Source organism: Cyanistes caeruleus, chromosome 1 (assembly GCF_971803275.1).
Source record: "Cyanistes caeruleus chromosome 1, bCyaCae1.hap1.1, whole genome shotgun sequence".
Lineage (NCBI taxonomy): Eukaryota > Metazoa > Chordata > Aves > Passeriformes > Paridae > Cyanistes > Cyanistes caeruleus.
In genome coordinates, this window is record NC_141701.1 from 58,157,109 (window position 1) to 58,300,436 (window position 143,328).

Consider the following 143,328-nt stretch of genomic DNA (forward strand, 5'->3'; position numbering starts at 1 on the left):
GAGGAAATGTTTATGTACTTTAAATTGACATGTGCTCAAGCCCTCTGTCAAATCTCAGTTTAAAAGTTTACAGATTATTTTACAGGTGCTTGTAACTGTAGGGAAGCTTGCTGTTTAGTTCCTTTGGTGCCAACTTTATACCAGCTTGTGGTATAAAACCGGATGGTTTAAAAGTAATCAGATTAACATCTCTGGACGTGTTATGTCACTGTTAACACAAAGTAACTTAATCTTTAAGCACTTTAAGAACTTTAGGCTTAATGTAGTCTGCATGTTTTGTTGCACCAACATGCTCATCTTTCCTTCATGGAGAACCAGGTACTGAAGAATTGTGGCATCAAAAAAACCTCCTGAACTAGTTCAGGGAAATGTTTTATTCCGGCCCTGAAAAGCATACAGTGTTCTTCTGTCTCTTTGCAAATCTGAGGGGTTCTGTTGACCCATGCACAGCACAGAGCAGCAGCTCAACCTCTCACTTAAAAATTTGCAGCCAGGATGAGCAAATCTGTTTTCCCTGGGATCTCTGCAGAAATTGATGCAAACTGAACATCTTAATCCCCCCAGGGTAGTATTAGGATCTGGAACTTTGCTGGAAAAGATGTGAAAATTCTTTTCAAAGAGCTTACAGATCCACCAGGAACACACATAGCTTCTTGCAACCACTTTTTATTGTTCAAAACAGTGACAACAAATTTCTTATTCTACCCAATATGTAAAAGGGATTTAAGCCTGTTCCAGTGGGAGAAGTTCTAAAGTATTGAAGGCTAATACGTCTGATCTTCTTGCAGGAAGCTCTTTGTCTGGGAATAAATAATCACTTTCAGAGAGACACTTCTGTTCCATTGTGTTAACAGCTAAATATGTGTGTATATAAACATGCACACACGTGTCTGTGTGTGTTAGAGCATCTGTGTGAATATGCACCTACGTACATATGCTGTGCTGCATTAGAGATGTTTAAAAGATATGCCGAGTGTGTGTAATGTGAAAAACGTTTTTCTAATACAGACAGTTCAGATTGGGCAGCAGTTTTGGGAAGTCCCCTGTTGCCCAGTACCAGAGGGTGGAGCAAGAGGGATAATTTTTTCCCTGATTCCCCCGTTCACAATAAAAAATTTGATTTGCAATGACTGGAGAGGCTGCCAAAGCTCAGCTGGGCTTTAACTGGGCTGAGCTTAATTAAATACTATTAAACCATCAACTACGATCTGTTGAATACATCAACAGTAAGAGAAGTGTGCTGATAGCTGCAGATTGCAGTATGGTTAAGGCAGGAAGTCTTGGGTGATGCCAACTCAGTAGTGAAGGTAAAACTTTGACACTTGTCTGTGTGCCAGGACCTACCTGTTCCAACACTGGTCTGTGCACTGCAGATGCTTGGGATGTGAAAGTGGTCATCTGGGTGGTTCCAAAGCTGAACTTTAACATAAATAAGCACAAAGCATGTTGTTACGTGCTTCTCAGCTTCCACAGTCCAATAAAATGCATTTCCCTGAATTATGCATAGTATCACAGCACAGATTTTGGCGAGAGGGAACATTTGTCTTGCAAAGCAGTTGGCCACCTGTCTTAGTACAGCCAGTAAGTACCAGAGAATGGTGACCAGCAGGTTGAGAGAGAGGATTTTCCCCCTCTACTCTGCTCTCATGAGACCCCATCTGGAGTGCTGCATCCAGCTCTGGGCCTACCAAGACAAGAAGCAAGTGGACCTTTTGAAGCGGGCCCAGAGATGATGATCAGAGTGCTGGAGCATCTCTGTTATGGTAACAGGCTGAGGGAGCTGTGTTTGTTCAGCCTGGAGGAGAGAAGCCTCTGGTGCCTTCCAGCCAAAGGGTACAAGAGAACGGGAGAGGGGCTGTTTACAGAGGGCACGGAGTGACAGGACACAGTCATGGCATTAAACTGAAAGAGGCAGGTTTAGGTCAGATGTTCAGAGGAAATTCTTCACTGTGAGACGGTGAGGCACTGGAGAGGGCTGCCCAGAGAACTGTGGGTACCCCATCTCTGGAAGTGTTCAAGGCCAGGTTAGATGGGGCCCTGAGCAACCTGGTCTAGTGGAAGGTGTCCCTGCCCGATGGGAGAGGAGGTTGGAACAAGAGGGTCTTTTTGGTCCCTTCCAACCCAAAACATTCTATGATTCTATGAAATCAGCTTAAACTGCTCAGTGCCAGAGTGTTCTCCAGAATAAAAGTAAGAAGGGTTATTCTCCTGGAAGGTGCAAGCAAGAAAGCCCTGTATCTACACATCCAAGAGAGAAAGGTACCTATTTAATTTTTCATGTCGCCTTTTTTATTACATTATGCAGCAGAAATATTTTTATTGCAACTGAAGCTTCACATCTCTGGGATGTTTCAAAGCACATGAGGTAAATGAAACAAAATTAAACCTCTGCTGCAGAGGGAAAAAAAGGGCAGTAAATCATAATTCAAAACTATAGCATGTAGGTCTTAGTCTTCAAAATAAAATCAATACATTAACTTCATTTATTTTCCATTTATACAATGGAAAATAATATGGGAAAGATTAAAATGGAACCGTGGTAAAGCAGATAAAATTCTGCAGCTTACTGTGCAGCTTTTAATGCATGTGGCCAGCACAGTAAAGTACTGAAGTATGGGTAAATTCAAACATTTGTTAACCAGGAAAATTCTGTAGCTCTCCTCGTATTGCAAGAGAGACTTAAATAAGGCTCAGTTCCGTAAGTTTGTGTTTACTAGGAGTTCGGATGCTGTGAAGGCTGCCAAAAAGCTTTTCATTGTATATTAGATTTTGCAGCTCCTGTAGGAATGCCTGCAGTAAAATGCCACCCAAAGTGAGCATGTTGTCCTAGGTTATTATTTTTCAGTCTCATACTACTAGTTGAATACTCTGCCTCTGCAGGTTTTTTTAATTTAGAAAGAATAACAATAAAAGCCAAAATCTGCCCATCAGTGAAAGTAAATGCATTCCAGTAATGGAAAACACATAGCTCCCAATACCTGGGCACCCAGCCAGCCCAGCTTGGTATTAATCATACATATTCATTAATTCTCATTTAGAGATGAGTCAATTGATGTTAGCATATAAGTGCACACAGTGTGAGCCACCATTCAGCTGTAAAGGGAAAAACAACACCAGTTTGGGGATTTTGTGTGCACTGGGAATACTGGATAAGCACACATCCCTTGGCCACTGGCACGCCTGCATCTACAGAAGTCCGAGGCTGCAGCTGGGTGAGGGGTGCTGAACCACACTCCCTTGTGCCCTGCACTCCCCTAGCACAGCCAGATCTGCTGTCCTTTGTACCAGAATGCCAATTCTACATATTTTCCCAGGCCTTTTCTGGGCTGGAGGGAGCCAGTTGTGTGGGAGTGGGCAAGAAATGGAGTTAAATCACAAGCTCCTTTAGAAAGGTGATTTACATGTTTGATATACGACTACAGAGATTAATTTATTTAAAATTACTTAAATTAAAAGGCTAAAAGCTACTTATTTGCTGCATTGTTAGTTAGTGATAATTAGCCTGAGGGAATTTGTCATGAGAATTATGCTGGGAATTTCAGTACTCTGAACACCTTAACTATTGCAGCTTTATGGAGAAAAGTTCTCATCCACTGGGATCTTTTCAAATATTAATGGAAATTTTAACGTGTGCTATAGAAAAAGATTTCTTTTGAAATATTTGGGTTTTTTCCAAACTTCAGTTTAAAAAAAATACTATTTTTATGCTATTATATGGAATTTTAAACTCAGGATGGAGATCTAAAGCAGTCATTTTGACAACTGGAAAGGAGAAGAGAGATCTCACTGAAGGTCTCTGTAGATTAAATAGAAAAAGATACAGAGAAGGAAAGTTTTTTTGGTGAACTAAGCCCATTCCTTGCCAAGGGGGAATACGCCCCCCTGACTGAGTACTCGCCTAGCTGGAATCTCATCTGAACCTACTGTGTTGTGCATCAGTAATGAGATAGCATGGAAAGTATGCATCATTAATTTTTAAGAGAACTACTGTTAGAAGAAAACGATCAGACTTTTGTGAGTGTAATAGACCTGTCAGGGCCAGGTTTTAGCGCCAGAACATTTTTATTTTCATGTCTCCAAAGAGCCAGTATCTGTTTAAGTTACAGCAACACTCATTTATTGTGCAGTTTCACACAGTACCCAGGGGAAATCTGATGCAAAGTTTAGCTCCTTCGAATCAACTGCAAATGCCTGCTACTGCATAATCATGGCAAGTATTTTAGAATCATTCAGAATAATAACAGTAGCCTTTTAGTTCATTGCAAAAAAAAAAAGAAAAAAAAAAGAAAAAAAAAGAAAAAAAAAGTTGAGCATAGAGCGCACCAGGGATTTTTGTTTTTTGTATTTTTTTAAACTTAGGCTAAAACACTTATTCAGTAACTCACTATTTTATTAAGATATAATATGTTGCATTTTCAGATATAACAGTCACATAAGCTCAGAAGGTCTGTAAAAATGTAACTCATGTAGCATCAGTGGATGTGGCACTTGCAGCTCTGATGGGCTTATACTCAAGCAGGACAGACACATTTTTGGAGGCATAGACTATGGACAGGAACAGAGAGCTGGTGAGTATCAAAATTTACAACTGATTCTGTGTCACAGCTCCCACTGAGCTCTTTGCACATTTAATCAATCTCCCTTTATGATTGCGGTGGTACTTCCATTAAAGGCAATTAATCAATCATACTGAATTTGCTGTTGTTTTTGTCACTTTGCTCTCCCACGAGTTTATGCTTGTTCAGTCCAAAGGTGCAGTTCTCTGCCTCCATCCATAGGAGGGTCTTCCCACTTCTGCCTCATGAGCTACAATGTGCTTAGAACTACAGTGTGAATAATGCACTTTTGGGAATACTCTACAGAAAGTAATTAATGGGACTCATTCCTAGTGAGTCATGTTTGGGCCAGTAATAATTTTCATATGGTTTAGGTTGCTCAGTCTTGCTTAATAAGATAGTTGTGATTAAATGCATTCTGAATGTCTGAGCCAGGTGCCTTTAGAAAAGGAAATCTAACAAGAATTGAAATAAGCTTTATTTTTCCCACTTCGGTCTTTTGAGACTAATGTATTTTGTTCATCACCAAACACATTAGATTTCTTTTATCTTTTTCTTCTAACATTCCTTCTTGGAGGGAAAAAAATTATTTTGACTTAAAACTGTGAGCATATGTATTCAGCTCATGTATTTGCTCATGTCTTTATTCCTGTCTTTTTTACCCTTGGTCTTTTTGCACCAGCTTCTATTGCTTCTTGCTTGTGCTTACAGTGTGCTGTCTCACAAAGCTTCCAGCTCTCACTTTGTGATGGTGTTTTGCTGCTCGTTGCTTTTCCCCCTGCTCTGTTCCCAAGTGAGTCACCCACAACTGCAGTTCCTTGGGGTGTCCCTGCTCAAGGTATCCCTGTGCTTGCCCCAGGTGCCTGCCAGCATCTCTCTGGCCAGGAGTGTCAGCCCAGCTATGCAGTACCAGGACCATCATCACCTGTGGGCAGACATCCATGGCAGGGCTCTCAGGCTGTGTGACACAGCTGCAGCCCAGGTCAGACAGCAGGACCCTGCCTCCTGTGCCTCAGACTCCGCTTGTATACAGTATCAGAATAGATCTTAACACTAATGGTCTTTGTTGGAATACAAACTCTTTGCTTTAATGTGCTGATCCCACTTGGTACCCAGGCTCTGGCCAGCTGGATGCCTCCCATAATGCTCTGATACCAATCCCTCCATTTCCCCATCCCAGGCTTGAAGTGATTATGCAGTTTGGTTGATGGTGCTATATGAGTTGCATTGAGATGATCCCTCCTGGGCCAGGGAGGGCCCAGGACCAGCTAACTGTGTCTGTGAATACATGCCAGAAATCTATTTCTGAGCAGCCCAGTGCATGCCAGAAAACCAGATAGCACCAGCTTCTCCTACAAGTCTTGCTCTCTCCCACAGTCTTACTCCAGTCTGATGTTTTCCTAGTTTCCCATACAGAAATCTCTGTCACTAATCAGTGTTTTTTTTACCCCTGTCTTGGCTTCCACAGTTGCATTTGTCAAAACAAAGGTCCAGGGAGGACTGAGAAGTTTTCCAGTTTTTTGCTCTTTCAGTATTTACTTTGAAGAGATCTTTGAAAGGGGGAGTTTGAGATACGTCTTTCAGAGCAGTGGCTTTTCCAGCAAGCAAGATTAAGGGAATATGCTGCTGATTTCAGACAGATAATGTTATTCCCCTGACTGCACCACTACCTTTCTTCCAGCTCCTACAGCCTTTTATTCCAAATGATCTGTGATTGCTGCCAAAAAGTATGTTCCTCCTGTTGTGTATCTGGATATCTGGAACCTGATCCTTTAGCATCCCAAGAGGAGGTGACATGCCAACACATCCTCCACATCCCTTCCAGAGCTAGAGCTGACACGGAAACCATCTAACAGGAAGGTTCATGGTGTCTGTGCTGGCTGCACTTTAGGCAGTACCAGACCTGCCCAAGGAGCAGAATGTCCACAGAGGACACTAAAGGCTTAGAAATCCCAGAGGAGCTGGATCCATGACTGACACTCATCAGTAGCCCTGCAAGCAGCTAGTTTTCCATACATAAGATTTGGCCTCAAACTATTCCTAGTACTTGGGGAGTACATTTTATTTCTCAGAGTTTGTGATTAAATGGGGAAGTAAGTTCTCATGCCCCTTCATCTCCCATTCGTCAGCATGGCTGCACCAAAACTAAGATAAATGACCTTAGAAAGGAGAAAAATACCCTTACAGAATGTATGGAAAACATGTGAATATTTCTGAAATATGATCAAAACAAAACCCAGATGACTGTAAGAGGTTGCAGTAACCTTATCTTTCCTTTATTCGACCCAACCAGAGTTTAAATCTGCTGCAGGCAGTCTTTAGAAATAGCACTTAATGCAATGCCAGAGCATCCTGCAGAAAAGGTACAGCACATTAATGTGCGTGGATTGTCTTCCTTTATCTCTGTGAAAAGACTAAATTGGAAAACTGCACTAATGGTAAATGTGTAATTGATTCATTCACAACAATTACTTAACTGCAGTGTGGTTCTTCCATGGTGGAGAACAAAAACAAGAGGTTAGACCATTTAATTAATTATTAAAATAAACCTTGGCCAGTTTGGTTGGTAGGGGTCTTTGAAACTTGAGTTAGAAAGATGACAGTACCTTTCATGAGTAGTTCTTGGCTCTTGTTTGGAGGGTTTTTTAATATTTTTACTTTTCCTGCCCTTGACCCTGGCCTCTGCCTGATTTGACATCTCTGTGGGCTCTGCAGTTGGTGGATTGTCTTAAATTGTTGGTATGTCCTTATCTTGCCATCCTTCCCAACCCAGCCTGTAAACACAGAGCCAGTGGACCCATCTCACAACAGTGGTGTTGGTAGGGCATGGCATTGACAGTCCTTGAATCTCAGGGGACTGTGAAACAGAAATATTTCAATCAAAGTAGTAAAGCACATCTTAGCACTGAAAGCAAAACTTCCATCAGTTCCAACAGATGCAGACACAGATTTTTTTAGTTCTTCTGTCTGCTGTATGTTTAGTATTTTTTGAGTAATTTCTATTTTTTCTGGATATCTGAGGATTTATTTTCTCTGTCCATCCTGATTTCAGAGTCAATTTTGGAGAAAAGAAACAGTTTTCTAATGAAAATATAGTTATTGAATGTTATGTCTGGGTCTTTAAGGGGTTATTTTTGAAATAAGTTCTGTTAGAGAAAGGTGAAGCTCTGAGTTTTATTTCATTCTCTTTAGTTCAGACTGTCATCTGGAGTTTCTTTTGAGTTTTCAGTACCATTCTGGCCTACTCCTTATGTAGCTGATTTCTCTAACTTCATAACAGACACTTGAGGTAGAAAAGAATGCAGATGTTCATTATACAAAGCAGAAGAACAAATACATAGGCTTTTTTTTTATTTTGCCAGTTCTCAGTAATACCTGCCTAGAGAAACATTAAAATAAAACCATATGCTTATAGAGCACTCAATGCCTTTTAAAATTCTATACATAAACATTAATCTGCTGTGGCTTTTGTTTTGTTGTGGGGTTTTTTTGTTGGTTTGTTTTTTTTTTCAGTTCATTTAATAAATATACAAAGAGTTTTTCAATTAAAAATGCCAACAAGCATTTTGCTTGAGCATTTTGCTTGAGTGGACACAGCGTGCCAGTTCCTGGCCCTGCCTTACCCAAAGCTGTCTTACTTCATGAGAAAAACACTGGAAGCCAGCATCAGGCAGACTTAATTGAGAAACAAGTGAGGGTGATTAGCCACTGGAACAAACCGGGAAGAGAAATGAAGGGCTTTCCACATCTGGATGTCTTCAAATCAACAATCAAGTCTCACATGGAAGAAATGAGTAATCAAACAAACAATTTTGGGGCTCAACAAAGGGTAACTGTATAAAAGCCTGTGATCTACAGAAGATTACAATGTTTAACAATTCCTTCTGGATTTAAGCCTGAGTTCGGGGCAAATTGAAGTACTGATAACATGAGTGTGACTTTCTGAACCCTGAATTCCCTTGTGCAGATCTTCAAGTCTGCCAAACTCCAAACATCCAACTATTCAGTGAGTATGGAAATAATTTTCAAAAAGGCCAGTTTTGAAAAGTTGCCAAGAAGATCATGGGCCCACATGTTTCAATAGACATCTGTAGGTGAAAACTCCTCACAGCAGAAAGAAACTGCTTTTATCCTGATGGGCCATCAAGGAGCCTGACTGAGATATTTTCTGCTCCCGTCCTTTGCCCAGAAACCCTTTTGGTGACCTCAAATGTCAGACTGAGATAATTCTGTTACTCAGTAAGTTCGTCTGGATGGACATCAAATGCAAATGCTGCCAAAATTTGATTGTCTTCATGCTTGACGAGTCTAAGGACAGAAAAATGGATTGAGCAAACTGACTGGTAAGCTATCACCAGTCCTCCCAATCTTGTTTTCCACCTAAGCATTTACTCGTGTGATAAAAGCATTTTATCCTATGATAAAACTGAGCTGACAGGGTTTAAAGTGCAAGAGCAGATTACCACATGGCAAACAATTAATTCCACGCACTTATTTCATCGGGTGTTTGTGGTGGTGGAGTCTGCGCTCTGAGCCCAGCCCACAGACACCCCTCAGGACTGCCCTGGGAGTGCTGCAGAGAGTGTGATCCAATCACCCCTCTGTGGGAATAGCTTGGATAGTAAGCAAACTGTCAGTATTTCAAATATCCATATGAACAGTGGGACATCTTCTGTCCATATCTAACAAATTAATAGTAATTAGGGGAGAAAGAATTCAGTGGCTCTTCCCTTAGAGATAAATCTGCAAGATATTAAAAGAGCTTCATCTCTTTCAACCCTTTTTTTTATTATTTCTCTTGCAAAATAAGTAGAGACATGATTCAATTTCAGGAAAGCACTCTAGCCAGTGGGGTTTTGTTGTTTTTCAAAATTAGAAAATTTGCTTTCTTTGCTGAGTGGATTCCTGTGATCTAAAGCTGCAGTGCCTGTTATCAGTATGCAGCTGCTTGCTTTAAATCGCTAACTTCTGAAACACTTTCTCAAGCATTCCTGAAATAGAATATTTCATATGGAAATAAATGAGTTTGTGAAACCCTTTTAATTATTTTACTTCAGTGAAAAGATTAAAATCTAAATCTCTCTCACTCCACATCCACACTGTAACTTAGAGAATATTAGAGATTTATCATTTTCAAATGCTATATAGAGAACAAAGTATACTTTTTCCTTTACCCTACACAGTTTGAAAGCCCTCAAACTCCCCCACCCACCTACTGTGTGTATGGATTGAACATTGTCAAGTACAAATTAAGGATCTTATCTAGTGATTGCTTCTGAGCATAGTCTTATGGAGCTGTGATGGCTGCACTGGGGAAATCCCAGGCTTGATTCAAAGCCTGCAGAGCACTTTCCAAGTACACAGGGGATCAGGCATCTCAGAGGAATAAAAAAGCTGTGAATCTGCAATTATGGGCCATACCTAATTGTGGATCTAAAAAAAAAAAATATATATATATATAAATATATATATATATTGTTCTCTCAATTGTAGAAAGAATTTAGTATCACTTAGCAATAGGAAAGCCTGATGTGTTTTTGGAGGGGAGGGTGTACTTGTCCTGAGGGGTTGTTTCAGATCCAGGTTGGTGAGAAAGTAGACATCAAGATTTGAGTTCATATGGTCCTCCAATGCCATTTATTCCCAGGAAACATAGTAAGCCTCCTGCCCTTCTCCCAAGGAGGCTGTTCACTGGGAATGCATTAGGGAACAAGGGCTTATATGTAGCCTAGGTTACAGCTGGTGAATGCCACACCGCTCACCACAGAGCCATGAAAACTTTGTTTGCAGTCTGGATCCCTGTAATTAGCACTTCGTATTTGCACTATGCATTTTCAATCAGGTGCGCATTAACACATCAGTTATCAAGAATGAGCAGCACAGAGCGTCAAAATTTTTATAAAGACTTATTCAGAACCAGATGATTTTTAATGTGTGTGATTAGTTGCAACCAAAATTACAGTAATAAATAAAATTATATACAAAACAGAATAGGGGGCTTCTACATAAGAATGAGGCAAATGGTACAACAAATGCCAAATTGATTTCAAATGCTGGTTCAAATAAAACGTTTATAGGCATTTCTTACGCTTTGATCTCAGTACTGAAAAATGTGAAGATTTTGTTTATTAAAAATATTTTAAAGCTATTAAACTCTGGTAATGTAGGGCATGCAAGTATTTGTAAATGCCTTAAAGAGTGACACTAAAATTAGGAGTTGGTTTCATGCAGCATGGTGATGTCATTCACAGCAACAGAGGAATCCCAAATGTTATGGAGACTTCCTTATCTCAAAGTCCCCTTTGCTCAAAATTTCCAGTTCCCAAATGGTGGGTCTGTTCTCTGAAAATCGTTATTTGAGTTGGGACTTCTACAGTGCCAGTCTTACAAAAGGGTTTTAGAAACTGTGGGCAAATATGTTTTGAGGCAGCTCACAAATTGGGGCTATTCTTAGGTATCAAAATTTAGGCATTTGCAGGACTGCTCCTTTTCCTGAGAAGCCACATATGAGCAGATTATAGACATTAAGCACAATAGGTAACTTGGACAAAGAAGATCCATGCCATTTTTGTATTCTTGTAGATATTTTTCAAAGCAGATACTTTTTTTTCCCCAAAATATTTGCTTTGATTAATTTGTATTTCTCATTCTTTAAAAAGTTGCTAAAACATTTCCAAGCAGCTGGCTGTGGAGGCTTTACACTAGAAATGATACTGAAGCACCCTTGAATCCAGTCCTCATGAGCACTGTATTTCTCTAGAGCAATTTATCCCCAAAGTCTTCTGTAGGGTCTGATCAAATGTTTTCTGTTTTCCCTGGCTCTGCTCCATATCTTGGACTAATTTCTGTCACCAGCTCTCTCAGTGGCTTCACCCTGAACAGATTTTCTGCTCAGTTTCTAATTTTTCCCATGTCTCTCAGGCATTCTGGGTTTCCTAATGGAATTAGTCTGTGCCACCCAGCTGTGATTTAGCTGATTGGAAAAAGGGTTTCTGTTGTCTGTATTTTGTATTTGATGTTTAACATTTATTCACCTGTTTCTCCATTTGTTGCATATGTGTTTTAACACATTTCATCACCTCCTTCCCTCTGGAACACTGCCAGATGCCACCTCACCTTTCTAGCCTGCAGAAGAAAGGGAATAAGCTTGCAGTGAGCCTGCTCCTGACCCCAGGGAGGCTGTCCCAGGTGCCTGAGCCACCCTATCTCACCTCCAGTCTCTGCAGCTCTAGTGAAGGCTTTGGTGCAACTCCTCCCTTCTGAAAGGAGTGAAGGAGAGAGGCACAGGCATCTCTGTGGAGATCCCCACCACCTGATCTCTTTCCAGTGCTGCAGACCGTGGAGATGTTTGGTGCTTTAGAGCTGTCAATGCCAGCACTACCGTGGGTTTCTGTGTGCTTTGCTGGGCAGGCAGGATGCCAGCCCAGGGTGGCAATGCAAGGCATGGTAATGCCAGCAGCTTCGGGGTGAAGATGCTGTCCCAAAGGTCAGGGATACCTTTCTTCCTGTATTTTTTGTGTGCTGTTTTTGCTTTTATTTTTAGGGAAAGCCAAACCCTCGAGGAGTTCACTCTTAGATGTCAACTGCACATTTCTCATTAATAAAAATGAATTTACTCTTCTGCCCTGAGGTAACCAGTAACAAATATGAGGTTATTAATAACAAATGCATATCTCAGAGCACAACTTGACTGTTTAATTTCACTTGCAGCACTAGACGAGATGTTAGTCTGTCACCAGAACCATGCCAGATTGCAACCAGTGAGGATCTGACTGCTAATTTTTCTCTCCCAATAGTATGTACTATTTTGCAAAGAAGTTTTCTCTAATGAAAATTCTATTAATATTATTCTCTTTCACTCTTGTTACCAAAAAAAGCTCCATTTACTTTATTAAAAAATGTTTTTTCAAATACACTTATTCTGACACTTTCTTGTTCTGGTGATGAGAAAATCTCTGAATAATGTGAGAGGAATAAAAATGCACTGCCTTTTTTTTCTTCCATAGGTAACATATTGTAAAAGATACTTACCAGTTTCACCAGAACTGCTTTTCGAGACAGGATTTGTGGCTTTCCTGATAGCAGGACTGTTAGACAGCTATTTTGTCTGACTCAAGAGTTGCTGACACGTCCCATTTGATAACTGATGCAACTGCACAACCAGTTCAAAGTGTTCAGAGCCATGTCCTCAGACCGTGTGAAAAGCCCCAGCTCCATTAACTTCACTGGAGATTTGTCTATTTATAGTGGTTGGCACAGTGGGAAATGCTGCCATTGTCCAAGGAGGGAAGGGGATAGGAAATGCTGGACAGGCAGCCACTGACAAATAGTTTATTTCTGACAACACAGAAGAGGAGCAGAATGAAATTCCCATCACTTTTTTCAATACTGCTATTAAATGCTGATCCACTAACTAATGCCACAAATCTTTTTCCTCCTACAAGCAGCAGGCTTGCATCACAATTTATAATGTGCTCACGACTTCTGAGAGGCTTTCCGAGGAAGGTCCTAAAGTAACTCTCAGATATTTGCAACAAAATTACACCAAAGATCCTCAAGTATTCATCCTGGATGTTAAAAATTCGAAATGCTGTTGTCAATGGTCACAAAACAGCTTGTATCAGAATTCCTGGGAAGCCTGTGCACCTGCTGAAGAGAGTTTGATAGGCTTCTGTGCTGTGGCCACTCCAAGTTCTGGTTCAAGACAATAAAGCCCCAGGGTGCCCCAGAGATTCAGCAATGCCTGCCAGCAATTTCCAGCTGCTGACTTGGTGGATGACAATATCCCTAATTCTCAGCAACAAGCCTTTGCTTTTTCTCTGAGCCCACAGATTCAGAGGAGCTAGGCTTGTTTTTGCTTTTAGCAGACACCATTCTCTGTTTCCTCCACCAAGTGGCAAAGATCACATTGCTGATTAGAAAATGAGGGGGTCTATTGCCCCCTCTCTACAGATCTGATAAGTTATGACAAGATATACTTAGCCTCTGTCCTTTCTGGCATTCTGACAAACTGCTTCAATGTGTTTTTGGCAGTCCAAACTGCCCTCTCACTACAATGGAAAGATGAGGACAGGGCAGGAGCATCCGTGCCTACAGCTGAATGCCCTTGCAGCTTCAAGCAGAGGAGGAGCCCCAACCTGCCTGAGCTTCTTCCTACTTAGAGACCCATGGGATGCATGAAGTCCTCTCCCTCATCTCATATGGGTCAGATTTATGAGGAATTAGTGGTTTTGCAGCCTTGCAAGGAGTCGATTTCAAGGTCTCCAGCAATGTTTTATTAATGAAAACCTAAATGGTAGAAAACTGCAAATTAGGAAATCTTAACACCCTTCAACTTAATCTTCAGATCTGTTGTAGTAATGTATGAGGGACTATTGTTTCATGCCATTATAAATTAGTGAGGAGTATGTTATTAGTGACAATGAACTCTTTGTGGTTTATGGTTTACTGAAGAATATTTTTTAAAAGAAGACTTTGTGCTCTCAGGGCAATTTATGTTGGAACAAGAGTGTCTATAAACTGCAGGTGTCTCATTAAATTCTGCTGGTGATTAGAGGAAGCAGCCATGTGCAGAGATCTTCATCAGGAGCTCCGTGATTTGTGTTGTCATGCTCAGTTTTTCCCTAATAGCTACACATTACTTAGCAATGATGCTCAGCTGCTGTGAGCAGAGCTCTGCAAAAATAGTTGGTTCCCATTCAGAAGCAAATGGCATCTAGCCAGCTATTGATTTATAGACAGACACATTCCCCTTTAAAATGGCTATAAGAACATTGGCTACCTACCTGTTACTTTTCTCTAGAAGTGTGTTAAAAATAATTTTCCACTTGGTAAACGGAAACACAGTGTGTGATATTTATACTGGTCATTTTCATGGAGAGCTCTGGAAAGGGCTACTTTATACAATTGCACTGGAGAGAGAGAGAAGGGTTGAGAAAGTTTGTCAGTATTCCCAGTTCTGGCTAAATGGTTTGGCCTGAAGGCAAGATGGATACATGCCCATTTCTTCCCAGCATCGACATGTGTTTGAAAACAGCAACTTGGCATAATGCTTAAAAAAAAACAACACTAAACACAAAACAACAACCCTTTTGTATCTGCAATATATACTGCTTCTTTAGGGGGGAAAAGGCAATAATATTCAAGCTTATAACAACAGTGATACATTATTTAGAATTGTGCTATGTCCTATTCATCTGAACAACTAAGGGACATTTATTTTCATATTCCTACAGAATTCATTTCATAATTCTCTGCTAGTAATGTGACAGCTACTCTTTAAAAATTTTATACCTCCAGTGCTTGGCTGTTTTCTTTTGTTCTTAATCTTGCAACTGTGTTTGGGATAAAGGAGGAGTGCTGGGTTTTTCTCAGGGCTGAGGTTCTGTTTGGGAGAGAGAATCTAAGCCACATAAAAGAATACACCAAACTATTTGGCATGATTCTGATTTTTCCTCGTGCTGAGGTCTTGCAGTGGACATAGATTATACTGATATCAACTCACAGCTCTGAAGGGCCAGAGAAGTCCAAACATGAATGCAAACTCAGGCATTGTTTTTTACCCTGGTCCTGTCCAGCCCCTGGCACAGTGAGGCCCTTATCCACTTGGCCTGGGACAGATACCAAAATATTTAAACTGTGATCATATTTTCCTAGAAGTTCATTTGGATGTTGTTCTGGAATCCAAAAATTTTACAGAGGATTCATCCTATTAGCAATGCAACTCTGCTATTCCTTGGCATTCACAAAGCCCTTGTTCTTCCCATTCCTCAGCTTCCTCAGCTAGCTTGAGTTGGCTTTGGCTAGGCCAGGGTGTGAAATCTGTTCTTCAGCTGAGAGTAGAAGATGCCTGCAAATTGGATGGGCCACCTGTTAGATGGAGACCAAATACATGCTTTTGGCTTCTTCACGTGAATAAGGGCCACAGTAAAAGAAACATTAGGTATTTTGAGTAACAATAGTTTGCAAAGGCTGTTATGTTTCTCTGATTTTCAAACTGCAGTTGACATTTTCGAATGGCTCCATGCTGGCACTGAGAGTAAAAGTCACCTGGTCCAAGCTCTTGCTCAAAGTTGGACCTGTTAGACTGGATTTCTTAGGGTTTTTTCCTGTTAAGCTTGGATATCTTTAAGGACATAGACTCTACAACCTCTTTGGAACACTTCCAGTGCTTGACCCTTTTCACTGTATAAAACCTTTTCTTAATGCCAAGTTGGAATTTCCTGTGTTCCTGCTTGTGCCTGTTGTCTCTTGTCCTGCCGTTGTGCACTTCTGAGAAGAGTTTGGCTCCATCTCCTGTACATACCTCCATTAGCTGTACTCAGGAGTCACTGATTGAGGCTAAACAAGCTCAGACCTCTCAGCCTCTCCTCATAACAATCTTCCTTGTTCCTATGCAAGAGAGAGGATGTGAGGAGTTTTTTTTAGGGCTTCCTTCTTCTAATGAAAAGCCACTGTTATCTTCTGCTTTTAATAGCAAGCACGTCATAGTACCAGAAGTGTCTGCAGAGATCCATACAAGCACCCTTTAAAAGCCCATACCTATTGATTTGGCATGGCTCCAGCTGTGCTCTGCTTTCCAGCATCCTTGCAGCTTGAGAACATGTACTCAGAGCAGCCAGTTTAAATATTTATAGCTGTGTAGTTGCACACTCCAGCTACCAGACTTTTATCCAAATGCCCAGACAGGTGTGTGTGCCTGCATTTAAATCCCTGTTGCATACAGAGTTGGCATCTGAGCTGGCTGACAGCTTTGTGAACTCCTGGACTAAAAACTAGACACACCCTTGCTGTGCTTTATCATCTATCATATAAATGGATGGAGCACAACAAATTCTTTCTCTTCCTTTACACTTAGAAAAAGACTGCTGTATTTTGTACTGATTATTCAGACAATCCTTCGCAGTTTCCCACATGGAAAAGCAGATAGCATTAAACATACCCCCACATTTATTTATTTATTGATTTATTTATTTTGCAGCTGTCTACACTATGACAGTAGGTCTTTCTCAGCAAAGTTTGTGCAGAGGCTGCAGGACAGGGTGATATCAGTAGATGAGAAACATCCATGGTACCACATTTGTTTTGTGTTCTTTTACTGCCCTTCTTGGCATGAATGTGGTGCTCCTCTGAAGTGCCAGTCTCATCACAGTTATTTCCTTCTCTTCTGCAGCCAGGGTGAGACACTTCAGTACTGGGAATGATGCTAGAGATTTGTCCTGCAGCACCCTATGGAGATCCATTGCAAAAGCAGTTTTTATTTCTCAGTGAGATTTCACTCAGTGACTGAGAGAGTAAACACTTGTAAGTCAGTGACTAATGGTCAGTGCTGTCAAAGGAGAGGGGCCAAGATTCAGCCTTCAGCCAGCAGGACAGTCTGACCCACCTGCTAATTTTCCAGGTGCAGGAGAGAAGAACTCTCCTGAGCTGCAGTCCCAAGTTCCTTGCCCTGCCCAAGAGCCAAGAGGAGGTGTCTGCAGTGAGAGCAGAGCCCAGCCTCAGAGTCAGGCATCATTGGCATCATCAGAGCCAGTGTGTATGGAGGGATAGCAAAGGGCTGTGCTACAGTCCTTGAGGAAGATCTCTGGATCATGTCTGAGTGGGTGCAGCCATGTGTTGGCCTTTCCACAGAGATTCCTGCTATGGAAAGGAAAAAAGTGCTGGGCTATGGTTAAACATCTGGACTCTCAATTTTATTAAATTGCTCATGTTACTCCTATCTCTGCCCATTTAAAAATGCAAGGAGCCCCCGCTCTCCTGCTGACATGAATCAAGAGCACACACTTAAATGCCACTGAATTATGCTGGTGTAAATCCAGCCTGAGCTTTCAAACATGCCAGTATCACGTGTGACTTCATATTCAGGGTAAAACGAATGCAAAATGAATGAGGTGGGACTGAAGAACTGTCTCTGCATAGTCCACTTCCAGGCTTTTCTGTGGGGCGTATCACTGTCCTGTCCAGCTCTTGGCTCCATTTCTTCACTTTTGAAAGATATCTACTGAAATGGCAGTGGAAATTCAGGCAGTATACTTGCATTATCCAATGCCTCTTCAGTGATACTGCTTTGGCTAATACAACACTGTTTATCCAATATTTTCTAAAAGTTGGAAACTAGAATCTGATCCAAAAAAATGTAACTCTTTAATTACTTAAGAAAGTTCAGTGAAATCAATGGGTAAAACCACAGAAATTGATTAAGAATTCTGTTAATTTTTCATTATTCCTGTGCACTGTGTGATGCTCATTATGTTGGTAATTATTCTTGCATTTCCCCAATTTATATAGGATATAATTTGAAAATAAAACCCCAGGCATTTGTGGTCTGCCCACTGAGCATTTGTGATGTGACATGAAGTTACAGTTCAACAAAGGAATGCCTGAGTATCTGTGTGCACACTGCCTTTACTCCACAAAAAACAGAATACAAAGACTAAAAGAAAGACCATGACTATAACATTCCAAGGGATGGTTTGTTCCTCCATGCTCTGGTCACAGTTTTGCCAAGAGTTAGATGCAGACTGAATCTATGTGAATGCACATCTGTACATATGTTTGGCAAAGCACTTACATGAGCATATATAACCTAGAATCAGATAGACAAGTAGTGGTATCATTACATTAAAAGAAATTCTGAACACTAGCGTAATTACTTGGATATTTATTTAGCTATTGTTAGACATTTGATTCCATTAACCTATTTAATGGTTCATGTAATAAATATTTAGCCACTGATAAGTCCCTGCAAGATTAGATTGGTACTTAATAACCCTGTACAAGAGGAAAAAAAACCAACAAAAACAAACAAAACTGCCTTTTCCCACCTATTCCCTTTCATGGGATAAGGGAAAAATCAGTTTCCTAGGGACAAAGACACAACCTGAAATGTCTGACAGAAACGGGAAAGAAGTAATTGCCATACCTGTGAAATTTGGAGTAGTGGACACATTGTGCTTTTAAAATTTTCTTTGGAATTGGAAAGACTCATAGGGCTTTGAATTATGAAAATACAGAGGAATGTTAGCTCATTAATGTACATGGGATATTGGTTGAAATATCTATTTTTTTCAGCTATTTATATTTATCTTCCTCTTTAGAAATAAAAACTGACTTCTGTTCTTTCCTGCAGCTTTGCATGTCGTACCTTTAAGAGAATGAACCCATCCTGAACTCAAGGCAGTTTGTTCTTTTCCTGCTGTAGCATGAATCTTGGAGAGATTATAACCAATTTAAGCAGGATGGGGGATTCTGTTTCTAACTAGCTAGAAGCAAACTGCTAAGGAACCAGCAAGGGAAAATGAGAGGTATTCACAATAGTCTCCAGCTTGGATTACATGTATCTTGAAAGCACTAGGAGCAGATGCTTGTGGAAGTGATTATGCACTGGATCATACGCACATCCTCCTGGCTGCCAACATCACTTAGGCACATTTTGTAGGGCAGGAAAAATCCCCTCCAGTTTACAGGAGAAGGAGCTCAGAGTACACTGCAGAAGGCACCAAGAATCATGGTGTTTAAAAGAGCTTAGCAGTCTCTCTGCTGCTCTGGAGCCCAAGCCTGCAAGATCAAAACTTAACCCACAGGATTATGGATTGTAGCCTTTCAGGGATTTCAGCATTTTTCCCTACTTTAATTTATAGACATAATAACACTTTTAGTAAGAAAAATGCTCTCTTTTTGGCTGACATTGTTTGTTGCTAATTAGGACAGTTTTATGCATTTATGTAAATAGTAGCTCTAAAAGCTTTTTCTATGTGATTTTATTCTGTCTAGCCTTTGGGCTGCAGATGTCATTATACAGCTCCACACTCTATTTGACAGATCCTTAGACACATACAACAAATGGCTTAGGTGATGGCTGCACTATATTGCCTGTGCTACTGTGCTTTTTTATTTTAAAGAGCTACAATGGAATTTTTGTGTTAGTTTTTTCCCAATCAATTCATTGACATTCTCTGATTTTTCAGTATGGAGTCACTTATCTCTTTGGTTCTGAGTTCAGTTGTCCTGGATTTTCATTCTTCCAAGCATCTCATTCTTTCCCTCGCTACATGTTGCTGTCTATTTTTGCTATTGAAAGCCCAGTTGTCTTTCTCCTGATTTCTCTGAGAATCCAGGAAAGTGGCAGTGATGAGGCTCCTGCAGAGTGACTCTACTTATCGTGTGGACTCACTACAGGTGGTCCAGACAGAGGGATTTCATTTTTCATTTGTACTGGGCTTCAGAGGACATCTGCCAAAATAGCTAATCTGATTGTTTGCATCCACTGATACAGGTTCTGGGTTTGTTTTATAGTTGGCTGTCCATATGCATAGACTGACATCACAACTACAAGGCTCCTATCTTACAGCCAAAAACTCATTAAAAGCTGCAATTTATCACCTTCATGGCCATTGCATATGACAATATGATCTGCTGAAAGACAGGCAACTTGATACATGGCTTCTTTATTTTTTTTATTATTTATTTATTTATTTATTTATTAATCTACACAAAAATAAATAGGCCAGCTTGGGTCTACACTTTATAACAAAGTAAAAAAAAAATATATCAGTGAGTAGTTCCTAACTTCTTTAAGTATGTGATCCTATTTTTCACCTTTAGGAAATGTGTTGCTCAGGCAACATTTCTAATAAAAAAAAAGCAAACCCTTCCCTCTCTTCTCTTCTGGTCCCAAATATCTGTTGTTATCTCTAGTGCTGCCTCCAGCAATGTATCTGAATGCCCTCAGTGAAGGGGAGTCTTGGAAGTCACATTAGGGAGTAGTGGTTTCTGTAAGAACAACTCTGGCTACAGCAATGACCTGCTTTTCTGGGATAGTCAACCTAGAAACACAAGGGGGACCACATAAACCCTTTGGGGCAAGGAGTTCTGCTCTGTTTTATATCATCCTAGTGCAGGACTATTGCTTGCAGATGTTTCTTGCAGAGCATAAAATGCCAGTTGGAGAAAATGAGTAGTTCTGAGAAAATCTTGAGCACTGGGTTGAATTTATCTTTCCTAAAGATTTCCCTAAAGATGAAGTAGACTTCCAACTGGACTCACCTCTTGCAAAATGTGGAAACAGGCAGTGTATTTGGATTATTGCAGAGCTGAAGCACATGCTGCTGAGATGCACAGAATGAATAAACAATGACTTAATGGCATTCCTGTTTCACAGGGAGCCATAAATACGGGGTAGAAGTTGCTGACTAAGGCACTAATTCAGCAAGTGGTAGAAATTAATCAGGAGGTAATGCCACTTTTATAGGGCAAAAAGGATATGGGAACAGACTGACAGAGCAAAGGGATGGGGCTGAGATCAATTGAATAGGAGCAGACATTTTGGACTAAAGTGGCTGTTGCCAGTGCAACCAAATGCTATTAGTGAACCTATGGAAGTCATCTTTCATATGGAAGGGATGAGCAGTGGGAAGAATCTTACTCTGTCTTTGAAAAGCTACGCTGCACTATCTACCAAAGAGGGGTGGGCGGTGCTGCCAGGGCAGCATGAAAGGGGCTTCGTCAGAAAGGAGCACCTGTCCTGGTTCTTCCTGTCAAACACCCATATAGATTTTTGCATCCAAAAAAATAGATATTTTTACCAAAAATGTGGTTTTAAAATAATACAAGCTCAAATTACAGCAATTTGCACTTGTCTCCTTAAGGTAAATGGCAACTAAACCAGTGCCTTAACTTTTTCTTTCTGTTCCAGGGAGATAAAGGCACAATTACTGTTTTATTCCTCTTTTGGTCATTGCTGCCTGCACTAATTAAAATATATTTCATTTGCTCCACTTTCTCTCCTGTTTCCCAGGATTTAGTGACTTTACAAAGCACACGGAGGGCCGCGAAAAATCAAGCCCTGTGTTCACAGAGCCTGTCAGATCCTCCTCGCCTCCTTGAAGGTGTGCACCAAAACCTGTCTGGAGCTGGCTGCATCAGTGATATGTAATCTCACAGCCCAGCCAAGGACAAATAACCCAATTGTGTTGATCTTGAGAGGTTTCTGAGGATTATTCTCTGTATCCTGAAAAGAAGTGAAACCTAATGTCCTGGGAAAGTGTGGTGTGGGGGAAGGAGGTCCCTGCCAGGTGGAGGTGGCTGCAGCCAGGCCCTGAGGGGGTTGGAGCAATCTGTCAAAGGCAGCTTCCCTTCCTATATCCTGCCAAGGAAAAAAGGTCTTCTGAGCAGAGTCACATTCCACCAGCATTTGGCTGCCACCAGTTTTCATTTCACTATTTTTTTCCACTCGTTTTAAAAGTGGAATATCCCACCCAAGAGAAATTTATCGTGTCTGAAATGCAGACTTGGAAATGGGAAGGGGAGCCCTGCCATGGGGGGAGCATGACTGCAGCAAAGCACCAAGGGTTTGTGTGATGGCTGCTTTTCCCTGAAAGTACCATCTGAGCTTGGGAAGGAGGAAAGAATGGGACAGGAAAACAGGAGCACAATATATAATATCTTCAGGTTCCCCAGCAACACTTAGAATATACACTGAGTCCCTCCTGACCTAGCAAGGATTAGTGCCACCAGCAGGAATGTTGTGTGAGGGAGACAGGGTCACACCAGCAGGCTCTGTAGCATCATTTGCACAGCTCAAGGTCTATAGGCCTTCCCTTCACAGCCCACAGATTTGCATAAATAAAGTAAGGGAGAGATATGTATTCTTGAGTCTCAGAAGTGGGGATTTGTTGTGAGGGAGTCACAAGAGCACGAATGCTAACTGGTGATAACATAACCACATGACTTGGACATAAAAGGTTACCTTAAGGCAGCATCCATCAACTTCATGTACGTAATTCCTGACAGGTACTCACTCTTGCCTGTAGTTAAAAAACACAATCTGTGAAGTCTGATGATTTGTGCCATGTTTTCACTGTTCCTTACTATCAGAAAGCCTTTAGCAAATGTCTTACCTGTTTTCTTCCTTGCTACAGTTTAAGCTCATTGCTGGTCATATCCACCAAGGAAATCTGGACAGGGCAGTTCTCTCCTATTCTATTTTTATCAACCTCTTTCTGTTTTTGAAGAGAATTATCATGTTTATCTTCAGTCTCTTCTTCCTCAGACTAAATGTCACTTTATTGAATCTTATATCATAAATCATGTTTCTACAAAGGTTGACATATTTTTTGCTTCTTTTTTTTCTATTTTTCCTTCATCTCTCTTTCCTTGTCTTCTGTCTAACTGGTACTTTACCTATACACGCTTCTTTGCCACAATCTGATTCTGTCCTTAATTATTTTCTCCATCTATGTCATGATTTTGTAACAGGGCTAGTTCTGAAATTCGTGTTTCTTCTTATTCTGCTTTGCCTTCCTGCTTTTGCAAAGAATGATCTTAAAGTATTGAACCATTCTTTGCCTGCCTGGTTAAAGGAGAAGTGTGAACTGAGAGCAACTTTACCAGTGAGGAGCTCCTAAGCTGGAGCTCCAGCTTAGCAGCAGCTTGTCCAGCCCCAGGCAAGGCAGCTGACTGTTCTTGCTATGAGTTTCTTGAGGGTTTGAATGATTTTTAAAAATATGATAGCTTATTGCAAGAAATATATATAAAAACTCACAAGCATCAGTCTTAAAATTTGAGCTAGGTTTTAAGGGGTCAAGGTCTCTTAAGCAGCTCCCATTTTTCTGGTTACAGGCAGTCTTTAGCTCTACTTTAAAGAACCACTCCAGAAATGGAAAGTTTATGTCTAATTAGCACTCACAGTCTTCACAGCTGTCATAAGGCTGAGGGACATAAAGATGGAGCAGATTAAGTGCTGTTTCTTGTCTCACAACCACAAACCAGTATTGCTGGTTTTAACATTGATTGCTCCAAGCTGAGGGCTGCCATAGGCTGCTGGTATTCCTGTTTGTGGGGTTTGTAATGTCCTCATGCCAAAACCAGATCATGGGGACATTGCCTATTACTGGTCCTATGCATTTGTAGTGTCTCCTGAACCCATGTTATTTTCTCCAGCCACAGCTCTGCACATTTGAAAGGCAAAGTAAAGTGTTTTAAGTTTATCTAGAGATCTTTATTTACATAACTGATTGCAAGATAATGAATTTGTACAAAAAAATTTTCCTTCTGTTCATTAAAAAAATACCATGGAAGAAAACTCTAGGTCTGGATATTGTTCTGTGCAAAGGACAGATTGTTGACATTCCTGGGCAATTCTGCTCTCTGGCAAAGGAGTGCTTCTTAGCAAGTGCTCTGATGTACAAGTGCCTGAGGGCTTGTTCACATGGGAAAGTCCAGTAGCATTATTCATACCTCTTCACTGCAGAATATAAGTACCCACATGGGAGCTCAGCAAGGGTATAATTATTTTGCTCTAGAAAAGTCCAAAGTACCTTTATATAATTTTTCCCCAAAAGAGCTAGCAATGGCACAGGTAATGCAATGTCCTGGAGAAAATGCATTTGGGGACATCAAAAAGGACTTCTTTGTACAAAAGCAACTCTTTCCTTGTGTGACAGCACATTTCCCTGTTTCAGATCCCCTTTTATTTTATTTTTTTTCACACAGAATGCTCTTTCACTACTGTAAAAATTCCCCTAATTTGACAGAGAAACTAAAACAAACACCATACATGTACTTATTCACACCCACCCACCCATTCTTTTAATTATTGATAGAGTTTTGCTGCATTTGCACTTCTCTTCTATAAATGCGTCCTCTGAGCACCACACTCAGACAGATGCTATCTGAGCAGTGACTACAGCTCAGAAGGATGTGCTGAATGCTGATGGAGAGGGGTAGTGCTGGCTCAGGAAAATAAGCAAGAACGGAATCCAAGTAATGTAAAGCGATTTAACATTTGACAGGATATTATCAGGACGTGCTGCACCTGCAGCTGTGAACTTCATTTGCATAGCAGAAAAGCAATCTCTGTGCTGTAAAAGTACAGGGTTAGGAAGGGTGGCAGAGAGACTGGGATGTGGCCTTTGCAGTTCTGCCTTTTGTGTCTACTCCGCCCTTTGCAGCTCTTGCTGAGTGACCCGAAGCAGGTGGTACAACTCAGAGAGTGATTTCAGAGTCCTCTGGTGCCCGGTGGCACCCGTGTGCCCCGGCTGAGCACACTCCTGCACGGCTTTCTGCAGCTGCAGCTGCAGGGGCAGGGAAACCAGTGGTCCTCTGAGATTTGGGGAAAACCAGCGACGAAATATTTTGTCACAAATTACCTGGGGAAAGGAAAAAGAGCAGATTGTTGTGTTTCAGTAGCTATGACTAATGCCCTGCTGTTTCCCTGGGACTGAAGAAAAATGTCATCTGAGTCCAAAACGCCTTTAGCCGTTCAAAGGAGGAGGTAGAGAAAAGGAGCATCCACAAAAGCTACACTCTAGCTAAGGGACAGCCCTTTTCTCAGGCTGCTCCTGCACTTCCCACATCTTATGAGTGACTGGGAGAGCTGAGGTTGTCTGGGGAAGAGGATGGTGAGGGAGGACCTTATTGCCCTCTATAAAGTGCCAGGTGAGGATCAACATCAACCTCTGTTCCCAAGCAGAGGCAGTACAAGCAGTACAAGGGGAAATGATCTCAAGTTGTTCCAGGGGAGGTTTAGATTGGGTATTAGGAAAAGTTCATTTACCGAAATGGTTTTCAAGCACTGGAACCAGCTGCCCAGGGAATTAGATGAGTCACTATGCCTGGAATATTTAAAAGATGTATAGATGTGGCACTAGAGGTGTGATCTGCTGGTAGACTTGGCAGTGCTGGGTTAATGGCTTGATTTGATGATCTTAAAGGTCTTTTCCAACCAAAACAATTCTATGATTCTGCATTACAAGTGGTGAGGGTAAGGGGGTGGGAGAAGCAGGCAAAAGGCCAACAAGCTACACCCCTGCAGCCTCTCTGTTGCCACTGCCTCCCACCAGCACAAGCTGGGTGAGCTGTAAGACACCTCATCCCAAATCCAAGAACGCCATGGACACCCCTTTCCACTACACCCATACACCACATCTGTAGAGTGGGGAATTACAACCGCTGCTTACATTTGGACAGCCTCAGCTTTCACAGAATCATAGAATCACTAAGGTTGGAAAAGACCTTTGAGATCATTGAATCCAAGTGTCAGTGTAGCACTTCCAAGTCCATCTCTAAACCATGTCCCCAAGTGCCACATCTACAAGTTTTTTGAACACTTATAGGGATGGTGACTCCAGTACTTTCCTGGGTAGCCTGTTGTAATGCTTGGCTACCCTTTCAGGAATTTTTCTTCATATTCAGCCTAAACCCTTCCTGGTGAAACTTGGTGTCATTTTGTGTTGTCCTAAGACTTGTTACTTGGGAGGCCAACACCCACCTCACCACAACCTCCTTTCAGGTAGTTATAGAGAGCAATAATATGTCCCTGAGCCTCCTTTTTTCCAGCCTAAACATTTCCAGCTCCCTCAGCCACTCTTACAAGACTTGTGCTCCAGACCCTTCATCAGCTCTGTTGCCCTTTCGTGGACATTCTCCAGCATCTCAATGTCTTTGTTGAAGTGAGGGGCCCAGAAATGGACACAGGATTTGAAGTGCAACTCAAGGATATGACTTTACCATCAGTGGAGACAGAAGTGCTAATCCCCTGCCCCTTCTTATTCTACTCTCCTGTCTGTGGCACTGGGCTAACACCTAGAGAAAAACAGGGCAAATAAACACTATATATAGTGAATGTAAAGATCTGCTTGTGTGCCCCAAGCTGAAATTTCTGAACAGGACTGACATTTACATGGACAAGTTTAAAAACATGACTGTCTTCATCTCTCAGCCTCCTCATACATACCTTGCACTTCATAGTCAGTGTGATTTTAAAAGGAATGGATGCATGAAACAGCTGTGTCTACTCACTTGCAAGTTGTTATTGGCTCTCTGTGCTCCACATTTTCTGATTTTCAGATTGCATTTTGAAAAGCAATCAAAGAAATTACAATCTTCATCCCCTGTGCACTTCTGTTCCAGGATGTCCCTCATTTTGGGTTCAAAAAAGGCCATATCCACATCAATGGCCACCACCTGTGAATCAAAACATCCCATCAGATCTGGCACAGCAGAGCCTCCGGGATAGGGCTGAGCAGGCATTCTTTGCTGCTTGCTTTTGGAAATGCTGTGCTGAGAGCATCTGCTGGTGGGGAACTGGGAGCACAGGGGCTTTATTTCACTTAACTGGGTCACACTAACCTTATAAACAACACTTTTTAAACAAAAACAGCTAATGCTTGTGATATCAAGAATGGAAAAATTATTTGTGAACAATATGCATCACTGGGGTCAATTGGATTGATTTGCCTCAAAGTGGAACTATAAGTCTGATTTACGTGCTGGTGCAGCATATGCAGATGACACCTCAACCTCTCAATTACATGATGGTGCATAATTACCCATGGGCCAGACAGTATCACTTAGAACTCAGCATTCAGTTCCACCCAGACTTTGCCACTGTGGAGAGCAGCAGTGGGATATGTGAGGACAGCTGTACCTGGTACAGCTCCTGCAAACCTCTCCTTGCATTCTGTGGGTTTGAGCCTGCTCAGCTGTAGAAGGAGATCCTTGACTTTTCTGAAAGCTGGATCTGGCTTTGTCCAGTCTTCTTTGCTATGGTTTGACACATTTATTGTGCACAGTCCTTGCCCTTATGGTCCAGATATATGTCCTGTAACAGAGCCCAGACAGAAGCTGGTCACAGCAGAAAAAACCTGAGTCAAAGGGGTCAGTCACTTTTCTTCCCCTGGCACGAGGCTCTCAGAGCAATGTGTATGCAGCACAAAGTTTTTGCAGAAACTGCCCATGCTGGGGCTGAGACCTCTCTGGAAGCGAAGGGCTGTGGTCTCAGTTTCTGCCAGTGCTGTGCCACCCATGAATGCTTCACTTAAAGAAATTGCAGCAATAAAGAGGGAAAGAAAGGAATCCAGTACGGGGCTGGCAGCTCCCTGATGTGAGCCAAGCTGTGGGTGACCACAGGGAAGGAAAACTGTCTCCAATACCATGGATGTGCAGCCAGTGAATGTTCACAGCTGCCTTTCATACTTGAGAGTCAGGATCAGGGATGTTCTCTTGCAGCATCTGACACACATTTTCATGTCTGGGACCTGGGCAAAGCAGAGTTACTTTGGGCTCAAATTATAGTTTTATTTTTCAGATTCAACCTCCCAAGTAACAGGAGAAGATGAACTGTGTGACTGGAACAGCAACTGGATCAACCCCAGGAACTAAAGATGTCTGGTTTGGTAGAAGGCCAAATAAACCTTCCACAGGCAAAATAAAGAACATGTTCTAGTCTTCATTTTGTTCTTTTTCCATAGGGAAAAATCTCACAGAGATGAGGCATATCTTAAAAACATAAGCATTTTTAAGCATTTTGGAGAGTTCTATTACAATGATGTAGCCTAAGGAATTTTACATGTTTGGACAGGCAATGTTTTTTTTTGTTTGTTTTAGGTTTGGTTTTTTTTTACTTCCTTAAGCTTTCTGTGTTTTTGCTGATCAGTTTTTTGGAGAAGAGAGAGTGAGACTAGTGCAGGGTTTCCCCAGTTCCAGCGTCACTGTTCCACCTCCCAGGTAGGGTCTTTGCCAGCACGTTTGACAATCTGATCCATTGCTCCACTAGGAAAATCAGCCCTAGTTCCCAAATACGTGGCTGCCAAAGGGTTCAGTGGCTTCACTGAAGTTCATCTTTTACAAAAATATGTGGGTATCCAGCTGTGAAGACACATCTGGGTGACACTCTGCCTATAAACATCTACGTTTTGGTGGGCTTTGCTATGATCATAGTTGATAAAAAAAATACCTAAGGAAATACAGGAAGAACCCAACTTGGCTCATGACCTGATTTAAAATCATGTTTAACGTGCTGTAACCTTTACAGTTTCCTCTGAATTATTGGCAAAAGAGGAAGCTCTCACAGAGCACTGTGCATTCACCCAAACCTCCTTCTAGCTCTGTACCTTATGTGACTCCATGGCAGCTTAAAATTCTCCTGGATGATCTACTAGACAGCTCTTCTCTGTGCTGCAGGAGAGCACATGAAGGCTGGAGACTTATCCCCATGACATGAAAATAATCCTCAAAGTAAAACTATTGCATTCCAGGCACATTTCTTTGGGCATTAGAAGTCTCATTACTCAAATGAAGAAAAGTGGTACAATCATGGGGCTTTTTATTATCCTGTACCAGAAACCAGCAAGTGAAAAAATTGCTTAATACAAACACAAGGACTAAAAGGAGGCTGCACTGCTGTGTTCCCATTCTGGAACTGGTGACTGGAAGATCCTGGCAAAGCAAGCCTCACTAAAAAGGACTCACAAGCAAAGACACATCCGGTATTCATCCCCTTTCCCTAAATGGAATCTATTTTCCTGTAAGTAGGTTGTGAAACAGATGCTCTGGCGTGTGCTCAGCCACAGGCAGCCACAGCCCTGAGTAACTGAGGAAGATGGGCAAAGCCTGCCTTGAGGAATTTCTGCTTTGCCTAAATAGTGGTACAGCTTGCTTTAGTTTCTTGCTGTAGCTCCTCACCCGTTCCCTGTTCAGCTGCTGTATTGCACCTGAATAAACAATGGGAGGGGAGGGGAGGGTGAAGGGGAAACACTCTAATTGCTCTTAATGGCTGTATGTTTAGGTAGTGTTTGTCTAGTATTCTGAAGATACAAGTGTTACATTAACACTCAGTGAGTACTAAAAACAGTTTTAAAGTCCCTGAAAATGTTTTATACTCAGAGAGATGCTCTGATGACACTACAAATTGAGAGCCTGGTTCAAACACTTACTGCAAGGTACCCCCAATCTGTAGACAAAATTCCGACCAAAACCAGAGGAATTTCTGTCCACAGAAGGAATGTGAGCTGCACTACTGCTTAGAAAACATACATAGCTATAAGGTCCGAGTTTCAGCTGCACAATGAAAAGTCAAAGAATGACAATAGCAGGGAGTTCCATCTTGCTGTCCTTGCATAGTTTCCAGACCAGATAAACTGACCACTGAAGCACAAATATGCGTGTTTGGATGTGGGGAGTTCCCCTTGTGTCAGACCATGAATTCAGCCTTAGCTTTCAAATTCATACTTTTTTTTCATTTCAGCATCACTACCAGAAATATGACTCAAATTACAGCTTCATTTAGAGCTTTTGAAATCCCATCGCCTCTAGGAGGTGTCCCCCACCACATTTGAAGGACCTTGCACCAGTGCCTTTAAAGAAGTGAAACTAAACAGAAGCGAGCAAGAAGTTTTCAAAATAAGCAGTGGGATTTAGTGTTCCAAAAATGTGGCTGTACACATTACAAAGAGGAGAAGCAATAGAGAATCTCCCCTGATGCTTGTAAATTCATTGGCTTTGCAAAAACTTAGCCCAAAACTGTACAAGGAGGGAAGTGTCGTTTTTACACAGTCACCTTCGGACTAGAATTTGACCTCAATTCCTGGAACACCACCCCAGAGGCCTAACTTACCGTGAGATCACGCCTGATAGCGAAGTTTTCTGGTTTGATGTCGCACAGGTGAAGTCGGTGAGAGAAATCATTATCAAAATGCTGCACCATGTCCAGAAAGCTGAGTGCAATGTCAATGATGGCTCTCACCCTGCTTCTGTGTCCAGTAAGGGAGGGGCCGATCACGTTTTCCAAGGGAAAGAGAGTTTTGTGCCAGGCATGTCCAGCTGTGAGATACTCCACAGCATAAAAGTGTCCACAAGAGCCAATAATTCGTAGCACATGTTTGCTGAAGTCCTGCAGCAAACTGAAGTAGATATATTCTTCCTGCTGGAGCAAGGACCACATGCTGGCCACCTGTGCTTTCCAACGTGGTCCCTTCTTCCTTGTCCATAGGGGCCCCATGGTATTGTTAGAGAGTTCTAGCCCCAGGGCATTTTTGACCTCCAAAGCTACCATAAGCAGAAGCTCTGTTTCAGGGATATCCTGTGTTTCCACCTCCTCTAGCATACTGAGGTGCTGGTAGCTGGAAAAGATTTCTTTTTTGGATTTCAGTATGATGGGCTGGCCTCTCCAATCAGCCTGAATGACCTTCTTACCTCTGTCATAGTAAAGGCAGTGTTTGTACACCAGCTTCTGTGCCACACACAGGTCTTCACAGAGGTCCCCAGTCAGGGCTCCGCTGCTGTAGTCGAGGCACTGGAGTGAAAGAGCAGAATATTCATAGCAGAACCACACCCCCATGGACCATGTAGAACACAGACAAATAATGAGCAACAGCCCTAAGCTCGAGAGGTTTGCAGCAGTCACAGAACTGCAAACACACACCTATAACCATTGGGTCACTCAGTGGTTTTTCAGAAGTCTCGAGAGATCTATTACTAGGGGAGCTTTGATTCAAAACAAGGATTATGGGGATGGTAAAGGCCAGGTTTTTCAGGGGCAAGGAAAGGGATTGAATGACCTGTTAATCTGAAATTTGTTACACTTATGGGTTCAGTGAGACAAACTTTAAACACTCGGGGCTATGCTGTATATGATTATGGGTTGTAACTAAGGCACAGAGTAATGCAGGATTTATCAGGTGGCATAACTTAGACATCACCACTGAAACTACAGGAAAATCCATGTGTAGATGGATTTCTGGGATATTCCACAGCTCTGCATGTTTCAGCCTTGCACTCAACATACGCTGAAGGAAGTGATAACCTCTTCCTGTATCACTAGGAAAAACAGAGGTTACATACAATGAGTTTTAGACCAAGAACTTTCAGCATTTTTGACCATGTAAATGCTGTGGAACACAATGAATCTCCAGGTTTTATATGTAATTGTCAGAAGTGACATTTAATATTAATAGCTTCAATACTTAATCTTTTTTAACTGGAAAGAAATCAGTCCTTGGAAACAAGGAACTGCTGCTTGATAGTTTAGTGGTCAATGCAAATTAGTGCAAGAACTGCAAGGATTCCCTCACCAGTCCTTCTCTCAAGCCAGAATAATTTCCATAATATCATTTCCAAAAGTGGAGGCAGTTGATGTATTCCTGTGGTCATTCAGAAGTGCAGCTGTAGGGACTGCTTTGGGTCGCTCAGAAGAGGGGTTGATCAAAGGTCTCTGGTCTCTGGGAATAGCAGAGGTGATGTAGAAAGCCAAACATCTGTGAGGCAGCTTGACAGTGTCATCCACCTCCATTGCTTTCTGGCATTTGAACCTTCATTTAAACAAACTGGCAGGTCTCCCCTGCACGTGCAGGACTCACAGTGGCCACCTGAGCCCCACCTCGTTTGTGACTGGCTGTTACACCAGGAACCTGACCATAGCATTCAAGTAATGTATTTTCTTGGGATTGTCTGTGAGGTGTCTACACCAGAGGAATATGTTCTGATGCCAAGCAACATTTTAGAGTCCAGCCATAAACAACACACTAAGGAATGGGTGGAGGATTAAGTCCAAAATCCTTCCAAAAAGTCCAAAAAGAATGGTGATCAGTTGACAGAAACAGCTCACTGAGGGCAGTTCAGAGAGACATAATATTTATTTATATTCCGATGTTCTCACAGCCCAAGTAAGAACATTCAATGCCAGTAAGGAGAGTAGGGTAGGCAAGTTCTTGCATTAGTGTCTGGACACTGAGTCCATGCATGTGTGTAGCGCACACACACACATATCTGCATCCTTATCCACACCAGGATGGATAAGGAGACTCACTCAGCTGTCTGCAGACTTCAGAGCATGCAGATCTATGTTCTGGCTTTTGAAAACCTACTCCTACTAATGTAATACCATTTTACTCTACCTTTTTAAGTAGGAAATGTCGTTTTCTCTGCAAAAGTAGGTTAGCGGTTCTTACCATCTGAAACCCTAAGCAACCTTAGAAAGAAAATTACAAACAGAAGGAATTTTGGGGTGGTGTTTTTTTGGATTGTAAGTATAAGCACATTTAAAACTCGGTTGACAGACCACAATCTAATTCTCTTCTGTTGCAGTAAGAGAAGATAGGACTTAGTCACGTAATTGGGTTCACATGGGTGAATGCTTGCCCCTGTGGACAATTTTACTGCGGTTCACTCTTAGAGGGTCCACAAGCATGGAATTCTGGCATCTAAAAGAACACATGACCATGAATTGTAGCCAAACATGTCAAGGTGCAGCTTATTTTTGTGTGTTGACATCACATCATTCTTAATGGCCTTAGTGAGAAAAAGTAGTTGTGGAAAGACTCAGATGTCAGAGGCAGAGGAGAAGACAGGTCCTTTTGTGAACCTGGTTGGTGTTTAGGACTTTTCTGCTTTTTTTCAGCTGAAGCTATAAATATTTGATTATTAACCTAGTATCTGACAAACAGTGTCTGAATCATATTCTTCTTACAATGAACTTGTGCAGTGTTTTGCAAACTGGGATCTGTGGAGGAGGACTTGACCAAAGAGCTCATGGTCTCACAGTGATGAAACACAGATCAGCCCTCCAGAAGTGCATTCTCAGCTGGTCACAAAGGCAAGCAAGGCTTTCAAAAAGGCTTCCTCAAGGAAGTAATCAAGAATGAACCATTTCCTATCAGACTTTTAGGCACAGTCTGCATTGGTAGTTCATCTTGAAGCAATTACTTGACCCTTACATCCATTCCAAAGACACAGTTTTACAGGACAGTCTTCCATCATATTGGCATGGCCTGTACTACTGTGCTCCCTAATGCACTAGCTTGCATTTTACAGTATTAAAACACAAATTCAGTGGACCAAAAACATTTAACCAGGTAATACAGATTACCCTGCCATGGCAAGATGGACCACTTATTATTTACCTACACAGGAAGCTTTCCACTAACTTCAGACTTCACTATACAAGACTGTCCCTCGTCCTGCTGATAAAAGGAAGAACCATATCCCTAGAGAAATATTTCAGAAATGGTCGTCCAAACTGCCATCCCTGTCTTAATGACTGAATTTTGAGATCTGTTGATGAGACAGTTTTAAATTGACCTAGTGACAGACCTCTGAAAGCCACAGATTCTTCTTTAAGTGCCAGATTCTTAAAACTAAAATATGAAAGTGCTACTAAGCCAAAAGCCTTATAAAGGAGCAGCTGTACTACACAAAAATGCAAACACAAGCATGGTTCAGACTCACTCATATGTATCTTATTAAAATTGGCTACATAATTTTTAATGTCTTCAGTTCTCTTATCAAGATAAGTTTAAAAAGCTGGGTTTAAATTAATGTGAAAGCTTAAATTTATGTAAACCTTGATAAGGATTTATATAAATTTAAATAACTCACTGTGCCAACATCAGTGACCTGAAACTGATGTTACTACTTCTATGTAAACGCAATACAGAGCCAGGTTTAGAAGGCATCAAAATTAATTGATTTCTCCAGAGGGATCAGAAATTGATTGCTATGACTTAGTGTGTTCAGTGTAAATGAAGATGAGACTGGCATTAGGAAAGAGCAGGAGGGGTTTTTTTGAGAATTAACGTTGGTCCCTGCAAATTGCCCAGTGCTATTTCAGCCTTCTCAGTGCAGTACACATCTGCACAGGTGTAAGAAAAGGGAAATAAAACCTTCAGAAATGCCACTTGCAAGGGCGTTTTCACCCACTTCCTTAAAATACCTTGTCTCCTACTGAGAGATGACTAGTTTTAAATAGGTTTTCTTAGAAGCTGATTTTTTGCTTAATAAAAGGTGTGAGACTCAAGCTGTCAGGTCATTTGTTTCGTGGCTCAGTTGCACTTTCTGTAACTGTGAAACTCATGCTATGTTCAGATGTAGGATGACTTATTTTGGGGCGAATGAAGAGCTTGTTTTCTAATTATTCCACTAGAAGGGCAAACCTTTTCTAACGTCATCTGGGAAAGCTGTTGCTTACAAACAATGATACTACTGATTATTCACCGACTCACAGACAAGCACAACAATCTAAGCTATTCCTCCTCTGGAAGGAGGGTCTGAACCTGAGCTGTCTCACTGATAGAGACAACTTTCCAAGTTTGTGACTGAAATCTGATCCCTGGACTTTTGAAACCTTGCCTGATGCTTTCCAAACAGAACAGCAACAAGTCTCTGTCCATCTGTTTATTGGTGACTGCGATGGCAAGGACCTGGACCTCCCTGAGCTTGGCAGCACCGTGCACCTCCATATCTCAGTGTTCTTCCCAAGCACGTAAGGATGAGGCAGGAATCATTCCTTTAGCTGCAAACCTGAGCTCAGCCCTACTTCAGTCTGGCTCCTGAGGTAAAGAAACTGGATCTCACTGCCATTAAAAACATGCTGTCAGGATCACTGCCTGCACTTGCTTTTCCTTTATTATACAGAATTAAGGAAAATCTATGATCAGTTTTTTTGCTTGCTTGCTGTCATAGATTATTTAATTCCCACTACGATTCCTCCTTTCCCACCTAACCACTGTCACTACAGATACCCTGACTAAGAAACCAAATTGAACTAAAAGCATTAACCCATTCTGCTCCTCTTCTCAAAGTGTTTCAATCCTAAATCTCTTCATTATTCATTTTAAGGGAAGTTTTAATCAATATTTGCAAACCCTTTCCTGAATTATAACCACATCTTACTCCAACCCCCACCAGACCATAAAGGAGGTAATACAGGCTGCCTGGCACTTCTGAAAGACGACTTTTGAACAAACATCTTTTTGGCTACAAACAAACAAAAACCCCCAACACCCCGAGGAAGGTTTTCCTCCTCTTCGGAGCGCTCGGCTTGGGCAGCGCACCCGCATCCCACGGCCGGGAGCTGGCCCGCCGCCTGCACCTGACCTCGCCCCGGGAAGGGAGGCAGGGAGGGAGGGAAGGAGAGAGGGAGGCAAGGAGAAAAGGAGGCAGGGAAGCAGCCGCCCGCCCGTGCGCACGGAGGGGCGCCGGCGATGCGGCACCTCCGGCGGCCGGAGCCGGGCAGGGCGCCCCGGAGAGCGGCCCCGACGGACCGACCGCGCCTCGTCCTGCCGGGCAGCCCCCGGGAGCTGCCCCGCGTCCCGCCGGGGCACGTACCAGCCTGGCCAGGATCCGGTGGCTTTTCTCGTCCGTGCAGCGCTCGGAGAAGACGCTCCTGTGGAGGAGGAACAGCGCAGCGCTCACCACCACCCAGCAGGCAGCCCAAAGGAGGAGCAGCAGCAGGGCGCATCGCCGGCAGATTTTGAGCCGCAGCCGCTTTAAGCCCGGGATGCCCCTCATCGCCTCTCCGGGGCTGGGCTGGGGCGGCCGCTTCAGCAGCGGCGGCCCCGGGCGAGCGAGCGGCGGCGGGGCCGGGGGAGCCGCGCTGCGCCCCCCGCACTCCCGTCCCTCTCCCGCCGCCCCCAGCCGGGCTGCCCCGGCCCCGGGCCGCTCCCGCCCCCTCCCCGGGCCGGGGCTGCCCCGGCGGGGCCCGGAGCGCCCCTTTTGAATTTAAGCCACGTAGTTCCGCCGGCTTTTGTCTGCGCTCCCCTGTGCCAAGCGGCCCCTGCAGCCACTTGGCGGCTGCTGCCCGCGCCCCCCGCCTCTCCCCTCCGAGTTTCTCACCCGAGAATAAAAGGAGTTTGAAGGGTGATGGATGCTGCTGTGGGAACCCTTTGCCATCCAGGCGGCTGCTCGGTACTTTGAAAGAGGCAGCCTGGAGACGGACAGGTCCCTCTGGTGAAGGCTTCGCCTCCCGACAAATGGGGAAAGGAATAAAAAGTTGTAATTTATGCTAGAGTTAACTCCTCCAGAAGAGAGAGTAGCCACTCAGATGCCCTTTCAGTACTCAGTCTCCATCGCCCCCATGGTGGGTCGCCCCTTGGCTCCCCAGCAGCCCCCCCAGCCCCCAGTGGCGGGGTGCAGGCTGTCCTGCCTCCCTCGGCGGCCGACGGACAAAGCCGGCCGAGCGGCCGCGGTGGATGCGCTGCCAAAACAGGCAGGGTGGACTGGGTCCGAGATACTGGGTCAATAGATAGTCTTCCGGCCCTCTCGTTGTCTCCCTGGCACCTGTTCCTGGTATTGTGTGGTCAGCTCCACGGGACAGCCTCTGACATATTTGGCTTCGTTAATGTTTCTGAGGGGTCAAAGATTCAGATGTTTGCTCCCGTGCAGCAAGGAAGATCTTGGCATCCTTTCCTCACTCCAGGTGCAGATGTTGACTGTCTCTGTTCAGAGAGCTTGGTTCAGTGATGTATGTTCTTAGCATCATGTCTAACTTAAATGAGAAATACTTCCTTGACAAGTCTTTAAAAAGAAAGCTGTCTCTATTGACATGATCAAATTTTATCTCCCAGCACAACAAGGGAAGAACACAGGTGCAGCAAACTTATTGTTATCCACAACTTTTTCATGATCGGTGCAGTTCTCCTCTACCTGGCAGAGCAGGACTTGAAATGGAGCTTCTAAGTAGATGGCAGACTGTGGCAGAAAAGAAAAAGAAAGATAAAAATACTTCTGGACATATTCCAGCTTTCCTTTCTAGAGACTGTCAGTGGGGAGGGAGATGCAAGAAGAGCAAAAATACTTTCATCTTCAAAGTCTCAGAAGCAGAATCATTATCATTAGCCACATCTTCCATCAGTGTGTTTTGCTCGATTTCTCCACCGTCTCATTTCTTCACCTGCTGTGGCTGCCTTTTCAAATTTTCTTTTTCTTTCCCCTCATACTTTTACTGAGAGTCTTACTTTTGAGGCACTGGTGATACAGGCTGTTTCTTGGGAATGTGGCAAGCAGCAAAGGCCAAGGAGGAGGCTAGGAACAAAAATATTTGAATCCTGTTTCTCAGTCTGATAGAAAATGCTTTCAGACACTGTCTCTGACCAGCTTGGGGTGTTCTTTGGAAATTTCTAGGGCAATAAGTGGATAAGGGAGAATTTTGCTCAGCCATTCCTCTGCAGAAGTACCAGCTAGGCTTGAACACTGCCAACCTTCATCAGTGACTGCTGCCACCTAGGAGATAAAATTGCAGATCTGCCATAGTGATGTCTGGAACAATCCCGAGATATGTCTCACATGGAAGAGGGATGTGGGTGGTGGGGAAAGTCAAGAAAAATCCCTACTCCTGGTCCTAAGCTAGCTAGGTAATAGTTTAGGCACTACCAAACCCACATGTATTTTAAAGTGTGGATCTTGACTTCTCTGTGTGTCAGCAATCCCCAAAGGATATTATGCATTTTTATTAAATGTCTGTGAAATTCTGCATATATTGGTGTTTCAACAATAGTTGAAAACTAATCTAATTACACCTGACTTTAAGCCAAGAAAAAAATACAGAGATTTCAGACCAGGTTAGGTGTCACAGCTGACCTTCTCTAATTGCTGCTGAAAAAAACCAAGCATGTTCTTTCCTCCTCCTTCACTGCCACCTCCCTGTTTTTCTCTTTGTGTTGCCTGCCTAGTCCAGCCCCTTTCCCCAGTGAAAGATATTCCTTGCTGCCCAGGGAGCTTTCTCAACTTGCTAACAGGGCAGAGAAGAGTAGAGCTGTTTCTTGCCAGGATTACTTTCAGAGAGGTCAGCAAGCCCTGAGGATGCCGCCAGGCTGGTGCAGGGAGGCACATTGCAGGGCTGGGTTCTCTGGGATGCTGGAAGCAGAACTGTATCAAATGTCCACACCTTAAAGATGTAATGAGATATTGCAGATAAGGTGGTCTTAATGGAAATGTTTTCTGAAAGAAGCAGTCCTGTCCCTGTTTCCACCCCAGCCATATGCTGCCCCTGTTCCCTCAGCAGCTGGATCGGGGTAGTTAGCCTTGCAGGCAACATCAGTAGGGTGTCTGGCTGCACTTTTCATTTCATCCCAAGATACCAGCTAAAATTCACTGGATTTTGGGGTCCGTAAGGAGCCCAAATCCTCTTCTTTGGTTTGGAAACAGCTGCTACATTTGCAAACGCAGTTCTAACTTTAACACGCAGGTATCTAATGCTTTGAAATTACAGAATATGGAGAAATAAAGAAAATCATAGTAAGTTTTAATGTAGTTTTAATATTGCCTTAATAGTTTTAATAAAAAATAAAAGTACAAGATGAAAATAGCTTAATGAAGGAAAAGCAAGTTATATGACACTTATACTGGGTAGTTTACCAGTTTCATTTTATGGTAAATCCCACAGGAAACATTTGCAGGGAATAAAGCTCTGTCTCCTCAAAAGATTTCAATATAGCATTCAGGTGGGGGGAGGAGTTGTATCTAGTTGTTCAGGCTCTGAATTTTTAAATATATCTCACTGACTTTAGTGAGTGAAAAAGCAGGACAAGTCTGGTAAATATGTATATGTGTTTGTACACATACCTTTTTGTACACATGTACACAGAGACCTTCAGAACAGGTCGAGAATTGACCCAAAATCTTGGATTTAGTGAAAAATAAAAGCCTAGGTGATTTAGGATCAAGTGGCTTAGCCTTCAATAACAATTTATTGCTAGCTGCAAAATTCAAGTCTAATTTCAGATTTCCCTAAGCTTCAAGGGTAAGACCAACAGAATTATATATATATATATATATATATATATATATATATATATATGAGTGTCCCTCTGTGCCATAGCAATTTTCTTTAAGAAAACGCTCTGCATCAGAGAACCTTTGTTTTCTGTATATATTAAGCTGTGGCTGCTTCATGTTGCATTCCTGTGTTTCCAAAGGAAGCTATATTCCTATTCTCATTTTGACTGAGAATTAAACTCGATGGGAATTAATTAGCAGAAGTTGAATTAAGGCAAGTGACATCAAGGGCAGTAAAAATAATCCAGGACTAACAGGAATTAGTTCCTAACCAATTAATCTTTAAATTAGTGCTTAGAGCATGATGTCAGCATAAAATTGGTCTCCTCTTCAGCACTGTGCTGGGCACATCACAAAATTGCACACCCCCAGTGACAGTTCAGATGTCAGAGGCTTTAGTAGCCAGGAGTGATATGCCTTGGCACAGCCAGGTTGGAGCCTGGCATGGCATCCATCTGTGCTGTGAGCCGCTGCAAGGGCTCAGCAGCTCCTAAGACCAAGGCCACAAGGAGTCCTCAGTCCAAGGAGCTGCTGAGCCCTCATGTTTCTCATCACCTTCAGACACAAACTGCATTGCAGGCTCAAGTCATATTATGCTGTTACACCTTATTTTCCTAATTACTGCATTCTTCATGAAGAAAGAAAGTAAATCAGTCATTAAGAACTACCTTGGCACTCAAGTTAATGAAATGTAAAACTGGTTCATTAGGACTCATTGTTCTCTTTGATTGATTTTATCACCGTCTGTCATTGGTTGTCTATGGAAATAGGGTACATGTCTGCTAATTTTTCACAAGGTACATATGAATCTCCTGTTTTCTTTCTAGGAGGTCAAGAAACTTTAAAGGGCTGTTCATATCGACTTTGAAAATATATTTTAACATACAAATATTTATTTCCGATTTCCTTTGGCAAAATTGCTGCTGAGAGACCTTGCAAGGTTAGGCATAGGTTGAAACATGCCCTTTAGGCAGTGAAATTCCCCTGCAGAGTACTGAGTCTACCAGAGGAATCCAAATGAATTTTCTCATTTATGCCATTAATCAAAAAGAGTACGTTGCAAACTACTCGCAGAAGTTTTATGGCACCAGTGAGCAGTGAGTTTATCGGGTCACATTGTGAACCAGAAGCAGAAAAATGGCACAGTATAAAATACAGAGTACAGCTTTGTGGGCAAGGGAAAAGCCTGGTATAATTCACTGATTTAAACAAGGGCAAGTGTTTAGGCAGAAAAAGCTTTCCCATGTATAAATAGTATAAAAATATTGTAATATATTTTCTCCTGTTTGCTTTTTAATTTTTGAAATATTTCTTAGGCATAGTTGCCCATGAAAGCTAAAGATATTAGCTTTCTCTTTCACTTCTACCTCTTTCTAGGTTCCACATAGCAGAGTTCAATTGCCCTGCTCTTCTCACATATCCCCTTTCAATTAATCTCTTAACCTCATGCCAACTTTTCCCTCTCATTTGTAAACAGTATCACCTGAAGAAGCCAGTAAGGTACCTTGGCAATCACTGTAGCAGATTTTGGTTTACTTGTAATTCTTCAAACCAGGCAGAAAAAATAAGACTTTAAAAATATTCTGGAACTTTTGTGTCCATGTCTCAAATAGTGCCTGATACAATAGTGCCTATTGCATCTCTGCTACATTCTTTGCCTTTTTATGTTACCAGTCACCAAAAGGAAAATTAGCTGTAAAATGAAGCTTAATCAGAGAGAGGAATTATAAATGGATTTTTTTTTTTTTTTGCCTGAGATTGGAGTCAGTGGCTTGAGAGCAATTTTCCAAGCCTAAGAGGATGCTTTCCAATGAATCTGCTGCCGTGTTGCATGTTGTGTGTCTGTCCACAGTCTGTGAAAGGGAGAACAAAGAAGGGAAAATGCTGAGATTGTTTTCCAGTCTTTCTGTATGCTGCTTCCAGTCTTTGCATCAAGTCCAGGCCAAGTGATCTCATTATGCCAATACTAAATCTGGCTCTTCGTAGCCTCTCTTTATGAGTGTCTGAAGCAATTCCAGAAATACTTAGAAGCTGCACTAGGGTTGTGTAGAAAGAAACACCCCACCATCTAATAAGTTAATTCTGTCTGGCATTGGGCTGCTATTTACATGAATGGTTTAAAGTAATTTAAATGGACAGAATATTACACATAATTAAGAGATGGCATTAACAGGGCTGTGATAATTTGGATAGGTGGTAGCTCAAAAGAGAAAAACTTAAGTGTCATCTTTTCTAGTCAAATGACCCGACTTATTATTTCAGTGCATTAAAAAGACATTTCGACAGCTGATACTACCAGAAAACATATCATATTGTCATACAGATTAGATCAATTCAGCTCAATGGCTGCAGACTCTGAAATGAGTTTATGTTAGGAATTTGCACCAGACTGATTTTAATTTTTTTTTCTACTGTCAAGAGTGACCCAAAGTCCACATGTTCACGTCATGTTATGCCACAAATTGTAAAATGCAGTCAGAGGTCTGCATGCTGTCTGTTACTAGAAGAGAAAAGGAAAGCAGAACTGATTTCCAAGGAGATGGAAAAAGCCATCTCCTTCGTAGGCACAAGTAACCACCAAGTGGATACTTACGATACTGCATGTGAAAGGTTTTGTAAACTGGAAATAGACTTCCCAGGGAGAATCTGTGCTGCTTTTCTCCACTTACATAAGGGAATCTTAATTTATAGCATTTTTTCTGATTTGTTTTGTTGTTTTGGCTTAAGGGCTGTGTACTATAGTACTGCATGTTTAAAAATCAAATTAAATGGAGCCATCCCATACAGTAGATCATGATGCATTTACACATGAGTATGTCCATTTTTTGATTTCTCTTCTAAAAATCCAAATCTGAAGTAGAAAAAAATGAGGGTTTAGGAAAACCATGGATGATTTTCAGTACCAGTTCTGTAAAACTTAATTATTTTCAGTTATTTCCTTGAAGCTGTTCACTGCAGTTTCTTTGCAAATGATGAATAGTTGGGCATGGAGCAAACTGCAAAATGATCCATTAGTGAAATCCAATTTTCTAGCAGAATTTCCAAGTAATTAGATTTTCTTTATGTGATGTATTGTTAGTTTTCATGCATCCAATGTTGTATGACATTTGTTTAGGGAAGAGTAGATGATTTGATTTCTGTACTGCTTACAACAAACAAACAGCTCATAACTCTATCAAGTTTAAGCATCCCTTAGTGTGATTTCCCTGTGTTACTCCTGAGCAAGAAGTCTGTGTGTGGGATCCTGCCCAGCTGCCTGAGCAGCAGCAGTGCCACCACTGCACGATGTTACATGCAAGCATCCTCCAAGAACCTGAGTGATTCTGGTGACCAGGCCTGTTCCTGGGGCATCACTGCTACACAGACATCAGCAGAAAATAAAACAATCAAGGAGTGCCATCTCACTGCCTCCTGCTTTGAGCAGAGTAGCTGGTGACTGAGAAGCCACAGAAACAGATTTCTGTAGCTTCTTCCACAGGCACAATCTTCTGTTTTCTTCCATTTGTCTTCAGTACAATCCCATTTTCTTCCCTACTTACATTTTTCTCCTTATTCTTCAATGATTTACCTTTCTGGTTCTTCGTAGCCCTTGTCTACCACCAACATCCTCTGAGAGTCACCTCTCTCCTCAGAAGACTTTGTTTTAGAAGGAGACCCTCTCCCCTATCACTAACAACAGCATTATTCTTGGAAAAAAAAAAAAAAGTCCTTAATTCTGATCGAGAATCAGTGGATTTGCTTTTGATTTACATGAAAGAACATAAAAGGAGGAATATGCAGAGATGCCATTTTTGGACAATATTTCATAGTGTTGTTGCTGGTTTTTCAGCTCCCTGTTTCCTGCATAGAACAAAATTGTGGTTTCAGTCCATGCTGTACACATGCACACACACATATGTTCTTAGTAAAAGAACTCATAGCAAGTTTCCCAAAATGAAAAACGGGGATTGCAATGTTCTGGGTGTGATCCTCAGTCTGGGAAGAGAGAAGATCCACCAAAGGAGGGGAAATAGAACCACAATTAAACCACAAGAGACACAAAAATCAGCCCTGCAGATCTGCATCTCTGGAGTAAAATTCCAGCTGGGGAAGCACTTAGGCTCTGTTTTATTGAGGAGAGCATGCATTGCTGGCCAAACCTCCTTAATATTTCTCTTTCACACTGACAAATCAACAACTTATAAAAGACCAAAATAAAGTCTCCCAACATCCCAAAATATGTTCAAGGAGTAATTGAAAATGACATCTCCTCATGCGTATGGCACATTCTATGCACTTTCAGCTTGGATAAACTGGGAATGGAGTAGTGATGAAACACTGGAATGAAATACAGGATAGCTGAGATTAAACAGAAAAAGGGTGAATGTTTTTGCATTTTGGTCATTCCAAAGAAAAGTGCTGGACTGAAGCAGTGCCCAAGGGCTGTGGTTCTCATCTGCAGAGCACATCTAGCTGGATTATTGACTCTTTGCTTGCCTGTCCTTTACACATGCCTGTTAGATGGCACACATCTCACCGTTCCCATTTGAGCCATTGACTTGTTATATTAATGCAGAGTACCAGGACAAGCAGGCAGAAGCACAGAGTGCTTTAGTCCCTCAGGCAGAGGAATAGACAATGAACAAAGGGATGTAGGTGCGTTTTTAACTCTTCTTGGAGCACTGGCACAACTGGACTAACACTTCAGCAAACAAGGAATCTTTGGTATGCCCATTCAGTGACTTTCTAAGATATTTTGGCTCTGCAGTTTGCAAGCCAGTCCTCTGAAGTGCTGGAAAAGAGCAATTTACTAACAGCCTCTCACACCGTTCTTTAATCAGTGCCTCAAAATCAGAAGCAGGAATAGTACCTGCCCTCTCTGAGCACAAGATCCCCAAAATAGACTGCCTATTCCTGGACCATGTTAGGGCGATGTAATGGGGAGAATCCTGCCAAAAGCACATCAATATCTGGGCAATTTACACAGTGAATTTAGAAGAGGGGGGAGGGTTATTTATTTATTTTTTTTTAGTTGTCTCTCTGCCACTGTCTCTAATTTTGAGGGAATCTCTCCAGCCCTCTAGACAGGTTAGATTTGATGTTTCTGACAGTGACATTGCCAACATGTCACTGGTGCAGCCCGAGAAAAGGACATGGAAAACTGTGGTGGCAATATGGTGTACAGACTCAGCAAAATAGCACTTCTGGGGAAGGGCAAAACCACCTTATATAAAACCAGGAAAAAAGGAGTAAAGAGCTATCCAGCAGTGCACAGCCAGACCCTTGTATTCTACTCTATGCTGTCATGGTTTGCAAATAAATCTAGTGCCTAGGATGAAAGACTTCAAGATCTATGGCATCCTGAATTGGCTTAGTTAAGCAATTAGTGACTGCTGAAGGCTGAGTAATCCAGGATGTTCTGGTTCTTTGTTAAGATACTGGAGGGTCTAAAGTTGCAGCAAGATTTTGAGTGTGTTTTTATCAGGAAAGTTACAACCCTATTGATACAGGCGCTACCACAGCTGCAGAAAAGTTCAATGTGTCAACCACTGAGCCAGGAGGCTGGGACAGGAAGAGATTTGTAGGGACTGGTGAGGAAGGAGCAGTTCTGTGAGCATGCTGGGCCTCCTGAGTATCCAACCCACCACTGCAGGGTAAATTAGCTCCTCTTGCTTGTGGCAACCAAGTCAGAGAGTTAGCCTAGCGCAGAAGCACAGAACCACCCTGTGTGTCTGTCTGCTCCAGTGGCACAACACTGTGGGGGCTCATGAAGAGCAGTTCAGATGTCTCTGTTTTGAGCTGGACTGGATGGAGCCACAGGGAATATAAATCCTCCACTTGTAAGGCTCAGCATAGTGACAGGACAAATAAGATGACAAAAGGAGCAGTTGGTAAATGGCAGAGGAAGGGAAGGAGCAGAGGGAGGGAGAAAGGTCCTTTAGCATGTATTATTACTTGGGCTACTGAGCCACACAGGTTTCATCTCACTCATGCTCCATTATTCAAGGATGGGAAGAAGGATCACAGGACCAGGACTCAAGACTTCCATTCAGTTCTTGTCTCAGTTGCAGCATTCCTCTGTGTGCATGTTTCACAACAGCAAGAGCTGCGTGCAGAGTCCAATGAAGTGCCATGGCGCATTCCAGCTGGGTTCTGGGGTACACAGACACCCCAAACTGGGCTCTCCCATGTAAACATCAACATTCTCTACATGGTTAAGTCTAGGTTAAGTGTAATCTGCCCTGTATTTTGATTAATCACCTATTAAAAATTATTTTGTTGGAAGAGGCTCGTGGGGATCAAGCTCATTAATTACTACATGGCACACATGCATATGTAGATTAGGAAGGCCATGAACACACCCAAGTGTTCAGCACTCTACAATTACAGTATGTCACACAAGCAGCCCTGCTTTTTGGGAGGCCAGGGCAAGGTTACCTCTGAAAACGAAGTACTGACTGCGTAGTAAATGATACTTTGGTTTGTTTTGGTTTAGTGTTATTCCTCTAAATGAGTTTGGGCTTTGAGACTACCTGGTTTTGAAAAGCCAGGGGTAATAGGTGAGGCTAACATTGCTGGAATGCCAGTGGCAATGCAATTTCCAGGGATAAGCAGCTCTGTTCACCTTTGGTCAACAAAATCAAAACCAGCAGAAGTGGGTGTTGTTAAGGTAAGCAATGTTAATGGAGTCAAAATGTCCACATAGGCACATGCACATTGATGTGATATAAATAGGATTCAATTTAGAAGGAATTAAACAACCAGTGAGGACTTCCTTAAACACTCCTCTTTAAATTTGGTGTCACTAGCCCAAAAACTATCGTTTGCAGGAAAGCAAAGAAATCCAACAAAGCTGTATGGTTCTGTACATCCATATTTACAATCTTCCCTTTCAGTCTAGCAGTTTACCTAAGATAGTGTGAGCAACCAACGTGTAGAAACTTGAGCTTGTGAATCACCTAAGCAGAAACATAAAAAAATAAAGAGGAAATGGGAAAATACAATAAAGAGGCCTGAAGACAACTAATTTCAGCTTTCTATGATGCTCAGAAATACACTAAAGTAGATGTTGTAACTTTATCTCATGTAAGAGAAAAGACAAAAAAATTGAGCAATGTGAAATTTTTAGATGGAATACACCTGAAAATAGGGACATGACCGCCACTTGAAATTAATTTCAAAAGAAGTGAGAGTGAGATTTTGTATGTGTACTGTAGTATCCATATAAACTTTCTGTCCCTTTTCATCATTTTGCATGGAATCCTTCAGAAAGGACAGACACACTATTAATGTAATTTCTGCTGGCCTCCCTCAGCTCTCAGTCTGCAGCCATCCAAAAAGCTGATTCACATGGTTGTCCTCTCCCAGACCAGTGCCTATATTTCAGGCTCCTCACTTACTCTGCTGCTACTGCTTCAGCTGATTCATACATGCTACATCCCTGTGATTAAAAGCAATGGCACAAATACCTACAAATTATTTCTTTAGAAAGAAACTACTTCAAAGACAAAGTATTAAAAAAAGAAACAGAGCAGCTTAGATGTCTAGATATCTCTGTCAGGACTAGAGAATGCTGAGCATCCTTATATTTTCTTTATAAAGTACCTTGCTTTGTCATCCTCTGTACCTAAACCATTTCTGATAAATGTGTTCTCTCCCACCCCTCCTTTCTCCTCTATTCCCAAAGGATTTTTATGTATGCATATGTAATTTTTACCTCCAAATGAACAGCCTTGTAAAACAAAACTGTGTTTCCATAAAGACAATTTACAAGGCTCTCAGAGCTGATAATTAGGCCTGTTATCTTTCAAAAAAAAGTTGTTGTTTTCCCTCAGGTAAGTTACTGTGTGGATTTTGTGTTTGTTCTTCACATAATCCTTTGTGGATTTAGATCAATACAGGCTTGCAGGAAACTGATAATACACTACACAATATTTGCTTCACAACAAATGCTTCCTTAATGTCTTTCTTTTGTCATGTTGTGTCCTTGATTCTTATTTTAGTTTGTGATTTTTTTTTAAGGATGTGGGAAAAAAGTACCAAAAATTAATCCCATGTAGGAATATGAGAATAAAATAGGTCACCAGAAGTCATCCTGTGTCATGTCATTTAATACCCTTCTTAAATGCAACAAACAGCTTTTTAGAAGCAGTTTCTCTTTCCTTTGTTATATATATATATATATATATATATATATATATATATATATATATATTTAATCTTTTCTTCCCTGTTGCTTGCTTCCAGGCAAGATTTTTCCTAACATAAGTGTAAATAGATACTTTATTCAAATTTCTTAGTTCCATTTGTCCATTTGGGGTACATTTTACCATCTCTTCTCCCACAAACACAGAACAGTGCCAGGTGTCCTGGGGTCAGAGGCTCCTCAGATTCTGGGCTGCCAGGAGTGACAGGAACTCCCCATGGGGGCCTGCCAGGGCAAAGCCTGGCAGCCAGGGCCCATCCCATCCCATCCCATCCCATCCCATCCCATCCCATCCCATCCCATCCCATCCCATCCCACCCCAGCCAGGAGCCATGTCTGGGGGGCACCAGGACAGCCCCAGCCCCAGACAACTTCCTGGGGACAAACCAAAGCTGGCATCAGCCTGTGAATTTCCAGCTCAGCACAGCCTGTGTCCAGACCAGCCTTGTGCAAGGCCCTAGCACTGACCTTACTCCACACAGCACCACCAGCCAAGTTCACAAATTATGTAGTTCTCCCTCACAGCAGCTTATAGATCCACTAGCATGCCCCACTGTTTCTCACTTGTTTCTAGCTCTTGAGCTCCCAGCTATGGAATTTCATCCCGGTTGTATGCTCAGACCAGGGAATGAGATGCTAAAAAGCAGTGCCACAGAAAGGAACCTGGGGGTCCTGGTCAGTGGCAAGGTGACTCTGAGTCAGCAGTGCCCTGGCAGCCAGGAGGACCAGCCCTGTCCTGGGGCACATCAGGCCCAGCATGGCCAGCTGGGCAAGGGAGGGGATTGTCCTGCTCTGCTCTGAGCTGGGGCAGCCTCACCTTGAGCGCTGGGGGCAGTTTGGGGTGCAAGGTAAAAACAACATTAAGCCATTAGAGAGTGTCCAAAGGAGGGCAATGGAGATGACAAAGGGCCTTGAGGGGAAGCCATGTGAGGAGCAGTTTTCACTTGGTGTGTTCAGCCTGGAGGAGACTCAGAGGAGATCTCACGGCAGTCACAACTTCCTTGTGAGGGGAAGAGGAGGGGCAGGCACTGATCTCTTCTCTCTGGTGACCAGGGACAGGACCCGAGGGAATGGCCTGAAGTTGTGTCAGGGGAAGTTTAGGCTGGATATTAGGAAAAGGTTCTTCACCCAGAGGGTGGTTGAGCACAGGGAGAGGCTCCCCAAGGAAGCGGTCACAGGACCAGCCTGACAGAGTTCACTAGGGGTTTGGACAGTGCTCTCAGGCACATGGTGTGATTTTTAGGGATGTCCTGTGCAGGGCCAGAAGTTGGACTTTGATGATCCTTGTGTATACCATCCAACGCAGGACATTCTATAATTGATTCTATGATTCTAGGGACTTGTCTAAACCACATCTAAATCTATTAAACCTATCTAATCACAAATGTAGGAAGACCATAAGGATGGTCCCAGATTCGGCTGGAATAATTCAGTTGTCCAGAATGGTCTCTGTCGCAGACTCCATGTTATATTCCCCTATACATTATATTTCCCTTTATTATTATTATTATTATTATTATTCAGGCCCCGCCCCACAAGGGCCGCCTCCCAGCAGGCCGCAGCGTCGGGCCGAGGCCCCGCCCCTCCCCAAGCCCCGCCTCCGATGCGCTCCTTGTCCGCTGATTGGCTGGCGCGGGGCGGGGCGGGGCTGGCGCGGGGGTAGTTAAAACACCGTGGCCGGGGCCGCTCTTTTTTCTTCAGGTGGGAGCCGGGACCGCGTGGGCTCGGTGAGTGAGTGTCGGGAGGGGTCGGGGGGACCGGGTCCCCTCGCTGGTGCGGCGGCACCGGCGTAGGTGAACGCCCTGGCCCTCTCCGGCCTGGCGGGGAGGAGCCGGGAATGCCGGGTGCGGGCGCCGCCGGCCGTCCGGGCCTTGCTCCTTGTCCCCCGGTGGGGAGTGTCTGTTCGGCCTCAGGGCTCAGCGGAACCGTGGCTGCCCCCGGAGAGAAGCTCTCCTGCCTCTCCGCTCCTGTCCCCTTCCTCACTGTCGCTCTCTTTCCCCGTGAGTCTTACCCCCGCGCTGTCTCCTTCACTCCCGTCCCGGGGCTGTCACCGGCCTGGGGGCTGCGGGCGGCTCGTCCCGCTGCTGCAAAACCCTGTAAAGAAAGTCCCACGTTTAACCTTTGAGTCAGCCTCGGCCCGAAGTACTGAGCCTGCGACGTGAGCATGGGGCTGGCTCAGTGGTGGCTGTAGAGCACTCTTAACTTGGTTCGGTGCTCTCCTCTGGCATCTGTTTGTAGATGAGGAGGGCAAAGTCGTAATGATGCAACGATAGTTCCTTGGGTTATTTTATTTCAAGGTGCAACTTCTATATTCCTGTGGAGCCCCTTCTGCATAGGTAGGAAGGGTTCAGCTCTCCATTCTGAAGGGTTTACAGGAAGTTCAAACCCTGATTTTGAAGACAAAGAGGGAAGTAACATCCAGCATTTTGCTATGTACTAACCAATACTTACTTTTTGTAGTTTGAAGCTTTCTGGAGCAGACTTCTTTTCAGCTTTTCGGTGTGACTTGTATGATTCAGTGCCCTTGTGATTTCAGAACTATTTAACTATAGTTAAGGTGATATTTAAAGTAGTCCCTGACTTACCAAGTAGTTCAGATCTCGTTCGTGTTGGACAGAATGTCAGCCTCCATGTAACATGTGTTTTGTGTCTGTGCTGTGAAGCTGGAGTCCTGAGGTTGCTGTAGAAACCGGCTGAGTGAAGGGGAGGGTCAGATGCCCCAGACTGATGCCTGTGTGCTGGTTTGTGAAAAGCTCCACATGAATCCCACCTGAGATCTAACTGCATGTGAGGAGGGTGGCTTAATTAGGGAACCCCAGCTTCAGTGAGAAGCATTGCTTGGTAGTTTGGTTATGTATATGTAGTCTTCTGAAGGTGTTCAGCTTTCCCCTTTCATGACTATTGAAATGAATGCTTACCTGTCTAGTGATTTGGGGTTGTTCTAATTGGGGTTTAAAACTAGTTATCCAAATTTAAACTTGATGGATGGTTTAAATTAAATCAGTGCTATTTCTGGTGAGGGAAAGGATTTTTGTATGTTAAACACCAGTATCTGTTCAAGTGCAGCCTTGCTTGAAAGAAAATTTGGAGTGGTGCTTGTATTGCAGTATGTTGTTTGGGACAATCTGAAGCTGGCAAGGATTTGTTTCAGGTATGTAGAGTAGTCAGCTGCTCAAGAAATCCGAAGACAAGCAGTCAGATGTTTTAAAAACTGTCTTGTGACTACTGTGTAGAATGAAGAAAGGCTTAAAGGATCTGGCATAAAGCTGACTCAACAAGATACTGAACCACAGTGGCTGGAGCTGCTGAATATGCCTGGAGCTTTTCCTCCTAGTCCAGGCACTTGGTCCAGAAGCGCACTTCAGGGAGCTTCCTTCTCTGGAGTTACTCAAAAGGCTCCTAGACACTATCCTGGGTAATGTGTTGCAGTGCCACATCCTAGACCAGCTGACCTCCAGTGGTCCCTTTCAACCTTAGCCATTCTGGGATTTGTAAAGCTCATTATTTTCCTGGCTTAGATGAGGTGCTGTATCTTTAGTTCTAACTGAGAGGTAAGCATAAGCTTGTTTGCTTTGTTGCTTTAGCGGACAGTATTTCTTTTCAGTATTGTTTTCATACTGTAAGGAAGACAGAAAACTGAAAAAGGCAGAGGTCTTGTGTTTTCTCACGTGAGTTTCAGTTGAAATAAAAAAGAAGGAAGTGGTAGCACTGAAGTAGTCACTGACCACTTGCTCATGACCTGCTGGGGCTGGCCTCTTCCCATGGCTTCATTCTGACCTTTTTTGTGAAATCTGAGTGCAGGCTGAGACTAAGGTTGAAGAAAGCACAATTCTGCAGCTGCCTGCTTTTAGCCTCCTCTGAAGAGCAAAAAATGTGGTTCTTTCTTGGACTTGGCTACCAGCATTCAAGCCTATGGTGTGCTATTAGTTGAACTCATAATGAAATCTACTCTTTGAAGTTGCATTTTACTTGAGTAACATTTTGCCTGTAAGTCTACAGTAAAATGAAGTGTATGATTTCATTGAAGTATTGCTCAGTTAAACTTTGAAAGTTATTTTGAGGGGAGAGACAGAAAGAGTGGTGTTGAAATTTAAATATGCTTTTGTTTAGCCACTTCACTGTGGTGATTTCATGAAAGGGAGAGGCCTCAGGTTTTATATCAGTACAGCTTGGTGTGTGGCATTAGAAGCTGAAAGGGGAAAGTCTCCTGTGGCTCTTGATTACTGACTGTTACTTTTTAAAACTGTGAAAGCTAAATTATTTTTCTGTCACAGAATCTTTAGCAACACTCTTCTGAAAACTAGTCCAAAAATGTCTGCTCTGGAAACCCTCTTTAAATACATCGATGGACACCAGGACCTCTATGTTCAGGTAAGTTTTCAGCATGGGCAGCTATGGGATATTAGAAGTTAGGTGGTCAGCTTCAAGTTGGTTGTTATATATATGATATGCCCAGTAATAATGTCAGGTAATGGGAGAGAGGGAAGAACAGACAGCAAGTGTGAGGGATTTGAGTCAGGCCAAAAAACTGTTTCTTAAATTTAGTCGTAGTTCTGTTCAAAAATGTAAATGTCCATGTTAAATTTACTAGGAAATGATGTATTACTGTATAGTGCTACTGGTGACCTGTTTAGAGGTACAGGAAGCTGACACTGGCTTCTGAATCTAAACTAGGTTTGTAATTTCTTCCCTTTGGAGATGGGAGATGAAATATATTATAAATGAGGCTGAAAGAAATCTTTCTTGCATAAAACAGTTTATTCTGGTGTACAAAGAGAGGTTTCCCTCTCCAAAGAGGTACTTTGCTGCTTGACTTGCTGTTTAGTTACAGGTTGTATTGTAATCCCTTTCACCCATGAAAGAATCAGCACTGGGAACTCAGGCATGAACTATGCCAAGTTTTCAGCTTGATTTCGGCCAGTTGTTCTTGTTGAACTCACATGGGGAGAAAAAGCTAAAGTGGCCTTTTTGAGAGGCCCAAAAGACTTTAGCTGGTTCTGTATACTTAAAGAACAGCAACTAAACAGGGACAATTGTCATGACAAGCTGTCATGCTCTTAAGCTTACTTGATGTATCTGTAGGCTTTGTGCTATGCAGCAGGGACAGCTATAGGCGAGTGAGGTTTTAGAGAGCTTTTAAGAGTAATATTAACTGTTAAAAGCTCTTCTTTGAGCAGAGGACAGAGCTGATTTGCCTCAGTTCAATCCTGACTTAAATCAGTGTTTGCTGAATTGGAAGGTGGTGTGGTATTTGCATGGTGCCTGCTGTATAGTAAAACCTGTCTTCCATCTCTCCAGCGCCTGGCAGAGTGGGTGGCAATCCAGAGTGTGTCAGCATGGCCAGAGAAGAGGGGTGAAATCAAGCGCATGATGGAGGTTGCTGCGAAGGAGATTGAGCGACTGGGAGGCACAACCAAACTCATGGATATTGGGAAACAAAAGGTACATGAACATCTCCATATCAGCTTAGTAGGGAAAAAATCTCTTAAGAAGACAAAGTATTTTGCATGAGAAAGTGCTGATGTCTTATGTTTCTAGTACGAAAGGCACCTAGACTCCGTTAGAAGGCTGTTTATTTGACTTACCACTATAAAGAAAGAGGACAGTATGGATAGTTATGTCCCTGCAGGTACTGGCATCTCCAAGCTGTGCAGCATCTAGCAGGCATCCCAACCAGCGTACAACATAGTGTGCAGATTCCATGCACAGAAGTGTTTTCCCATTTTACTTATTCAAGCTGTTCAGCTCCACTGACAGTAGGGATTTTGTGTGAGAATTTCACTTTTAGATTAAGTCAAGGACATGCAGGTGATGTAATCCCCAGTGCCTAGTGGGAGCTGCCTTCAGGTTACAGTCAAGTGGCTCAGTTTATCGTGCAGTCCAGGGATATGCACGGCACAATACAGGCAGGAAGGTGAAGCTGTGTGTGCAGCAGTATAACACAGGCTTTGGGGCACTCAGGTTATCTTGTGGGTTGCTAATTCCTTGGTGTCTGATGGACTCCTGTGTCAGGATCACCACACAAGTGTCCTGTGGGCAGTGGCCTAGAAAGGCAGTAGCCTATTTGCGTTATGGATAATGGGGTTAACCCCTGCTAGGGTTAGGATAATGTCTTTCCTGACACACAGTCTGAACCTTCTGTTAAAAGCCCTTGCTTATAGTAAACCTTGGGACCCAGTTAAGGATGTTGAATTAAGTTTTGGACTGTATTAAATGTATTTAAATGCTTTTTGAACTGAACATGAATAGAGCACCTGCAAACAAGAATGTTAGACATTTTAAACAACAGGTTGGTATTGGTCCTTAGACCCATAGACTATAAAGATAATGATTGAAGTTTCAGTAAATCTGCAAAAAGACTTCAGGACTTTTTTAGAAGTGTTACGTTTGTCACAGGCTTGCATTGCTCTATTACTAGATACAAAAATATCATTAAAATAATTATTACTTCCCTCCTCATTTTTACCTATCCAACCTGGGTTTTTTTTTGGTTTTTTTTCCCTGAGAAATGTATGTGTTTATGAGAATGATAATCTCATCCTGGGGAAATATCCACTTGATATGCTCCTCTTTAGAAGTGCGTAGCCACCACCGGCCTCAGAGTAAGACCCATACCAAAATTGTTAGACTAGGGTTTGGACAGTGGCATTAAAAACATTGTACTGGAATGTTTACTAGTTTTAGGAGATTGTCCTTGTAATTGGTGTGAAAGACTGCTGAGTGAAATCTGTGTTTATGGGAACCTTCTGGGAAGTTCTTGCTTTGGGCATTTATGGTTGTTTGTAGCTACAGGTTCCAGCAGGAAAACAGCTGACTTGGGAGGGAATCTGAAGGTTAATTCTACCTCTGCTACTACCTACACCCTAAAACCCCATCAAAATTGTTTCAATTATTAAGAGACAAAGTTGTTCTTTTTATCACTGTAACTTTTTGGTAGCAAGAATTGATTTTCGAGTAATATGTGTAATATTTTAATTAGGTAACTTTAATCCATCTGCAAGGGTTACCTTCAGTGTTCAGTTTTATATTAAGCATAGAGAGCTAGTCAGTGTATTATGTTATGTTAATATGATACACATTATGTATGTGTTGCTGCTATATCTGAGGGACAATGTAAAGCAACTGAATTTGTCAGATCAAAGTTGCCTTACTGCTGCACAGCAATTTGTTGTGTATCGATCACTGTAAATTCTTGCAGTAGTGCTTTAATCATGTGGCGTTGCAGCTGGCAAGGACGATGTAACCTGTTGATAAAAAATTGGAGCTTGGGACCCATATAAGCAAAAGGCAAAGCTGATCTTGATCTGCTGAGCAGTGTGTAGAAGTATGCGTTGAGTGGAAGGGAAATAATTGCTGACTGGGAATAGCATGTGATAATTGCTTATGGGGTATTCCAAGGGATTAAGCCAGGTTCAACTCTTGAACTCCTGAACTGAGTTCATCAGCACCACCCTGCCCTTAGTGTAACAATGTAGGCTGGTTCCAAGAAATACTATGCTGTTCTTATTTGGGTGTAACCACATGTTACACACAGCCTCAACACTGTCAGGAAATTTTTGTCCAGAGAGCTGTACTGGGGACAGGATGAAAGTGCAGTGACAAGCAACACAGAATGCTGTATTGAATGGAGTTTATCACTTATGCTTACGTCAGCATTAGATATAGCAGTTTGGCATGCACTCAGCTTGCTCTGCTAAAATCTGATATAGGATCGGTAGTTTAAAGCTAACAGCAGTCCTAAGTGGCTTGGAACATTTTGACTGTTAGTGGGACTTGTCAGGAAACTGGCGTGATGCCATCAGGCCTTCTTTGGCACCCTGCTTCTGGCAATTGGTTTAAGTAGATTTAGTTTTGTTTTGTCTGTGCCTCTACTCTCATAACCTCCATAGTACTGAAGTAATTAACGTATCTGACTAAAACTCTGACATTCCACATTTTACTAAAACTTCTGCCTTCCTATTTCTAGCTGCCTGATGGATCAGAGATCCCCCTACCACCAATTGTTCTGGGAACACTGGGCACAGATCCACGCAAAAAGACAGTGTGTGTATATGGCCACCTGGATGTTCAGCCAGCAGCACTGGAGGATGGCTGGGATAGTGAGCCCTTCACACTGGTAGAAAGAGATGGTAAGAGCAGCGGGCTTTACAAACTTCAGTACTGAATGCTTCAGTAACAAGTATGGTATTCCTCAACTGTTCCAAAGCTGTGCTATTGATTGAAAGGGGGAAGGAGGCTGGGTGTTTATTCAATATTATTGAAGTTAAAATGTGCAGGTGGGGAAGTGGTAAAAAAGTTGAGCTGCAAAATTTCAGCTACTCTTGGAATTGTTTCCTTTTCTGATAGTCTAGGCTGTACCTTGCATGTTTTCTGCTTTGTAGCTACAGCACAACCTTAACTGCTGCCATGGCACTGGCTTGTTGCCGAAAAGCTTTTTAGAACTAATTTCTTGTTCACAGCTTGAAGCCTGTAAGGTCAGACTGCAGGAATTTTGAACCATTACTGAGAAAAGATACACAACATAACTTCTTTATGCCTGGAGACAGGAGTGGCACATCAGCCTCTCTGGGTTGCCTCGTGTTTAACTGCTCTACTATGAGTACTACAGAAGCTCTTTTGCAGAGGTAGTGCCCCAAAACTTGTGCCTCTCTCATAAATGGGGATGAAGAAATGATGCAGTATCTCCCATTGAAAAACGTTGCCTGCAATCAAGAAGACTAAAACTCCCTTTCCTATTAAAAGCTGGTGCTACCAAGAGCTTCTTTGTTTCACTTTCTCAGTGTTAAAGGTCATATCAATAGAAGGACATTAACTGCATGTGTTGCATGAGCATTAATGATTGCCAGAAAAAGTGTCTGTGCTAACTAGTACTTCTGCCTGGGCACTTAGTTATAGGCAGCAGAGTCCAAATTACTGAACTGCGTTATCTCATCTGCTAGCAAGACATAGACTTGCCTCAGGCTGTGGCTTGTCTCTGTGCAGCCTGGCCATGCAAGAGACATTCACCAGTGGCTCTTCACCTTTGCAAGCTGTCTGGCCTGTTCTGTCACTGGTTACATGGAGTGCTGAGGGGTTGTAGCCACAGCTCTGAGTTGCACTGATAACTGCCTGTGCTGTGATCCCATGTGTTATATTTTCTGGGAACTCCCTGTGGCCTGTGAATCTCATCTTTGACTGGGTTCCTTTCTAGGGAGATCCACTTTTATCTGGAGAATCCAGAGAAGTGATTTGTCACTAGCTACTGAACTTTTACTCTTCCAACAAAGAATTATTAAACTGAGGGTAATACTTGATAGATTTCTGTTAAAAGCAGAAAACTTGTTTCTATACACTTAGGTGTTTGCAGAAGATTATATTATAGTGAAAAGTAAGGCAGCTATGTCTTTTCCTGACTTATAATAAATTCCTATTGAAGCAGCAGCTAGGGGGAGAGGTGGGGTAGCTCTGTAAGTGGGAGAATTATTGCAGTCCTGTACCTATACCACTTGAAAGGGTATGTGAAGCAGGATGTAAAACTGCTACTTATGAAGAATCAGAAATTAAAGTTTTTTATATAAACTGGGTTAAAAAAAAATAAAAATAGTGTTCTCCTCTAGGGAAGAGATGAAATGGCATACTAATTTTTTTTCCTCACTGGTTAATTTGTATCTTGTTGCTACAGGAAAGTTGTATGGGAGAGGATCAACAGATGACAAAGGTCCAGTGCTTGCCTGGCTGAATGCTTTGGAGGCTTATCAACAAACTAACCAGGTATGTGCCCAAAACATATTCTGCTTTTTCATACACAGCTCAATCTAGCAATAAATGTTATCCAAGTCACCAACTCTTGTGAGGGAAGCCTGCTTATTCAGCTGATTGGAAGAATGATGCAATAGTCCTGTAAATTCCCTGATTTCCTAGTAGGGTTGACTTGCTGACAAGTTAGTCTTATAGATGCTTAGGTTGCACTTCTAACAATTTTCCTTGAATGAGATATGTAGGAAGGAAAATACATATGCAAGCATGTGGAGCAGGAGGAATAATCAAATGTGATCACTGTCACGTAAGGATGTCACATTACTCTGGCCTTTATCAAAGCTTAATGTCTCACTGCCACTGAGCTCTAAGGGGAGGTTAACTTATTAACATTAAAATCAGGAGCTTTGCTTATTTCTGTTAAAGAAAATGTGCTATCAGAAATAGCTTAGGGTGTTTGCTTTATCTTGCAAGACAAGTTCCTATTGCTTTTGAGAGGAATAACCAGTTCTCAGTTGCTGTCTAGGTATATGGAATATGCTAGACTGGATAGGGAAGCTCTGTTCCTACTGTGGTTTATATTAGTTTTCCTAGCCTGCTGGCTTACTTTTGGCAACAGATTTCTGTTGTGTTCCCATGCTTAATGGGTTTGGGGACAAGTTTTTATGACTTTTTTGAAGAGTTTGGATTCCATCAAATGAAGGGTGGAGTAAGTGCCCTCAACATAAGCACAGTCCAAACTTTAAACCAGTTTGTGTATAATTAACAAATTCCACTGTCATGGAACTATTTTAGCCATGTCCATTTTTCTGCTTTGAACACAACAGATGAAAATTATTGATTGCTGAAGGAGTAGAGTGTTTTCACATGCTTAACCTGTTCTTATTTTTCATTTCAAAGGAGTTTCCAGTAAATATTAGGTTCTGCCTAGAGGGTATGGAAGAATCAGGATCTGAAGGCCTTGATGAACTGATTTTTGCTCAGCGAGATGCTTTCTTTAAGGATGTGGATTATGTTTGCATTTCTGACAACTACTGGCTAGGCAAGAAGAAGCCTTGTATCACTTATGGTTTGAGAGGTGTCTGCTACTACTTTATAGAGGTAAGTGCTGAAATACTCTGCAAATCCAGTACTATTAAACAGAATTTTCCACTGGAGAAGGGTGGTAGTGCAAACCTTTTTCATGTTAGCAGCTTTTTTTCAGAAAAGATGAAGCTGGCTACTTATGTGGAATGTTTTTTCCTAGTTGTCTAAACATCCTTCTCTTGCTATCCTGTTTGGTATTTGGGTGGGTGGGATAGCTTTCAGATGTGTGAGGCAAGATAAGCCTGCACCTTCACTGAAGAATTGTCTCATAGTATAGATATCTTCATCTACATACACCCTCCTTATAGATGGGTGTCACATTTGTGCTTTTCCAGTCAGCTGGAATATCTCCAGTTAACCAGAACTGCTGGTGGATGATCAAGAGTGGTTTGACAAATTTTTACCAGTTCCCTCAGTACTTTGGGGTGGGGTGGATCCCATCTGGGCCCATAGACTTGTGGGTGGCTAATTGACATAGCAGGTCACTAACCATCTCCTCATGGATTATGGGCTTCCCTCATCTCCCCATCACCAACTTCCAGCTCAGGGAGCTGGCATCCTGAGGACAGCTGATCTTGATATTGAAAACTGAGGCAAAGAAGACATTAAATACCTCTCTCTTTTTCTCATCCCTTGACACTACACTACCCTCTGCTTTCAACAAACGATGGGGACACTCTTTGACCCTTGACCAGATTAAGTCCTAGCTGGGCTTTGGCTGTTCTGGTCTTCCCTGCATGGCAATATCTCTGTGCTAAAATTGACCCGAATCTTCATTTTCTTCAATCAGGTGGAATGCTGTGACAAAGACCTTCATTCTGGAGTTTATGGTGGTTCGGTACATGAGGCCATGACAGATCTCATTGCTCTAATGGGTAAGAAAACACAGTTTCACTGAATGCATTTAAAATGGGAGCAAGAGCCATCCAAACATGACTGAGTTGCAGTGGGAGAGCTGCTAAAGACTGTTTGTAGTAGCAAAGCAATGACCAGTGAAATGGTGCTTGCCAGGTATCCAAAGCTAATGCCTTAGATGCAGAAATATGGTGAAGGTCTTGCCAAGAAATTGTCTATCTATTCTTTGCTTTCCCTAAAACCTTGCTTCAAATTTGCATGTTAACTAAATCAGCTGTCTTCTCAAATTCTGCTGTATGATATTGAACTCTTTGGGAATCCTACCTTCAGACAGCCAGTGAAATCCAGCAGTAGAATTAAATACAGTAGCAAGCAAGTGCACATTAGGGATATAGGCAAATTCTTTTAAGTGTCTTCCATGCTGAGTGGTGCATGCTCTGGGAAAGAGAAGTCTGAATTTCATTGCATTTACACAGATTTCACAAGGCCAGGACTTCTGTTTCCCAAGGGAAGTATTCCCAGCAATGACGTCGTCTGGTTGAATACTGATATTAGGTGCTTCTTGTTTACAGGTTGTCTTGTAGATAAGAAAGGGAAAATCCTCATCCCAGGTGTTAATGAAGCAGTGGCACCTGTTACTGATGAGGAGCTGGCATTATATGAGAAGATTGATTTTGACCTGACAGAATATGCAAAAGATGTAGGAGCAACAAGACTTCTGCATGATGCAAAGGTTTGCTGCACTTCTCCTCTACCCTGTCTAGATCAAGTTGTCTGTATTAGTAGGAGACAGAAACAAGCTTCTGTGGGTGCAGTTAAGTAATTTATTAGGCAGATGATTCATCTGATGTCATCAAAATGGTGAGAATGCCTTGAAGATAATTTTGCTTACTGTTTGGTTGACTGCATCCTTAGCACTTCGCAGAGAAACTGCTGATGTTGGGTGCTTGAAAAATTATTCTAGATTATCCTGTGTTTAACTCAAGCAGTCTTGACAATTCTAAATTTGCTGCTTACTCTATAAATAGTATTTGAAACTATAGTTTACAGAAGTTTAGTGCTGTTCTCTTAATGCTAGATAATGTTGGCAACTTTCCAGAGGTCAGGTCACAATCTGCACAAAACATCTGATTTTCTACATCTGTAGGAAGTCCAGTGGGTTATCAGAAATAAAGTAGTTTCTCAGAGATGATTGCTTCTTAGGTGAGTAAAGAGCTTGAAACCTAGCTGTGCCAAATTCAAGGCTGACATGCTGAACGTGTTCCTAGACCTGGCAAACAAGAGCTGTTTTATAATCATGAGCTAGGCAGCCCAAATCTTTAAACAATCTCAAGCTCAATAAAACTCACGTCTAAAGCTAAATCTTTGTTCTGGGAGCTCTCCAAATGGATGCTTTTAATGGCATTGAATCTTACAAGATTACAAGTATTACATACTAGCATTAAAACTCTAGATGTAAATACATCTCCTTCATAAAAAGCAGATCCAGGTGCTTGTAGAAGTCAAGCAGGTCTGTCTTCTGTCCTAGTACTGTCAGGAGACTTCAAACTTAAGTGTAAGTAACAATTTATATCCTCAACCTTGTCTTTACATGTTCAGGTTTATATCAACTGGGAGCACACAGGCTTCCTTGCTTAGCCTTGTCCTTTAAAGTAATGGATGAATTATAGCTTGGACATAAGGAGGAACTGGCAAGATGTTCTTTGTGATACTGAGCTGAAGCTGTTCAGTCTTGGCTCAACTGAAATTCCAGCTAAGGGACTTATAAGCTGCTTACATGCAAGAAGGGCTTTAGGGCTAGGGAGAGAAGACTGTAACTTCCAGATGAGAAGCAAACATGCTTGAGAGATTTGAACTTTGACAGCTACATTTGCTTTGAGAGAAGATTGGAGGCAGTTTGTGACACTGTATTAGGAATGGTAATGGTGATGACAGAGACTCTAAGCTTAGCTGCAAAGAGAGCTAGTTTTATTCTTCCAGATCTTCTTTTATAGACCATTTCAAGAAGGTCTGAAAAGATAAGCCTCTCATTGGTCATCAAAGCAACACATCACCATCATGGGACTGTTAGGAATAATACCCCTCGACCATTTCTTGCAAGTAAGCAACAAGGAGACAGACAACATCTGCAAAGGTTGTTTTCCTTTTCTAAGGATTGTTTGAGTTCCTCCTCACAGTTTCTCAGGCCACACTTTCTTAGGCCAGCATGAGAAACTTATGTGACGTAGTTTCATACAGACACTGCTACTTGCCTGATTTCTCACATTCAGCATCCTCAGCAGTTGTACATGGAAAAAACCAAACTTGGAACTTAAAGGATGTAAAATTTTTAAGTCTTCTGCACTTCTGCAGTGAAGTTCAGTCTGGAGACACTGTACCTGTGTCTGCTCAGGTCAGCTCAACAACTGTACATTCGTTCAGGACTTAATGTATTGAACAGCTGTGTCCAAGGTAACAGAGAGGAAATCCAGGAAGTGTACCTGGAAGGCAGTGGTGGTCAGTTTAATCAACCTGGAGTTCAGGCTTTTTAATGCAGCTGACATAAAGAAAAACACACTGTAAGCCTCAGTCTGAACAGTGGTGAAGCTTTTAGAAAATGTGAAGCAGTGTCTTGGTTATGAAGGCACCTGCCTGTCCTGAAGCAGTGGGAATTAAACTTTCAATGTTCCCCACAAACTGTGCCTGAGCATGTTATAAACAGCACTTGTGTCCTTATCAGAAGCAGACTGGTCATGTTCCATAAGTTTCACAGAGCTAGGAGAGAGCTAAACTAGAACTGTTAAGTTTCTTAAGGTGCTGAGAACCCAGCTGTGTTATCAAAATGTGTGCTTAATGGGAGTAACAGCTTCTGAGTGGTCTTCAATGAGCTGCATTTCTGCATGGGAAAAAGCACTATTTCGTGCAAATTCTTTTTTAAGTTGAAGAAATCATAAGTTCAGGGAACTCTGTCAAACTTCATGTAACCTTGCATCTTTCTCTTTGCTTCTGCAGAGAGATATCCTTATGCACAGGTGGAGATACCCTTCCTTGTCTCTCCATGGAATTGAAGGAGCCTTCTCAGCCTCTGGTGCCAAGACTGTGATTCCTAGGAAGGTGATTGGCAAGTTCTCAATCAGGCTTGTGCCAAACATGACTCCTGAAGAAGTCACAAAGAATGTAAGCTGAGATGGATTGCTGCTATGCAAACAAGTCTCTAAACTTCTGTTCACTTTGCCTTGGGGGGAAGAGTTTTTCTGTTTTTCTAAAGCAGTTCTGTTCATTTGCTTTCCTACTAGCTTCCCTGTACTGCACCTCAACACGAGATAACTGAGGGAATCCTGTGTGGTGCCCCAGTAGACTGTACTGGTCAGATTACCCAGTTTCTCTGAGCTCACAAGGGCTTTAGGAGTAAACACTAACCTAATTGTAGGGCACTTGGACTGCCAGAAATGCCGCAGTGTTTGACATACTGGCTAACTCTTCTACAGTATATACGGTTAATTTGCCTAAAGTACAAAGTCTATCTTCAGAGCAGAGAATCATTGGAATAGTATGAAGTGAGAGCAATAGGAAAAGTATTGCTGCACAGTTGTAGTAACCTGCAAGTCCCTAAGATGCCTTTAGAATATGAACTTTGCCAGTGCTCAAGAAACGCTAACAGTAGATAAGATTGAATGATATTCAATCTTTCTTACAGGTTGAAGACTACTTGAACAAAAAGTTTGCAGAGCTGCAGAGTCCCAACAAATTCAAAGTGTACTTAGGCCATGGTGGAAAACCCTGGGTGTCAGACTTCAATCACCCCCACTACATGGCTGGTAGGAGGGCCATGAAAACAGGTCAGTGGGTTTTTCAGTTGGCATTGGTAGGATTAAAATTCTCTTGTTCCAGCACCTCAAGAAACACTGAGGAGATCATGTTTGCTGAATACTTAGTGTTCAGCTCTCATATCTAATAACTTTGGCTCACTAAGTGAGGAAGCATGTCATGTGCTACCTTTACACTGAAATCTGAGGTACAGGGAGGAAAGATACTGGATATCAGGTTTATTTCTAGTTTTGGGACAAGTTTGTTGGTGTGGTGTTGCTTTTGCATAAGGATGAGACTTTTGGTTCAGATCACCTCCTAAGCCAAATTGAATGAAGTTTGGTCATCACAAATCTTAATCAGTTTTGCTAGATTGTGTTAGGCATCTAGAGCAACTCTAACTTGTGTTGGAGTACAGACAGGCCTTCAGATGAAGTATTGGTATGTAACTCAACTCTGACAGTGACAATACTCCAGTGCTACATCTGTGGGGAGAAGCTCTACAGTTTCGTGGCCTTTGCCATCTGGCTGATTTGGCCAGCACCTGGTACAGATGGGTACATGATGGCTTAAGTGAGGGTTTGTGGAAAAAAATACAGACTTCAAACTGACCAGAGTATCACTTTTCTAGTTTTTGGAGTTGAACCAGACCTGACGAGGGAGGGAGGAAGCATTCCTGTTACCCTTACTTTTCAAGAAGCCACAGGCAAGAATGTTATGCTGCTTCCTGTTGGAGCTGCAGATGATGGTGCTCACTCTCAAAATGAAAAACTAAATAGGTAAGCAAATATATCCTCCTTTGCCAGGGTGTCTTGGCATGTATTATGAAAAACAGTAAGAATTGAGCTCTTTCTTTTTAATTCTCTGGATGGCAAAGTGCCATCCTTCCCAGCAGAGTATGACTGACTGGTTGGGTAACTAGGTTGTAGCTGAATCTTGATTTCTACATAGATACACTTGAAATCAGAAGCAGGTTTTGTATTTTGGTCCCTAAGCTTGTCTACCCTCTCCCCCAAGGGCATTGTCTCTGTCTTGCCAGGGAAGATGTAGGGGTTTGGGGAGTAGTGGCTGTTGCCTGCAGCAGAAATTCCTGTGGAGTTTGTCATGTGCTTAGGACTGATGTGTGAGCTTTGCAAATAGGACATCTGCTAGAAATACAGCTCAGTGAAGACACTGCTAAAGGAAACAATGTTCTTTGCAGGTACAACTACATCCAGGGGGTGAAGATGCTTGGTGCATACCTCTATGAAGTTTCCCAGCTGAAGGACTAAGTTAGACACCTCACCTTCTGGTTTATGGATCAGAAGTCTGAATTTTCTTGCAAAACATCATCGATTACCAAGTCTTAAATGACTCCCCTTTTCTACCAACACTCCACTGCTTTGGTGGGGGAGAGGGAAATGGGTAGTTCCACTTGACAAAGAACATGATACACCAAAAATACTTCTCTAAATGCTTACTTTAAATGGACAGACTATACCCGTAACTGGTCAGCAGTCTTGAACTGCATCTTCATCCCTTCTATATCACTTCAGTTTGCTGTATTCATCTACTTTTCCTGCAAATGAAGAGGAATGGTTTACTGAGCAGTTTAATCAGCCACAGCAGTGGCAGAACTTCCAGCCAACTTCAAGTTCTTATTCCTGGGTATGCCCTGGAAACAAGTAGTCAAGATTACGGGGTAACACTGGAATGTGCTGAAGCTGTAGCAGGCCATCTGTCCTTGCTGACTGAGTGATTCGGAAGAGCAGTTTCTCTCTTACAGTTTCTGCCTGCCTGCAGGTTTCAATTCACAGAGAATCAGGTTGTAACAAATTTCACTGTGGTAGTGACGACTGGCCATTTTTGTAAAGCTGCCTTTGTACTACCAAAAAAGAATAATAAATAATCATGCTGTAGTTTGGCTCTTGGTCACTAAGGTTTGAATAATGGCTTGGGTGGGAAAGCAACTTTGAGAATTTGGGAGGGACACTTTCTGGCTATAAGGGCAGATGGGCAACATGGCTACACAGGCTATATGTTGTGGGAATCCAGATTTTTATTCCTGGGCTCTGGCTCCATGAGAACTTGTTGACTTGAAGCTGATGTTGCAAGCTCCAGCTCTCTGGAGAGAAAACGAGCTCAAAATGTTTAATTTTGGCTCCGTAAACCAGGTCATCACACTGTAGCATAACTGATAATACTGTAAGGGAGTGAATGGAATTTGTAGGCATAGACAGGGGGAGAAGAGATCACTTGTTGCAACTACTACTGACATCCAACTTCAAGCTGCCTACTGGATAAACTCCAATACTTTTGTTATTACATCAAAAAACTCCAGAAAAAGCAAACCTCTTAAATGCTTGCTATCTGAACTGGATTGGGCCGCCTGCTTCGGAATTACCTGACTGGCACTGGCAGCCTCAAGTTGGTAAGTATTTCAAGTGATAGTGTTTTGCTCTGAAGTATGGTACAGTCCTGTGTCCTGATACAGGTCAGCAGCATAGGATGATTGCTCCTTTGAAGGGTAGACAGTAGGAATAGCTCCTCTACCTGGTTTTCACTGTTGCTTGATCTGAAGACTTAATGGTGGAGAGCTGTTGGGCTAGGGAGTCTTCCAGTCTTGCTGAAGCTTGTTTTGGTTTATTTTGGTTTGTCATTGAAGTTGATGGCTGGAGATAACCTGGTACTATTAACCCTTGCACTTGCAGCTGGGGTGCAGGCAGACCATTCTCTTGTAAGCACTGAACACAAACACTGGGGAATGAATGTTTTATGAATTTTGTTGTGAACTATGTTCAGAAACCATATGTAGTTGTCCTAATGCATTTGTAACAAATTTCTTGAGAATCAGTAAATTGGCTCAAGCTCTGCACTGCACTGCATCAGATCCTATACTTGCTGTGTAATACAACATGGCAGAGCTGTGAAGGAGGCCCAGACAGAAGAAGGGGTCAGTTGGGGGTTTGTAGAAAAGGCTGAGAAGCAAATACTGTTGAATACACTGCAGAAATATTTTGGTATGGGGAGAATACCAGAACCCTTGAAAAAGACATTAACATGGATCTTTGGCCCAAGCAATGTGCAGGGACCTATGTAGGCCCACAGGAGTAGGTTGCTAAAGTAATCAGCACTTAATGAGATTTATTGTGACTTTAGATTTGTTTAGGTGAATAATTTTAAATTCAGAAATCATCAGTATCTGTTAGCTTGCTGCAGTGGGGCTTGCTTTAGCCATAACCTTCCTTGTCCCTGCAGCAGGTGACCACAAAAGCAGTAGTACATGGCCTCAGTGAAGAAGGCAGGCAGAAGGGGATTAGTGGTGCCAGCTTATTTTTGTGGCCTATATGCTTCAGACCTGGCTCCTTCAAGACTTCTAGTTGCAGAGAGCTAGCTTGCTGCATTGTGCATGGTGTTTAGAGTTTGCTTTGCCCAAATTGTTTGAGTAACAGCACTGTTGTACAACACAGAAGTGTCAGACATGACAGAAATTGTGAGCTGATCGTGAGAACCAAAATGCATCAGTGAAGTCCAAGGCCTGACACCCCGTCTGCTGGCTGTGCAAAGGCCACTTTGCACTTCCCACACAGAATTTAACAGCCTTGCTTTACCTGTTAAGTTTGAAATTGGGACATCTCTTTATCAGTGGCATGGGACTGCCAGCAAGTCTAGTTTGCTTGTACTTCCAGTTCTCCCACTCCAAGAAGGGAGAAAGATCTACAACATGGATTTTACAGCTACTTGTTCTCAGGGTGCATCTAGTCTGAAACTGAGAATGTGGATTTGTGCCCTCATTGCTCACTGGATTTCTTGTGTCTTAGCAAAATCCATGACAGTGCATCTTGATATGGACTTAAAAGAGCAGCTGGAGTTATTGCAAGCTGTTATCCCTAAGTAATCCCTAAATGCCATTTAACATGTGATTTTTCTTTATTTCTTTGTGTTCTGGGAAACACAAGCATGCACATTAAAACACAGCCCTGATCCTCAACTATGATGCAATCCATTTTAGGCTCATCCAGCACAATGTTTCCTAATTTGAAACTGTTTTAAACTTGCAAAATGGAGTTTGGTTTAGCATAATGAGTTTAGATGCACTAACTAAATCAAAACTTGAAGAGCTTCAGCTCTGTGATCTTGACCTTGAAGCAGTGTAAAGAGTGGAGATAACATAGAGGTAATCTAGATAAACTCCACTTTGTTAATTCTGTTAAACTACTAGCTCAAAAATTACTGTTTTTTCAGTGTTATCTGAACTCATTCAATTAAAATATAATAGATTCATATACTAAATATGCATTTACATTATAAGGCATCAATCTGAATAAATTGCCTTCCTGATAGTTAATAAAGTTATGCAGTAGATTTAAATCACTCTTCAGAGAATCTTCTTAGGCTGCCCAGGAAAGTTTAGTGGATAATTTTGATTCTAGTCACTTGCTAGCTTGATCATACCATTTTACAACATGAGGTTAGGTTATGACAAGCCCTGAATGCTGAGACATGTTTTTCCAGTACTTTTAAATATTCATTTTTCTATTAATTTTGCATACCCTTAGCGATTCTGAGATTTCATGAGGAAAACTTAACATGCATGCTAATGAAATAGGCCTCTACTGGTGCACAAGCAGCAGTATGCAGAGCTCTCTGTGCAGGCTTTTTCTTCTCAGTCATGGAGGCAGCTCATGGGCCTCTTATGTTTCTGCCCTTTAGACTGAAAAATGCAATAACAAGCACAGCTGAGCAGCTTTTTTTGTCACTGTTGCCGTGCTCGCCTTTGGAAAGGCAGCTGTCCTGTACAATTCCACTGGGATAACCACCATGGAGTTACTCTCTTACAGGCTCTCTGTATGTTCTGGGGTTGTGTGGAAGGATTAGGGCAGGGCTACAGGAGTGACTGCTGTGAGGAGCTGCCAGAAGCTTCCATGTCCTACAGAGCCGATGGCAGACGGGCTGCAGGACAGACCCAGCACTGGCCAAGGCTGAGCCCATCAGTGACGGTGGTAGCGCCTTTGGGACAACATAGTAAAGAAGGGAGAAAAATTACTGCACAGAAATAATTGCAGCCAGAGAAGAGAGCGTGAGAATCCGTGAGAGAAACAGCCCTGCAGGCACCAAGGTCAGTGATGGAGGGGGAGGAGGTGCTCCAGGTGCCAGAGCTGAGATTCCTCTGCAGCCCCTGGTGCAGACCATGGTGAGACAGGCTGGGCTCCTGCAGCCCAGGGAGAACCAACATGGGATGAACTGACTGTCTCCCTGCACCTCTGGGGTGAAGGAGGTGGAGAACTGGGAATCAAGCCTGGGAAGGAAGAAAGAAGGCATGGGAGGAAGATGTTTCATAGGTTTATTTTTTTTATTTCTCATTATCATACTCTGATTTGATTTGCCATAAATTAATTTCTCCAAGTCGAGTCTGTTTTGCAAATGATGGTACCTGGTGAGTGATCTCTCCCTGTCCTTATCTCAGCCCATGAGTCTTTCATTATATTTTCTCCCATTCTAGGTGAGGAATGGAGTAATAAAGCAGTGCTGGTGGCCACTTGGAATCTGACCAGATTTAATCCCTCACACTGTTACTATACTGCACAAATTCCACCCACTGCACAAAATGCCAAAATACTAGAAAGTTAAATATTTTCAATTATTATTATTCGATGTTTTCAATTATTAGATTCTCAGAAAATCTTAGGGATGCTTCTGTGTTGGCTGCTGCTTGTGAAACCATGTGCCCCCACAGCTGTCAGTCCTGTACTGAAAGAGCCTTATTAAAGTTCAAGTGTTCATAAGCAACGTGTATGAATAGTATTTAAGGTAGGGTGCTTTGAAAGCTGCTGCTGCTGCCTATGTGTGAATCCAAGTGAAAACATGCATAAAAATGCTAAATGTATTCTTGTAAAGGTGAATCTTTGGAGGACTGTTTCCTTGTTATTTTGGACAGAGTACATTAATGGAATTGCAAATATGAGCTGTTAATCTATGCAAAATTGTAGCCAATTCCTGAATTCCAAGATAGATGCTAAGATATGTAGTGAAATTAAATATGTTTCTGAAGTACTTGGTGGTTTTAATATTGATGTAGTGAATAGTAGAGTTCATGTTCGATATGAGAATAAATACTCTGTTGCCTTGGACTGTTTTAAATGCTTGTAGGTAGAATTGAGATTCTGCTGCTTAATTTCATGAATACCTATTAAACTGTTCTTTAGATTTGTAGAAAGCAACAATATAACTAAACTAAGTGCTGAAGTAGTACAATGGCTGCAAAAGACTTGAAAACTAGAATGCTATAAAATATCTATTTATTTATTTATAAATATGTCTTTGATAAGGTGTTGGATTAGACTATCTTACTGTATTAGTAATGGGTTGGCAACTTTTTTCTCTTCCATTATCAACTGTTTAGCAGTGCATCATTAGAAACCTTTTAAACATAAAAATCTTGTTTCTTTTGATGGATTTTTAATAGTACAGGCAGAGTACAGAATACCTGCCCTTTTCTGCCTCACATATTCTCTGCTATTGCTGCTGTTTCTGCTTCCCCACTCCCTACTTCTTCCAGTCATTCACATGAGGGGAACTAATCCTGCAAGGAGAACCCATGAAGTTTCCTAGGAATATTGGCTGTATAATGTGATAGTTAAATGTTGACTGGATTGGGTCTCTTCTGCTTTTTGTATAAAAAACATAGTTCTAATTCCAACATGGGAGCTGCTAGGAAGCAATGACCTTCAATTTTACTTCTTAGCTGCCTCTGCAATAGCTTTCAGTTTTTAGAAGTCGTCATACCATTATAATAACACTAAGTGGTGTGGGAGAAGGTAACTTTTTGTTTCCAAATTCCTCTCTCTTCACTATTTGAGTGAATAGCAGAAACCAGTGAGGGTTTGGGCAGAAGAGCAGCTATATCTGCAAATCCACTGGAACATAGTACTTTTTACTTTTCCAGAGTTGAAAAGCATCAGACAGCATCAGAAAAAATAAATTGGAAATGGTTCCAGGCATATCTCTTTAGGTTTTCCTATTGTGTTGAATGCTTAGCTGCAGGACTGTAGTTCAAAGCTGCAAGAATACAATAGAAGTTCAAAATACAGAAGAGTCTGCATGTCATTTTTAGGAACTGAGTGTCAAACACAGAATTAATACAAAGAAAGCAAAAGATTTATTTCTGCACAGCTTTGAATCTTGTTAGTATATCCAAGATATCCTGTAATATGTTGCCAACCATATCCTAAAGTTTTGTACAAGGAGAGGCAGTGCTGCTTGTGTTTATTTTAAGGCAATTTTAATTCTGACCAGATGGGTTCAGGAATACAAATCAAGAAGGGGGAAGACTGCATCAGGAGCTGAGGCACATGGGGCTACCAATTCTGTTGCCTGGCAACAGAATTTCAGTATTTAGTTGTGCATAAAGGTACCTTGAATGTGAACAGGCCTGGGAGAGACACAGGTAGAGAACAGGTCTCTGAAATGAACTGAAGGGCTTCATGGGAGAGGTAAAAGTGAATGTATAAATACATGTTCCTGGAGAATAGAGAGCCAGAATTCATTAGCTTCCAGTCTTTAGTCTGCTAATGTTCCTTTCACTGATCTGGAAATGATATTTAATGGAATTTGGCTGGTTATGAATTTAAAGTTTGTAGAACTGCATATAATTTTTGGAAGCTTTCCTTGGAGCTGTCTGACACTCATAGATGAAATTTAAATATCTCAGGACCAGTTCAGAAATAATTTTTTTAAGTTCATATGAGTTTTGAGGAAGGGATTAAAGAAATGGCATAATGCAATTTTGTTTTTAACTACACTTAAGTTCATGCATTGACTGGTATAAAACAGAAATAGATTAAAATGTAGCAAACACATCCGGGTGGGGTTTTTCCCATGGAAAATGGGAGCATCAGATAACTGTGTATTAAATTAATAGGGAACTATGCTGTATTACTTTGCCCACTGAGTGAAAGTGTTCCTATAGGATATGACAGGTAATTGAGACATGAACATAAAATATTAATAATTAGGATGATACATTTCATTTTCTTAATGTGCTGTAGTTCCACATCTATCTATGTGCAAATATGACACAGATTTACTGGGACACAGCAGTCACCTTGAAGCTGTGCTCAGTAGCAGCTGATTAGCATTATCTGTTCCAAATGTAAAATAAGTTCAGCCTCTCTGACCTCATTAGAGGGAGCTGAGAGTGCCTCAGTAATAAATGCTCATCTAGCTTCTTCCAATAATTTGATTTATATGGAAGAAATTTTTAATGACACATTCCCTGCCACTAATAGGCCAGCAGTCCTTATGGATGTAGAATAAAGATTCTGAATATAATTAGACTTAGGACTAAAAATTAAAAAGGGGGCTCAAGTAGGAAAATATTTTCTTCAGTAGCACAGGCTGTGATACAGATGTCTTTTCACAGATTTAGATTCATAGACATCAACACAGAAATAAGGCTAATGCATCCAGAAGTGCTTGATAATCTGTTTGTAAACTTAGATACGTGCACCTGTTTGCTTTTGAATTTGAATTACTAAAATCTATGCCCATCAAAAATAATCATCATTCTGGCAAACTAATAGTCTTCTTTTCCATTGATGAATAGAAAGAATTTGGTTGATAAAAGGATGAATTGGTCTGTGAGGCTGAGAGGCTGGTTCTTTAAGTTTGGGTCTAAATCAAAAGTAGTGGAGGTGGTGAATTGAAATTGTGAAATATTCAGAAACTTTTTTGCTTTATAATAGAGCAGGATGTTAAATTTTAATTTCATGCACTTTACATAAGATTATAATGCAAAAATACAGATTACAATCTGTCTGTTCCAAATATAATCTTATCTGTGTTGATAGAAATTAATATGTTATCCTGAGTCCTTTAAACCTATCAAGTTAATTTGCAACTCAAAACTAACATACAGCAAAGTGGTATAAAAGTCTCTTCTGTACTGTGTGATAGGGAGAATTGGTTACTTCAGAAAAGACATATATTGGTCTATATTGGCAAATAACACATAAGTTTATAAGCTTGGTCTGTCACTCATTTTTCACAGATATATCAATATTAAGAGTTTTCAAGATGGCAGAAGCAAGGGGTGATTTAGATCACAGAATCAGAAGGTTGGAAGAGACCTCCAGGATCGAGTCCAACCCAGACCTAACACCTCAAATAAACCATGGCACCGAATGCCACATCCAATGTTTTTTTAAGCACATCCAGGGATGGTGACTCCACCACCTCCCCAGGCAGACAATTCTAGTACTTTATCATCCTTTCTGTAAAAAACTTTTTTCAAATATCCAACCTATATTTCCCTTGGCACAGTTTGAGCCTGTGTCCTCTCATTCTGTCAGACCCTGTCTGGAGAAAGAGACCAACCCCACCTGAGTACACCCACCTTTCAGGGAGTTGTAGAGAGTGATAAGGTCACCTCTGAGTCTCCTTTTCTCCAGCCTAAACAACCCCAGCTCCTTCAGCCCTTCCTCACAGGTCTTGTGTTCCAAGCCCCTCACCAGCCTCGTTGCCTCCTCTGTATGTGCTCAAGTGTCTCAATGTCCTTCCCAAACTGAGGGCCCAGAACTGGACACAGCACTCCAGGTGTGGCCTCACCAGTGCCCAGCACAGGGGAAGAATGACCTCCCTGCTCCTGCTGGCCACACTACTCCTGACACAGGTCAGGATGCCAGTGGCCTTCTTGGCCACCAGGGCACACTGCTGGCTCATGTTCAGCCAGCCTTCACCAGCGCCCCCAGGTCCCTTTTCGTGTAGGCACTGTCCCCAGCCTATAACATTGCAGGGGGTTTTGTGGCCAAAATGCAGGACTTGCCACTTGGACTTGGACTTATTAAATCTATTATTATTAATAGATCTTACTATTAGCAAAGGAACACACCAAATACCGAAAAGCCTTCTCCCCAACCCCCTTATTTCAGTACTTGAAGTGTCACATGTCACATGGATAACATCCATTTATCTTTCAGTTTAAAGATCAAAAATTCTCTTTGTGTTTTTGCAGTGCTCTGAATTTGAGCCCTTGATCCTGCTAAATCTGTTAGTCGGTTTAGGGCCCAATTACTAGTCACAGGAACAAATGAAAACTTCAGATAAGATGACACCATGCTGAGATAATTCAAAAGCAATCAGTCACACTACTTCAGGCGGGTTTTTTTGGGTTTTTTTTTCCTTGAAATGTGGCTCTTTGAAAACTATTTATGAGGAAAAAAAGCACTCTTTTTTTTCCCCTTTACTTGCAGAGTTCACCTAAAGCCTCAAATATGTGAGATGCATTATCTTTCTAATATCTCCACAGAGCATTTTCCTCCCTCCCAGGTAAAATAGAGCAAGTCTAGGTAGATAAAAGACATGTTTACTTGTTGCTGGGAAGGCTGCACACAGATGAAGGATCTGACATCTCTGACACCTTCGTATTCAGCTGAGATTGCTCACAAGGTACTAAATGGATGGTTTGCACTCTTTAAATCTATCATATTCCGGAGTAAGATTTTTCACTATGAGTCCTTTATGTAATTTCTGCTTTGGAAATGGACATATGTGCTGCCTCTAGCAATATTTTCAGTAATAACTTTTCCTTTACCCTAGTAGTGAGTGATCAGATAGGTAAAAGCAGACTTGCTGCAAGTGGAGAAACTGAGGCTGACATTATAAACACATTTGTAGTTCTCTAAATGTGACAGAAACTGGGTTCACTTCATGATGGCAGTATCTTCTGTCCCCTGTACTAAATTGCCAGTGTGGGGGGTTGTGTATGCTTCTCAGATAGTTTTTTGTCATGGGAATATCCTTGCCCAGCCAGTTTCCCTGTAGGTACTAACATGAAAACAAACTATCCTAAACTCTATAGCCTTAATGAGGAAAGGCAACATGGGAAAGTAAGGGGACAACAGAATACATTTTTTTTTGTTTCTATATGCTTTTCTGTAAGCTAAGATATTGACTTCTGGCATAAGAAATAAAAAGAAAAAAGGCTATTTTATTTTTGTTTGTATTCTAATTAGGAGGCATAGCAAAAGAACACTGATGTTGTGGGTTTCCTTTTAGAGAAGAAATGAAAAAAATGCTATGTCTAAGTTTTAAGTGTTTCTTTATGGGCAGTTTCTATGCAATTACATGTCATAGATTGAGATTTACTGTTGAATTTAAAAATATTTTCCAACCTAAATGATTGTATGATAAAAGTATATCCAGCTCTACTGCTGACTATATCTGTCCAGCACAGGGGAAACACTCAAAGAATACAATGGGGTTGCACAAATAATGAGAAACAAAAGCAATGGGTGTGTCAGACTGGTAGGGTTTGTGATTAAGAGTCAGAGTTGAAATCCTGGTGGTGTTTGTTTAGGCTGCCCAATAGTACCCTAGAACTAGGGAGGGCTTTGGATAATGATCAGTTTGGAATGAGTCTTTGGATTGTTTGGGGAGCTTGGAGCAGTGCCTGTAGCCATGCACTGGATATGGTTCCTTGCTGTCACCGGCTCTGCAAGCCAAGGCAGGAAGCTGAGTGCTGCCCTAAAGCTCAACCCAGCATGCACAGCCCAGGACCTTCTCTCAAAGGTAGGTGATGAAAACCTTGTATTTTAGGGGCCTGACCAGGCAACTCTCACTAAAAGTAATTGAAAATAAAGCCTGTGATAGTGTTGCTCATCTGGAGCACCAAAAGTGTCGTGACCCAAGCACACATCCAGGCAATATGTATCCAAGATGCCATTCCCCCCTCAGCCTTCCCCTAGCCCATCTTGTAGGAAGGGATACATAGGGTGTTGCATATGGGGAGAAGATGCTTTTCTTCCTGGTCAAGCTCAAAGACTGGCTTCTAGGCATGAAGACAGGAGCACATGGTTCTAACAGTTTGTGCACTTGACATTTCACAGCTAATGGCTTAAATGCATTTTAAAATATTGTCATGAGACTTACTTTCTTTCTCTGTTTGAGTTCACTGTAAAACTTAATTCCCTCTGAAGTGCAGTGAATGAGGGGGTACAAACTTTATGCATCTTCATGAACTATCTCAAATATTTCAACCAAAATTTCATAATTTAAATAAGGGTTTAGGCACTCAGAATGTGGGATTAATGGCTTATATCTAAACCAGTGATTTGCAGAACTGTCATTTTCTTAGAAGTTAGGAGCTATTAAAAAAATTAGTTCTAAATGTTTGATTTTCTATAGTACTAAAAATGAAAAGCCATCACTGCAGTTTAAGCCATGTCAAAGCACATGCTACAGATTTGTTGAAAGGCCTTTGAATATATGAGAAACTTCTCTGTTTAAAAAGACTGTAACAAAGACAGCAAAAATACTTGTCTGTAGGGAAAAAGTGGAATGAGAACTACTTCCCAGAGAAATTGTAATTAAGTTTATTGCAACTCAAAAGTCGTGATCCACTAATTGTACATCAGTTGTTAGCAGGCTCAGTGCCTGTGTGCAGGTGTTTAACTAAGATGTCCAGATACGAACCAGTTGTCTAACCAAATGCTCCAGTCTTGTAATTATCTGTTTTTCTGTTTTTGTTGAGGTGCTGTTGCATTTTTCACACAAAGGCCCATGGCTGACATGAAGTGTGCAATGTGTGAGTGGTGCAGAGCCCTGGTTCAATGGGCATTTCCTCTGCTGAGGAAGGTGCTTTATCCTTGTTATGGGCAGTGGCACTTTGATAGAGGAGACGTGCTATGAAATAGCTCACACTCCTCCTTAAGGAGGTCACAAAAGCTTTGCAATGGTACCATCTGTTAGCAAGAGGCAGCATTATTGTGAGTATGTATATAAATTCATATATGTATAAACAATGGGTTCTTTCATTTTTCAGATAGTTAAGCTTAAGAAAGCTTACATTTAAGCTATTTTTTTTTTTTTTTCATTTAAGCTTAAAGGAGTTTGTGTTTGTCAAGAGAACAACCTTGGCTTGCTTTGGCCTTCTCCCAGATACACTTCGATGACAGGGGGACTGCAATGGGAAAATACTCCTAAGCCTTTCTTGAGAGGCTGTGGCTCCTGGGACACCCAACTGAGATGCAGGAGTCAGCGAAGTGTCAAACTGGGTTAACCCTGTGGTGCCCCAGACGTGTGCCTTGAAGGACACCATGCACAGCACCACCACAGTGACCTGTGCCCCGACTCTGACAATTCCTGGACCTCACAGAAAGCTGGGAGGAGGCAGTAGGAAAAGCTGCATAAACAAAGGGCTACACGATTAATGTTTACTCTGTGAGCCTGAAGAGCCAGTCTGGTGAGTCTGTTTGGAAATGACTATGAGTTATTAGCTGGATCAAAGCCTTACCTGCAAGGAGGGCATTAATCATCCCTAAGGAACACTGATGCTATTTGGCTGAGAAAAGCTGTCTGAAGGATATCAAGATGGGAATAACCCCTCACATCATTTCAGTGTGATTAATATCTGAAAAAAAAATTGCTGAATCATTAAGCCAAATGAATTTACAATGTTGCTTTTGGAAAAATAGGACAGTCTCCTGTGTCAGCACTCAGAGCAGTGTACTGGCATTGGCACTGGACAAGAATTTGTTTGTTTGGCTTATCACTTATTACTTGTGTGCTTGGAGCTCTGGGTACAGAGAGGTTGCTGAATGAGCCAGCAGGCGGTGAGAGAGCTCCATGTTACTGCTCTTCGTCCACACAGCACCTCAAATCTTTGTGGCGCTGCTCCTGGAAGGTGCTGAACATCATTGCTCTGTACAGAGGACAGTCTGCAGCCACCTATCCTTGTGAAGCATCTCCTGCCTGGGTAAGGGGACCTTTTCTATGTCAATCTTTTTCCACTGATATACCCAGGTGTGATTATTGACATCCAGGTAACAACTACTAAGTCAGGGTCTTGGGGATCTTTTCCTCTGTACCAGGAGGAATTTATCACAATCTCACTCCACTAGTGACAAGATCTCAGAGTGGACAATTTTGCTTAACTTGTGTTTTGACATCAATTGTGATTATCTTGAAGGATGGTGGCTGGGAAATACTCTTCTAACTGCAGTCTGAAGTGGGAAGGAGGAAAGAGGTGGAAGGGCTTGCTGCTGCTGCTGCACAGGGAAGTAGAAAGATCTGTAGGGGAGGGAGATTTGGGGACTTGTGTGAAAGGGCCTCTCCATTCTACACCAATACTTCTGGGATGCAATGCTAAGTTTTAATAAGGGAGTATACTGAGAAATGACAGTAAGCTGCAATAATAACCAGGTACCACTGATTATGAGATGACAGCAACATTCCTGCTTTTCTGCACTACACTTTCAAGAAAAGAAAAATAGCTATCTTGAACTAGAGATAGCTGCTTACAGAGTGACAGGAAGCATTGAAAACCACCATATCATTTCTGTGTTGATGAAATATTGGTCCTAGCAACATATTTCTTACATATTTGTTCACTCAAACTTAATATTAATTATAATCCTATAATTAATTGTAATTATTTAGGACACTCTTTTAATCAAGGTAAAAGCATGCTAATTCTGCTGAGGTTCCAATGAAGTGAAGGTACCATCACTTTAACCAAGTGAGGGTGCTACTCTTTACCCTGAGGTACTAATAGAAACACAAAGTAGGGGACCATCTCTACCCTAGATTGTTTACATTTCCAAATAACAAGAGAAACAGAGCCAGTAATGCTTTCCCCCCCGCCCCCTTTATCCTATTGTTTTAGTTCCGCTCTTATTTTCCTTTAATCAGTCTATTTCCTCCTGCTTAAACACTTACTGTTTCCCAAAGAGGATACTCAGCCAAACTATTTGAGCTGGTTCTTGCATTTCTTGTAGTTAATAAGCTACCATCAAAGAGTGTTTTTATTAAAGAGATAAACCTGCCTACATTTAAAAATCCTTCTAAACAATGTTGGCAATGTTTATGATATCCCATAAATGGAATAAGGACCATAACAAAATAAATCTCTTATATTGTGGACCTTAAACCTTGTTCCAAGTTATAGGTTATAAAATAAGGGGCAATTAGCAATGAAATACTAAGCTATAAAGTAATAATAGATTTTTTTCCCCATGATAGTACAGTTCTTCAGTAGTATTATGTGATTAATAGAGAAACAGTTGAATGAATTGACTAGATATAGTAGATCTATTTTTAATCTCACTTGTGCTTTTCTAATTCAGGAATAAACTCCAGTGTGAAACACTTGAAGCTAAGATAAATGAAGACAGGATTCATGTAAAAACAGTATTATCTTAAATAAATTAAAACAAACATTTAATTCCCCCCAAATTCTGCATTTCATTTGCAAATGAGTTTTTACACCTTAATCAAGTGGAGATTAAAAGAAAAGAAATAAAAGGAAAGGTCTTTGTAAGGCACTGAGACAGGATCTGGATCTCCCTTATTACTTACTACCTTATTATGCTTCTAACTGAATTTGACCATGTCAGTAGAGGTTCTTTCAAAATGGGAAGAGGACTTTAAGAGTAGAAATTTGCATGCAGACACAAACACCTAAAATTGATTACAAATTCAGCAGTTCTCCCTTCTGCTATAGGAGATGTGGCAGCAAGATGGTGAGGCTATCCATATCTAAGTACAAATACTGCACATCCCAAAATTCTTTCCTACAAAACTTTTTTTGCCATGAAAAGAGCAAGAGCCAGCAGAGCTGTCTTTCCAGGAAGAATATTTTTATGCCCATGTTTATCTGATTGCAAACCGATTAACAGAAAATTATCTTAGGTAAATGCTGAATTACTCCTCCTCACAGGGTACAAAAGGCAATATTACTTTCTGGTTAAAGGGCTTTGCCTTAACAGAAATGTGTCCTTTTCTTTTTCTACTTTTCAAGACAAAGCAAAATCCACCTATTTTCTCTCAGTCCTCCAATGTATTACTGTAAAGCAGCAACAGTTACCAGCAATGCTGAAGTGCTTTCTGGCACTGGGATTCCTGTTGGGGTACTGAACTTTCAGGAGGGAAAAGGAGATGGGAAAATTTCTCATGTTTTGATGTGTTATTGATTTGGCTATCCTGATTTCATTATTATACGATAGAGAGGCAGAAGTGAACATCTAAACCCAAAATTAATCTTTAACTTAAAACTATGTCTTTATTAACTGCGGAACTTTTAAGTACAATTGAAATAAAATGTCCCTGTTCTGCAGGTGAAAGAGACCTTTCCAGTTCAAGCTCTCACCATCAGCAACAAAGGCAGCTAGATATAAGGACGTTCTTTTAAAATATCATCTGTATTATAGCACAACAGAACTGACAAGCAGGGTCTCACTTTTTCCCTAAAGGGTTGGCTTGAGCATGGGCAGGGCTGGTCTTTGCTGCTCTCCAAAACACCATTCAGGCAACTGATGTTGCAACACTTGAAGAGCTGACTGCTGAAAATAGCACTGGGTGTTGCAGTGTCACCTGCCAGCAAGTACAGAGCTTGCCTATGCTTCCCACCAAACATTTTCATTACACAGTCTCTTGATTGGGGTGATACTTCTTTAGTAATCTTCAAATGCAGTCAGGTGCTGTGAGCTGGTATTCATTCCCCTGCAGGTGTCTGGATCCCTGCAGCTCCTGGTCAGTAGGACAACAGTGGCTGCAGGTGGTCAGGGCTGGGCCTGAGAACTGCCACATGAAGAGTTGTCCTCCTTCTCCAAGGACCTCACTCAGCTGGAGAGGTGACTGTGGCTTGATTGCCTGCTTCCACCAATGGTATGCCAATTATCAATGAGTATTGTTAAAAGAAGTTAAAAAATACCCCCATTATCTCAGTTATCTTCCTTGATGGTGACTGCTTAGAGGGAATGTTCCTTTCAGTGGAGTCCACCATTGATTTGCTAAATTAGTTCCTACTGCCATAAACATCTTTATTTCCTTTCGTGTCAAATGTACTTTATGTTATTTGCAAACCAGATGAGTCCTGACTCAGGACTAATTTTTCTAGTCAGTCTAGTTTTTCTCTGGGGTGTTTGCAACCCAATGTTCAGTTTTTATTGGCACCCTCCTCCCTGCACCCACTTGAAATGCTGTGTTGCAGGGAGGGAAGCACATGAAGCACATGCTTCAGGAGAGACAAGGATGCCTTCAAAGCACGTTAAGGAGCTACTTCTCAAATATTTGTTAGTTTAGTTGATATTTTATCAAAGAATCAACTTGGATTTCTTGTTAAATCACCACAGAAGAACACTAAGTTTTCTTTTAACAGTGCTTAACGACATGGGAGGAAGCAAGACAAAAAATGTTCTTACTACTAAGGAACAAAGGAAGAGAAAGTGCACAACTGACTGTCATGTATTATTTCTAAAAATAGGCATACTACATTTTTCTATAGAGCAGCAACTGCTCCTTAAAATGACATCAAATAAAATACACTTGACATTGAACACTGAAGTCTTTGTTTGATATCCCCCCCAGCTATCATTCTTGCAAATCATTTTTCCCCTCCTCATGACACTGAGATATCTCAGCTTTGCCTGAAATCTTTCTACAGCTTTATTAAACCGGCTCCCTTTTTGACATGAGCTGTTCCAGCTGCAATCCAAATGCTCCTGAGCAGCACTTTGTATATTAGTAGTGCATTAACATGAAGTTCCACCAGCTACTCACCCTCCCTCCCTCCTTCTACTACAGAAAAACATAGCTGTTACCTAATTTCTTGTTTGAATTATTAATATTTCGTGTGCTCTGCTGCTTGGTATGTCTTCACATTCATTTTCCAAACTTTGCCTCTGTTCCTTACTTTTGTTTATGAACAAAAGTATTTTTGTGATATTCTATGATCTTTTCTTGAAGTTTGATCTGTTCTGAAAATATCACAGAATATTTCCTAATTTCCCTAGGATATTTTGCTTGGCTGGTTGGGATTTTTTTCCTTCACAGCATTTTAGCTTCCTTGTTTCATTTTCTTAAACAGTTAAATGCTAATGAAACATGACAAAGACATACGTCTCTTGTCTGCATCTTTCCAGGTCATTTGCACGTAACTGAGACAAAAAGAGAAAGACACCAGCACCACAGCAGACATCCTCTGTAAAATCCTCAAGTAGCCCTTTTGTGCTTCTGACATTAAAAGGTACGTATTTATTCAAGTCACCATAAGGTGATATATATATATCTATATATAAATATACCAATTTTTTAGATTGAAAGTGCATAGAATTCAGCAATATCAAAGATTTGAATAGAAGGAGGGGAAATCATATGTGTTAGAGATAATGATATTTACATCATTTACATCCACTGCATGATTGCAATTGGTGCCTCTAGCAGCCATGTTCTGACCTCTGCTATGATCTTCCTTGTTCAGGCATGGAATAACCAAAAGATCTATTTTTTTTATATAAGTGAACCTGAGAAGCCTGTCAGGTTTTCTACAGTAAGGTTAAAGGAGGGTGCATTCAGTGGCCTCTGTTGTAAATGTTTTCAGACTGAGGTTTGGGAATTGCAAGGTAGAAAAATGAGTGAAATATGTGTGAAACCGAGGCAGCCACCCAGCTTTGTGGCAAATGAAGGTAATGGTCCTGATGCCTCTCTAGATGAACAGCTGATGGAAATCCTGGGATATGATTTGACTGTGGCAAAACTAGGTTTCATCCCATCTACAGATGAATGCTCCCTGTACCATTCCTGCTGCTATCACTTTCTCCTGGAGGTGCAGTGCCTTGCACTTTTCCAGAGCCCCTCACAAATGCACCCATCATGGTCCCATCATCTCAGTTCATGTGGGAGCCAGCTCCCCTCTGCAAGACCCATCTCCCAGGTGAAATACACTACATCAGTCAAAAGGACCACCCTGAAGGTAAACTTTGCTCTCCTGGGACACACTGGAGACTGCACAGCATTGCACAAGCAGAGCCATTGCCTGGTCCCCCAAAAGCACACAGTGACAAAAAGAGAAGCAAACAACATGAATGGCCTCTGCACTCAGCTTTTACGTAACTCCGATCATCTTCAAGTACCTTGAACCCCTTTTGAATGTGACCTGCAAAGTCTTGGCTCAGATGCCCTCCTTGGCTCAGATACCCAGGCATTGCCCCAGCAAGTGCCAGTGTCTTGTCTTTGCCAGGAAAATCAGGGTCCCATTCACCAGAGTTCTGTTACCACCACCCCAGTCTGGGGCTCGTGTTCTTCTCTCCTCTGCCCTGTGCAGCCTGGGAAGCCCTCCTGACCATGCCTGTGGTCCACATTCCTACTACTTACTGCTCTCTGTAAAATGGGCTTCAGCTGACAAATATTTGCAGCCACTTGCACAGTCCAAGGATAGAAGAAATAGCCAGACTGGGGGATTTAAGTTTAGGGTGCTTGTTGCAGAATTCCTGTTCTTGAGCCTTACCTGCAGAATCTCAATCCAAGGGTGACTGTAACCTAAATTATCAAAACTTCATTCTCAACCATGTCTTTGTTGCTAAATCCCAGAAACTGCTTTGTCTCGCCTAAAGTGCCCAGATTTTTTCCATGCTTGCTTCTAAAATTCCTGAATAATCACTTTTGCTTTAGAACAAATTGCTGCTTCTGTGACTGGTGATGAAAATATTTGAAGGGGATTGTTGATTAGATCCATCTCTTGGAGGTAGAGTTTACTGTTTTATGGAGAAAACAATACAAGAAGAAAATGATACTTTGACCATCACTAAAGGTTGAGGTTTAGTATTTTAAAAATATTTCTATGTTTAAATGATACGGCTAAATTTAATCTCTCCATCCTAAAAACCACCTCCAAATTTGGATTTTCTTGGCTTGGTTAACAAATCTTCTCCAAAAAAGTGCTTTGCAGCTTCACTCTCCTGCAAATTCAGCATTTGGTCTCTTTCAATACCAGTGTTTCCACTGTTAAGAGATGTCAGGAACTGAACACTGTGAAATATATCTGCTGTCAGAGGCCTTCTCAAAGCTTCACTTCAGAAAGTGAGGTAAGCCTTGTAACCTTGCTTCTGAGGGAAGGTTGGAAAATGGAACCCATCCTTCATACAGCCAGGATCTCCAGCCAAAGTGAACGTTTCCCTCATCTTGTTCATCACGCTTGGGCTTTCAATCTTCCTTCTCTGTCAGAGAAACATAATTGAAATTATTAATATTACCATAGCCTATCACCTTAGCAATGCAACAAAGTTAAGGAGTTATGGATGGACCTGCAACTGTACCTTTCGTTATTATTATAGAATATATTTAGAAAAGCATTGGGATTTGGCCTTGGAGTCCATCCTATCACAGCCTGATACAGCAGCTGTTCTGAATTTAGCCAGACCAAGTATTTAGCCATCCAACAATTACTCTGCTAATACCAATTCAAGACACTACAGCAACAGCTTCAAGCAAACATGAAAGGAAAACTGGAGGAATAAGAAAAAGACATTTTAAAATCTTATAAAAAAGAAAAGATGGCAGAGAGGTTTGCAGGTACTAAATGACTTCTGCACTTACCAAGTGTTTTGGTATTGTCACTGTTCTTAATCAACCACAAAAGCTATTTGTTTTCTAATACTCTCCAGCATCAGGCTTGTTTTCCCTTATTCACATAAAATATGTAATATGTGTCAGTGAATCAATTTTTCTGCCTTCTTTTGGCAGTCTGGAGGGAAAATCATGTCCTGGGCTGCAGCATCATCAGCTGGGCAAGGGAGGGGATTGTTTTGCTCTCTTTTGCACTGGAGTGGCCTCACCTTGACTGCTGCATGCAGTTTTAGGTACCACAGTGTAAGAAAGACATGAAACCATTAGAGAGCATCCAAAGTAGGGTTATGAAGATAGTGAAGGGCTTTGAGGCCATGTGAGGAGCACCTGAGGTAACTTGTTCTGTTCAGCCTGGAGGAGACTGAGGGGAAACCTCATTGCAGTTACAACTTCTCCTTCCCCCAGCTGAAGAGGAACAGCAGGCACTGATCTCTTCTCTCTGGTGACCAGCAACAGGACCCGAGGGAATGGCCTGAAGTTGTGTCAGGGGAGGTTTAGGCTGGATATCAGGAAAAGGTTCTTCACCCAGAGGGTGGCTGGACACTGGAAGAGGCTCCCTGGGGAAGTGGTCACAGCACCAGCCTGGCAGAGTTCGAGGAGTGTTTGGACAGTGCTCTCAGGCACATGGTGTGATCTTGGGGCTGTCCTGTGAAGATTCTGGAGTCAGACTCAATGATCTGTGTGTATCTTTTCCATTTCAGGATATTCTATGATTCTGGAAATGAAAAGAAAGATGAGTCCTCTGGGCTGTTGGTACCTGCAAGTCTTGCCCCTTAATTGCCAGGGTTGTCTTCCCAGAACTTACAATTTGACGCTTGTGTACTGAAAAACTGATGCAACAAATGTTTCTTTAGAAAATGTTACCCCTAAGTTATTTATAAAGCTGAAACTAAAGATGTTCACTCTTTAGTAATTTTTCCAATTTTTTCCTTCAGCAACTTGACTATGAATCAATTGAAGTTTTTATGTCTATATATGACTATGAATCAATATGAAGTTTTACTCTTTCTCCTGCCTTGAGGAGACTAAATGAGACTTAAATAAGTTCAGCACTTTGTAAGTGTCTCTGCTTTTTAGTGCTGAAAAGAAATATATATTGCAGGATGTCTGTAATGTTGAATTTTATCCTTAACTTCCAGGTAGCATCCATTTCAGCCCTGTGCTGCTCTCGAAGGCAGTAATGTCCTCCTCATCATCTTCATTGCTGGAAATGGAGATCTTCCAGTATATTGATGCACATCAAAGTGATTTTATCAAGGTAGGAACTATATTGCAGTGAAATGATGAACACAGAGCTGGTGCCCCAGAGGCCTGGGCTCCTCTGGCTGGAGGAGTGCCTGTCACAAAGGTAATGTGCAGGGTTCCAGGTCTGGCATCAGGAGTGCAATATGCACTTCACACAGCAAGGCTGCAAGGGGACAAACTGCTGGGGACCCCTGGGGTGAAGGAGGGATTTGCATGGACTTCCACAAAAGAGATGTTTCAGGGTATCCTTTGAGTGTGTTCAAAGAGAGGCTCCACTAAGTCAAAATGCACCTGCATGGGCATGCAAGTCAGATAGGATGCTCACTCTCTGCCTTTGCTTCAGAACTGAGTTTTGTAGCTTTGCTCTTTACAAGGAGAGGAGTCTTGGTCCCACACTGGTTTGTGCTTTCATTTCCATCAGCCCACTGTGAAAATACAGAAACATAATCAGTCCAGTCAGTATCAGTTACACTCTGAATCTATGAGCACTTCTGAATCCACACAAGGATCACCAAGGTAAGCTGTACATAACGCAATTTCTATAATGCAAACTAGTCAGCGTCTAGTCTACCTCCTCTTTCACTGGAGTTTTGATCCAGGGTTGATAATGTGAATGCCTAAGTGTGAGCACCCTCCCTGTTTAGAAAGTCAGGAATCTCAACCCTGGGGAGACATCTAAGCAATTCTTCTCTATCCTGAAACTTTAGATATGATAATGCTGTGATGACAGAGAAAGAAAATCATCTTCCAGTGTGAGATTTCTGATACAAGGGCCAAGGACAACAACATTCTGGATCACCTAATTGCACATTTCTTCCTGTGCAGGATCTGAAGGAATGGGTGGCTGTGGAAAGTGATTCTGTTCAGCCACATCTGAGAAAAGAAGTAATGCGAATGATGGCACTGGCAGCAGACAGACTTGCAGCACTGGGAGCCACTGTTAATTTAGTAAACTTGGGGTCACATCAGGTGCTTATCTGATTCTTGGACTTAAAACATCATATCTACACATGGGTCTACCTATTGCATTCAGTGTTATGTACATGTATGTTATGACATAGAGTTATTTTTTGAAAGCTAGATACAAATTAATCAATAGTCCTGCATGATACCTGCTGAAATCAGGTCTGGGAACTGAGAGCATACTGGGAACCACACAGGCAATCCAAATGCAAATTGATGTTCTCTGCATAGAAGGGAGTTTGATGGTTTTAGCTGGTAGGAAGCAGTTTGCAAAAGTAAAAGGACTGAGTTGTTTACTGGGGCTCATTTTAAATTTTTGTCTGTAATGAACCATGAGAACTAATGTATCGTTTGTCACTGAACTTTCTTGATGAGGGAGGGTTTTTTTAACAAGGAAAATGTTGTCAGACAAAGGGTTAGCTACCTAGAACATCATCAATTGTTTTCAGAGCTTCTGACAAATGATCCAAGCTATTTTCTTTCATTGTTGGAAAGCAACAGGGAAGAGTTAATCTCTGAGAGAACTTAGTCTCTCATTTACTTTCCTTACTGTAGCCATGGGCTCTTTTCTGCCCTGGGCTGTTACATTTCTACTCTAACAGGAATTCAAAGGTTCAATTATAGTGATTCTCTTTCCTTTTCTCTGAGGCTTTTGGTGAGGATTCTGATGCTTAGCACAAGGATCTGGCAGTATAGCAACACTAGTATTTCAGGTTGTGTCATTTGATAGTTGCAGAGAATGCAATTGGGCCGTGTGGAGCTCTGTTCTGCACAGAGCCACATTAGAGGATTAGCCTTAACCTGTTTTTAAGACAGTGTGACATAGCTACTGCCTCCTGCCAGCAACATTTTTTTTGGTTTTTCTATTTGAGCTTACAGGCCTCCTGCCCTCTCTGTCTGTGGTGAAATCAAACCTCAAACTAATTTGTGTGGCTTTTGACTATTCAGTGTCACAATAGGCTCCATAGCACAAGGTTACCTCTGTTGTCTCCAGTGCTGAGACATGAGATTTTGGTAAGGAGGGCATTTATGACAATAAAATGTTAGAAGAACTCTACAAAATCCAGCAGGAAATAAACAGTTGAGGAGAAAAGTCTTAGTTTCTCTAAACAGCTTAAAACTGGATGCGGTCAGATTTTTGCACTTAATCAAATCTAAATCAATTGAGTGTAGAAGTATTTTCAATACTAAGAATTCCAGATTTTTTGTACACTTCTAAGTTTTAGGTTTGGTTTCCTTAGATGCCTTTTCTTAACCTTTCTTCACAGCTGCCTGATGGCGAAGTCCTCCCACTGCCTTCTGTGATTCTTGGGGAGCTGGGGAAGGATCCACAAAATCCCACGGTGTGTTTCTATGGTCATGTGGATGTGCAGCCGGCCAAGAAGGAAGATGGATGGAACACTGACCCCTACACACTGACTGAAATAGATGGTGTGCATCTTTTCATAAGTTTTGAATCATTATTTGAATACATAACCAAGGTTCTGATTGGGAGATGAGTTCCTGTATATTTAACCAAAGCATTAGGACTTCTGTGGAAATCTTTGGGATGTGTCCAGCAGCTTTCAGCTTTGATGATTGTTCTGTGACTAGTGAGTCCCACCAGTGACTGCCTAATATTTGGTGTGGAAAAGCAATGTGAGGTTAAAGATGCTTTATAAAGTATTCAATAGAGAATCCACTTCTGCTTAGAAGTTGTTACAGGATTTTTGCATCAACCATTATCCTCCCTTGCACCTCCTGCTCTTGCTTCATGCCACTTATGTACTTCCACCTGCCATGCTGGAGCTAAGGAGCATTTGCTTGGAAGAAAGTGAGTACAGTACCCCTAAATGTAATTATCCTTCCAGCATAGCTAGCTGACTGAAGGAACAAAAACAATGGATAGAGGGTCAGCAGATGAGTAAGGCCTCAGAAATCCTGATTCCCAGGCTATAACCACTGAGTTGCCCTTTCTCATTATCTGGGATAAATTCTCAACAGCCATACTGATGTGATTCTTCTGCCTTTTTCCAGGGTATATCCAGTGGGGACTACTACAGAAGTTTATACACAGGGGCATATTTCAGTTTCATGCACAGTCACAACTGTACATGATGTAGAGCTGGAAAAGGAGTTACATACTTAGACTTGTAGCTTAGTGTTTCTGCATTTCATGGCATATATCTGTAGGGATTTTGGTGCTTGTTACCTGGTCTGAATGATGTGTCCAGAGGCTGTGTATTGTGCAAACCCTTCAGGAATATCTGGTATGAACAAACAGTTCCTGAGAAAAAAAGTGAAACTTAAAAATTCAATAAAAACCACAACATGATGCATATAAAAGGAAGGAAAGGGGAGAAAAAAGTGTACCAGTCCATTAGGGAGCAATTGAACACCTGATTTAAAATGAGTCAGTGAAATCCTGACACTTTTGACACTTCTTCTCTCCATCACTTAAGCTTCTGTGGCAATTGGAATTTGCCAATTACACTGAAGTGATGAGGGAAAATTCAAAGATTGCTTAAAAACTTTACTCTTTTCTTTTCAAGGAAACCTCTATGGGCGTGGAGCAACAGACAATAAGGGACCTGTCCTAGCTTGGATAAATGCAGTGGAAACATTTAGAGCCTTGAAATTTGTAGGTATCAATGAGGACTTCTCTATTATTATTGCTAATTTTTATTCTTTACTATTATTTATTATTTATATCTCTGGAGGGATGTATTTACATTCCTGAGTAAGATGAGACCTCTCTGTCACAACAGATTACATACAATTTGAAATATTAGCTACTTCTGATGCAAGGGCATCAGGGTAAGGACACTTTGGGCACTGGTCCCACTCCAGTAAGAATTTATCTTTGAGCATTTCTGTTTTGAACAGTCTGCAATGTAAATACAGTCTCGCTGCTATTGCCCTGCAGAGGAAAACCCACGGGGAAGCATTCAATATGTATTATGTACATTACAGAGCTCTGATACCCTGTTTTCTTGAGAGCTTTTAAAATGGTAAAATAACAGACATTACAGAATACTCGTGAAATCTCATCTCTGGTGATACATTCTGCTAATCTTTGGTGTCGTCTGGTCTGCCTACGAGATACCTTCAATTTATGTGTCTGCATGAAAAGAATAAGCATCTAAAAATGTTCATCCAGAATGGGCTGTTATGTCACCAACAGATTAGATTTATCAAAGCAAATACTTTGAATGGGCACGTTCACCAAGTACAAATGCAATCACTCAGAGTCTGATGAATTTCTGAGGTCAGACATTTGCCTAAATTACTGCAATGACCAGCATAGTCATCTTCAAATAATTTAATAATTTTGGAGTAATTTTACCCCCAAAATAAAGGTAAACCAAAATATATTTTAGGCTTGTAACTGGGTTAACTATCATTCTTTAAGGTGAATTTGCATGACATATTCTGTTAATGTGCTGAGAAACAGATTTCTGTCTCTTGTATGACATCATGGCACAAACTGAGCATTAAGTTTTGAGTTTTTTCGAGTCCCCTTACAACCTTCTGGAAAAGATGTTTTTCTTCCTTCTATAGTACTGAATTGACCTTGGTCTCTCTTAAGCACTACACATTTGCCTAAAGAATAGTTGTTGTAAGTGGATATGATTATGGTCTGACATTTTCCTAGTTTTTAAAATCACTAATAACTATCATGACATTTTAACAAGCAAGCAAAAGGACTTTTAGTCATTTGAAGCTTCTCTCTAGAAAACAGCACAGACCATCAAACAATATTCATTAACAATTTGTTTCTAAAATTTCTGTGGTCAGCTGATGCTCCATCAGTGAACCTAATTTTACACATTTGCTCTTGCCTTTAATCTGAGTATTGAATCAAAAGAGAAAACATCTTAAAACCTCTAATGAGAAAATGAATTGTAATAGGAAACTAAGTTTAAATTTATGTTCCCTATGGGATGTGTCAGCATTTTCAACTCCCACTATTCCATAATAAAAGTTCTCCAAATTACTCTTGGAAATGTGTCCTTATCAACCAACAGGCTTGCAAATTTATGAGTGCTAAAAAGACAATTATAGTAGAGTCACTGACAACATTTTTTTCACCATGTAAATCTGGTGATAGACAATGTTGGGAAAACCACAGCCATGCTCCCACATGGGCAGTAACAGTGGAAATATGAGGCAGGAATTTTCTGTGGAAATGCAATTGCTATTACACAGCTAGGATTTCTAGAGCAATTAGAATATTGAATAGCACTGAGAGAAAGCCCATTTAATGAGATATTCCAGCAAATTTTCTGAAAACACAAAGAAAAAGAAAAAAAGACATCACCTTTTCTCCTTTAAAAATGAAAAGTAGATAAAAACATGAGGAAAAGAACAAGTTTTTCTGGGAACCTATATGTGTTTATCACTGGCTTTTCTAATAAAGCAAGCTATATATCCTACATCTTTCTTATCCTAACACAATTTGTACAGCAAACCAATCTGCTCCTAATTTTAAGGACTTTTTTTTTTTTTTTAATTTAAAATGCTTGTTTCTTACTCAGAGTTTTCAAATTTTTATGTAGGCTATGCCAGTGAACTTCAAGTTTGTAATTGAAGGCATGGAAGAAGCAGGATCCTTGGGGCTAGAGAAGCTACTTGAGGAAGAAAACCAGAGGTTCTTCTCTGATGTTGATTATATTGTAATTTCAGACAACCTGTGGCTCAGCAACAAAAAGCCTGCTCTTACCTATGGGAGTCGGGGAAACGCCTGCTTCTTTGTGGAGGTGAAGGACACAGGTTCACTTGAACTGAGCCTCTGACAGACAGCAATGATGTAGCTGTATTTACATCTGCATGCAGAGAAAGACTGAAGCAGAAAGCTTAATATTTACAAGTACAGAGCTTTCTTCTGCATCCCTTTTGGCTTCTGCAAGTTTCCTTCCTGATTTCAGTTCAATTAGCATGATTCACTTCCATTAACTTTTCTTCAATCATTTCATCCCTTTCTTATCCCACTACTCTCCTGCCACTCTTCCAGCCTCTTCTCATCTTCCCCTCTGCACATCAAATCTGTTCTTGTGCACCACCATCCCTACACCTGCCTCTCCAACTCTCTCCAAAAACATCTCTTCTGCTACTCTGTCCTTTTGCAGCAGATACTGCTTAGTACAATGAATCAGCCTAAAGGGACTCAGTTTAGCTGGATCTCTGGGTTTAAAAGCCACACAAAATTTTTGTAACCATTGGCAGGAGCAAATAAAAGTTCACTGTAGCCAATGTGCTATATTTAGCAGGCAATGTGAGCTACTGTGAAATAAAGATGAGAAATTTCTCATCTGGAAATGCTTCCTGATGAAGCATAAAAGGAATTCAGAGAGAAGATTAAAAAACTTGAGAACTAAAGAAAAATCTGCATTAACCTTTATGTCTGAAAAAGAATGAATTTTTTTTTAACTGAAAAAGCCTTGGCAGCCTTGATTCAATTCTTCTAAGTCTTGGTTAAGAAAAATGATGCTATTAAAACATCAAAAATGATCTCTCCCTGCTAGTAGACAGTTAGCTGTAATGAGGTTTTGAGAAGAATAAACAAGTTCTTTGCAGGAAAATATTTTATGATAAACCCAAGTATGAAAATGTGTCTGGAAAGAGAACCCATTTAATAACTCAAATGCCTCTATTCTAAAGCCTTGTTATTCAAGAGACCTATAAATTTTTATTTGTTGCAATCTTGAATTAAGGTTGGACATATATTCTTAATATCAAATAAGATTAATTTTTGCCTTTTTAAAAGAAGATTTTGCATTAAATAAAAAGGGTAGACAACTCGAAGAATTTATTCTTTAATGTTAGAAACAGTTAATAATATGCAAATGTTTAATGTATGATGTCTTTAATCTTACTGAAGCAAAAGGAGTGGAGGAGCACCCTTGCTCTCAGATATGTGAGTGCTACACACAGCTGAATTTCTCTCTCTGGTGGTTGACAACAGAGCTCCATCTTCTCTGCCAAAGCAGATTGTTCCTGACATGATGTTTTCCATTTAATAATTAGAAAAAAACCCCAACATTTAATGTTCGTTTGTGATCTTGTTTAAAAAAACTGGAACCACCAGTCACTGTGGAAAACAAACACTCACAGAAGAATAAGGTAGCGAGTATTTACATGTAACCAGTGCTTTTGGTGCAGGTTGAATGTGGCAGCAAGGACCTTCACTCTGGAACTTTTGGAGGCATCATTCACGAGCCGCTGCTGGATCTGATAGCTCTGCTGGGTAAGAGCACACATCATTGCTGGGGAGCGCTGCCCAGGAGCAGCCTAATGAAGGGCAGGGCCACGTTTAATTGTTGTAAGGCAAGTCTCATTGAAGAAAGACCCCAGGCTTCCAAACCTCAACACAACTCTGGTGGTGGCAGCTGAGGAAGGGAATGTCCCCAGTAAAGCCAGGACTTTAGACATGTTAAACTGGTATCAGTCACACACATCTAAGGATTACAGGCAATTTTAATACATACACACATAGTGAAACATGACTTTATAGTACTGATTTGTATCCCAGGAGGATGATGTTTTCATGTCAGCTGGGCTGACACATCACACACTACAGACAAACAGCAGCTCAATGGTTTTCTTAATAAATATGCAAATATATCAAGTTAGGTGTCACAGTTTGGCAGATGCAAACAGCTGTTAGGCTTACTAATTTGGTAAAGAGCTAGGTAGAAGGGAGAAGGTGTTACAATTGCCAAGGGGAAGAAATAGGCTCCACTTATACTGATATCTACATCTTATTTTGTAGACAGCCTTGTGGATTCCACAGGTCATATTCAGATCCCTGGAATCTATGACAGTGTTGCTGCCCTGACAAAGGAAGAAAGGAAATTATATGAATCAATTGAATTTGATCTAGAGGAACATAGAAAAAACTGTGGTGTGAAAAAATTCCTTTATGGCACCAAGGTAACAGAATCTGTATGCATACTTAGCAGAAAGAATTTATACCACCTATTTGTAGCATTTATGTATAAAGCCAAACAGAAAGATGTTTTCCGTCAATGGCAGGCTCAAAATAAAATAAAGGAGCACTGAGAAGTAAAAGGTAAATAAAATGAGTCTGCTGAAAATATAGGGCACTGCATCTGGGGAAAGTGATCTGAAATATCAATAATCAATTAAAATAAATAATGCAAAACTAACAGTATAAGTCTCCCTTCCTTGCCTACCCCTTCTTACCCCCTAAGCCTAATCAGCCAAATAAAATATGCATTAAAATGCCTACATTTAGGTTACATAGTTGGAAAGAAGTTGTATTCAGCTTTGAAAAAATGGGAGGAAGCTTTAGGCAGATATGTAAGGTGGCTTTTATTTAACACAGATTTTGATGTCTGCCAAGCCTGCCATAAAAAGCATCCAAAGCTACAAGCCTCTCCTTACCAGCAATTAAAAATTATATCCTAAATAAAAAAATAGCAGGTAAGGGCTGGCTTGGAAAGATCTCTCTGCACAGGAATAGAAGCTGGGAGAGAGGAGTTGATTAATTTTTTATCACTAACACAGCTATTCTGGTGTAGGTTCTGCTAACATGGATGCTTTTATTTCCCTGAAAAAGCTTTCAGATTACCTGAAGCTAGACTAGAATCTAAGTAAGAATCAGTAATACAAAAGTATAATGCAACTACACTGTCTGAGTTTTGCTACTTTATCTATATGAGGATGAACTGATGTTAATTTTATGTGTAGATAAAGGTCTAGTCTCATAAAACTGAAGGAAAGCAGTAGCACCCAGAGGTTCTGCGTGAAGACCAGTTTATAATTTATATATTTCTCCTATTTTCCTTAGAATAATAATCATAATATTTTGCTTCCCCTCTGCATCTTCTCCAGCAAAACCTGGTTACTGATAATCTTTCCTATTGTGTTATTTAGTATTCATCAGTAGAATTTCTTCACTGGTATAATCTGGGATGGATCTGGCTGCATGGTTTCTCCAGTGATAAGTTCTGGGATAAACAGGCAATTAGATCAGAAGTTGTTCTCGAACTACTTTGCACTAGGAAAATTTACTTCCAAGATTTTTCAAACAATGTTCTATTTTTCTTATTTTTAATGAAACTGTTCCCATTTAAATCTTTCTATGACTGAAAGTAGTAGTATTTTTTAAAAATGAAAATACATGTGCGTGAGTTGAAATTAAAAATCAAATATCTTAAAAATACAGGGGTCTCCAGATAGAAGTTTTCAGATGGAAACATCTTGTTTATATCAGTTGTGGCTGGCTTCAGTGTCATCCCTCACATTTTAAAACTTTTTTTTAAAGGAAGAAATACTTCTACACCTGTGGCGTTACCCCTCTCTCTCTATTCATGGGATTGAAGGAGCTTTCCATGAGCAAGGCATTAAAACAGTCATTCCAGCAAAAGTAATTGGCAAATTCTCAATCCGTCAGGTCCCCCACATGGACCTTTCAGTTGTGAAAAAACAGGTAAGAGACAAATCCTTTTTTCCCCCACTACTGTGTAAACAAAGCCCCTTCTTAGCACCTCACAAATCCAGACTTGTAGTAAACTGAATGTTTTCAGCACTTATCTGTTTCCAAGAGAAGTAGGAACGTGGGTATAAACTTGAGTTGCAAGATGAAAGCTTTTTTGAAAAGTATTTTCCCTACAGGTGGTGAAACACTTGGAGGGTGTCTTTTCCAAGAGGAACAGTCCAAACAAACTGAAAGTGTCCATGCCTCTGGGTGCAAAGCCCTGGCTTGCAGATGTTAATGATCTACTATATAAAGCAGCAAGACGGGCAATAAAAACAGGTGAGTTCCTTTTTTTTTTTTTTTTTCCCCGATTCTTAGTGTGTTTGCAAGTGTGCAGGGGCATTGTGCTCAACAGTAGGGCAAAACAGATTTCCCAATTCAGTGCTGCAGCCTCTTACCCTTATAAATCTCATTCATTTTGATGGAACAACTCATCAATATCTTCCATACCTTACTGAATTTTGATATGTTTCATAGAAGTAGCCAAAAGGCCTCATTTGCTTATTTTTGTATTGATAAAAAACAAGAGGTTTATAGAGCAGAGCTGATTTATGAAATCAATTTGCTACACACTCAAACCCATTTCTACTGGGCAGGTCTTAGCATCATCTCTTTGCTTAATTACATGATAGGAGAAAATAGCACCTGAATTACACCTATTTATTAATTCATTTTCCCCGTGTATTTCAGTTTTTGGAGAAGACCCAGATTTCATTCGTGATGGCTCAACGATTCCTGTTGCCAGAATGTTTCAGACTGTAACACAGAAAAGTGTGATGATGCTTCCCATTGGAGCAGCTGATGATGGGGAGCATTCCCAGAATGAGAAAATAAGCAGGTTTCTTTCATTTGTCTGTTTCAGCTATTAGAGAAGGGGGGAGAACTGAAGTCCCTTGGTACCCATGAATGAGCGTGCCCAGATGGGATGCTTTGCTGTGCATTGCACAGCCCAAACCTACTCTGTCCAGCACACTAGCTGCTGTGCTAAGCAGAAAGCAAAATTACCAGTCTAACACATACCATTATACACTTTTCATGGGGTGTCTACTCAGTCTTTAAATTCATCACATTGGCAATTTTCACTTCACTAGCAATGAAATTTGCCACTGCTCTGAAAGACAATGGTGTGGATGGGCACTCTACTGTCGCAGCATCTATTTTTAATTGTGCCAGTCACAGACACTCATGGTTATGTAAGGATTTTGGTGGTTTTCAGTATAAATGGCTATAAAGATTTATTTATAGTCCAGGGACCATAACCAGCATTATTGTAAAAAAAACAGCTTAAACTTGTCACTGATGTTCATTGTTGAAGGCATCATGGTAAGCAACTCTTTAGTGTGTTGCCTGAACACTTGTAGAGGCTCTGAGTCAACTCATGCTGAACTCTGGAAAGAGGAGACTCCGACAATAATTCTCAAATTACTTTTGGTCTCCCCTCATTAAAGCCTCAACACTGCTATTGCTACATGTAAATACAATTTGGGGATGTAAACCTGAAAAAGGTTTTCTGAAGTAAATCCAGAGGAGTACCAAATTGAAGGATGTCCAGCATTTCTGTGTACTGGGTAATTTTTGGGGGTTGCCAACCTTGCAAATTTCTCCAAAGACTCAAAAAACTTCACTGGACTATGTTCCTTATTTTAAGAAAAGGACAGCCTGACAAGGCTTCATTGTGCTTCTTTCCTTCTTCACAGACACAACTATATTGAAGGAACCAAATTGTTTGCAGCTTTTTTCCTGGAGATATCAAAGCTACATCGGAACTTACATGAAACTTCCCACACAGAGGCTATCAACTGACAGATCATATAAAAAAAATCAACAAAGCTCTTCCTTAAGCTTTCTAACTTTTATAAAACATGTAAATCACATATTCAATGGCTGTGAATTGGTGGGGGAAAAAAAAATAAAATGTTGTGCTATTTCTTGGCATACTACTAAATGGCATGCATTTGTGATACGGTTCATCAAGTGATTTATCCCCTAATGTTGTAAAATAGGGTTAGGGATAATTCATTCTTGCTGAATGGAACATGTTACATTTTAGTTTTAAACTTTAGGACAAAGGGAATTTATACATCTATTTTATCAACATGATTTTATTTCTGTTTTGTAGTATCACTCTTCATGCTGCCTAGCTCACATTCCAGTTTCTGAATATGAGCAATATGCACTGTAGTTTCCTCCTAACTATATACAAAATTATACTTAATTATTTGAAGAAAGATCTATCAAATTAATCTCTTTCCTTGTCATTCAAAGAAGATTTTAAATAGGAAGTGCAATGAAATGTTCTTCTTGAGTTTGATGTGAAGACTTGCCTAATAATATCTATTTATGAATATAATCACTGAGGTAAGTAGAACTGCAACAATAAATAAACATTTCTAGGTCAGGATTCTGTCTTCCCTCTCATCCAAATCCCCCTTACTGTGCTGTGACCAGATTTAAGAATCACTTAATAATGTTTTCTTCATTTGACGTTCTTTCCATACAATAGAAAGCAAATCTTGTAAACATCTGTTCTGGCCAAAGTCTGTCATCAGAAGGGTGTTTTTCCACCCAATTAGAAACTGGTTGTTATTTACCTTTTGTTGGGATGTGACACTGGTGGCTGAGTTCTTTTCCCCTTGGACTGAGATTGATGAGAGAGAGGCAGTTTTCTCTTGTTTGGACTAGGCTGTTAATTCTTCTTTTATCTATATTACATATATGCAGAGTACAAGGAGCTATATATACTAAGATAGAGAGGTGCAAAATGGCTATCAAAGAACTTCTTCAAGGTCTTTTATATGTCTATTTATCCAATTAACAAATGCCAAGTAAATTATTTTTCTTAGTGACCCAATGACCCGATACCTGTCTGCTGCACTGTGGCACTTTTTATCCAATCACTTATTACTACCCAAAAACCCTTAGAAGAAGATGAAGAGGCAAGAAGGAAGAAGAGGCAGCACCCTAAATCCTCCATCTTGTCTTTTGTTTTTTAAAAGAGCTTAAACCTTAAACTCTAACTTTTTCACTTAGTGACTTAAGAAAACTCTCTTACACACTCACACTCTTAGTTTTTCTATTTAACAGTTGTTTCCATGGTGTTATGTGAAATTCAATGCTTTCTTGGATGTCAGAGCCAGGTGTCATAGATAAGGGCACACACTCTGTGCCTCTGACTCCAACACCTTTAAAGCATTGGTTTACATTAATAATTAAGTCAAAGGCAAGTGATATATTTTGAAATAAAAACAGATTAGTTGAGAGCTCTGTTTGCTGTTTAGGCAAAGCATCCAGCACAAAGCTCACAATTCAAATCTAGATTGTTTGGACATTAGAATGTGATTTTCACTCTAACATAATTAATTCACATACAACCAAACCAACTGAACCAGTAGCATTATCCCTAATGTTACAAAAAATGATATTAAGTAAATTACAGAAAGCACTTGGGATCTTTCCTTTCTCTCCTGTTACCTCCCTGCAAAAATCTGCAAGAACAAAGTTGTGGATGCAGAGTCAACAGAAGGGAATACTCATACATTCTCAATAAACACCCATTTTCAGCCCAACCTGAGACTGTGAGGCTCACAGTTCAGTTGCAAGAGCTGACTAAGGATTCTGGCTCTGACTGCTGACAGTGTTCAAGGGAAAAGGAGGACTCAGCTCAGACTCTAACTTGGCACTGCTGCCTGCAGAACTGCAGTGTAGTCCAGGACAAGGACCAAAAGCCTTAAAGACCAGAATCTGGTTTGGGTATCATCAATTTGCAGAATAATTCTCTGTGATTTCCCAATTCCCTTCACCTGTTGTAAGCATTTAGGAACCAGCACAGTAATGAATATTGCAGGGATGAGTATTCCAGTGTCTGCCCAGGACTCAGGGCAGACTGGTCCATGCTTGAAAGCTATCACACCATAGAGGTACATGTGGGAATTTTACTGAAATATTTCAAAATGTATAATTGAGATAAATCATTGCAGTCTCTGGATTTGCAGTGGTTTTACGAGTTACTGAATTGCACAGGCTCACAGAATATGCCAAGTTAGAAGAGACCCACAAGGATCATTGAGACATAGTTTTAGTCCTATACAGAACCATCCCCGAGTTAAATTAAAACATAATGGAAAGAAACCTCTGCTCAAAAATATGACCCTTTTGGCAGAAGAGCTGAAAACTTGGTGAGATGGAGGTGGCAGATTTCTCCATGAAAGAGGGATGGAGACTGTATTTTAGGAATATGACTGCTCTGAAATACCACTATAATATATGTTGTCTATGTGTTCTACAACATTATGAAGCTGGAATGGAAGATGGGCTTATGTATTTTTACTGTTGTTTTTGGAATGACAAATAAAAGAGAGTCAAAAAAGAGAATAATTTTATAAGCACAGACAGTCTTAGAACAGTGCTTTGAAATAAGATTCTGCTCTGAAATAGCCACTTAATATCAAGTTAAAACTATATGAGTGAAACAGTGGGGCCACTGAATTATGCAGACCATCTCCATGTCTCCTTCAGTCCCAGAGAAGAGAAAGAGCATAAAACTTCAATTTCAAATTCTCCTGTCCATGAAAGAAAGAAAGCATTGGGAAAGCAACTCCAACCCACAGGGTACTGAGAGATACTCTTCCCTTCTTAGACCAAGGATGATCCACTCTGTCTTTCCTTTTTGGAGCCTTGTGAAAAAAAGAAACTGTGTGTATTTTTCTAAGGTCTGTAGTGTTATACGACGTTTCTAGAAATGTTTCTTCTTGGTTGCACTAACAGCTATTTGTTGCCACAGTAAATTGAAGACAACTCCACAATACTAGCCTTAGAAATAGGATTAAAGTTTGCTTCTATTTGTTAGTCTTATACTAGATGTGACATATGCCATGTCAGAGCATATTGGATATTGTCAAATCATGACCAACTACAGAAATCATATGTACAATTTGTGTATTTAAATACGCATTTATGTAGCTGTATATACATGTACACTTGCAAGATCTAATCCAGTCATTGATTTAAAAAAGTAAATATTCTTGTCCATTCTGATTCAGGTTTTTTCTTACAACTGAATAATGGGAAAACAACACTGTGCACATGTTCAGAAGACCTGGGTCATAGGATAATAAAAGAATTTAGGTTGGAAGGCACAGTAAAAATCACAGAATCGTAGAATTTTTTGGGCTATGGAAACCATCTAGTCCAAGCCCATTACAATGAGCAGGATCAAGTAGACCAGGCTGCTCAGAGCACTATCCAAGCTGACCTTGAATGTGTTCAGGGATGGTGCATCCAACCACCTCTCTGGGCAACTTGTGCCAGTGTTTCACAGCCCCCAGAGCACACCTAACAGGACAGGTGCCCATACATAGCTGGTCAAGTTCTGCCTGTCTCCCTGGGAGAGGAAGGCTTGTCCCAAGTTTTCCTTTTTCTTGTAGGCTGTACATCTGTGTTGTAGGGAATCAAACACTCAAGAATGGGATCGTATTTTTCTACTGATTATTAATGTGAAAGAATAAATTAGAAGATTTTAATTTCCATTTAAGATTAGTGGGTCTAAGTGTGAAAGTCGCTTTTTTACATTAGATAAACACAGTTTTTAATCCTTAAGTGATGTTTCAAAAGAGAAGGATGAAAAGTGTGTCAGCTAAAATCATGGAGAATAAGATGCTGACAACAGGAGCTGAAGGCATAGAGACATGAGCAGCCTCCTGAGACTGGGAACTAATCAGGTCATAGTCTACTTAGCCTGTGAAAGTGGAAATTAACCTTACTCACATAGTTATGGTCTTCCTTTTCAGTCACACTACTCTCAAGTAGTTTAACTTTGACTCCTGCTAGTTATTCCTTTCAGAATGCAGCATTTGGCTTGTCTCACAAAATGTTATAAAATACCTTCCTAGTTAAGGATGTTCATAGTCCATGTTTGGACAAGGAAGATTGTGCAACTGTGCCTCTACCTGTGACACAGAGGCGCATGCCACAGTGGCTGGTGCTAGTGAGGACCCACGAGTTCCCTTATTTCTGCTGGAACATTCCACCTGCAAGTAACATGTAAAGTTAAATACTTATTGTTCCAAGGTGAAGCTTAACTGATTTTCAAGTTTATATCTTGTATCATAGAATATCTAAAATTGGAAGGGACCCATAAGGACCACTGAGTTCAACTCCACATATGGCTGTATTTGGAGCTGTAGACACATCATGCACTTTAGGAGGTGTGTCATTAAATATTTTTAACAAATTTATGAATACAAAAATATGAACAGTTCCTTTTTAACAGAGTGCATATTTGTCTACTTTGCTCTACTGCCAAGTATTTCAGTGAGCTTCTTACTTGCATTCTTCAGAACAGTGTATGAAGAATACTGCCAAGTTGCAGATAATTTTGACAAATATGTAGCAAAGGTTTTTCTGCAATGCTGCTACATTAGATTACATGTAGACCAGTAGATTACAAGTAGACCAGGAAATTCAAAATTAGCTGCTAACAATACAAACATGCAATCTTGAAACTTCTTTTCATATTTTTTTTCAGCTATGAACTTGAACCAGTGTGAGTCTTCTTCCTGAAGTCACTTAGAAGTCATTTTGACATTTCCATTACTTTCTAAGGAGGTGAGTCAATTCCTAGTTTTCAGCTGGTTGTCACATGGAATGAGTTGTTTGGATGGAGGACAATGGAGAAAGTTCCTAGTTAATTTATCTGCTCTCACAGAGTTTGAAAAATTGCAAATACTATCTGAAAATGTGCTTATATTTTGTTATGCAATTTCATGCAGATTCTTTGAGTGAAATATGCCGCATTCACTTACTTCTCAATGCAGAAACAACAGCTGTGTTTTTTTTTGTGAAACCAAAGTACAAACACACTTTCACAGGTGTGAAATTTGGATTCTTTTTGATAAGAAATGTTACTCCTGGGAGGGGAAAAAAAGCCCAATTGAGCCTTGCTTAAGGTCTGAAGTCCACTCTCCATAAGGTGCATCCCAACAGCAAAGAAAAATGGTCACATTCCTTACTTGATGAGCATTTGAGAATTTCAGTGTGTAACCAGAAAATTCTTCCTTTAGAGCTAACAGTATAAACACATTCTTATTTCAGTAGATGTAGTTCTAACAGGACTAGGATGCATGTGCCACGTGGATAATATGTTGACTTAGTGAAGATTAAAAATAAGGACTAAATCTCTATTTCATGTAGCATACTTTTTTGCATATTATTTTCTGATCTGCTACCACATTAAATCTTAATGTATTGATGCATAATGTACCAGAATTGATGTTTGTATTTCAGATATATGTCTATTTGAGAAACTTGCTTTGTGAATTTGCAAGAGATTAATTACACAGTCTCAGAGCTGTAAATTCTGGCAAGCTGGACATCTTCACACATAACAAACAATAGAGGATAATAAATGACTCTCATTTTATTTCAATGAATTATTATTAAAATTAAATGAATTTTTATTAAAAAACCCCAGTACAAGAAAACTAAATCCTTGGAGGTTTAGCAGAGTCGGCCGCCAGACAGACTTAAACATATCTATAGTTAAATGAAACCAGATGTTGTGGAAGTATGTGTGGATAATGCTGATTTTGCTACCTGTCTTAAGATCATTTTGATGATCTCTCACTGTAAAATGGCCTGACATGTCAGCCAATTGTATGTTCCCCGTCTTTCCAATGCAGTTACAATTTTTTCTTTCTTTTCTTTTTTTTTTTCTTTTTACATCTGTAAGAATACTTCAAATATCATTTATTTGTGGAATTGAAGGGGAGCATAGAATTGAAACCTGTAAACATTTCTGTAATAGAAACCTGAAAATATTCAACATGATACGCTCCTGACACATATTCTGGCATAAAGAAACAAGTGGTGGCAGAGCCCTCATATGAATTTCATGTAAGTTTGCATCACTCTTTTTTTACAATTAGAAATGCAAGAATTAGCACTGTTTTACTTGTCTCTTGTGCATTATTGTCTTCCTGACAAGGCATCAAATTCCATAGACAGGGTTAACATCCTCAGTTTGGCAGCAACCCTGACATTCCAGTGAGAATTTCAAAAGATAAAGTTTCATTTCATCACAGTGGAAGGATCAGTAAGATCCTGGAAGTACATCCTTTCTAAAGCTACCTTTCTGGAGGGGCTTCTGGACACCAAAATTTATATAGTCCACTTTTTATTGAAAAACAATGAAAGATCCATTTTAAACAAACTAACAAGCAAACAAACAAAATCGTAATAGACGCTGTGCTAGCTGCACTCCTGTGAAAGAGCTAGCAATGGCAGTCAGTGGTGCCTTTGCTAAGTCACACCACACCAAAGTCTATGGGCCCAGGAAAAATTATGTTAACCTGCAGCACTCTATAGGTGCTAATGTATCTTAACATGGGATTTTCTGGAGGGAACAGCCTGAAGACTTAATGTCCATGGGTAAAATTTTTGCCTGTGTGCTTCAAGTAACGTCAGTTATTTGTCAGCATGGAAAAAAACCCCACATCTGATTTATTGGTATATAGATATTGATGTTTGTATCTAGAAAGCTGCATGCACAGAGACATAAGTGAGGTCTCCTGTCTGCATGTTTTGTATTGTGTATGCAAAACAGTTTAGCCTTTGGTGCTTATATACAATTGCTTTCTATGACCATTTATTACTATTTATTTTTGAGGTGTTGGCTACTGTGACACTGAGCAGACAGCTATATGACTACTGTTCTAGACATCTACATCTCATAGATGTTATACAATTCCCTTACCACTCCTCATCTGGACTGTAACTTGACTTTAGAGAAACTTCACTCAGACTATTCAGGATCTGATGAAAGACCACATGTGACTCTTCAAGTGCCTCTGTGAAGATACCTTTCTGTGCACATGCAGACAGATGGCCCCCGTGGCCCCCATGCTTCCATGCTGCAGGCTGAATAGAAAGCCTTTAATACTACTGGCAAAACAAGGCCTGCACGATGCATCATCTGTGGGCCAAACGAAAGGATTTGCAGTCATTCACTTTCTTTTGTTAAGTGAGGGAACTTCAAGCACTATCTTGATTGTTTGTTTTTTCATATTCTTGCAGCTTCTATCTGTAAACTTAAACTCCTACAAAATTATTTTAATTGCAAAAAACCCTTCCAATCACTTCAAGCTGCTCAAAATTATTTTTTACCCCCTAGATTTTATGTAATTATAAAAAATTCAAACGAATCCTTAGTAAGCCTTCCATTAAAGCCCGGGTGCTTTCCCTCTTATTTTTCCTCAAACATTCACATTGCACCTACAACAGCAGGAAAAGTTGGGAAACCACATAATTTTTACTACATTTTTACTTGCCTGCATAAAGTTTTTTATATCATAAAAAAAAAAAATAAATAATAACAAAAGGTACCTAGCAGTGGGTGAACATTTTGTTTATGTAAAAATGGTTAGCTATTTGTACTTCAAACGAGTTCATTGGCTCGAGTGGGCAGCGAGCCCAGCGGGTAACACGAAGTGAGTCAGGTGCAGCCTTTAATGAAGGAGCGGCTGCGGGTGCCACGGGCAGCGTGAGCCCGGTGGCACAAAGGGGCAGCCGTGCCCTGACGCGGCCACACCTCCTCTGGTTCCTGGAATCGGTGTGGCTGCCCGGCTGCGGAGCAGACCGAGCGGGGCTGTGCAGGCTCGCTCTCCATTCCTTCGGACACCAGGGGCAGTGGGCACGGAACTGCCACCATGGTTCACAGGGGCAGCTCCCCACAGAACCACATGGGAGCTGCAGGCAGCTGGCCTCGGCCAGCCCATCCGTGCTCAAGTGTGGCGCTGGCAGTGCCCTGGCGCTGTGACCCTGCCGAGGCGGCCACAAGCCACCTGTGTCCTGCCCAGGCTGCCGTTCGGCCGAGGCAGTGCTGGAACCAGATGAGCCATGAATTACAGTAGTGCTGCACCAGCCAGGGACCTGGATCACAGGACCATGGCCGATTCACAGAATTATTAATTGAAATTGTCCATTGTTAAAAAAGACCTTTATCGAGTCTGTCTGAAAAATCCACAAATGCCAGAGGTTTCTGTCCAAAAAAGGAGATGGAGGAATCCTGCAACCTTATTCGAATAACGGGAGAAAGTCCACTGACACACACCCGCGGGATCTTCTCTTTCGAGGTTTCAGAGGGCGCAGCCTCCTTTCATCCCACGCTCCCGGCCACATGTTGCCCTCTTCCTTTCCCCATTGGCTGAGGTACTAGGAAGGTAAAGCCTTCCCGAGCCGCCTATTACATACTCCCCCCTTGAACCTACTATTTTACCCCGAAGCTCAGAAACTCAGGCTTGTGCAGACTGTTCGGGGGCCAAGCTGTCTGGGCTCTGTAACAAACCTGCTGCCCGAAGTTAGTAGAGACATTAAAACTCATTTCAAAGACAGTAACATCCTTACCTTCAACCATCAAATTGTTTGTAAGGACCAACAATTACCCCAGCACTGCCAAGTCCACTACAAAACCCTAAGTACCACATCTACACATCCTTTAAATACCTCCAAGGATTCCAATGGATACAAATTCCATCAGTTTGAACAGCGTGCAGCAGCAGGTCAGTCAAACTGGAATATTGCACTTACCTTCCTGAATCACACACCTTGAAAAATGGTCAAAACAACTTGCATTAAAAAAGGGAAGTTATAGATATATGTGTATATATATATATATATGCATATAGGTAATTGACACTAAAAAGGTTCTCGGTGTTTACATCCTAATTATTCTGTTTCATGTTTTCTTAGGTGTTGGAACTGCAGAATAAAGATATATGCAACTTTTCTTCAAAAATTTGCTATTCTGTGGAAAACCAAAGGTGGTTAAGGAGCTCTCATGGATTGATGTTAATAACTTGATATCCTACAGACACCAGTGTCCTCTGGAGGGCCTGACAGTGACATTCTACCTAAGAGATCATCATCCAGTCATGGGGTTATTTCTTCTAAACAAATCAGATAGGAAATCCCGTGAGTCAGAATTGGTAAGTAGTGTTATGGTGACTGCCTTTATCCTGCTGAATATCTCACTTCTGGTAGTAGTACTCACAAAGCTGTGTGTTTTTTGTACAGGAGCAAACACACAGACTAATAAGTAGGAAAGTTACACAGCTAAGTAAAGAGCTGGTAGTACTCTTGGAATAAGTAATATTTCTAGTGAAATCAGAATTTTGGTGTGGTAGAAATACAGCAACTGCAGAATCATTCCTAGTGTCATATTCTGTTAAAAAATAAATATAGTCTATGTTTACAATCCGTTGATAAATTAATCTTTTAGCTAATTAAATCCTTGTTAATTACTCATTGACTTATATTCAGCTTGCATTCTAATATATTTTTATTAGCATAACTATTTCAGAACACAGAACCACTTTTCAGGACAACTTTTGTTCAGCCAGAACATTAAATGTAGGGATGACTGTAAACATTTAATAAATACAGCTTATAATTACAAAATAAAATTAATTATTTCTGGTACAGGTATGATTTTTTTTTTTTTATTATTAATAGTGATTCTGCCTTAGCTGCTACTTGTCCCATACCAATGGCTCCCTCTTCAGGCTACTCCTAAAATATGCTGCCGCTCTTAATTCTGTTAGCAATACTTCAACTTCTAAGACTGCAGCTTGCACAATCACGTCTCCTCCAGTATGTTTCCTCTCAGTAAGCAAATAATGAAATAACTGATGGACTAGGCAGACTCACTTGGTGTTACTTGAGACCCAGTAAAGACCTGGTAAAGTCTGGGATGCTCCACTTGGTTTCAATGAAAGGCTCAGGCCTCACCAACTGCTTTGCTTTCAACCCATTCTTGCTGTCTTTACAACCCTCAAGAGAATTGGCATTTCTGCAACATAAATTTAACAGATTAGCCAGTGACAAACTGGCTGAATAGCACTGTAAGTTGTCACTTCAAGTGGGTAAGCTTGTGCACACTGTGTGACTGGAAAGTCAATGAACTGCAAACTTATTCCCAAAGAGGTGTTCTCTCCTTGTCTCTGTGCCATGGCCTTGAAGAATGCTAAATGCCATTTAACTAAGATACTGGCCATTAAAAAATGTTATCAGGAGATAAATGGGAAACCTGCATTTTAAAAATCATAAGTAACAGAGAAAAAGCAACTATATTTCACCACAGGCTTCTGAAGACTCTTTACACTTTGCTTCTTTGCTTTGATATTACACTTAATCATGTTTAAGGCAGACGGAAAGAACACTTAGGGTTTCATCATCATGAGTTTATAAAATACGAAATTCTTTACAAATTGCCTCCCTTTCGCCTTTTTCAACTGTTCTTCTCTTGTACTGCACTCCGTGAAGGTTATTTAATATAGCTTGGGACATCGACACCCTTTGACTGATACCCCTAGTGAATAGCTGCAGGCTCTGCATCAAGGACTCGTTTCCCCCTCCTCCAGAACAGGTTTCCCAAGGACCAGATACAAATCTCGCTGCAGTGCGATGCAGGCTGAGAATGTCAAGCAGCTTTACGCACGTGCGGCCCAAGGTTACACTGGCGCAACCAAGCGCGGGGGCCGCCGGAGGGGCAGAAGCCACAGAGCAGGCCGGGCTGCGCCACGCACCAAGGAACGGGCGGCTTCGGGAAGCACCAAGCCCGCACCCGCTGGCTCCTGCAAGCGCCGCCTGCTCTCGTCCGGCAAGCGCACGAAGCTGCGGCCTCACCGGCACACGCAACCCTGGAAAACCCTCGGGTCTCCGTCTTCCTTTTGGGGCCATCCCATCCCGGGATGTGTGGAGGGGCGGTAGCAGTCGAGAGCAGGGGCGATGTCAAGGCAGGGCAGGGCAGGGGAAGGCAGGGCAAGGCAAGGCAAGATGGCGCCAGATGGTGCGCGCGCGGCGGCGGCCGTTGGGCGCGCGGCCACTCGCGCCCGCGGCAGCACGAGCGGCACCTCCGCACCGGCTCCCGCCCCGCCGGCGCCGTCGCGTCACGTGAACGCGCTCGGGCCCCGCCCCCCCCGCGCCGGGCGTGACGCAGCGCGGCGGAGCTACGGCGCGCCACTGGTGACACGGCTCAGCACAAGCGGAGGCGCTCGGCTCCCCCCGCGCGGTAAGCGTTGCCCGCCGCGGTGCGGCCGCCCCGTCTCGTCGCACAGCGGCGCGAGGCGAGCCGCTGCCTCGGCCCTCGCGAGGGGGGCTCACGGTGTGCCGCGTCGCCGTCTCCCCTCGGGCTTTTTGGGCCTCTGCGCTGCCGTCGTTTTTTTTTCTCTTTTTTTTTTTTTTTTTTTTTTGTGGGCGGGCGGGAGGGTTGTGGCGCACGGGCCGAGCCAATCCCGTGCCTGCTTTGTCCCAAGATGCTCGCCGATTGGCCGCGGTGCCGAGGGCGGGAAGAGCGCCCCTTGCGCTCATTGGCTGCCGCAGCCAGCCCCGGGGCCGTGGGGGTCTTCCTTTCCGCTGTGCCGCAGGCGGGCGGCGGCGGGGAGAGGCGAGGGAGAGGGTACGGGCGAGGACAGCGGGGACGTGGGGGGAGAGACGGAGGGAAGAAGAACCGGACGGGGTGGGGACCCACGCGAGCTGCTACCGCGTTGCGCGGTTCCGGCTGGCGCGTGCTCCGGGCTCCTCCCCCGTTGCCTGTGTCCCCCCCGCCCTCCGCCCAGCTCCCTAGGGCCGGGTCGCAGGCGCGGCGCCCGGCCGCGCGGGGCGGAGGCCTGAGGAGGCAGCGGGACCCGGCAGTGGGTGCTGGCCCCACGGAGCCGCCGGCTCGCGGGGACGGCCCCGGGCAGCGCCCCCGAACCGCCGAGCGGGGACAGCTTGCGCGGCGGCGGCTGCGCAGGCGCGGCGGGGCGGGGTCGGTCCGGGGAGGGCGCTCGGAAATGTCGGCTTAGGGGTTCTGCGCTGTCCTGAGTGGTTTCAGCCGCCCGAGCACCCCGTTTCTTACTTCCCTCTCTTTTTCCGAAGGTTGCTGTAGAATAAGCGGGTATGATATTTTAGAAGTGCAGTGGCTGTCGGTGAGGGACGACACCCGTGACTGCAGGAGCTTTGTACGCGGCTGTTATAAAGGATAAAGGACGGGTTTTAGCTGCTTTTCCTTTATTCTGCTTCAGTCACTAGGTAGAGCGGTCACAGAATGGCAGAATTAGGTTGGAAAAGACCTCTGATATACTGAACACCATTTCACCGACAGGTAGCTCTGTATGCCACATCCTGTCTTTAATTAGACGCCTCCAGGGACAGTGACTCCATAACTTACCTGGGTAGTCCATTCCAAAGTCAAATCACATTTTCAGTGAAAAAAGTTTCCCTGATGTCCAGCACAAACTTCACTTGGTGCAGCTTAAAGTTTTTGTCCTCTCATCGTGTCATTGGTTGCCTGGGAGAAGATGCTGAACCACTCCTGGTCTCACCCTGCATTCAGGTGGTTGTGGAGAATGATAAGGTCTCCCTTGAGCCTCCTTCAGGGTCAATCCCACTCCCAGCTCCCAGCCATTCCTCATAGGTCTTGTGCTTCAGACCCTTCCCTTCCTTATTTACTGACCTTTGGAGTTCAGCCTCTTGAATCATGAACACCTCCTGTGCCCTCACAGTCTTGTGATTTTCAACATGGTTTTGCCTGATCTAGGGAGTCAGTGTAGATTCTTGGGGAACCTGCCAGATTATGCAGGGAAAGCAAGTTGCCATAAACAAATCGGTGGTAGTGCACTTCTGAAGGTTTGCGTGTCTTCAGTAGGAAAGATCATTAAACCAAAACTACTGCTTTAGGTGGCCTTTGAGGGATAGGTTATCATCTGTATGTCCTTTATATCGAAGAAATTGTTTAGTGTGAGGGTGGTGAGGCACTGGCACAGAGTGGCAACCTAGTGAGGTTGTGGATGCTCCATCCCTGCAGCTGTTCCAAGGCCGGGTTGGGTGTGGCTCTGAGCAACCACCTCTTGTGGAAGCTGTTGGAACTAGGTGATCTTTAAGGTCCTTTCCAATACAAGCCTTTTTATGAGTCCGTGTTCTGTCTTGTGTAGTTTGAGTTGTTATGAAGGGTTTCCTGTCGTTCCTTCAAATAACTAGTGTGGCCTGTGAACCACGAAGTTAATATTAAATGTAGTGTTAGTTGGAGGAAGGAAAAAAAATTTGTGATCTGAATGCTGTACCTAGTGATCTTAGAATTTATGAAGTTAAAGGTTTTGTTTCTGTTTTCCTGTGCCCTCTTTGCTTCTTTGAGTAGTTGCACTGATGCAGATGTGCAAGACCTTGGCTTTCTCACGTGCTCGTGCTCATCCATATGATACTAATCGTGATGGTGACACCTGGGGAGTAGTTAATGAAAATCCAAAAGTGCAAGGGTAAGAGTGGCAATGGTGGATTTTCTGGTGGTGAAAAACCATAACAGACTAGCATACAATTTAAACACTGGGTGTAATTCCCTGTGATTCTCACCTTAATACCCCAAAGGTGTGGCATGTGAAGACTATAAATTTTCCCTTCCTGTATCAGAACATGAGTAATCAAGGTGTTTGCATGAGGCTGGAGCTTTGGATGCCTGGATCTATATTTTTCCCAGGTCACACCTCTTCATGAAAGATGAAGACAATTACAGGCTTCAGTTGGGTCTCTATTGCAATCTTCTACACTATTCACAGCAAGTTACATTCATCATGGAAGTAACATTGCAGTCATTCCATCCTTATTTCATAAATTATTTCAGCATGGACATATAATCAGATTGTAGCTTTTATACATAAAATATGGAGCCTGGCAGTAATTGTATAATCCATACATTTAAAAAAAAAAGTCAAATGCACTGATGTGACAGGACAATGATGGACTGTGACTTTTTCAGTATGTTCAAACATGTCAGTTTTATTAGCATTTTGGGAAATATAATTCAAACGACCTGAGTTAAATCTTTTACTGTGATTCTTCTGTAGGAACTATTGTATAGTAACAGCATCAAAGATTTCTGATTTATTTGCATGAGAGTTTTCTTTGTTAGAAACGTTCTTAAAACTTAAGCTGTCTTGTCTCTCTTTACAGAAAAACATTACTTGGAGATAGAATATGTGTGAAGGAGATGTCAGTCACCAATTCCATTAAACCCAAGCTTTTGTAGTGAAGAACAGCATTTTCTTGTTAGTGTGCACAACATTAGAATGAAGTGGCTTTGCTTTGCCTAGGTTTTTTTTTTTTTCATTTTTTGAATGTGTACAGTGTTGGGGTTTTGTGCATAAGATGGAATTTACAGACAGACTGGCACATGAAATATGGTTGAACTGGAATTGTTCTGTGGCTCCTGTGTTTGAATTCCTAACGTGGTTTAGAATTTAAATATTCTCTTTCTCAGGAAAACAGAAGGGCTGCATTGGATGGATGACCCCATCAGTCAAATAAAAACATTGGTTTCAGATACACCTGGTCCAGTCATTCATTGAAATTAATGCCTTGGTATTAAGGTGCCTGTTAAAGGTACTAAAAAGTTGACCTTTTAGATTGAAGTTTGGAGTATAACTTTTTTGAAAGCTTGGGGAGAAAGACAGGATGATGTGCTTGAACAGATGTAGTGGCTGTGTTTCCTTCTGCTGTTCACAAAACCAGACATGCAGTGGAGTGGTCTCCTGTGCTCTGTGTTGCATGAGGAGTCCAATGGAAATGGTGCTTTCACTTGGCAGATTGTCAGCTGCTGCCCAGCAGAGAATTTGTGGTTATTCTTCTACCCCAGAAAGGTCTTGCTAAGGCCTTGCCACCTTGGGGTAGCACAGCCACTGCTGCCTGAGGTGCAGATACATCACACAGTGCCAGGCCAGCATCAGCCATGACATGCAGGCACTACTCCTCCCATGCAACAGGAGTGGAAGGAGCAGAAGCAATGACAGCAGTTTCTGGTGGAGGCAAAAGCATGAGGGAAATGGGCACTGTTCCTCACCAGTGATCACAGAATCAACTAGGTTCTTTCTCAAAAGACCTTTGAGATCAATCAAGTCCAATCTCTGACCCAACACCACCATGTCAACTAGACCATGGCACTAAGGCGGAGTCAAGTCTTTCATTAAACACCTCCAGGGGCAGTGACTTCATCATCTCCCTGGGCAGTCCATTCCAATGCTTAATCACCTTTTCTGTGAAGAAACTTACTCATGTGCAGCCTAAACTACCCGGGTGTACCTTGAGAGTTCTGTCCTCTTATCCTGTCACTGGTTGCCTGGGAGAAGAGGCTGACTTCTCTTAGGCAAGTACAATGTTTAGTACTAACAGGCATGGAGGTCTTGGAGAGAATGAATTAGGAGTAGGGTTGCTATGCACCTGACATTGCAAAGTACTTAAATCTTACCTGGCCCATGGTATCAAAGTTCATGCAATATCCAGTAACATTAGAGTGGTTTTATCTCTGGTCTGTTTGTTTTTGCAGTGGACATTCTTACATGGTTACACAAACATGTATGAAAGTTTAAATATGCCTATACCTACTTCTAAACTGGATTTTTTTTTATTTTTTGGTCATTATGGCCTGTGTTAACACATAAACTCAGATCGTTTATTAGCATGTGTGTATAAAACCAGTGAAGTAGCAAAAAATGTAAAGATGTTCCTGTAATTTCCAATTTCTCACCTGCAGAAATTCCAAAAATGACTATTTACTTTGCAGAAAGGAGTTGTATGTTCAGAACTGGGGAATCATACATGCTTTCCTGCTCTGCAGTTGCAAATGCCATTAGTTCTGTTTCTGCCATCTGCCAGAGAAGAGTCAGTAGTTACAGAACAGTCTGTAGTCCATTGTAGGTGTTTATGTTAAATGTATGTGGAAGTTTTCATATTTTACTTAATCTCAGTTCTTCAGCATGTGAAGATGAAAGAAAGTCGTGTCCCAAACTTACGTCAGCAATCTCTGTCTTTATATCAGAAAGAAACCTAGCTATCTTTTTTTCCTCAGTATGGAAAGAAAATTTACAGTACGTATTACCAAATTCACACACATCCTTACAAAGAGATGACCTAAGTGCATTTTAGAAATAGGCACTAATTGTGTTCTAAAAGAAAAATGCCTGTCTGCATGATTCTGACTGCTTTTCAGTCCAGGGCTGTTCTGTAGCTGTACAGGAAATCCTGTGTGACTGACAAATGTCAGGTTTCCTGGTGCATGGGTGCAGCCAGTAAGTGAAAGGCTTCTGAGGAGCATATCTTGATGTTCCTGAGATAGCCAGCATCTATGCACACCTTCCTGCACAAGAACCATGGCATAGGAATATGGTACCTTTGCATTTTGCAGTGCCATGTGGTCTTTTAACACAGAGAAAGAAATTTGTGTTGCATGCTTGTCTTCCACTGAATGTTTAAGTGACATTGAATATATAATTTGGATTGTTCCAAGTCCTTGAGAAAAGGATAGCAAACTCCATAAACTCAGTGAAGGCAAAATGTTGCACTTTCTTGGTTCCTTGGTGTGTAACATGCTTTCTGCAGGGATGTGTTGACATTGGATTTGGGACATTGAATATGCAGTGAGGACAGCAGTGATCCTTGTGTTTTGGTTTTTTTTTTGTTTGATTGGTTACTTCTGCCTTCTTCACTTTCCATTTTCAATGCCAGTGAAAGAAAGGCTGTTTCTTTCCATACTCCCCACGTTTCGCAAACCGAGGTTTACCTTCATCTGTAAAGGGAAGGGAGTTCTTGTGTTGTGTCATATAAATTGTTAGTAGGATATACATTTCTGAAAAATCAGAATTGATAAATTCATAAATTGATAAATAGAAAATCTAAAAGCATTGATAAACTGCAGCTTGTTTGTTTGCTTTGGCATCTCTAGAATTAAGTACAATGATGACCAAAGATAACTAGTTCAGCACATGTATCCTTTACTGGGCAAAGCCTGGCTGCTACAAGTCAGAGCTAATTTTTTTTTTAGGATTGGTGCCAGTGCTAGCACAACATGTAAGTTCAAAGATATAGTACATAAAGATGTTTTCTGGATGTTGTCTTCAAAATCTGCCAACTTAGTTTCTATTGTTCTGAGTTTTATTGGTACAACAATGGACTGATTTGAATTGCATTTGTTTTTTTTCCCTGCCTGTTGTTCGCATTTTCATTTTAAATTATTTACAAGTCTGAGGCTTGAAGATGAGAGCCTAATGAATGCTTTTAAAAATAAAACCTCCTTCTTTGAGCATGTTATGCTTCATGTTTTGAATTTATAACCCAAGCCCTAATGAATAGTTTCCTAGTTGCTCTCATCTTAGAATTTATCAGCTGTCCTATTTACAGGTCTTACCTATACAATGGAAAGATAATTCCTGTTTACCTTAAATGAACTGTTCTTGTTAACAAGCTTAAACTGCTAATTAGGAATAAAATGGCAATGAATACTATGTCATACCTTTTACGAAGAATGTGAAGGCAAAATATTTAGTTGTTTAGCCTTTTTCTGGTACATTCTGTGTAAGAATACAGTGTTTTGATTTTTGCTGTCTCATATACGTATCAGGTTAATAAAAAGTATTTTAGGGAGAAACTATGGCTTATAGGTCCTCAAGAAGCAGGTTGACTTCTGCCCTATATTTAGGATATGTTGGTGTCCATCTACTGTGATACTGCTAAAAGCCTCTTTGTTGCAAGGCTTCAGATAGATGGCAGACATGTGGAGAATCCTTATGACTTCATGTTTATGCCCAGGTAGTATTTTTTAACAGATAAGTTATTCTCCTGAAAAGAAACACAGGGATAGCAGGAGTTGCTTTGTTTTGAGTGTACATTAATGTAATTTAATCAGGAAGGAAAGAAAACCTGGGACTAGAATTTGATGTTATTTACCTGACTATAAATCGGAATATTTCCATTTAGTTTAACAGAATTTTTTCAATTTGTGTCAAAATGATCAAAATCAGAACCTGACAGAAGCTCTCCATTACATAATTTTTGCATACAAAACCAGACATAAAATTGTATTTTTTTTTTTGTTTGTTTGAAATCCTACCTCAAAAACAGGTTGGTTCTTGAGCTGAGATTTTATGATACAGTGTTGTTACTTGTTGGTACTGGGAACTTGGCAGATATATTATATGAAAAAAGCTACCCTTTCTTTTCTTTAGTCGTTTCTCATTAGACTTTAAGTGTCAAAAATACAGACTTGTGAATTTGAGTGCCATTCTAAATCTAGGTAGCTCAGAAATTCTTGACAAGTATTGCTTTGACTTCTTTGTGAGTGTCTCTTATATCTGCAGAGGGTTGTATGTAGGCTTTGTTTCCTGTCTCCTTTCCTTTGTGTCACCCAAGGAATTTGCAACAGGGATGGCAACCTGAGGAGGGAAGGGGAGGAAGAGACTCAATAGAAAGTTGACAAAGGTCTGGCGTTGACCTTCAGTTTCTCTGGAGCAGACGTCTGATGAGATACAAGGAGCTCCTTCTGTCAAAACCCAAGAATCCTTCCTGGGCAAAAGGTCATTGGGTACAGAAGGTGCTGTTTGGAGAGAACAAGTGAAAACCTGACAATGCATTTTGCTAGCTCTGGTCAGGCTATTCAGGTTCCATTTCCAGGTAAATAACATGCTGAACTTTGCTGGTAGAGGTTGACTTGCAGTAATGCTTTCTCTTTTTCTTCATTCTCATCATCATGAATTTAGATGTTGCTGATTTCAGTAAAGTATGTTTTGATGGGGAGTGTTAAATAAACCTATTTCAGTGAATGTGTACTTTCGTATTTTGTATGCTAAGGGTATTTACCCTATAAGGGGATGGGTTTCTGAGGAGGTGACTTACAGGCAGAGACAATATATTACACCAGCTACGATAGAGGGAGAAGTGGGTGAGCTTTCAGGCACAAGCTTGTCTTGTATTTGCTGTTGGTACCAAGATAAAATATACTTGAAATGAAAACAAAGTTAATCTCTGAAGTTTATACTTAAATATTGCATGGAAGTGCAGGAAAGTAAGGAGTATGTATTTTTATGGGGTCAAATAATATTTTATTTATACATTTGTTGTAAGTACTCAAAGGTCTTTAGTCTTGCCATTAGAGAGTTTTGTGTAGCAATATAACTGACAGTACTGAAAAAATGTCAGCTGATGTCACTGTGGCCATGATTTCAGTTTTACTTTATTTTTCAATTTTCTTTCATTCTTGTAAATTATTCTTCTAAGCTTAATGGGATCTGTTTTGGGAGAAAAGAAATACTTCACATAATATTTATATTTTGTTTGAATAAACCACCTAAAGCACAGGGAAAAAAAAAAAAGATATATTCCCTAAAACAAAATCGCAGTAGGAGTTTTGCATTATAAAAGATGATGTTCATAGTGCTGGATTTGTTTAAACCGTTAGAATTGCAAAGCATAAATAATTACATAATTTCACACTTTCCAGTGAAGTCAGACCCTGATTAAGAAGTTGACAGCCTGAAAGAATCTGCTCTTTGACAGTGATGTCTGTATTCCCTCAATTTGTAGCAACTGCATCTAGGAAAACAAACTGAGCTTTATTTCCTTTACTTTGAATGAGAACCCTTATTGACAAAGGGAGAATATTCTTTTTATTAAAAGTTTTCGTACTTTAAATTCACAGATATTTCAGCTTTTCTGCTTTCAGCTACTGTATATTTTGCTGATACCAGGTCTTTTTGCTGTCTTGGTCCTCACTGTCTTTCAGTGTGTTTGATATTCATATTTCTTTTTTATTCCTTCTTCCTTGCTGTGCTTTTTTTCTTCCTTTTCTTAAACAAATAGACAATATGGTAATATGAACTCTAATAGGAAAAAGGCATTGTTTAACTCAGTTGGGGTACTACTAATCCAGTCACCAAATGTAACCATAACACAGCATGCATTTTAATTATTAAATATAATGGAAACTTTGCATTTTAAATCTAGAGTTATAAACCACTTGTTTGAAAATGCACAGTTCAGTGCTATGATTTTAGCTTGTACTGAATTACAGGGCAGTATTCTTTGATCAGTTATTACAAGTTGAAGATTAGTAGCATTTAGTGCTTGTGTTAATTTTGAGAGTACATATAGGAGTCACTGCAGGTCAAACTGAAGCTCAGTCATGTATATTTTTAATGATTTAATGAGCTGACTGTATAAAACAATGCTAAAATAAGTGACTAACACAGTTATGCCAGTCATTCCAAATAGGGGTAATTTAAAGGCACATTTTGAGGACCAGTATGCTCCCAAATTCTAGTACTTTGTAAAATATGCTTTATTCTTAAAAACCATATTGTTGAGATTTTACTTCTAGAAATGTTTGTTTGAATAGTTTTTGGAAGAACTCCTAATGATTTTTGGTGACCTTCCACTAAATAAGAGCTGCCAGGAAGAACAAATAATTAATATTTTCTCCTGTTTGTTCAATATATATTTTTGTAATGAATACATTTTGATCATAAATTATGATAGATACCATGAATTCAAATGAAATAATCTCATATTCTGTGCTGCATTTTTTGACATGAAATATAAAACTGTTCCTAGAGTGAATGTGGTTCTTAGTGACTCTTCATAAAAGATTCCTAGTCCCTGCATGAGATGTGCGGGCCTGAACAAGCTCTCTTTTTGGGACTGGTGGACACCAAGTTATGGAGCAGCTGCAGTAAGTTTGGAGGAGTAGGAGGCTTTTCTTGGGTGCCTGGTTTGGGGTGCTCGCACTGCAGGTGTGCCCTAGGTACAAGAACGAGACTTCTCAGGTTTGTGAGTAGTAAATGATATGGTAACAGCTCTCCAGAGTCAGTGTCTTTTCTCCAGGTTGACAGATTTAGCAGCTCTTGTTTTCTGGGCTTAGGACTTGTGCTTGCTGTTTTTCTCTAGCTTAGGGGCTGTCTCATGCTGATTGAGAAGGAACTGTATTGTTTTCTTCCCTCTCTGAACTAGATGTGGGATATCAGTACCTAAAATTCCAGGTCTCACTTTCTGATCCAGACATTTTAAATCTTGACATTGAGCAGTACAGTAGTGGCTAACATACCACATGGATAGAGAGATTGAGTGATTTTGGACTGATGAACTTCGGGAATTGAGTGCAGGTTTTTGCATCATGGGACCATGCAATCCCTTCGAAGATCCTTGCTGCTTGGTTCTTTTTTCCTGTTGATGATCTGATATAAATTCTGTAAACTGGTAACTGATTTTACATTTGCAGCCTTTGCTCTTTGAGTCTGGTTGTTTTAAGGATATGTTTGCCTTAGAGCATAAATCTTCTCATTCTTTCTCTTGTTCCTCATCGTCTGTATTGCAAATCAAGCTATATCAAAATAACAAATGATATCAATGTCTAATAGATCCTTAAAATTCATACTTAGTAGTTATTTTTGCTAATGTACCTTTTTTGAATGTGTGTTTTGAGTGGAGGATGTGTAGGTAATCTTCCTACAGTGTTTGACTACAGTGTTTGAATTTTAATACATATTTTAGAAATATCCTCTGCTGTCTGTCTATGCCGGATTAATCTAGTCCAGTAAAAGATCTTCCTGTGAAGATTATTTAAAAAAAAAAAAAAAAAAAAAAGCAAGCCTGAATCACTGTAGAGAACCAATGAATTTACAAATGTTACTTATTTGTATTGTTGTGGGAATTGGTTGAAATATATATACATAGTCCTCATGGGCTGTAGTTAAAGAATTGCCGAGAGAGACTTTTCTGATAAATAAACTTAGCTGAAGATTAAATGAAGGCTACGTTTGAACACATGGCTTTGGTGGTTTCCTCTAAGCAAGAGTGCAGCATCACCTGGGGAACATGGGAGCATCTCTGGACTTGAGATCTTTGCCAGCTTCCCTGGTGCCCCTGAGGCAGTGTCTGCAGGCATCTACCTGGTGTAGCTTGGTTGTTGCTCCTGCCGGCTCATCCAACTCACCAGCTGCACTATGAGAACCAATACAAGGTTTTACTCCTTTGCTGCTTCTTTCTATTCCTTTCAGACTGCAAAATGGGGACTCTGAAAATAAAGGTAAATTTCACTTTTGTGCTTTTTGTTACGCTTCAGGAAAAAGCTGAAAGTAGAATATTGCTAGCAGGAAATAGTGTAGGTTGTAGCTTGCACCTTAAGGTCATAGGTTGCTTGTCTCTTGTTGCTTTATTTCATGCTTCATTTTGGAATCTGCCATATTATGTAAGAATTGTTTTCCACTTTGTCTTAAATAAGACACTTTTTATCCTTGTGTGAACTTCTGATGGTTTTTATCTGCCCTTATTTTTCTGTTCAGTTGTCGTTGCACTGTATGTTGTCCAGTCTCCAGTTCCTGAATTCTCAAGTCTTATATCTTTTAATTGTGAGGACTGTTTTTTTTACAGGCTGTTTTGTCTATTTGTCATTTTTTAAGATGTGCTGATGTGTTTTGTCTTGTGTCTTCCCTGACACAGGTGATATTAATGCTCTTTGCTGTTCTCACTTATTTTTCATTTGTCCAATTCCCAGTTGTACAGCTGACTTCAGGAGATAGCGGTAGGATAAGAGCCTGAACCTGGCAGGTCAGCAGCAGCTGGATGCCAGTACCTGGCTCCCATCTGCCCAGGGGCTCTGGTGCAGCCAGCTGACCATCTCCCAATGGTTCTTCAGGAGATGGGGTGGGAAGATAGGTCTGAATTACAACAGATGGATCATACCAACTGGTTTAACTGGCCAAGAAATAAAATTCTTAGTGTAATTGTTTTTCCCCTTCTCTCACATTCTTTCTTGCTTTCCTTCTGAAACAGATTTTTTTTTTTGTTAATTTGTAAAAGGAAAAGTGTACCAACTTTTACATATGAAGTGGATTTTTACAGCTGAGTTATAAATTCCAAAAACTAGGTGGTTTATAATGGAAACACTTATGGGGGAGAGGGGAGGGCGCGTTATAATACATATGTAACCTTTTTCCCCCTCTCTTTAGTGAATAGACCGTTTAAACTAAATTAAGTAAAGGATATAAATTCTGTTGTTTCAGTTTATAATATTTCATGGTTGATTTTATAGATAAAAATTACATTTAATAATAAATATGAAGAAGAATTTATACAGCCTGTTCTAGTTTGATATGGAACAGCAAATCCCATTTCTCTGTAGCTGTAAAGAAAATTCATTATAATGTCTTTGATTGTAAGAGATGTCTTCATTGTGATTAGTTACACTGATAATATAACAACCTTTTTACAAATGGCACAAGATACATGAGATCGCATGTGTCTGCCTTTTAATAGCATTGAATGTGTGCATTTGCTATCTTTATTCTGTAGTCCTTTCATTTATAACTGGGCACTTTTAAAACCTATAAGTTATTAAAAATCATCTAATATAATTTAATTTTTCTTTTGAAGCATTCTGGAGAGTGAAGTATTAATGCAACTAAAAATTATTAATTGTTGAGTTTACAAAATATAAACTAATTTTAATTAAAAAGTGGGCTTATGTCATTTTATTTAATTCTGAATAACAAGTTTTGTAGATAAAATAGTGAAATCTGGATATATGGCATTACTTTACAAATCCTTTTTAAGCACCTAAAGATATATCTTGATTTTCAAGCACCCTATTCCCATTGAATTCAGTAGAATTTAGATGTTAATAGGTATTGGATTAATTTAAAACACAGATAGTGGCATGAGGATACCTGGGTAAAGAGCTGGCTTGATGGCAAGGCCCAAAGAGTGGTGGTGAATGCAATTACATCCAGCTGATGGCTGGGCACAAGTGGTGTTCCCCAGGGCTCAGTACTGGGGCTGGTTCTATTTAATATCTTTATCAATGATCTGGACAAGAGGATCGAGTGCACTCTCTGTCATTTTGCAGACAACACCGAGCTGGCCAGGAGTGTTGATCTGCTGGGGGGCAGGAAGGCTCTGCAGAGGGATCTGGCCAGGCTGGATCAATGGGTTGGGGCCAATGGTGTGAGGTTCAACACGGCCGAGTGCCGGCTCCTGCCCCTGGGTCCCAACAAGCCCAGGCAGAGCTGCAGGCTGGGGGCAGAGTGGCTGGAGAGCTGCTGGTGGAAAAGGACCTGGGGGTGCTGATTGACAGTGCCTGAACACGAGCCAGTGTGTGCCCAGGTGGCCAAGGAGGCCAATGGCTTCCTGGCCTGTATGGGGAACAGCGTGGCCAGCCAGGAGCAGGGCAGGGATTGTCCCCCTGTACTCGGCACTGCTGAGGCTGCACCTCAGATCCTGTGTTCAGATTTGGTCCACTCACATCAACAAAGACATTGAGGTGCTGGAGTGTGTCCAGAGAAGCGCAGTGGAGCTGGTGAAGGGTCTGGAGCAGAAGTCTTACGTGGAGCTGGGGTTGTATAGCCTGAGAAGAGGAGGCTCAGGGAACACCTTATCACTATCTACATGTACCTGAAAGGAGGTTGTAGCCAGGTGGGGATTGGTCTCTTCTTTCAAGTGGCAAGTGAGAAGACAAGTGGAAATAGCCTCAAGTTGCACTGGGGGAGGTTTAGATTGGATTTACAAAAAATTCCTGTACTGAGAGGGTTGTCAAGCCCTGAAACAGGCTCCATATGGAAGTGGTGGAATTTTGCATCCATGGAGATGTTTAAAAGACGTGTGGATGTGGCACTTGACATGGTTTAGTGGTGAACTTGGTAGTGCTGGGTTAACAGTTCAACTCGATGAATATGGTCTTTCCCAACCTAAACAATTCTCTGATTTGGGGAGAAGGGAGAATTTTGTGAGGAATTCATTAAAAGGGGTATTAATTTTTTTTTCCATTTTACATATACCTAAGAATACTTAGATGTCCTTAACACAGCAGTACAGAATGAGATTGATGAGAAAAATGTAATGGTTGTAATAAGATCCTTTGCATTTTTACATTGCTATGATTTGTACTGTTAAAGGGGTTTAGGCAATAAAATCTTCTGTATTGTTTAGTAAATGGAAATAATACCAGATATTAAATCCTGGAAAAGTGGTGCATTTGCTCCAAAATTTTAACATGTATAGTGGAATTGCAGGGTCACTGTTAGAAGTTAATTCCGTTCCTGTGTCATGTAAAAGAATTTGGTGCTTTAGAATGAGTAAGGCTGCTTAGCTGGCAAAACTGAAGTTGTGTTTGATTATCAAATACTCCTTGAATTTACCAGAAAGTGAAAGCCTGAATCATAGCTTTTGGGTGATGCTCAAGTCTTCTTTAAAATTCATGATGGAACAGCACACTTAATGTTAGGTTTCACTGTAAAAGACATAAATCAACATTTTTGCTCTGTTTACTGTAAGGTTTAATTTTACATTGCTGTCCCTTTTCCATTGATGATAAGAGCTAGGAAAAGAGTTAACTTGTTAAAGTTTTTCCCAGGGCGAATACTAGGAAAATGCCTGTTGATGACTGAAATAGATGACTAATTACTGTTTTTACCCTCTGAGAGATAAACAGGCTGTACCAGGACCCTTCACTGTAGGAAGCAGCCCCTTTGACCTGCAGTCTCTTTCTGTGCCCACATTGCTCAGTCAGAGGGACTGACTCTGTGGTTTGGGCTGCTCAGTTAACTGTGAGCTGCCAAAACCCTGCCCTTCTGTGGGGGACAGATCTGGCATTGTGTCCTGGCTCTGCTTTGCTGTGATAAGTCACCATGCAGGTCACCCATCATGTGGTCCCTCAGATCCTGTGGGTGTTTGAGCTGAGCAACAGCCTGCTTAGTGATATGTCAATTTTTTCCTGCCAGGAAAGTGTTGGAGCAGGTGCAATTTATTACTCTAGCTGGTCTTGAGGTACTTGCCCGGGATTGCTATTGTGTATGTTTTCTCTGTTCATTAAAACATATTGATCTTGGGAAAGTTTGTGGGATTGATTTCAACTTGGTGTTTTTCAGGGAATTAGTAGTATTTTTGTAATAACACTCTCCTAAAGCATCCCTGAGAGAAAGAGTGATGATGTATTGAGGAAATACAGAATCTCTGCAACTAAGTTGCAGTTCTACCCTTACTCCCAAGGTCCCCTTGTCTGGACAAGCACTGCATGGTCTTTCTGTGACCTCCTGTGATGCCCAGGAACTGGGTCTGGGCAGGTTCCAGCAGCATCTGCACTTCCTGCCCAAGAGGGCCTTGGGGAGCAGAAGGCCACCAGGTTGACCAGGCACATCTTTCTAGTCGGTGGAAGAGTTGGACTGTGGTGCCACCCTGATCACACCAGATGATGGTGGGGTTAGCAGTGGCTCTGTGTAGCTGCTGGGCTCTGGTGGGAGGGAGAGACTTCCCACACTTGGGGTCCATTGTTTGTACTTCCCAGGCAGCTGATTGATATTGTGGTGCTGACTGGAGATAGGAGATTACTTTGATAAATCAACAACTGAAGGAAATGCATTGCAGTCTTGTGTAGCTGTTAAGCAGTGTGCTTCAAAATAGGGAAAGGGTTTTGCAGCCTTGAGATACCTTGATGCAAGGTGCAGCTCTTATAGCAGAGTAAGGCTTCATAATTTTAGTAGGTATTAGGGAAGTGGTCCCCACTGCAACTGTTCCCTGTTGCTATGCCCTGTGCACCACTCCTGTGGGAGAGATGAAAATGTTAATTGTCAGGTGTTTCCTTGTTTGGGAATGTGGTTGAACATGTGTGCCTCACACAAATCGTGCTACCACTCTGCACATGCTTAGGCATACTGCTGGTTCTGGGAGAGAGCTGAGTTTCAGGGACTGGTTTAGGTAAGCACCAAATTTGTTGTATTGAAAGAAATAGACTTGGAGGGAAATGAGCAGCAGCATTTGAAACCTTAATGTTATTTGTTGCCAAACTATTGATAAGTGTGAATGCTTTGGGCTAGTAAATGGGGGGTTTATTTTATAAGTGATGGTGGTATCAGCAAGAGGCTGTTCCTTGTCTTCAATTACTTCCCTCCTTTGGTTCCATCTGCCTAGAATTAACATTCTGGGAAGATGTGGTTTCATCATATGGGCTGCAAGAGGAGGTGGAAGCTGCTCTGGCATCCTCTGGCCTCTCCCTCTGGAATAGCAATGCCTTCTCCCTCATTCACCTTCACTCTCCACCTGCTGACCAAGAGTGTGTTTTCCTGGGGAGAAGTGGGAGCCTGCTTGGCCTTCAGCCTCTTTTTGATCCTCAGCTGAAGCAAAGGAGGGTTTTGTTCTTTTCATGGCTCAGTTATTCTAGTGAAGGTCTTGAGGATGGGGAAGGGAGAAAGCTCCATGGTGTGCCATACTAGTATCCCTTGACTGCTGGCACCACAGAAGTCATGAATTTGTATCATCCCATATTGCCAGTGCTTGGACTCATATTGCCACCATCACATTGGTATGCCTGCCATTGCTGTCTTATATTTGTTTCTGTCTCTTGACACAAACAGATGTGTCACAGATGGAAATTAGAGTAAAGGTCAGTTGTAACCCCTGCACTGTGTACAGTCTGAGTACAGAACTACTAGAATTAAAAGTTCTGCAGTGACTATAGCTGAAGCTTGGGTTTGTTCACCTGAACACAGGTAACAGTTACTTCTGGAGGAAGCCAGGCTTTGCACAGCTATGCATGGTTTAAGTCACAGTCATGATCATCTAAGTTATTGGGGGGAAAAAGTCCCTCTGTGTGTTGCAGAGGACATGGCAGCACAGTTGTGATTACTTGCATGTATTACAGGAAAACATTAAAGAGAAAAGATGTCATTTGTCATGCATCTTTTCCTCTGCATGTTAAGGGTTTAACCTCTCCATTGCTGAAGTCTGTGTACAACTATCCCCTTTTTATACTGATTCCTTCTTTTTGGTAGAAATCTAATATAAATATATAAATATAAAGAAGGAAAGGCTGGTTTGTTTGCTTTGCTAAAGTATGCTGGAGAACTGCCTGTGCTGCAGGGACTTGGGACATCATCTATTACACACAGCCCTTCTGAGTGCACCTGATGTAAGGCAGACCCCTGCTTCCACCATGCTCCCCAACACACTCAACTTTATGTGAGAAACCCAACTGGAAAATCAAAACTGAAAAAAGTTAATTTTGTATGTCTTGTAGGATTGAGCTGAAATACTTCCAGTGTGCTCACTTCTATTTCACTGAAGTGAAAAACAGGGTTTGTTTCTAATAGTTAAATTTTAGAGTGTGTCTGTGTGTCTACCATAATACAGTAATTTGATACAGGCATGTAAATATGTACATTCTAATAAATGTTCTAATTGAATAAAATCAGCTGTCATTTCATTAGATATGCCTACCAATAGAAGATGTAATACTTTTCTGTTTGATCCACTCTTCTCAGATGGAATGCAATTACTTCCTTGTATGAAGTGGCCACCAGGGGTCATCAGAATGCTTTTAGTTTTATTAATGTCTCCTTTTCTTTAGACGCATATGTACACTTAGTATTTTTTGGAAACTTTGTTAACCTGTCACACAAAAAAACCAAAGTCTTTGTTAACTGTTCAGAAATTCATGCAGCTCTTTTCAGCTGAGCTTCTTGAAGAGGCAGCAGATAAGGATAAGTGTGCACAAGAGTGAGAAGCATGTCCATAAATACACTGATTATTGCATTCTTTTCTTGATAATTTAACTGGTGATAAATACAGTAGTAGTAGATGACAAATGCGTCCCAGGCTGTGATGGTAGAAGCCTCTTGTTGCTTTCTGTTTGAAATGGTAGTTTTAAGCAAGAGGCCAAGAAAGTCATCCTTTTTTGACTTTTTGATTTAATTTTGAGCAAAGGTTAATGGAAATTTAGTAGGTCCTCACTTATTGAAGTCTTCACAAATATTAAACACCTAGAGCAGCCTTCTAGGAAATCATACTCCTTATATTTTTTAAGGAGAAAATAGGGCTTTTAGGACCAGGTTTGTAGGCTAAAATTTCCAAGAGCCAATTTAAAAGTAGCAGCAATTACAACTTGCTTTTATCTTTTGCTGCCGAAGTTCAGGAAAAATTTAAGACTTCCAGTATTTTTTTTCATATGTCAGCGATAGTATCTGTGTAGTTCTCTGATGAACTCCAGTGTGGTCCACTGTACTTAAGAGGGTACTATAGCCAACAGTAGAAAGGGATTCAAACTGCATTTTACTTTTTGCTTCTCTCTAGTTTTACTTGGTGTACTGGGTGAGAACTGTATCTTGCACAAAAGCATCTCATTTGAAGAATTCCCACAAACCACAGAACATACTAGTGTATGTGGAAAATAGTATTTCTTTCCTGGATCTGATAAACTCTATAAAATTAAGTGTTTTGTGAATACTTAGAAAGTGCTTTTCATCCATAAATATTACAGTGCTATATGAATGCAGTCTTTTTTGGATTCTCAAAAGTTTCTATTGAATGTTTGTAGTGCTGTTGTTACATGTATGCCTTGCACTGGAAACAGTCAGAAATCTTTGATTTTAAAATTCAAAATGTACAAAATTTGTACATTTGTACAAAAATGTACAAAATTTAAAATGCTTAAATTTTCAAAAACTGAAAATCTGGAGGTCATATAAAAATTTCTAGGAGATACTACTGCATTTCCTCTGATTCTATCTTGCACATACATTCCTATTGATTCTGAATGCACTTGAAATGAGTGTATATCTCAGTGCGTCTTTTTTGACTTCCTTTTCAAAGCTGATCTAATCAATGGTTCCTATTGCATTTAGCAGCATTTGGCTCTTTCTGAAATGAGTGGATGATGAACCAGGGAGCCTTTGTGTTGTCAGTTTCTGCCCACCTGGAAGGGCTCTGGAGTGGTTTGGAAGCAGAAGCAAGAGGGATGTGGGTACTATTGCAGGTGCATTTCCCTGAGATGCTGTTACAGTTTTTTTCAAAATGGTGGCAGTGAGAAAATGAAATTAATGGGTGCACATGACTCCCAATTTTCAGTGATACACAGGGGAAGATTATCAGCAGGCATTTTATTTTGTTACTTGAACTGTTCTGGATAGATCTGTGTGGAAATTTCAAAGTGTTTAGTCTTGGAAGTCTCCTGTGGAGATTTTGCTGTCCTGGGAAAGTGGTTGCTTTGTGAGGTTTAAGCCTCATGATACAAAGCTCAAAAGTTCCTGCATTTTTGAGCTGCAAGGGAAAACAAATGTTGTAATGGATATAATCAAATTCTCCTCAAAAATAGGTGATCTTTGTTCACTTTGAATCGACAACCATATTGTCTCCTGTATTCCATTATTGAGGAGACTTTTAGCTTGGATTAATGATTCTGAAGGAAGTGTGGTAGCTTTGTAAGGCCATAAGACAGACATATGATTCAATTTAGGAAGGATGTTGAGCCACTGAGAAGATGCTTATATGACACAGAGGTAGTACATTGACATGAGTTGTTAACATGCAGTTTTGTACAGGCTATTTAAGGAGCTCATTAAAATGAATTTGCTTCATTGTATCCATGATTTCATTGAAATAATTAATTATCTGAAAAGGGGAATTTTTACTGGAAAAAAATGAAACTCTGTTTTCCATATGTCACATTCTTTACAAACACTGCAGATTGGGCATTGAATACTTGGAGACAATAGTACTGTGACTGAGAAGTGCTCTGGAAATTCTAATTCCTGGATTAGCATAAAAAAAAAGAAGTTATTACTTGTAAATAAACTTTTTTTTTGTGTTCTTCTGTACACATCCCTATCCCTTCTCTTGTCATAAAACCAAAAAGAGAAGTAAATAAAATTGTATTGACCATCAAGTTAAGGAACTTTGAAGTTTACTACAGGTTTATCAATCTTCGCTAAATTTCTTGTCTTTTTGATCTTAATTTAAAATGGCTACTTTCTAAGTTTCATCTGAGGATTAGAGCAGTGCAGGTCTTACACTGGAAAGCTTAACTGCCCTGTCTCTACCTTTTGGCATAGTAAGACATTATATACTGTTGTTTTGGACCGGTGGTAAAAAATTGGGACACTCAAATCCAATGTTCTCTATTTTCATCAAAGAAAACAGCTTCTGTCCACAAATGACTTATGCTTGTGTATAGAACTGTAGCAGACACTATGTCAATATACAAAAAAGCTTTATATGAAGAATAAAAAAGTGAGTTGTTATCAGGTAAAAAACGGTGGTGGCTGCTCACAAAGTGCTATTTTTCTCTTTTTTTTTTGTATGAATTTTCTACTTTACAGATAGTAAGATTGTGCTGAATTGTGATTGTAAGATATCTTTTAAATTAATTTAATTACAGAAACAAAAACTCCACAATTCTGATAATTTGGAAATCCCAGTGGATGAAAGGGGAGAATTTTTAGTTATATTGGTTTATGTGATAAGGCCAAAATACTACATATTATGCACTTTCAATTTAAAAATGTATGTTTTATACATTCTGTAAGGATTTGGATAGTTGGCCTATGCAGATGTAATATACGTAACAAACATTCTGCTTTTGAAGATCTTAAAAACATGTTTCACTTCTTTCAGATATTTAGAAAATTACTGAAGAAAAACACTATGTTTAAGTAGTTACAGTAGAACTACTGAGCTCAGCTTTTTATAGGCAAAAATTGTGAGGCCACAACAGGTTCCTTTCCAAAACTCAGGAACAGCGCTGTGCTACAAAGAACCTTAAAATGCATTAGGTAATGTATGACTGTCTCCAAGCAGAAGAATTTGTTAACCTGAAGCTAATGTGGCAAATTAATTTTTGGTCATATCCTTTAAGGATCTGTTCAGTTATACTTGATTTATATGAACATTAACAAAAGATTTATGTTACAAAAAGTCAACCCACTTTTGAGTTAGAACAGCTTCATTTTGAACATCGAATATCATGTTAAGAGAGCACTGTTTGACAGAACCAGCTTTTAAACTGTGGAAATACGAGGATTTGACTGCAGTCTGCTTAGCTTGGGATTGATCCTGTGCTGCTGTTTTCTGCTGTCATGTTCCTGGCATTATCATTGGCGCAGTCTTGGAGCCTATATAAATACATTTTGGTTTATTTATGCAATACTTTAAGTGGTAATGTATTGTTGCACTTTAAGCACTTGTTACTTGTAATAATGTCTCTAGATGATGCTTTGAAAGATGAAGGTAGCAGGAAACACAAGGAAGTTTATATCTTGCACTGATTTTAGTCTTGTTGGTCCATGAATAAGGTGATTCAAGAGCTGATCCTCCCCATTCCTACTGCTATACAAGTTTGGCAGCATTACATTGCTATCAAAAGGTGTACTCGATCACACTAACAAGTAGGAGTTAGATCTAAGCATATGCTTAAGGTGCCGTGGCTTCAGACTTGTTACTTGTTACATCTAGAGTGTATTCTTAGATTAGGTTAATAAAACTCCAGATCCTAATTCTTTGCTTGTAATGATGATCCCTGTGCCAGACTAAGGCTTGATCCAAAATTAATTTTGCAAAAAGAAACCCATTTGACCTTATGTGGTCACCGGGACTGTCCAGACTTTTGAGTGCTGTTGATGCCTTCTCCAATGCATTGACTCTTCTATATTATAATACCAACTGCAGGATGGCCCTTAATTAGTGTGGTGGCTTTGTTGAGGGCAGAAGTGAATTGGTTTAGGCAGACAGAGGATTAGGACCCCTCAGATTTATGAAAAGCTTGTGCTTTACCATTATCCTAGTACTCTGTGGCAAATCTGGGAAGGAGCTTTTGTGAGAGAAGCTTACAGCAGAGGAAGCTCTACAGGCTCTCTTTGTCTAGAGGCAGCTAATGGTGTGCTGAATGCCTTCTTTGAGTAGGGATAGCCATTCCTGCAATTTATCCATGCAGGAAGGAGCCCACAGCTGCATTTGGTGGGTGTGAGGCACTACTCTGCCATCAAAGAAGCTGAGCTATATTATATTGAAATTGTGTTAGAGGCACGGTAGTGTGATCTGAGCAAAGGCTGTAGCAGGAAGAAGCAGAGACATGGTCCAGTGCTGTGGTCCACTGCTCCTGATCTCGTGTGAGATGTGGAGAACTGAGCAAAGCTCAGCAAATCACTGTTTGTGGTCCTAGCAAAAAGTAGTTAAAGTAGCCATTAAGTCTATCAGAAAATGTGCTTTTGTCCTACAAGCTGCTTTAAGAGGGAGCTAAAAGAAACTGGAGGCTATTTAATTCCTTAGATTAATTAATATAGAGTCAGTTTTAGAGAAACAGCAGCAACTGCCTCATAGTTGTTTGATTTCATAGACAATACTGTCTAGATTTTGGTTTCATGCAGGTACAGATTCCCATGTAGTGTTATCTTGACACAGATTATATGAAGTGTGACAGAAGCAAATGTAACTTTGGGAAGGGTGTGCAGGAATAGACTGTTTTCCTGGAAACTTAGATGTGTGGTAGTGATGAAGTTGGTAAAGGTGTATCATTACCACACCGTGCCATAGGTAGCCTGCAGTGCAGCTGGAGAGAAATTGCCTTGATAATGCTTTCTGGTTGTGGGGGTAGATGTGAGGCTCTTGACTTCATTAGAACTGCCTGTAAATGGAACAGAGTGCAGTCCCAGTCTGCATGCTAAAAGTTTGTCATGAAATGAAGGCAGAGATAAGGAATTAGTCAAGAAGTCTGCAGTGTAAGGCATCTTAGCATATTTGTATTACACATGTGATTATTTTAATTTCATATTGAGGTTATTGACAGCACCTATGAGATTTGTATTGCATCTTTCACTTTTCTAGCAGCTAGTTTGTAATTCTTACTACAAACAGCTTAAAAAGATAAAATAGAGGAAATACATTTTTTTTTCTTGAGTGCTAGAGAAATACATAACTGGTGCAGTTGAGTGGGAGATCAGATTGGACACCAGAACTGGGATTCTGATCTGAGCACAGAGCAGGATGAACTTCTGTTGAAGAGTTACTGAACAAATGCTGAGAAATGAGGATAAACCTGTAGAGATTGTGTGCAGATAATCAACCATCTTTTTTAGGTGTGCAAGTGGCCAGTGGAGATGAGCTGAGTTTCCAGAGGAGTGGCAGAAAAGGCCACTTTTTGTTGATGGAGAAACGTCTAATTATCCAGATACAGCTTTTGATAGTGGAAATGTTCAATGCCAATATTAGTTCAGTGCTGGACAAGTTTTCTGATAAATCTTATGGTGTGAGAGGAAAATATCCTATAAAGAAGATGGAGAATTGCTTTGAGATTGCAAATTGTCTTGTACAGCAAAGGAAAAACTGCTGCTCTTCCCCAGGCCATACAAGGGAAGAGTGATCAGGTCTTGGTGGTGGGCTTGGAACCTGCTGTGAAGTTGCAGCAAGGCAGAGTTGTTTAAGGATGAACTTGTGACACTTGCCACTGAAGTAATTGATATTTTGCAATATATAAATAAAGCCGTACTTCAGTTAAACCACATAATTTTCATCTGATATTTTTTTTCCTGTATCCCAAACAGTGCTCATTACCTTTTCTGGGTAAGCTTGCACTTCATCTGGTTCTGCTATTAACTGCTGGAGTGTTTTTGAACATACTAACAATGTGCTGACTTATTCCAGCTGAAAATATAGCTCTGTTTTCCTTCTGACTAATTGTGATAAGTTTCCATCGTGGTTTTGTGAACAAAGAAAAATAGTAGTTCATAAGAATCAGAAAGCTACGTTTTGGGGACAATATCATGATCCTCCAGAGGGTTGTTGTGATCTAGAGGTGGTTATTCTCTTGTTATTTAGGTATAACTAGCTTGGTATAGGTTTGGTCAGTGCTTCAGTTCAATGAGAGACCTACAGTTGAAGAACTGTTCAATATATGCAACTAATGTGCACTCAACTCCTTAGGGGGCTTCCATAAATTATTCTTAGGCTGAAAAACACTTTTTTACTTCCATGGGTAAAAAGTCCAACTGATTTGAATTTATTTTCTCAGTTTTATACTTTCCTACTTTGTCCTCAAAATTAAGCATAATTATCTTTTTTACCACATACTTGAATAGTTTTTTGTACCCTACGTTATCTGTATCAACATTGCAATTACTTAATCTTGTCAGGAAGTACTTACAATTGTGGTCATGGCCTCATTCAATGGGTAACTGAACAAAAAACTGAATACTTGGATCTGCAGCAAATTGATGTTTAAATCACAGTGTAAAGCACATAGATAAACATTTAGTATTTAATCATCTGTTAAAATGAAATGCATTTTCAATTCTTAGTCGCTTCATATCAAAATGAAAATGTAATAAATGTCAGGATTTGATTTCCCATCCCTCTTATAAACTGTGTTGGTAGCATCAGTTTTCTAGTGGCAGCATCTTCTTGGGAGCAGGAGGGTCACACTGGGTAGTTGAGCAAAAGCTTTTGGTAACTGGATTCCAATGGTTAGAGTTTGTGCTGGGTCTCAAAGGTCTTACCCTTCTCTGCACTGTTATTTCATGACTTTTTGTTTCTCCTCTCTCCTCCCCAACTGGGAAACAGTGTTTTAGAAGATATTTTAGGAATGATGGGGAGGTATACTTGCAGCAAATTCTTTTAGAACGTGGTTCTATATGTGTTTTCCCTCTTTAGTAGGTAATCTAAGCAGAAGAAGGAAGGCAAGCTCCATACTTAAAATATTTAACATTTATGTTGACTTTGTTTTGCTTGTTGTGGCAGTCATGATTATTTCTCCTGGGAACTTTGAAATTTGGTGGAAAAATTAAATATTCCATGACCAGTTCCTTGAAAGCTGCTAGTATTTTGTGTCCTAAATATACTTCGAGAAGCAAAGGTCACGTTTGTCTGCCGATGTTTAAAGCATGTAGAAGATGACTTGATTACATAAAAACTATGAGATCTAAGTGTTTGCTCATTTGGCGCTCATTACAGTGAGAGCTCTGTAACTAGAAGGGGGTTTAGATACCGTAATGAAACTGTCACCTCATATCTCTCATTGTGTATTTCTTTCTGCCATGATTTTAGTTTTCTATATTGCATAGGGGTTTAAAAATTTGATTCTTAAACCTTTAAGTTTGCATAAAAAACTAATAATAACTCTTTGGTTTTGTAGGTGCTAAACCAAATGATCTACAATTGGTAATATCACTGTTAAGAATGGATGGGGAGGAGAATAAGAAGAGAGATGATGTTGATGAGAATTTGCAAGTTGAGTTGGCAGAAGAATCCCCAAGAAACGCAGCAGGACAAAATTCTGGATGTGACTCTTCATCTCAGCAGAAAACAAGGCCTACATCAGATGAAGTGTTCAGGAACCTTGAAAAGAAAGAAAAAGAGAATGGCACAAACAAAACAGCACTGTCAGAATCACCAAACCTGGATGTTGTTGAAGCAAGGAAACCTGAAAATATCTCCAGGAAAAGAAAGCAGAGTTGTTCAGATGACATGAAAGATAGTGGAAGGAAATTGCAAAAAGTTTTAGCTGGAGAAGCATGTGGTATGGTCGCTGGAGCTGTAAAGCAGGAAGGAGTCACCAGTTGTCCTGATAGTGACACATTTAATTCAGATATCCTGTGCCTACGTTATGATTTCAGATGTGCTGCTGCTGATGCCATATTGAAAATTCCCAAGGAAAATAAACATTCACAAGAGGTGTCAGCTGCTGTTCCTGATAAATTATATTCTTCAGAAGAAAGCAGTGTTGTCTGTACAGCTGGAAACATAGACAAAGACCCTAAAGACAAAAAGAGTGATAAGTGTTTACCTTCCTGCTCTGATAAGGAAAAACATAAACAAGAAAGCTTCTCTAAACCATCCAAAGAGCAAACACACCCTCACTGTAGTTGCATAGGTGAGTGCAGTTCAACATCGCATATGCGTGCTAAGCGAGATCGTGAGAAATCCAAGATATTTTCTTGTGATCTTTGTGGTTTTCAGAGTGCTGAAGAGAGTCTCCTAAATTCTCATCTCCTTGGCAAGACTCACCTTCGACGCCAAAACCTTGCTGCACGGGGAGGATTTGTACAGATATTGACGAAAAAATCCTTTAGAAACCAACAATCTAATGCAACCAAAGAGAGGAATGTCAGGGTAAAACCTGGGACCAATAAATTAAGGGCAAGAACTGCTGATGCAAAAGAATTAAGTGTTTGCAGTGCACTGAAAGGCTCAAAATTAAGCTTGTCTAAACAAAAGGATTGCAGTGAACTTGTTGAAATGATACCATCTTCAAATACTCCCACTGAAAAAATGGATACTGTGACAGAAGAAACATTGCTTTCTTCTGGTCCAGAAGGAAATGATAAAGTTCATACTGAAAAACTAGAAATACCGGGACCATCCGAAAATATCTTGCAGAAAACAAAATCCCTTCCAACTACCAAAAAGCTGCTTAACAGTTTACACAGGACAAGGAGATTTGACAAACTGAAACACAAAAGAAATGTTTTCTTGTTAAGGTCTTCATTTGGACAGAGTAGGTCTTCTAGATTAAAAAGGCAGGTTAAAAGAAGATACAGCTTGTTAGGGAGTAGTAAGAGACCCAAATCTGAAACTCAGAAGGTACATGTGAAGCCTGTCTCCAGCACACAGCTTACACATGATGAATCAAACCCTGTGTCACATACAGAACTAGAAACAGATGATAAAAGTAATTGTAATACTGCTGCAGAAATACAAGATCTTACTGAATATAGGCCAAATACCCCTTCTTCTAGCACTGCAGATGCTAAAGATTCTGAAGTTAAACTTACTGCTGATGATAGTGCTCTTCATACTTGCATGGATTGTGGTCATGTTTTTCTTGACAGAGAAAGTTTGGAAACTCATGTTGCAAAACTTCATACAAAAAGGACCCAGTTTCATTGTCAGATGTGTAGTGATTCCTCTGGAGTCAGGGAAGACATGAAGCAACACTGTCATGACAGTAAGCACCAGATGGGTGATTGTAGCTTTAATTGTCAACTCTGTTCATTTACCAGCTTGAACGTGGTCAACCTTCAAAGCCATATGAGTGAAGTTCATAATATGTCTCATAGTTGTCCAGCTTGCATTCTTTTTTTTCAATTTGAAGAAGAGCTTATAAGTCATCAAAAAAATGAGAAACATGGTGGTTCATTATTTCAGCAAGCTACTACATTGACTAACAGTGATCAGACCTTGCAAGTGGTACCTTCCAGTATCGACTCAGTATCGAACAATAGCCAAAGACTTACAAAGGAAGTGGAAGTGTCAGTGCAAACAAAACCCTCAGACTCTTCCTTCATAAATCATAGAAATGAACTAAAACATTCTGTTCTGAATAAAACCAAATTTCAATGTAAAAAATGTTTTTATAAGACAAGATCTTCCACAGTTCTTACAAGGCACATAAAACTCCGACATGCACAAGAGTATCACTTCCTTTGCAAAGCATGCAATCTCTACTCCCTGAGTAAGGAAGGAATGGAGAAACATATCAAAAGAAGCAAGCATCTTGAAAATGCCAGGAAAAACAACATTGGACTACGTTTTGAAGAATGTATTGTAAAGGTTTGCGTTGGTGTTGGTGGCATTAAATCAGTGGTGGATACTTCCATTTCTGGGAGTGGAAATACAGAATTGGATAAAGAAATTATACAAGTTTCATCTTCTTCTGTGGAAAACATATCGATAAATAAGGAATTTGTTCCATCTGAGCAAAGGATTGGTGAAAATGAGTTGGTTTTAGCTGATGCATCCAGAGGAGGGAAGCTTAAAGGTACTGTTTCTAGGACATGTACCCATTGTGGCCTTTTGGCCTCCAGTGTTACAAATTTGACTGTTCACATCAGGCGAAAACACAGTCATCAGTACAGCTATTTGTGTAAGGTTTGCAATTACTACACTGTCACCAAAGGAGATATGGAACGTCACTGTGCAACCAAAAAACACAAAAGCCGAGTTGAAATAGAAGGATGTGGAAAACAGAACTCGGAGATCATCGTTAGCCCTGAAGGAGGTAATTTTGAATCCATAAGCAAAAAGATTAATAGCCCCATGACTGCCTTGCCTGAACATATTGAGGATGGTGGCCAGTCATCAGATGTGGAAAATTCTGTCTTAGACAATCAGGAAGCTGAGCGAGGAGATGCTGAGTTAAAAGCTGCAAATGCCAGTAGGCTGCCGGATTTGCAGCCTGGTAGGAATCCACTGAATATAAACCAATGTGTGTTACTGGAACCAGCGAGGGTTGCTCAAGACTGTGACCCAAGCTTCCAGAGAAGAGCTATGGGTGCAAATGACAACAAGTGTGTACACTGCAGTTTCATTGCTCATTCTGCTGCTTCTTTAGAGCTGCACGTGAAGCGAAAGCATACAAAACAATTCGAGTTCTACTGCATGGCTTGTGACTACTATGCTGTTACTCGCAGGGAGATGATAAGGCATGCAGCAACAGAGAAACATAAAATTAGAAGAGAATCTTACATTCATTCTTCTGGGGAGGAAGCAAATACAGCACATATCACTAAAGAAGGCACTGTTTTGCCTCAAGAGGAGCACCATCGCAGTGCAGGAGAATCAAAAACTATTTTAGATGAAACAAAGCGTGCCAATGATGCATCAGAAGGTGATGATATGAATAAAAGCTTTACTGAGTCTACTGCCTTAAATGAAAATACATCTCCAGGAATCTCTAAAGATGTCAGTTCCCAAAATGCAGTAGGAGATGAACTTGATAAGGAGTCTAAAAGTGGAGGAGAAAACCCTTTTTGTGAAGGATTCCAGCAAACTCCTCAGAAAGATAAAGTTGTTGAACTTGTCAAGGAAGTATCAGTTAAAGAAACAGGTACTTGTGAGGTGCAGAAAAATAAGCATGGGCAGGAGCTGCTCAACTCAGATGATGATTGCGCTGCTGAAAATCAAAATAGATCAAGCACCACAAACTTCAATTCAGAAAAAGGTGTGGAGAGCTTGGGAGAAAATAGTGAAAACCCAGAAGCAGAGTGTAGAGACAAAGACAGTCTCAAAAAAAAATCACTGAAGAAAAATAACCCACTTATGCTAAGTCTTCCTGAAACAAGTAGTGCAGTAGAGCAATCAAATTTTGCTGGAAATACTGGAGAAGCAGTACAAAATAGACGTAGTTTAGATGGTAACAGAAGTTTCAGAGAGGATCCTACTGGGGAGGAAAAAGCCCTTATGGAAGCACAACATGAAGCTGAAGTAACTATAAATAACAATGTTTGGGAGGCAGATGGCTCAACAGCTGAGGGCACACAAGAAAGTAGTAATGAGGCTTTAGGAACAGTTATCAGTGCTGATGATAATGGAAAGGCAATGCAAAATGTTGGCAAGTTTGATTCTTCTATAGTGAGGTTAAAAAGTCATCAAGATGCGGAGGCCACTGACCATTCTGCAGAAGGACAGATGTCAGGGGCAGTGAAAACTAGTGAGCTCACAGTGAAAGCAGACACTTCAACAAGTGTTGGGAAAAAGAAAAAGTCAGAAGGAATTTCCCTTGGGGAATCGACACGTATTCGCTGCGATGACTGTGGTTTTCTAGCAGATGGTTTGAGCGGACTAAATGTTCACATAGCCATGAAACATCCTTCAAAAGAAAAGCATTTTCATTGCTTACTCTGTGGAAAATCATTTTACACAGAGAGCAACCTTCACCAGCACTTGGCCAGTGCTGGGCACATGCGAAATGAGCAGGCGAGTGTGGAGGAGCTGCCCGAAGGAGGCGCAACCTTTAAGTGTTTGAAGTGCACGGAGCCCTTTGACTCAGAGCAGAGCTTGTTTCTCCACATCAAAGAGCAGCATGAAGAGCTGCTGCGTGAAGTCAATAAATACATTGTTGAAGATACTGAGCAGATAAACAGGGAGAGGGAAGAGAACCAAGGCAATGTCTGCAAGTATTGTGGGAAGATGTGTAGAAGTAGCAATTCCATGGCCTTCCTAGCTCACATCCGTACCCACACAGGTATGGAAATGCTGTTGTTGCAACTGGTCTCTTTCAAACAGAGTTTGAATTATACCATTGGAATTATACCATTGGTCTTTTTCTGCTTGTTAAGCCCTTTAATATTTCTTATGAACTGCATTTGTATTGCCTGATAAGCCCCGGTGAAATTCAAAATTATCTAAAAGGGTATGAAAATACAGTGATCAAAGGGCAGAAAATGTAAGAACACTTCAGATGCAGTCACCCTTCTGCTTTTTGTTTCATATAGAGAGATTTTCTTTTTAATCTAAACTGTAACCATTGATTGGTTCTTCTGTTTATGTAATGAAGCAGTAGTGGTTTGAGAGAACAATTAGCTGTTCTTTCTAACTTTCTGTGCAGTTGTTTAATTTGTTTAATATCCAGATTGTTTATTTCATTTCAATTTAGTGGAACTTTCAGCATTACATAACGCTTCAGAATAGGCCTTTCCAATTACATCATTCCTAAATAAATACCTGTAAGAAAGCACAAGAGGTTTTTGTAGAAATAAGTTATAGCGGTTGGAATTGGTCAGCCTTTCTGGAAGGTGGTATGCAGTGCTGATGTGTTGCTCAGGGATGCAGCATCTGATTTAGTTTCTGTGCTGATCACACTTTAAATTCATTTTTATGTTTAATTTTAAGTGGAAAATTTAAAAACATTTCTGTAGAAAAATGCATAAGCTGCAGTTCTAAATTTATGTAAAAATTCACTGCTATGTTTCTATAAACCTGCCATACATTCTTTATTTTAAATAGACAGCTTTTCTAAATCACTGAGCTCTGCTTAGACAAGTGGTGTCTCCATGGTTGAATTTATGAGTGGATTTGAATAATAAATTCACATTTCAATGAACATATTTTCATTAAAACTGTAAGGTTTATTTTACTGTACTTTTAAATAATGGCTTATTATGGAAGCTATAGTTTAAATTCATGCAGTATTTGAAACTTAGTGCCTGGTTACAAGGAAGAGAACAAAAAGGTAAGAAAAAAAGCAGCATAAAAGAATGGTAATTCCTGGCATAATCCTAAAATAGTTTTGTAAGTTTTTTTATGAAAAGGCAAGGGCGTGACTGGACAACAAATCCTAAAAATTAATCTCAGGGAACATGGACGTTGTATTTCAAACCTTTCAAAGTATTTTACTGTAACTGCAGTATTCATGTATACCAATAACTCACATACTTAATACTTTCAGCATTACTTCTGTCCTGTCAATAGCGTAGTTATCTGTATTGCTTCAGCTAATATCCAACTTCGAATGCAGTGTTAAGTCTTTAGAGGGATGCTCATGTTCACATGGTCAGAACAGCTGTATAAGCCCTTAATATGCCCTCTTACGGCAGATAAAACTGAATAAAACTAAGGGGGAGGATGCTAATGGAGCTCTCTTTAGAATTCTTTATGCAACTGTCTGGTCAAGACATGTTGCTTATAATTGATGTGTCCATTACTTGAATTCTCTTGTAATTATAGTCAATAAGTCTTGTAAATGTGTTAAAGCTCACTAAAAGCATACAAATTCAAGAACAGAGTAAGGCTAATAATTTAAAATAATCAATGTAGGCATTTCAGCACTTAATTTCCCTTGTGTGTTGATAGCTGATCATTCTTAATCCATTAAGATTTATTTAGTCGTTTACAATGCAAAATAGGTTTGCACTGGTCACTTGTGCCATTTGAAAATGTCCACCAGGTTAAGTGCAGAATGTAGTCCATTAGTCTTCCTTGACTATATGTATTAATTGCATTTAAAATCAAGTTAATGTGGATGTGAAAGTGAGGTAACTATCAATATATGACAAAGCAACCCTACTTACATAAGTTACATCATTGATTGTAACATTTAGTAAAAGTTAGTGTACTTTTTAACATCTTGTGTGTAGGTCTTATCATGGAGTATATTTTTACAGTGCTTTTGGATAGCACTAAATATGCAAAGCAGTGAAAGAATACATTTAATTTTGCAAGTAATTTTTTGATGCAGAAGTATAGAAGGGTTACAGAACAGAGTTTTATCTGCCCTCTTTCTCACTGCTACTTTAAACTAAATGTTTTTCTTATGCTTTGCTTATTGACATAAATAGTAATGTGGAGACTTTTATTAATACTTAATGGGAAGAAGGCTTTCTCTTCCAATCTCTTATTTTCCTGATTGTTTTTTTTTTCTTATGGAACCTTTTCTTTCCATCTGTATCACAGTGGATACAGTTTAATAACAAGCAAATATGTTTAGGTTATTTGGATTGGTGGTAGAGGGAACTGACCTACTGCACCACCTGTATGTACATTTCTTGTAACGTTGGTGGGGCAAAGTCCACCATTTCCAGCTTCTCACCTGTCCCAGGGTAACAACAGGTACATAAGAGCACAGCCACATATTTTCCCATTTATTGTTCTGATTATATGCTTTTAAAAGTCTTTCATCAGCATCTAGATGTGCATAAATAGGTTTATATACATGGGTATGTATATGTAACCATTACCAACTCCTTTCCTTTTTTTTTAATTGAATAATCAGTGATGATATGGGGTGGTGGAGGAAAGGCAAGGGAAAGTTGCAGAAAGATACAACTAATAATTTCCATTAATAGAAAAATAATGTTTCAAAATACCATTAAATAATGTAGGAGATTTTCACATTGCAAATGAAAGGGAAGCTTTGCTGTAGAGGACCTAACAAGTAAGTCCATCACATGTTGACAAGTGAAAATGAGGAAGTGTAAAGAAAAATAAAAGGAGTAGTAGAGGTGGAAGATTTTTTAGTTTGCAGTTGATGGAGGTCCCATAAACTTAATTAACAATCAACATCTGAGGAAAAATCACCTGCAAATGCATCATCTTTGTTTCTTTTCTCATCAGATTTCTCAGTTAATGGCAGTTGTGCCCAGTGCTAGTATGCTGTATTACTGCCCATGTTCTAAACATAGGAGGAAATGGTATGATGACATTCCATGTGGCTCTGCTCACTTTGTATTGGGCCTGAGCTAGGAGCACAGCAATGCCTGCAGGTGCAGGTGATGTTGCCTTTAGATGACCTAAAGTTGTGGCAGTGAATTTTTTCTTTTAGCTTTGGGTCTGTATTGTCCTAATGTAAAGCAAGAATTATGAACTTGAATTTTTTTTACAAAACAGTAGAATGGTTTATGTCTGCCTGACCTGAACTCTTAAATTTAGTTTTATTTTCAGTTTGGTATAGTGGTGTTGGTTTTTGTTTGTTCTGTTGTTGTTCTGTTTTTGTTTTGTTTGTTGTTGGTTGGTTTGTGTAGTGTTCCCCCAGTTGTTAAGAGCCTTATTGTTTCCTGCAATTCTCTGCATTCAGAAAATGTACATTTGTTTTCCATACCATATCTTGCAGGTAAAGTAGCTTGGTGGATTTTTGGCTTTTTTTGGCTTTTTTTGGCTTTTTTTTTTTTTTTTTTTTTTGAGTCATTTGGTTGAAAAGATGACATAAATGAAAACATTTTTCTCTTTTTCTTTATGAGAATTTAAAGCCAAATGTGAATCCAGTAGTATCACAGTTTAAAGCAGCGTAAGAGTACTGCTGAAGTTGGTCATAAGTGAAAGCTAACATTTAACAAATGGTTAAATGCTTTACATTATTTCAGACATCTTTATGACAAATACAATTTTTTTTTCCTACCATTAATTTCATCTAATGTCTTCATTTTTACTATAAAATTTTGGGTTGTTCCGTCCAAGAGCATACTGGAACAAATTTGGCACCAGCAACCTAAAAGGGAGATTTTGTTTCAGGTGATAAGTACTGACTGGAGCCTGCCAGCACTTGAATTTTCATGGACTTTAAATGGAGATGTTAACAGATATTCAGCTCTGGGTCTGAGAAAAAAATCAAAACCCCTCAAGGCCTCAGTGATTTTTGGATGAGAGCAGTCAACAGAATAATACATTTCTGTATTGTCAGCACACTGTAGTCACGATTGGTCTGAACTCGAGTTCTTCACAAAGGAGTCATGTAAATGGAAAACAGCAAAGGTCTTGTATGGAAGCCCTGTGGGACACCTGCAGTAGCAGAATGAGGAACGAATTTACAATTTAATCAGTAGGAGAGAAACTAAGGGAACATAGGATAGAATCCACATGGTATTTGAATTCTATGAGAAAAAAAAGCAATATAAACACCAATAGTTTAAAAAAAATCCTCTTCACCTGTGGCCTTGTTGTTATTAATTGTCCAGCTAGAGATCAAAAGTTAAAACATCAACTTATAGTGGTCTTCTAATGCAAAGATAAGGACTTGTTTTTTTTTTATTTGCCCTGGCCTCTTTGTAGAATGCAGTGTTGATTTGAAATGTCACCAAACTATTGATTAATTCAATTTTATCAGGATCATTTAAATAAACTGGCTTTTTTTCAGTGTGATGGATAGAATGTGATTTCTGTGAGCTGCAGTCCGAACCTGCTTTTGACATTTAAACATATAAAGCTGACTAGATATAACCATTGAGGTGCTAAATATATTTTACATCTACTTCCAACAGTAGAAATGGAAGTATTAAGAGATCTGGCTTCATTGTCATTGAACTGTGAAATATTCAACCTTGTCTGCCTGTGCTTAGTACTGTTGACTTTTTTATTTCAGTTAGAAGATTAAAATTAAATGCTTCATTTTTCGTTAGCTTTTGGAAATTAAATTGAAATTTAAGACTCTAAAAATTTTTACGAAGATCCTCAATTTCACTAGTGGTTTCTTGGAGGATATTTTATTTTCAAGGGCAAAGCAAAAAGGTTCATTGATCAAGTATGATATAGTGCAACATTTTTCTTATCAGAGCTCTTTATGTATATTTATTAAAGATCCCATATTTCATAATATGTCTAACTGTATTGGAAAAAATATTTCACAAAACATACACTAAACATAATATGGAGACTCTTTGACCATATTGTACTTACCTTTAACTGCAATTCTATGATTTTGATTTATTCATTTAAGGAGTTAGTGGTCAGAAAATTGGAAAGTGCTTCTAGAATGATGTTGCTGCATAATAACTTGGGGACTGACATGTGCCCAATTTAACTATGTCAGTAAAAAAGATAGTTTTTCCAGCTTGAGAAATCATCACTGTTAATTAAGATAGACAAATAATTTGACTTTTTGCTGAACCGATGTGGTACAAGAAATAGGTTGATACTTTTCCTTGGAGAAATAATTTCAGAGTTCTTTGGTCTGCAGCAGACATTTAATATTAAAGTTTGTTCGTGAAATAAATAATAGCCAAAATGTCAATACTTCTGGTTTGCAGAATAATCATAAATTCTTGACCATAAAACAGTCATAAAGGCATAATATTTTATCCACTGTATATTCATACATTGCATGCCATTACAATAGCTAGGTGATGAATCATTTGCTGTGTGTGACAGAACAAATCTGAAATACCAATGCTAATGTGAAATCTATTCAAAGTCAGAAGACTTGTAATATTCTTTTACTTTAAAAATATTTGCTAAAAAAAAGGACATTTTGCAGTTTAAACCAATGCCAAGCCACTTTAAGACCACTACCCGAGTTTCAGCATTTGGCCATTGGGAAAGGTGTAGAATAACTTTTGCTATCTTGTTGAAGCATTATTTGTCTATTATATTTTCTTGTCATTTTAATATATTTTGTTGATTTTTAATGATAAGAAAAAGACCAGATTAAAAGTTAAGAGAGCATTTTCTGTGATCTAGAACTTGAGGAAAATTTAATGAGTAATGTAAAGAATATACTATATAGAATATACTGACTGTGTCCTGGGAGTTACAAATTTATGTATGAGACACCTTTTTTATTAGGCAAAAATCTCAAACAGGTTAAATGTGGGATAGGTTTTAAAAGGTTATTTTTTCCTCAGGAATTTTTATTTCTTTAACTGTGGGTGATATTTTATTCTAATTCAACTCATATCTTATGCTAAATTTTACTTAGGATCAAAGCCATTCAAGTGCAAGATATGCCACTTTGCAACAGCTCAGCTTGGAGATGCCAGAAACCATGTCAAGAGGCACCTTGGGATGAGGGAATACAAGTGTCATGTCTGTGGGTGAGTAAATTGAAACAGTCTCCACCATGGTTAACCAGGAGAAGAGCACAGAATATGCATTGTTTCAGAATTGAAAACTGTGATGTGAGCAAGAGTGGCTAAAATTATGCATGCATATCCTCCTTTCCATTGTTATGGTAAATTCCTTAAATACAGTTATGACATTCTTTTCCCACTTCTAATCCTGCACTGAAGATGAGCAATTTTATGGGCTACAAGGTCAATTTGAACCTGTAATCTGTAAATTGACTAAATTATAGGATGTTCATTCACATTGCCAGGGAGAACTGTAAATTCCATTTAAAGACATAAAAAATATATAATATAGACTTTACTGTGTGGGGTTTTTTCTTTTGCTATACTGTTATAATTTTAGTACCATTAACAGATTTCTGGACTCCATTAGGGTTTTCATTCTTTATGAAAACAAAACAGAAGACAGATTTTTCAAACAAACGGATCTAAAATATTGCAGGCATATGAGTTTTCAAGTAAATTGAAGTCTTTTATGTGTGCTTGTGTTTCTGTTTGTTACCCAAAAAGTCTTGTTTTTCTTTTAACAATCGTTATTTCCTTAGAAGGATCGTTCATAATGTTTAATTGTCCTTCAAATGTGTTGCATTTAATAGGAGGCATTGAGACTCCTTAATGCAAAACTAATTAATTTAGCAGAAATGTTTAAAAGGTTTTAAAATGCCATGGCATATATGGTACATCATAGGACATTCAAAGTTGGATTTTAATACCCTAGTTCTGATTAAAAATATATTTTAATGTTATTATGCTGAAGAAATTAACTAATATATGCATCGTATAAAAGCATTTTACGCAAACCTATGTAACCTGCTATAGCAGTCTTATGGTTAATGTGTAGAAGAGCACAGGTTCAATTAGATGGTGCAGTGCACACATGCATGGTGTGGTGTGATGCTGGGGATAATATTCAGCAGGAGGAGGTATTTTAGCCTTAGCATACCAATCTACTGCAGAACAAAGTGAGTTACACATTTTAGAAGACAAGTGAATCTTCAGCTGAAGATGCAGCTGAGTGATTTTCACTGATTCATCCCTCTGTTTTTCAAATAATTTTGCGTGCAGCATTATGAGATACTTTGG

At 40.7% G+C, this 143,328-nt stretch overlaps 4 protein-coding genes and 1 long non-coding RNA gene across 19 annotated transcripts in view; 4 read left to right on the forward strand and 1 right to left on the reverse strand.

Annotated features, from left to right (window-relative positions):
* Positions 1-23,531: 23,531 nt before the first annotated feature.
* DIPK1C (divergent protein kinase domain 1C) lies at positions 23,532-36,030 on the reverse strand. Of its 3 annotated transcripts, none has more exons than XM_086894204.1 (4): positions 35,943-36,030; positions 29,950-30,627; positions 26,355-26,519; positions 23,532-24,703 (listed from the first exon to the last, which is right to left on the reverse strand). In XM_086894204.1, exons 1-4 carry the CDS (start codon positions 35,997-35,999, stop codon positions 24,488-24,490), a joined length of 1,116 nt encoding a protein of 371 aa, XP_086750330.1. In that variant the 5' UTR covers positions 36,000-36,030; the 3' UTR covers positions 23,532-24,487. The 3 variants fall into 3 exon arrangements, with proteins under 3 accessions (XP_086750330.1, XP_086750321.1, XP_086750333.1); XM_086894195.1 differs by lacking the exon at positions 35,943-36,030 and adding an exon at positions 35,436-35,710; XM_086894207.1 differs by lacking the exons at positions 26,355-26,519; positions 35,943-36,030 and adding an exon at positions 35,436-35,714.
* An 11,244-nt stretch (positions 36,031-47,274) lies between these two features.
* CNDP2 (carnosine dipeptidase 2) lies at positions 47,275-64,427 on the forward strand. Of its 2 annotated transcripts, XM_023921662.2 has the most exons (13): positions 47,275-48,794; positions 50,869-50,982; positions 51,342-51,438; positions 52,366-52,509; positions 55,034-55,196; positions 56,729-56,817; positions 57,703-57,903; positions 58,679-58,763; positions 59,316-59,476; positions 61,735-61,899; positions 62,420-62,561; positions 63,161-63,308; positions 63,731-64,427. In XM_023921662.2, the coding sequence occupies exons 3-13, from the start codon at positions 51,379-51,381 to the stop codon at positions 63,798-63,800; spliced, it is 1,428 nt and encodes a 475-aa protein (XP_023777430.2). In that variant the 5' UTR covers positions 47,275-48,794; positions 50,869-50,982; positions 51,342-51,378; the 3' UTR covers positions 63,801-64,427. The 2 variants fall into 2 exon arrangements, with proteins under 2 accessions (XP_023777430.2, XP_023777429.2); XM_023921661.2 differs by lacking the exon at positions 50,869-50,982 and having other exon boundaries at positions 48,641-48,794.
* A 280-nt stretch (positions 64,428-64,707) lies between these two features.
* Positions 64,708-95,543, forward strand: CNDP1 (carnosine dipeptidase 1). Of its 8 annotated transcripts, none has more exons than XM_086894282.1 (16): positions 64,759-64,939; positions 75,038-75,272; positions 75,386-76,261; positions 79,012-79,170; positions 80,427-80,530; positions 84,048-84,166; positions 84,979-85,122; positions 86,385-86,547; positions 87,648-87,736; positions 89,655-89,855; positions 91,258-91,342; positions 91,868-92,028; positions 93,386-93,550; positions 93,736-93,877; positions 94,289-94,436; positions 95,296-95,543. In XM_086894282.1, exons 6-16 carry the CDS (start codon positions 84,089-84,091, stop codon positions 95,399-95,401), a joined length of 1,482 nt encoding a protein of 493 aa, XP_086750408.1. In that variant the 5' UTR covers positions 64,759-64,939; positions 75,038-75,272; positions 75,386-76,261; positions 79,012-79,170; positions 80,427-80,530; positions 84,048-84,088; the 3' UTR covers positions 95,402-95,543. The 8 variants fall into 8 exon arrangements, with proteins under 8 accessions (XP_023777422.2, XP_086750424.1, XP_086750408.1 ...); XM_086894278.1 differs by lacking the exon at positions 75,038-75,272 and adding an exon at positions 67,381-67,627 and having other exon boundaries at positions 64,896-64,939; XM_086894294.1 differs by lacking the exons at positions 64,759-64,939; positions 75,038-75,272 and adding exons at positions 67,445-67,627; positions 82,277-82,367.
* Positions 95,544-101,286: 5,743 nt separating this feature from the next.
* ZNF407 (zinc finger protein 407) overlaps positions 101,287-143,328 on the forward strand; it is a 338,932-nt gene continuing 296,890 nt past the window's right edge. For 4 of the 5 annotated variants that reach the window (XM_086894220.1, XM_086894248.1, XM_086894239.1 and 1 more), the window contains exons 1-3: positions 101,287-106,661; positions 131,328-136,157; positions 142,098-142,212. In XM_086894220.1, the coding sequence (XP_086750346.1) occupies positions 106,379-106,661; positions 131,328-136,157; positions 142,098-142,212 (5,228 nt within the window). In that variant the 5' untranslated portion in view covers positions 101,287-106,378. Of the gene's footprint in view, positions 106,662-106,897; positions 107,049-131,327; positions 136,158-142,097; positions 142,213-143,328 lie in introns of those variants that run through there. The other variant, XM_086894230.1, reaches the window with a different exon arrangement.
* On the forward strand, positions 108,768-112,700 carry LOC111944917 (uncharacterized). Its single transcript, XR_002871459.2, has 2 exons — positions 108,768-108,885; positions 109,577-112,700. It is a non-coding gene; the product is annotated as an uncharacterized LOC111944917 (long non-coding RNA).

What these genes read in the sequence shown, in the direction of transcription:
- DIPK1C (XM_086894195.1), bottom strand. Translation starts at nt 35,618, where the DNA reads ATGAGGGGCATCCCGGGCTTAAAGCGGCTGCGGCTCAAAATCTGCCGG. An exon ending in CTATCAGGCGTGATCTCACG is followed by an intron (nt 26,520 to 29,949) that starts GTAAGTTAGGCC and finishes TTTGATTCACAG; the next exon opens with GTGGTGGCCATTGATGTGGA. An exon ending in GAGCCAATAACAACTTGCAA is followed by an intron (nt 24,704 to 26,354) that starts GTGAGTAGACAC and finishes TCCTTTCCCCAG; the next exon opens with GTAATTTGTGACAAAATATT.
- CNDP2 (XM_023921662.2), top strand. Translation starts at nt 51,379, where the DNA reads ATGTCTGCTCTGGAAACCCTCTTTAAATACATCGATGGACACCAGGAC. An exon ending in ACCAGGACCTCTATGTTCAG is followed by an intron (nt 51,439 to 52,365) that starts GTAAGTTTTCAG and finishes CCATCTCTCCAG; the next exon opens with CGCCTGGCAGAGTGGGTGGC. An exon ending in TGGATATTGGGAAACAAAAG is followed by an intron (nt 52,510 to 55,033) that starts GTACATGAACAT and finishes TCCTATTTCTAG; the next exon opens with CTGCCTGATGGATCAGAGAT.
- CNDP1 (XM_023921654.2), top strand. Translation starts at nt 84,089, where the DNA reads ATGTCCTCCTCATCATCTTCATTGCTGGAAATGGAGATCTTCCAGTAT. An exon ending in ACGCCTGCTTCTTTGTGGAG is followed by an intron (nt 89,856 to 91,257) that starts GTGAAGGACACA and finishes CTTTTGGTGCAG; the next exon opens with GTTGAATGTGGCAGCAAGGA. An exon ending in AATTCCTTTATGGCACCAAG is followed by an intron (nt 92,029 to 93,385) that starts GTAACAGAATCT and finishes TTTTTTTTAAAG; the next exon opens with GAAGAAATACTTCTACACCT.